We start from the raw sequence: 139,478 nt of genomic DNA, 5'->3' as shown, positions 1-139,478 counted from the left end.
GACACATACATACAAACACACACACAGACACACACAGAGACACACACATATAGACACACCCACAGAGACACATACATAGAGACACACACACACATACATACAGACACACACACATGTAGACACACACACATACATACAGACACACACACAGAGACACATGCATACAGACAGACACACATACAGACACACACACATACACACAGTGACACATACATACAGACACACACACACATACAGACACACACATAACCACCTCCTGTCCGTTGTCCGCACTCGTACGGCCAACTCGCGTTTGCAGGACTTCTCGCGGGCAGCTCCCTTCCTATGGAATAGCCTGCCTACCACCATCAGACTCTCCCCTAGTCTTGCATCTTTTAAGAAGTGCCTTAAAACCCATCTCTTTAGGAAAGCTTATGGCCTCCAAGACTAACCAATACTTCACATACCTGTCTCTTGCCCTCTCCTAAAGGGCAGTCCACCTTATTTGATTGCAAATTCCTGTCCTAATGTGTTTTACACCCCACCTCCTATAGAATGTAAGCTCGATCGAGCAGGGTCCTGTTCAACCTATTGTTTCCTGTAAGTTTATTTGTAATTGTCCTATTTATAGTTAAATCCTCTCTCATAATATTGTAAAGCGCTACGGAATCTGTTGGCGCTATATAAATTGCAATACTAATAATAATAAAATAATAACATATATACTGATACAGACATTCTCTATCACACGCACACACACACACACATACACAAACTGTTAAACTTACCTGGGGTCTAGTGGCTGCCTCATGCTGATGCATCTCTCCTCCTGCACTGTGCTCTGTTGACTTCCTCCCAGCTCTGACATCATCACTGGGGCCTGGTCACGCTCTTAAAGTGCCGCAACGCTGACCAGGCCCCAGGAAATCCATTGCCATCGGGTGGCTCCAAGAGCACGGGCCACCTGATAGGCCCCTTCAATGTGGCCCCGGCGGTTTTTCTGCGCAGTTGGGACCGCACCAAAATGCTGGCAGGCAAAAAATTCTCTAAGTCAGCTATGTGTACCATTCAGCTACTCTTGTAAATTCTCACTTTACTAAACAACCCTGATAGCCACGAAAGCTCATTTATACAATGCCAATTTAATACTAAAAGGTAAGAGGTTTTGAAGGTTGAGATCTTATACAAACAGTTTTGCTTATGGAATATGGCATTTAAAAATTTGATCTCCATCTGGAATATGGGCCTCCAATTAAACAACCTTTTTCTAAGGCACATGATCTGCTGGTTTCCACCTGTAAATTAAGTGTCAGAGAGAGCTAAAATGTGAAAAGAACCAGACCTGGTTTACTTTCCATTTAAAACAAATTTATTCATTTGCACAGATTTATAGAATGTGCATGTTTCACATTCTGCTTCCACAACAGAGGCTGTCCCATCTGCAGCACTGCTGACAGTGGTGGAACTGATGTAGAGAAATCTTTTTGGACCCACTCTACTGCAAGGGCAGTCAAAAGGCAGACTCTCAACGGTCATGCAACTCCCATGATGCTTTGCCAGCTGGTAATAACATTTGTAGAATGTAAGTGTAACGGATCACCTGGCACCCCGACTGGGCACCTCCGTCCAGATGCTTCCTAGCAGACGCCGAGGACTATAAGCACCGCATCAGACACCACAAGTACTGCAGACTCCACAACCGCCATAGCTTAACTGGAATCTTGCTGTCTTCCTCCCACCCAGGTCCAACCGCTAACATCCAGGACCGTGTGGGAAAGATCTTTCCTTCAGGAGAGCGTAGTAGGAACAGCTCTTACAAAAGCTAGTGATTATCCAAGGGAGTATACTTGGTATAGCAATTCCTGGTAGTGATATAGCCGTTCCCTACAATAAGAGATAGAACTCAGTATTGAGGGTGAAGTCTCAAGGTTTAATGGGACCGGTTGGCTTTATATACAATTCCTCAGGCCAGAGGAACACCCCCTGGACCTGATGGAGCACCGAATTACAAACTGTACAGACCAATATGAACAATGTACCAATGTCCGACACTCCCACATACAGCACACAATCCCTTCCCTCTGCCTGTGATATAATTAAGGTAGATAATGTACTAACTTAATTATCCCCAGGCAGAAAAAACTATTTTTTACACAAAGTATAGAAAACACCCCAAAACATAACATATCCCAATGATAGCCCTGATCTAGGTGAACAACATATCCAAAAATCACCTAGATTAGAGCAGGGGTTCAGGAAATTCCTGGAAGTCTCTTTTGACCGACAGCACGCATGGTTTCATGCCCAAAACAGTTCCAGAAAATTAGGCTGTGCGGCCGGTCTTTTTAAAACAGTCGAAATACCGTTCTAATTACCGAACGGAATGGCGAATGGCCATAGTTAAAGTGTGTCTCTTGTTCGTGAGCTTCTATTCACCGAACGCCATTCGAATCCCGTTTGAATAGTGAAAGTTCTCTGTAAGGTAACTGTTCAGCAGTGTTCGTGCCGTTGCGTGTCCGATTTGAGTTCCATGAACTTGACGACAAAACACCGCTGAACACGTACGACTAAATAAGATGGCCACCGCTACGTGTTCGACTATACGAATGGTGGCTACTTCGACTACTTCGACACTTCGACTGTATCCGAAGTGCCATTTTGCAGAAAGTGAATGGAAGGGGTTTTTGGTGAACAAACAGATGAACCAGAGGATAGATTTATAACCCAGAGAGAGAGGATCTGTCACAATGCTTGTGGAACACCCTTCTTGTGGAACACTCTGCAGACCTGGATTAACCCTTTTCGGGTTAACTTGGGGATGTCCGGACTCTGCTTCAGTGGCAGATCCAGGGGGGGCAACGGGGCAATTGCCCTCCCAAGATTCTCCCCTGCCAGCTAGTGCAGGGCTGACATTGTCCAAGTGCCAGCCCTGCAATGTGCCTCCCCAGGCGGCAGGCACTGTGCTGGCAGCCGGCAGGGAGGGAGAGAGGACCCGGGAGCTCAGCCTTCAGCTCCTCCGGGTCCTCCTCTCGTGAGCATGGAGCATTGCCGCGGTAACCACGGCAACGCTCCAAATCTCGCGAGAGTGAACTCTAGCCCAGGAGCGCGGGCTAGAGTTCACTGTAACCACTTGACAATCAGGGAATCCCACATGGACCACCAGGGACTAAGAAATGCCCCCAGAATATAAGAATATTTATTTTAATAAATAATAAAAAAAATTAAAAGCCTCCCTACCCTCCTTTCCCCTCCCCATACAAACACTGCCCCCCCGTACACACACTGCCCACCCATACACACACACACTGCCCCCCATACATGCACTGCCTCCCCATACACAAACACACACAGCCCCCCCATACACACACTGCCCCCCCATACACACACACTGCCCCCCTATACACACACTGCCCCCCCATACACACACACACACTGCCCTCCATACACACACTGCCCCCATACACACACTGCAACTCTCACACACACACACACACACTGCCCCACACATACACTGTCCCCTAACACACACACTGCAACCCTGACATACACTGCCACCCTCACGCACTCGCACACACACTTCACCGCTCACACACACACACACACTGCACCTTTCACACACACTTCACCCCTAACACATACCACTGCTCCTATGCTCTATATCCCAGCAGACCCCAGGTAAGTTGTCAAACTGTTCTTAAACAGTTTGACTACTTACTCTGGGATGGGATCCTGGCACTACGGGCGCCATAACTACTACACTGAGCTGTAGTGGTTATTGTGCCTGGATTATTTCTTTAAATAATCTACAAGTGCCCCTCCCGAGATCAGGCTCTGGATCCGCCACTGCTCTGCTTAGGGGTTGAGTTCTGTTTGTCTGGATAATCCATCTGCGTTGCCATTTTGTTTCCTGGGTCGATACTGGATTGGAAAATTGTAAGGCTGCAAGGCCATAATCAGCAGGTAAAAGGCTGGCAAGTAGTCCTCTCTAAAATCCAGTGGCGACATGGCTTTCACCACAGTAAGCATGCTTGTGTTTTTGTAGTATGTGTGTGAATGTAGGAGTTTATTTGTATATACTATTGCCATTTGAAAAGCAGTGTGTTTGTATGTAATTCTGGTGTTTGAATGCCAGTGTTTATTTGTTTATAATGTTTAAATGCAGGGGGATGTTTGTGTGTAGTGTTTGCGTTTGAATTGAGGGGTGTGTTTATATGTAGTGTTGGCATTTAAATGCAGGTGTACATATGTGTGTAGTGTTGGCGCTTGTATCCTGGGGTGTATTTGGATGTAGTGTTGATGTTTGACTGCAGGAATATATTTGTTTATAGTGTTACACATATACTGTCGCCCACACACATAGTGACACAGATAATAACATAAACACTGATACATCAATACACTGCCCCCCCCCCCACACACACACTGACACATATACAAGTACACACTGACAAACACAGACACACATTTTGACACAGAAACACATACACACAGACACACACATTCTGACAAACAGATACACATACACACTGATAAACACAAATATATTCATGTTCTGATACAGATACATACACATGCACACTGACACACACACACACACACACACACATACTGACACAGATGCACATACACACAGGCACACACACTGATGAAAACACCACAAGTCATAATGAATATATATTAGCCACCCTCTGCTTCCACATGTTTTGGTTGCAGTTGGTGGCTTCCATGAGGTCCAGTCATAGGATCTAGCTGGCTTGTGTATTTTTTCTACGATACACATCCAACACCAAGAAGACTTCCTGCTGATTTCCTTGGTAGTGTCTGAGTGGTAAAACACATTTTTTTCTTTTTTTGGTGCTGGGAGTCTGGTCCAGACGCTCTCGGTCTGCTCCTTCCCTTCCTCTCCTCTATTTGGGTCCTCCTCTGCCTCCCCACACAGTGTTGCGTTAGCTGGGAGGAAATTACCTGACTTCTTCCTAGCACTAGCAATGTGACAGATGCCCGGCTGCACTGTTAAAAGCCCCAGCACCCAACCAGTCTCTAATCAGTGATGCCCATCAGACGTCCATATCCCTGAGTGTGAGGGACACCTGATGAGCCCCCAAGCATGCTTACCCCTTGTGCAGTTGCATTAGCTACACAAATGGTAGTTACATCAACCGATCTCTCAAGATCTTCACCCTAGATCACTGTGTGGGTCACTCAAGATGATACTTTACTGAAGCCCTAGGAATTTAAAGCATGGTTGGAGCTTTGTCCTATGCAACTTTTAAAGTTATTCCAAGCCCCAAAATAGGAAACCAGCAATGTCACTATAAATATCAGAAAATATTCCTACGTGAACATATATATTTATTAAGCTTTCAATGTTTTCAATGCATGGCCGCATTTGCATCTCATGTGCCTGTAGGCCTAGACTTTTTAAGGTATTTAAATTCAAAACAAATTTACTATAATTTCCAAGACATGCAATAGTTCACACGTATATGTATTAGGAAATATTGCTATCAGGTATTTCAGTAGTCACATGCTTGTACTGGTGTTTGTACACAACTCAATGACCCAATGACAACCCAGGATTTCTGAAGTCCACCACAATATCTCACCGAGTTAACTGAACAATTTCCTCCATCTTCTGTATGTGTTAAGGTGCCAGTAAAGACATCTGTTGGAACTTCATACGGTTTCCTGTTTGAAGAAGTGAAATCTAGTGAATTGAAACAATTGAATTGATTAAAAGGCAATAGTTTTCTTATTTTGTATTCTGCATATATCCAAGCAGAAACCAACTGCTGTAGTTTTGCAAATTCATGTTACAAAATTCCAATGGCAAATAGGTGTGTGGGTGAAACAACACAAAGTTCTAAAGCAAAATATCTTGGTATATAAACCTACAGGGCCAGGTTTCATACAGATATGGTTATTAAGCGAACTTGCTCTAATGGTAGCCAGAAACTGATTTTATTCAGAAAAATATTAGATCGGTTACTAAGGGAATATCTTCAAGAATAACTGTACATACTGTAGTCACTTCAACCATTTCATCTTGTTGAACTGGATTTAGTGCATGGTGTCTTGAGGCACTGTCCTTCCATTCAGTGCTAAACCATTTTGTGAGCAGTTTAATACTAAATAAGGGGCCGTGGTCACCCACAGCCTGGCCCCTTCTTGAGTATACACACTTCCTTCTAGTCATAGCAATTCATACCAGCAATAAGTGCTTTGATTAGCTTACAAATGGTCAGCTGACACTCTTAGCCAATCACCACCAGCAGTTACTGCTCAGGCTAATGCGTCCTCATTGGTCCAAGCAGTACAGAAAGGATGGGCTGCTGTGGACTCTCGTTTAGCAAATTGTATTATTTAATTGTTTAATTCTGAATGGAAGGCCAATGCTACCGGATTCCATTCTAGCCAGCCCCCTCTTTTGGAGACACCAAGAAACTGCCCAACAATCATAACATGAGCACATCATTTGACACACTTGCGATATGTTTTGGGGCACTAGGACCACACTCCATAGCAGAGAGCACTGAACCATTTCTCCCTGCAGCGTTAGCCCTTAGTGAGGCGGACAAAATGATTGACAGGCAGCCTGATGTGTATTTACCAGTAATGTTGGAGGACACCCGCATTCCAGGCAGTACATCCCTTTTGCACAGAGCCAGTGATGCGTTCCTGTCACTGGTCCGCCCGCTTTACTCCAACTAGAGTTCCAATTCTGGGACTGCCTTTGTTGGGAGGTATGCATCCCCTTCTGTGCTACTTATCATGCATGAGCAACAGTGGGCGGTAGTGATTGGCTGAGATTGTCAACTGACTGTTGCGGGAATTAATTGGTATTACTATGTATGAGTGTAACATCTGCCTTAGCTATACTTCCAGTGGGGGCAGGGCTGACATCCAATTTATAGTTAAATTGCTCAAAAATATTTTAACATTGAATGGAAGGATTCCAGGCACTATACCCATTCCACGGGATGAAGTGTTTATAGTGCCGACAGTGTCCCTTTAGGTGAGTGGTAAATAGTCAGGTTGCACATGCAAGTTGTAGGTCAATAATATGGACTTTTCTTTCAACTACTATCAAATTGTAGGCCAAACTATTTGATATGGAAAGCTAGGTGAGAAGGACAAACATTTACAACCTTCTTGTTCTTTCTTAGAAGTTTACATTTTCTGAATAATTCTCAGCAAATAATGTTTTAGTAAATAAACTCCTTTGAGTGCTAGTGCCTTGTTACCCAATTTTGAGTACTCTAGAGTTTATATGCTAAACACTGAGCTGAAAAACACTGAGCACGCCAAAGAGACATGTTTTTAAAATATTCAAATTCTGCTATTTTTGCCTAAAAGTCTATTGTCCATTTGCCACTATATGCTGAGTATACATAGCCTTGCTAAACTGCTTTTTTTGCTCTAGGGATCCGCTAAAAATATAACTGTTATATGGAGGAGCAAACATTTTTTATACAAGTGATGTGTGAGCCCTCCAAACCTGATGATGTGACAATCACGTCTATGGCCTAAAATGTTATTGTGGCCTCTGTGGCAGTGAAACAGTGACTAGCTTGTGCTTATAGTAATTGCCAGCAACCCAGCACAAGAATAGCTCTTCTCTGCGGAATGCTCTCTCTGTCAGATCTAAAGGTCAGGATTATTTTAAAAGGCAGCTCTAACGGCTTGTTTAATTTTCTGCGTTTGGATATTTAAACTCTGTGATTCCACAGAAGTACAACAGGCGCTAACTGATGCAACTCTAAGTAACACAGCAAGCTTGAAAAGAAGCACCCACAAAAGAAAAAACTGCAAACTAATATTCCTAATTTCCTTTTTTCTTTGTTACCATAATTGTCCTAAGAACAGGCAGCACATTGTGTATCTGTATATGTAAGACGTTGAACATCACTTGGTTTAGAAGTAATGTTTCAATCAATGCACTCCAAAACCTGTGAAAAAAAACACAGTTCATTATGTTAGCAATCAAGTTTGATGTGATTGTTCACTTGCTGGAGAACTTGTTTTGTTGCACAGCAATTCACCAACTAGAGAACAAAGAGTGTTATAGGAATACAGAACAACAATTATGCACAAATGACAAAGTTGGCCCTTAAAGTAAAAGTGTCATTTGTTTTTTTGTATTATTCAAAATGAATTACTTCAACTTGTATAATATACATTTACTTTTTATCTAAAGCACAAGTTTCCCTTTTCCAACAGTATATATGAAAACAGTTTGACTACTTACCATGGGACAACACCATAGCACTGCTGGCATCATAACCTATTACAGTGCTGTCTGTTGGTTTTGAAAAATTTGGTGGGGAGCCAGGGGGGTGCAATGTGGCGCCAGCGAAGTGGCAGAAAGACCTCTAGCAAGCTGAAGGGGCCTATCAGTGCACTGACCACCCGATGTCCACCTTTGATCAGGGGCCTGGTCAGGCATCGCAGCCCTTTAACAGCATGGCTAGCCCCCTGGTTTGTGTGAAGCCGCGGTGCTGGGAGGAAGTGAGTACAATGCACTACCTCCCAGCTTACCAATGAGCCGCATAGGAGAGAGGGGGGGATCAGAGAGGATAGAGAGCCTGGAGTCTGGACCCAACTCCCATTAGACCCTGTTAGATGCCACTGGACCCCAAAGAATTAGGAGGATAGGGGGGGTCCCAGTGAGGCACTTTGAATTGGAGGGCGGGTTGCCCGGTTATTTTAGGCGGGATGGTGTGCACCTGTCTGAGGTGGGGTGTGATCTATTAAATTTAGGTTTCCAGGAAGGTATTTCCAAAGCCCTATTTATGTGTGGTGGGGGTCGCTCGAGACATTAAGGGTTCAAGTCTCTTGCTATGGCGGGATAGGGCTTGGGTAATTGGAAGGTAGGAGGAGTATAAATTGGTTAGGCTGGATTAGAATGGAGTGTGAACTGGTTTGTGGGTTCGAGCTCATCGGTGGCTCCGAACCAGGTGGTGTAGGGGGGTCTCGGTACACCCCTACAGTTAAAAAAGTTATGGATATGGGGCCTCTTTGGTAGGCCATGTGTTATGTGTTATTTGTTATTTATAATGTTATTTATTGTTATTGGGCGGGGTCATTGCCGGGGGTAATTTATGTACGGTGGGGGGTGGAGGTAAATTTACATTTGTGGCAATGACCCCAATTTGTTACCTTGTTTATAATAATAAATAAAGCTGTGGACTTTTATATTCCAACAGAAATACGGTGTCTGTAAGTTATTGGGGGGTTGGGGTAAACAGCGCACCTGCCGAATAATCGACTGTGCGCATGTCATGAAGCCCATGGAACAGCGCAGTCAGGGGAGTGGGCCTTGACAGAGCCAGGAGTAGGCAGGGGAGTAACCAGTTAAAGGGGCGTGGTTATTTGTATATGGGGGTTGGATAATAGGAGTATATTAAGCAGCCATTTTATGAGTAAGGGACATTTTAACTAAACTGACACTTACCCGGTAATTGTTTGGCAGGTCTGTGTTGGTTTTTTCTTTTGTCTTTCAGATCATGGCATCAATGGAAGAAATCCTGGAGGGAGTGAGAGCTGCTGTGCGGGATAGAGGACTGGCCTGGCTTCATGAGCAACTGGGGGCTCAGGGTCCCCCCCCTACAACCCCTGCGGCGGCTGCACGGCGTTCCATGAGGAGGGCGAGACCGCCCCAGCGGCTGAGCCCAGGCATGGAGCCCGAAGTCGGCAGACGGAGGAGCCCGTCAGCGGAGTCTGTTGGGGCCCTGGATGAGGTAGCGGGCCCCAGCGGAGTGGAGGTACCGCGGCCGGCACCGTCTGTTCGACGCGGTGCTGGCCGGGCGCGGGCAGCAGCTAGGCCGAGGCCTACCACGCGGTGTGCGCCCCGCCGGGAGGCGGCAGGCGGGACGGTTGCGGCTGGAGCCAGGACACAGAGCGGATCGGATGGAGGAAGCAGAGAGCAGATGCGGCCCGGTGAGTCAGGGAATGGCGCTGGGGCCGGGCAGCGGGCGGGGGGCAGAGCGGAGGCCTCTAGTGATCAGGCGGTCCCCCTGATGGCAGGGGGAGCCCCTGTGCAAGGGGACACAACGGGGGCGGCCTCTAGTGGGGCCCGGTGCAGCACAAGGGACACAGACGGCGGGTCCGCTCAGCCAGGTACCTTGGGGCCGGCAGGGCCCGCGGCTTTAGCGGACCGGAGGCGCCAGGACGGACAGGTGGAATCCCCAGTTCACAAGGCGGCCCAAAAGGGGCCAGGTTCAGCGGGTCGGGATAGCTCCCAGGAATCAGCCCAGGGCATGGAGACAGGACGGGCTGGGAGAGAGCGGGAGGGCCACAGGGGCGGCTCCCGGGGACGGCGGGGTCTCTCGCGTAGCCCTAGGCCGCATCGCAGCAGGGAGCAGCGCGGCGTCAGTGCCAGGCATGACAGGAGGCAGGCTGACGGGTGGAGGGGTAGAGAGAGGAGCAGGTCGACCAGCAGGCTTAGCAGGAGGAGATCGGTTTCAGGGGAACGGAGGTGGAGGCAGCGGCGCAGTGCGTCTGGGTCATCAGGCAGGAGCTCGCCAGGTCAGCGGCGCAGCGCTTACGGCCGGGAGGGCCAGGCAGGGAGACGGGACATGGTGCGGAACTACAGGCAGGAGCATAAGGAGGTTGGGCGGGTATGTGATCATGTGGACACACTACCCAGGTGTCGTTCTCCTTGCAGGTCTCGCAGCACTACACCCGCGGTCCTGAGGCAGGGCCAGGCTGACAGGAGTCGGCGCCAATTGGACGCTCCGGAGCCAAGCATGACGAACCCACGGCCTTCTGCGGCTTCGGGCTCAGGCGGTGAGTCAAATGTTACACCACACGCAGGAACACTATTGACTTGTTTAAAATCTTTCTTAGATTCATGGGCGGGTGGGGAAATGGCTTCACCTCAGTTTGGGAGAGTGTGGACGTGTGAGAAGGGCCAAGGGTTACCGGGTGGGGCCGTGGGTCCAGCACAGGATAGCGAGGTGGGGTTATCTGTGTCCGAAACTATTAAGGAGTCGGGGGAGAAGGTTGGTATTGGGGGCGAAATTACCGACGCTGCGCGGCAAAACGTGCACGTGTCTTTCTCGGGCCCATTAGGTTGTCATCTCAAAATGGACATCAAGGAGAAAATTTGGAAGGGTGAGTTTGTGGAGGTTTTTTCCTTACTCCCGGTGGAGGAGTTCTTAGACATGAAAGAGGAGGACAAGAAGGACGCGAAGAAGGAGGAGGAGGAGAAAAAGCGTAGGTATCGGAAGATTCCTAAAACATTTGGGAACTGGCTAAGGGCTTTTTGTATCCTGGCCAGCGTGAAAGGGGAAAAGTCGCCGGATAAATGCTCCCAACTGTTTTGCTACCTAGACGGGATTGGGGAAGCGTACCGGACTTATGGCGGGGTCGCCTGGTGGCGGTACGACGAACAATTTCGCCAGAGGTTAGCGGTGAATCCCAGCATGCGGTGGGATCAAATGGACCTTCCCCTCTGGATGCGGCTCATGATGGCGCAAAAGGCTGCGCCCTTTCACGGGACGGCCGGTGCGGCCCCTGGGGGACCTGCATCGGCCGGGCAAAAGAAAGGCTTCTGTTGGCTCTTTAACGAGGGCCAATGCAAGTGGGGAACGTCGTGCCGGTTTAAGCACGAGTGCTCCGGTTGTGGGGGGGCCCATGGAGCCAGTCGGTGTTTTAAGCGAGGTAAGTCTGCACCAGGAGTGGGAGCCAATGGAGCGTCGGCCCCCTCTGCTGCCGCGGGGGGCAACCCCGGTGAAAGTAGGCGAGATGCTGCCGTGGCTAAAACAGTACGGTAACCATCAGGACGCCGAATTCTTATGGCAAGGCTTTACGGAGGGTTTCTCAATACCGTTTCAGAGTAGGGATGTGGGGAGGTTATGCAGTAACCTCAAGTCGGTGGGGGAACACCCGGGAGTTGTGCGGGACAAGTTGCTGAAGGAGGTGCAACTGGGTAGGATGGCAGGGCCGTTCGAGGCTCCGCCGTTGCCTGACTTGAGGGTATCCCCGCTAGGGGTAGTCCCCAAGAAGGAGGCGGGTAAGTTTAGGTTGATTCATCATTTATCATTCCCGAAAGGGGCGTCAGTAAATGATGACATCGATGAGGCCCTGTGCTCCGTATCGTATGCATCATTCGACCAAGCTGTCGAGTTGGTTCGGAGAACAGGGCGAGGGGCTTTGATGGCGAAGGTGGATGTGGAGGCAGCATTCCGGCTCCTTCCTATTCACCCAGACTGTCACCATTTGTTGGGGTGCCTTTTTGAGGGTAAGTTTTTCGTGGACCTGTGCCTACCCATGGGTTGCTCCATTTCATGTGCGTATTTCGAAAAGTTTAGCACGTTCTTGGAGTGGGTAGTGCGTAAGGAAACGGGCGGGGGTACGGTGGTCCATTACCTGGACGACTTTCTGTGTGTGGGCCCGGCTGGGTCCGACAGATGTGCCCAAATACTGCGGGTGTTTCAGAGGATAGCTCAACAGTTTGGGGTTCCTCTGGCGGAGGACAAGACAGTGGGCCCGACCGAGTGCCTGAGTTTTCTAGGGCTGGAAATCGACTCGGTCGCGGGGGAATGTAGGCTGCCGGAGGAGAAGTTGAGGGTGCTCCGCCAGCAGGTGAACGCGATAAAGGGCGCTAGGAAAGTTACGCTTCGGGGACTGCAGTCCTTGCTCGGCAGCCTTAACTTCGCTTGTAAGGTGATCCCTATGGGTAGGGTTTTTTGTAGATTGCTGGCTAGGGCTACCTGTGGTGTTCGACTGCCAAGTCATTACATCAGGGTGTCGGTAGGCATGAGAGAGGACTTGGACATATGGGACTGCTTCCTCACTAAATTTAATGGGCGGGTGTTTTTCAGGGATGCGATGAAGGCATCTGGCGACGCCGGGCTGTTTACGGACGCCTCGGGGAGCGTCGGCTTTGGGGCTTACCTTGGGGGCAAGTGGTGTGCCGAGGTTTGGCCTACGGCTTGGTCCGAGAGCCCCTTGATTCGGAACCTCGCCTTTTTGGAGCTTTTTCCAGTTGTGGTAGCGGTATCACTATGGGGCGAGGAGCTCAAGGACAAGAAAGTTATCTTCCACTCTGATAATATGGCAGTGGTACAGGTAATTAATAGTCTATCGGCTTCGTCCCTTCCAGTGGTTAGGTTGTTGCGGCAGCTAGTGCTCTTGTGTATGTCTTGGAACATTGTCTTCAGGGCACGGCACGTGCCGGGTCTGCTGAATGTGGTCGCTGACGCTCTGTCTCGTTCGCAGTGGGTGCGGTTCCGGGAAGCAGCACCGGACGCGCAAGCGACAGGGCAGGCGTGCCCGGAGGAGATGTGGCGGCTCGGGACGTTGTGCTTGGGCGATACATAAGGAGCTCGCTGGCACCGGGGACTTGGACCGCTTATACAAAGGTTTGGAGTGAATGGGAGGAAATGATGTCCCAGGCGGGAGCAGGCGATTCCGCAGCCGGTAGGTTGGATACGCTGTTGTGGCTTCTTTGCAGGTTGGTGGCAGGTGGGTCGTCCCCTTCTAGGGTGGAGCGCTACATGTCTGCGTTAGCTTTTCTGTTCAAGTTTAACGGGTGGGAAGACTTGACAAAACATTTTTTGGTGAAGCAAACTTTGAAGGGTTTCAAGAAGGGCAGGAGGTCCGTGGATACGAGGAGGCCGGTGTCCTTTGCCACCCTTCAAGGGTTGGTGGGGTTGTTGAACGAATTGTGCAGTTCGGCATTTGAGGTAACTTTGTTCTCTGTGGCTTTCGTATGGGCTTTCTTTGGGGCCTTTCGTATTGGCGAATTGGTGAGCGCCAATAGGTCGGGGGCATCGGGCCTCCGGTATGAGGATGTGGTTATCGAACAGGACAAGGTCGTGATTTGGCTCCGGCGCTCGAAGACGGACGTCTTCGGGAAGGGTAAGAAAATTGTCCTGTCCTCGCTACCAGGGTCCCCGGTGTGCCCGGTGGTGTGTGGGGACGTGTTTTTACAGATTCGCCCGAAGGTTGGGGGTTGCTTCCTGATTCACGAGGATGGGAAAGCGCTGTTGCGATTTCAGTTCTTGCGAGTCTTCCGCATGGGGTTGACGGGATTGGGCTTGCAGCCCGGTCAATTTGGTACGCACTCCTTCCGTATCGGGGCTGCGACTGAGGCGGCGCGTCTCGGACTAGGGGAGGAGCGGATAAAGCAGATTGGGAGATGGGAATCCATCAGGTTCCGTGCATATGTAAGGCCCTAAAAGGTTGGTGTGAATGGAATGTTGTGGATGTGGGTAAAGGGTGCTCTGCCGGTTAACTGAATTTATTTCCTTTCAGGCTTGGTCGCTTGGCTGGTGGGTCACTCGTTTGTCTACTGGGCGGAGAAGAGGGCCGCAGTTTGGAGACAAGGCACACAACTGGGTTTTCTTCTGGACACAGTGGACCTTCGGTGGTTTGGTTTTCGGGGTTTCAGCTGGCAGAGCATAAGTGGGGAGATTTTTGGGATGTTGTCAAGGGGGTTTGCCCCAGATATACTTTTGATTCACGGTGGGGGCAATGACTTAGGTTTGGTCCCCCAGAAGGTGTTGGTCAGGAGAATGAAGAGGGACCTGGATAGGGTGAGGGCACTGGTCCCTGGAGTTACAATAGTGTGGTCTGAGATGGTGCCGCGGTTGAACTGGAGGCATGCCAGGGACCCGGCGGCTGTGGCACGTTGCCGAGGTAAAGTAAACAAGGCCATGTCTGTCTTTATTAGGAGGATAGGGGGGTCCCAGTGAGGCACTTTGAATTGGAGGGCGGGTTGCCCGGTTATTTTAGGCGGGATGGTGTGCACCTGTCTGAGGTGGGGTGTGATCTATTAAATTTAGGTTTCCAGGAAGGTATTTCCAAAGCCCTATTTATGTGTGGTGGGGGTCGCTCGAGACATTAAGGGTTCAAGTCTCTTGCTATGGCGGGATAGGGCTTGGGTAATTGGAAGGTAGGAGGAGTATAAATTGGTTAGGCTGGATTAGAATGGAGTGTGAAATGGTTTGTGGGTTCGAGCTCATCGGTGGCTCCGAACCAGGTGGTGTAGGGGGGTCTCGGTACACCCCTACAGTTAAAAAAGTTATGGATATGGGGCCTCTTTGGTAGGCCATGTGTTATGTGTTATTTGTTATTTATAATGTTATTTATTGTTATTGGGCGGGGTCATTGCCGGGGGTAATTTATGTACGGTGGGGGGTGGAGGTAAATTTACATTTGTGGCAATGACCCCAATTTGTTACCTTGTTTATAATAATAAATAAAGCTGTGGACTTTTATATTCCAACAGAAATACGGTGTCTGTAAGTTATTGGGGGGTTGGGGTAAACAGCGCACCTGCCGAATAATCGACTGTGCGCATGTCATGAAGCCCATGGAACAGCGCAGTCAGGGGAGTGGGCCTTGACAGAGCCAGGAGTAGGCAGGGGAGTAACCAGTTAAAGGGGCGTGGTTATTTGTATATGGGGGTTGGATAATAGGAGTATATTAAGCAGCCATTTTATGAGTAAGGGACATTTTAACTAAACTGACACTTACCCGGTAATTGTCCCTCCCACCCTCCCTGTTGTTTTGGAGTTCCCGTTTGGTCACAGCGGCGGGATAGGGCTTGGGTAATTGGAAGGTAGGAGGAGTATAAATTGGTTAGGCTGGATTAGAATGGAGTGTGAAATGGTTTGTGGGTTCGAGCTCATCGGTGGCTCCGAACCAGGTGGTGTAGGGGGGTCTCGGTACACCCCTACAGTTAAAAAAGTTATGGATATGGGGCCTCTTTGGTAGGCCATGTGTTATGTGTTATTTGTTATTTATAATGTTATTTATTGTTATTGGGCGGGGTCAATGCCGGGGGTAATTTATGTACGGTGGGGGGTGGAGGTAAATTTACATTTGTGGCAATGACCCCAATTTGTTACCTTGTTAATAATAATAAATAAAGCTGTGGACTTTTATATTCCAACAGAAATACGGTGTCTGTAAGTTATTGGGGGGTTGGGGTAAACAGCGCACCTGCCGAATAATCGACTGTGCGCATGTCATGTGTTATCTGTGTGTGTCTATGTGTGAATGTGTCATTTATGTAATTGTGTTATGTGTGTATGAGTCAGTGTGTATCTGTGTGTTTCAGTGTGTGACGTGTGTGTATTAGTCAGTGTGTATCTGTGTGTATGAGTCAATGTGTATCTGTGTGTGTATTTGTGTGTATGAGTCAGTGTGTATCTGTGTGCGTATGAGTCAGTGTGTATCTGTGTGTGTATGAGTCAGTGTGTATCTGTGTGTATTAGTCAGTGCGTATCTGTGTGTGTATGAGTCAGTCTGTATCTGTGTGTATGAGTCAGTGTGTATCTGTGTGTATGAGTCAATGTGTATCTGTGTGTGTATTTGTGTGTATGAGTCAGTGTGTATCTGTGTGCGTATGAGTCAGTGTGTATCTGTGTGTGTATGAGTCAGTGTGTATCTGTGTGTATTAGTCAGTGCGTATCTGTGTGTGTATGAGTCAGTCTGTATCTGTGTGTATGAGTCAGTGTGTATCTGTGTGTATGAGTCAGTGTGTATCTGTGTATGCATTTATGTGTATTAGTCAGTGTGTATATATCTGTGTTTGTATGTGTCAGTGTGTATTTGTGTGTATTAGTCAGTGTGTATCTGTGTGTGTGTGTGTGTGTGTATGAGTCAATGTGTATCTGTGTTTTTTTAGAGTGAACTAACATCCAATTTAATGCCTAAGCAGTTGAACTGAAAGCATAACTGTCTTTTTAGCAGAATTTTTCCAACTTGGCTATTTAGACCTTAAATTTTAAATTCACTTTGAATTCTCACTTTAGTAAATAACTCTGTAAATGTTGAACTTAGGCCATATATACTTTATGTGGGAACTAAAGAGAAACTTTCATCATAACCTAATAAGTAAGTAAAAGTTAGCTATAGATTATGCTATTTTTTCTATTCTCTATAGTTCTGTGGGGTTTTTAAATCATCATTTACATGCTTTACTGAGCAAAAACATGCAAATGAGTTAACCTTAAATGTTGTGAGCGTGCATTTGTCACTGCTGGAGTAAATGCTGGGTGCGCATGCACAAAGGATGCTAAACTATATATAGAGTTAGCTGTGACAAATGAACAATGGACTTTTAGGCAAAAGTGACAGTTCATAAGAAAATTGCTCACACATTTGTTAGATGCTAGTTCCTACAAAGTTCATCTGAACGTAGTAGCTTGTCATTTACTTAATACTACATACTGACAATTTTCTCGGGAGCACAAATCAGATTTTAATTTTCAAAAGACCTTAGTTATATAATGATCTCAAACTTTAATTGAAAGGAAGATGGAAGATTGAAAGGAAGATGGAATTAGTTACACAAAGGAGAGTCAGCGCAAAATATTAATTATGTCACCTTGTGGAACAATATTCCACCTGTGTTTTAGAATTTCTCCAAGTTACATGAAATCATATAATATATATATATACATATATCTCAATAATTTATCTATTGTCCCCAAAATCTGGTGCCTCTGTGGTCAATGGACGGATAGAGAAATCCATTTGTGAATAGACATTAGAGAAGTGGTTGCAGACAAGAAAATTATTTTTCTCTTAACGCTTGAAGCTAAATAGAAATAGAAGTGGTTTAATAACTAATCTAAACCGCAAAATAATTAATCAAATCGGATGTACGCTGACACTAAGGAAAGTGGGGGAGAGGATGTTTGTGTTTTGGATGGGGGGGGGGGATTTCTGGAAGAAACCCAATTTCGGGAACTGAGTGAGGTAGAAATTTCCAAACATGGTTCTCACGGGTGACTTAAAGTCCTCTGCTTTGCTTCGAGCCTTAGAAGTTAATACAGTGAAATGCTTCAGCCACAGAAGGCATGCTGTTTAAATGTCCTTTATTTAACCGTTTCATTGAAACAAATGAAAGCAAAAACATTGAGAATGTCCCTGCCAGTAATGTGGATAATATTTTCCTTGGTGCAGATAAACACTTGGATCTTGTGTTTGTATATAATGTGTTTCGTACGGCGATATACTTTTCATGCAGACTTGGACGGCATATGCTTTAGGTAATGTTAAAGGAACACTACAGCATTAGGAATACAAATATTTATTCCTAATGTTAGAGGACCCTAGTCATTATTTAGGTGACCAAGTCAGCACTGCCAGGGTTAAAAAAGTAGTAAACTCTCCTTTACTCCCTTGTCGTGCTTTTCTCCCCTTCAAGCTCCACCTCTATGGCTGAGATCATTGAAATTGATGATCTCAGCCAATCCAATCAGATGGTCTCTCCAGCGGAGTTTTACTTCGTTATTATATGGATAATCATGTAATGTAAACATTGCCTTTCCTGCAGAATGTAAATGTTTTCAACTTCAGAGTTAAGGGTGGGCACATGGCACCCAGACCCCTGTATCTCAATTACGTGGTGTGGGTGCATAAAATAAAAATAATACTTTTTTAGGAACTTCCTTCCTCGTATGCACAAGCTCCCCTGTCTGCTATGGACACGAGGCCCACATAGCTCTGTTCAGTGGGAACTTGGGAAGTCCCATTTAGGAGTGACACTTGGTTTTCTGCATAGCCTTGTGTCATTGCAGAAGATGCATTTTCACATGCATATATTATTATTTGCAGCTTTAAGGACAGTCCTGTACCTAAAATTCTTGGAAAACCTTCCTGAACACTGAAGTGTGCGGGAGGAAGAACAGAGGAGAGGTAGTTGATTGGTGCCGGGGGAAAAAAATTGGGGTTAAATAATTTGAAACTACTGAGGAGCTATGGAGAGCTACCTATTGGACATCCCTGTGCAAAAATCACATCACACCTGTAGTTTGTAATCCTGTTAAGTTTCATTCTAGTGTATGAATTTACCTAGTTGAGTTATGGTTGGTACAGAAATGTACCTAGGTTATTTCTCAATTGTGACAAAGCTGTAAACTCCCCCACCCTCCCCCCTCCCCATTATTTTTTTTTACGTTTTTTTATGCACCAATCTTCACTTGTGTATCTCTTGACTTTGCATGCACGTTAACATCCCTTTACCAACTTGTGTTTCTTAATCGTGTCTCTTACCCCCTTATGTGTCTTCTTCATGCCTTAAAAACTTTCTATCTGTCAAATCATTCTGGCAATGCCAATGATTTTATCTGCCAAAGAAGGGCTGAAACGTCCTTCTCTTCGTGTTGGTAGCATGGCATGGATCTCGGGTTGTGGCTTGCAGTTGGGCGCAGGACCACAAAGCCATCCTAGTGTCTTGGCAATGATGTTCATGCCCAAGGTGGAAAGACTATTGTGATGTTTTCAATTCTCTGTCACCAATGACACAGGGGACACCGGACAGTCCAGTGACGACATCATTTCCTGCTTCCTAGAACCCCCCCCCACACACACACAGACACACACACACACACACAGACAGACACGCACACACACACACACAGACACACACACTCTTCCCTTACATAGATGTTGTTATCTTGTACCTTGAAGCTGACACTTGTGCTGTATATTCCCGCCTGGCTTGATCTCTTGCTACATTTACTTTTGCCTCCTGAACCGACTTATCAGACTGTATTACATTATTTAATTAAAATTACATTTTGGATCTTACTTTTGCCTAGAGTTATGCCTGTGTCCACATTTTACACAACCACCTCCTACATATTGGGCGACACCAATGTAACCTGAAGGCAAAATTTACTTCTTCCCTTGAAGTCCAATCTGTGACCAACTTGTGGGCATGTCGTATGCACTGCTCAATACACCCAGTTAGAGTGGGCATGCCTACCTTCTCTATCTCTATGGAAAAGGTGACTTCTCTCAGCAGCTTGAGAGATCATTGCACACAGCCTGATTAAAAAAATACTGTAAACTACTTATCCTAAATGATGAGGCTAATGTACATATCTCACAGATTCCTGCTGCTGGAGAGGAGTTTGACAAAGTTTGATAATGTTGCTTTTATGTGTTTTTTGGTCTATTTATGTCAAGATAGGGCTGTATCAAATGATTAAATATAAAACTGATCTTTGTTGGAGACTATGTAGTGATATTGTTAAATATGATTGAATATGGCACTCTTGCTCCTTTTGTGCTAAATATAAAACTTGTCTAAACCAATATACAGATTTTACCAGACTGAGAATAAGCTCACAGACCAACCCTTATTAAGCCATTAGGAGACTAATAGCTAATTATTTGAAAATCTCCTGAATCCTTCACAGGCAGATCTGCCATACATGATGCAGATGACTTAGGAAATGTATCCACACCATTTCAAGATATATCCACAAAGTGTGCAATGCCTTGTTCCTTCCTTCCCCATACAATGATCACCTTCAAACATCATTCTGCAAAATCAAATTCTCAAATCTGTCTATATTAAAGGGACACTCCACTGCCCAAATACAAAAAAATCACTCTTTAGTAGATATACCCCCAATGAAAACATGCATGCATTTTAATTATGATTTTTTTTCATTAGACTTATATCTAAAAAAAACAGATTGCAAAAGTTGCAGAACTCTTGTCTGAAGCCTTTGCACCCCCTCCCCTTCTAACCCTGCCCAGACGTTCTATTGAATTTCTTTTGACATTTGCGCTAATTGTAAAATAAAAAAAGAGGACACTCTCTTCAAAATAAAGCACTTCAGCAATATATTATTTATTATTTATATCTATTTACCGTATATAAATTAGAAACAAACAAGCAGCACTCAAGGGTCTTATTTTCATGGATTTATTTGGTGATTCACATACAGCGATCAACTAGAGTCAGTGCTTTACTATATAAATATATATAAATTAAAAAAAAAATGAGTAATAAAGCTGAAGACTTCACATAAGTTAAAAACAACAACGATATTCTACATTCCCAGATTGCCAGATTCTATGGCAGATGAAAGAAAAATTAAAAAAAAAAACTATGGAATAACTTATGAGCCTTCGGTTTCCAGAATTCATATTTTCCTCTTTGAATTTGGCCTCTATCCACTTTATTTGATCTAGGTGGGAAAAAATGGCTGTAGTTCTCATTTCCAACAAGGGCTTGGCTGTGATGCCAAAACGATGTTATACTGAATCAAAGCTCCCCTTTGTTTTCCTTACAAAACTCCCTCTCACTCTTCGTCCTGACGCACTCTGGAAATAATAGGTAATGCAGGATACTGGGCGTTTCAACCCTTCAAATGCTACATGAGGGAGTAAAGCCGAGTGTCAGGATGCAAAGCAAAAATGTCTGCAAACTGAGAACAAAATATATGCAATGCTTATGCCCTGTGCATAAAACCCCCCTTTTATTTGTTTTTTTTTTTTTTTTTTTTTTAAATGGAGCATATTGTCACAGACATTGTTGATATTTTATTAACTATTTTTCACTGAGGGGATATAGTTGTTATCTAAAATAGAATCTTTATACTGGCTGATTCAGCATGTCTATATACAGTTGTGCAGCATGAATTGTATTGCTCCAAATACATACTGTTCTAGCACAGAATGCGTTACACTAGTTCAGCATGGAATGATTTAGTACACAGCTCTAGAATAGAATCAGGTATCACACATGTACACCAATGCCAAACAAAATTATACCTCACAAAACTGAGGGTATAAAAGCTGCATGGAACTATAGTTAGTCCTGGTAAATGTATGAGTAATGTATGCTGGCAATGCACCTGAGAAGGGTGACGGACGGACGTACACACACACACACTTAGTGACAGACACACTCACGCACATTTTCTCATACACTCACCAATTATTATGCAATTTTTTATTTTTTTTTTAAATATAAATCCATCCAGCCTCCCTGCATTTGGGAGAGCTGGAGTGGATCCTGTCCCTGGGATCCATTGTGGCTGCTGTGCTGCTGCTGGGCATCTGCTGGCTGCTGACCTGGCCTGGGCTGTTCCTCGCCTCTTTGCTGGGCTCCAGGACTTCCTGCTGGCCTCCATGCAGGACTCTTTGCTGAGCTCCTGGCTTCCCTGCTGGGCTCCGTGGGGGGTGGGTATGTGCGCAGTGGAGGCAGCAAGGAAGCTGTAATCTTGCTTTGCAAGAAGAGCTCAGAGAACAGCGCTCCTTTGCTGCCCAGCTAGAATGGAAGCAGCTGAACGCCTCGGTGGGTCTTAAGGTGCCCACCTGGCCAGCTCTTGGGCCCCCCAGGACACAAGGCTAACAATGCATCTGCCGGGGCACTTGGAGGATGCAGTTTTTTCACCCCCGAAAGTTCCGTCCAAGGCAAATGCCTTGTGAGCCTTGCGGAAAAATACTTTGGTGTAGGTGTGCTGCATAAGTAGGACACAGAAATGTATGCGTAAAAAGGATCTGAGTAAAGGAAAAGGCCATCCATTTCTCGGTGTCCCCCAATTGAAAAGATGCCAGTTCTTCACTGTTACAAAAAGTATAGAAGGGGTTAAAGCCGTTTAGGATATTCCCTTCCCGAACATGAAGGCAGCTACCGAACACTCCAATCAGCCAAACAAGCAAGCATACGAATAATCCACCCTCCAAACAGCCGAACAGGAAAATCATACGAATAATCTCCCCCAAGTACAAGACGAGGCTCTGTATTGAGGGTCAAGCAGGAATCTGGTTTAATGTGGGCTACATGCCCGCCTTTTATGCAGGTCTTCCACCAGGTGGACACTCTCATAGGGGACCTGGTGGAAAACTGTGACAAGAATAGTACTGTAGCCAATCACAGTGTTACAGACATAAACACTCCCCTCTAACTGTATAGGACCCTCCTCTCTATCCTGGAGATAATTGGGAAGTAATTCAATTATCTCCGAGGATAGAGCCTAACCTCCATTTTATACAGTGTAACAGAAATGCATAAAAATATATAACTTCACAACTCCCAAACAGAATACCCACAATTAATGTATCCCCAGATAGCTCGGATCTGAGCGAACAATATTACCGAATAGCGCTCAGATGCTATGCACACAGTTCAATCGCAATGTAGCCAAAGTCTTTCACATAGTCCTTTTGTTATACGAATGGGCTCCATTGGATGGCTATCTGAGGGTGACTCTGTTCGTATGGAGATGTACTGAACGACCTGTTCGTATGAGTGGATGAAACAGATGAAGGGAGGTCGGCGGCTTCAGCGGTGTTCGCATGAAAATAGTAGCCATTTTTAGATCCAGGGAATCGTCGACGAACACCGCTGGGCGTTTGCATGTCCAAGATGGCCGCCGCCTCATGTTCGTTCATACGAACGATGACCACCCAGCCGACCATTAAACAAGGGGAAGTGTCTGCGGTTAACCACAACATTCTAATGAGGCCAAGAGGTTAACAAGCAGCACACTTCCCCGCTGGGTGGCCAACCGTTCGGCAAGTATTTCGGTAAAAAGGGAAAATAACATAGGAACCGTACGGACAGGGAAATGCACGAACAAACAGACGAATGAGCATAAAATAAAAGTAATTACAAGACAGAGGGATCTGTCACACCAAAGATGATAATTTTTTTATGCACAGAATTGACATTAGCCAGCCGGGTATTCTTCTTATGAAACACTGCACGTACAGACTTCAAGTACCATGACTACTTCAAAACCCGGGAAAGAGAACCCGGGAGCAGCAACTGTGACCTGACCACCCGCCATGCCCAATGCTGCATTTTGTTAACTGTATTTCTGTTCCGAATTATAACTGTTACTTTAATCTTTTTGCTCTTGCCTCAACATTCCGCAAAGCAACTCTAGCCATGATTAGAGCCAGTTTACTCTCACATTCAAAGCCCCAAGATGGCCCTTTATAGCAGCAATAAAGCCCGGACCCGTGTGAAGGTTCCTACTCTCCCCTGAGTCCCCCTAGGTGAGGGGACATTCTTCTACGTCACAACGATAGGCACCTAACTTACTAACGACGCTGTCACCGATAGCTTCTCCCGACTCACACACACGACAATGTGACACAATATATACTGAGGATGGACTGCTAACTGACTAGCCCGCTATAGCATACAGATCAAGCCACCATCCACCTACGAGGTACCTACACTGAACAAGACCAACAGACACCACTCATAATGCACGAACCCAACTAACACACCCACGGGGAAAAGAAAAGTAAAAGAGGGCTGCTAATGTTGAATGTTTGTTTATAACTGTTGATGTTATACAGATATCTTTTATCTCAACGTACTATATGAAACCGAAAAGCATAGAAACTTTCCTCAATAAAACCATGATTGACCAAAAAAAAAAAACGTGTACTCAATGCTCCAGCACAGAATGAGCTTGGCCCCAGACACACTGGTCTAGGCTGGTATGAATTACTACTCCTACACACTGCTCTGGCTTAGAATATGTTGCTTACAACTTGCATAGTGTCTCAGCAGCGAGCATGTAATGGAAATAACTATTAAAACTGAGCTTGAGTGGAAAGTGGGCTCTAAACAAGGAATTAAAAGTAGACTTGGGGACGGCAGCATGTGTACTTGTGCTCCTTCATGCCAGTATTATAAAAAAAACACTGTGTTTTAACATTTAGTTTAATATGGACATTGGGTACAGGCAGCCCCCCTGTGTGGAAAGTGAGCAGCATATGAAAAATGATGTGGGTAGTGAGTGGTAAGTATGAGTAAAGACTGGTATTAAGATTATATCTATCTGTATGGATTCCAAAATATGACCTGCATACTTGCCATCTATGTACTAAAACCATATGGCATAATCCTGTTTTGCTCCTATTATTCATGCTAATTGTAATACTGTAGTGCACTTAATTGAAGCAGGGTAATCAATACCCAATTTGCCAATCTTCCCTGCCTTGATCCAGGACACCCCGGGAGGTGGGCAGGCAAAAATGAAGCCTTGAAATGGGTGGCTTAACTCAAGAAAGGGTTGAGCCAACTCTAATGAGCTTGGCCAGCCTGACGTGTTCCCAGATCCAACCTGCATCTTGAAGTCAGTCTGGCAGATTTGACCTGTTGGACAGATTTTAAAATGCAGAACAGGTCCCTGGGATCTATTTTTGTGGGACAATACTGGTAAATTTGGGACTGTTGGCAATTGTGTGTGTATCGATCGCCAATGGACATCTACAAAAAGCATCAACACTAAAAGATCATCCATAAATGTGGACCTGCACTGCATTAATCTCTTATGGATCTTCTGCTAAGGCTTACTGAATATGAAGGGCTGCAAGTCCCCTAGAATGTATTGTATAAGCATTTTGTGTCTATTACAAAAGGAACTCACTCCTAAAACCCAAGCATAAACATGCCAAATAAACAGATGTTAGCTTAACTGTCCTGGCATTAGAAGCGATAGTGATTAATTAATAAGTTTGTAACATAATAAGAAAAGGGGATTGTAGCTCCTTGGCAGTGGCATGATTGCTACAGAGTTTGGGCTGATATTTTAGTCAAATGCCCCCTTTTACTTTCTGCCTTCCCTCTACCTGTCAGTGTGATGGCCGGTATCAAGGGCTATCTACACAGGGATGGATTTCCTATAAGGCCACTGGGGCCATGGCCTCATGGAGCAAGCTCAGAGGGGCAGCACAGCCCGTGAGGAGATCAAAGATCTCCCTAACTGGCCAGCACATTTATATGGTGGACCAATGTAGGACAGATAGAGCTTGAGGTCTGCACTCCCAGAGGGTGCAGACAACATATATTAATCCCACAAGCATTGTCAGTGGTAACAATGGCCATGCTCATACAGAAAGAGCCTCAGTTCACTCGGCTAACAATATACAGATAAACTTATTTTCCACCTCTCCCTGCAATTTGAAGGCCCTAGATCCTCAAACCCACCTAACAGAACATACAGAGCAACTTTGTTTCCATCTCTCCCAAGGTCCGGATTTGTCATGAAGTCACAGAGGGCGTGGCTAAGGGGTCGGAGGCACTACAAGGGAGACACTGTCAGGAGGGAGCAGACCACTATAAATGCTACTTTCTGGTATAGGCAGATCGGGGAGAGCAGTGTGGCTTTTGCTTCCCATGATCCCACAAACTACTTCCCAGCGGTACCTGTAGAGAGAAAAATTGGGGAAATTCCCATAGCTCCTCTTCAAGGTTTGCCAAAACCCCTGCAGACTTTAACTGCTGACAACTTTCTTCCTGCTTTCTGCAAGTTATTGTGGGAATGGAATATGATGTCTGCCCAGCTTCACGAAGCTCCATCTATTTTTAGTAGTTAACATCTCATCATGTACAGTGTTTGTACTTCAAAGAGAGAGGCAAAGTCTATGTATGTGTCTCAGGGTGGGAGCGTTTATGTTTTTGTGTTTATATATGTACGGGTTAGTGTATAAAATAAATAGAGAAGAGACTGAAATGGGTTAAACTGAAACAGTGCTCCCAAATACAGTCTCTATACCCCGAATACAACGGCTCCCCTAGTATAGAGCAGTAATTGGCTAGTCTTAAGAGCCTAAATAGAACTAAAAAGTCATACATTTTATTAAACCCCCTTAGGGAAAGAAAAAAGGAAAAAAAGACAAAACTATCATCAAAATAGAAAATAACTATAAACAGTGATATTTACAAAGAATAGTGAAAACATTGGGTAAATCTGCTAAACTGCGATATAATCACAGAATGTAAAATCACTCTTGTAGTGTATGTCTGTATATATTGTGTAAAAGAGTATTAGTGCATTGCAAGAGAGATTTTTTATTAAAAAGCAGTGTAGGTGTAGCTATGTGTAAACAGAGACTGTATGTATGAGGACATAGTATGAGGCGATATTGTGTGTGTGGGTGTTATATATTGTTTGTAAGTTAAATACATTCTTAGCAAATTCATCAACATACTCGGTTCAGTTATACACTCTCCCACCCCTCTTCTCATGGGCCTTATTGTAGATTAAAACGTCTGTTGTCAAAATTCCAGTTTTATATTAAAACTTTTGTCCTGATGAAAGTTTGGGGAAAAAAAACCTGAAAGGAAATAAAAAATATATCATTTACAAGATGATCCAGGAGTGCAATTCTTTTTTAAGTACCGGTATATGTATAACTATCTAGCTTTGTGTGTCTGTCTAAAATACAGAGACATTTCATTTTCACCTCTGCCTGTTATGTTTCTGACTGACTGTCTTTGATACCATATTATTAGTTTTACAGTAACAATGTTAACACTTATACCTGTAGTTTGTCACTGTAATTGTCTGTGCATGCAATTCTTCAGTTGTTTTTAGTGAATGTATTTCACCAATTTATCATGTACTACATATAGTATTTTTCTGTAATTTTTTTTTTTTATTGAAATGGTAGCAGGTTACAAATGGAGAATAATGTTAGCATATATCAGCTTATCAGCAAGAAAGTATACACCACTCACCTGGGTTCTCTACTTCCAGCCTTTCCAGAGTCACAGCCTTTAATGATGTCCGTGAGTCACACCCATTTTGTGATGTCAACTTCATGCAATTGTGTCATAGTCAATGTCCACGCACATTTTTTGGGCGTGGCTATCAAGAAAGCACACAGGCCCCACCGCCAGACAGGAGATTACACAAGACATTCCTCAAAATATATTACAACACATACCATGCACTTATAATGGGTACAGAGTGACTTAGACATAAGAGTCATCCAGGGATCTACATGAAGAGTCAGTCTTATGCTTTCAGTAATGGTGACTACCTTCACATATAACTAAACTGAAATAAATAATAAGTACAGATTAAAGGTCAACACAAATTCAAACAAATCCTGTGTTTTCACTCTCTTGCAAATCACAAAACGCTGTGTTCATTTTCTTAATGAAGTCGAGAATTTCCTATTTAATTATTTCTGACATTGGAGCTACAAATACTGCAAAGGCCTTTTCCTCATTGCTTAATTATATTGTAGGCAATTAGTTTATTCGAGTAGAACTACTGGTACTAAAGCAAACAATGTCCATGAATCTTTGTCTGTCATTGTCTGAATGTTTGGCTGGTAAAGGTTTTGGCACTAGTAGTAGTCTGCTAATAGCCTGTATATACCTGGTTTAAACAACTAAAGTTAGAAAAAGAACTCATGCTTGTCAAACTATTTTTAAAAGTTCAGTTTGTCAAAGTATAGCCCATCTGTCCCATGTGTGTCAGGTATTTTATGGACGTGTTAGCACTAAAAATGTCAAGTGTCAAGTGTTGAATGTGCTGAATGTGACATACTATCCATCATTTTATGTCATGTAAAATAACCAGAAAAATATATTTTAAATGGGTTTGTGGATCTTACAGAACTTTAACATTGTATGATTAAAGGGACACTATAGGCACCCAAACGACTTCAGCTCATTGAAATGGTCTGGGTGCACTGTCCCAGGTCGATGACCCAGCAAAGGTAATTATTGCAGTTTTTAATAAACTGCAATAATTACCTTTGCAGGTTAACTCCACCTCTAATGGCTGTCTACCCCATTGTATACTCTTTCCTATGGTGGAAGTACTCATGGGCGTAGGAACCCAAAAAAATCTGGGGGGGATAGCATTTTTACTCGCCGGGTATATTCTTATTCCGTAAACTAGGAGTTGTTTATCCCATTGTACAGCGCTACGGAATTTGCAGTCGCTATATAAATGATTAAATAATAACATTAAAGGGTCACTACAAGGAAGGGGTTTTACTTACCCGTATACAGCGCCGGGATCCTCCTGATTAGAACCACCCCTACCCTTCCCATGAATATTAGAACCACCCATACCCCTTCCATGCACAAAAGAACCCCACCTACCCCTTCCACGCATTTTAACCCCCTACCTCTTCCATGCATATTAGTACCCCCTAACCACTTCCATGCATATTAGTACCCCCTAACCCCTTCCATGCATATTATAACCCACCCTACCTCTTCCATTCATATTAGTACTCCCCTAACCCCTTCCAATAATTTTTCTACCTCCCCCCTCCTCCCATCCATATTAGTAGCCCCCCCTAAACCCTTCCAATTATTTTTCTACCTACCCCTCTCCCCCTATCCTTATTAGTAGCCCCCCTAACCCTTTCCAATTATTTTTCTGCCATGTTAACTAACGCCAGTGCTGGAGTGCCGCCGTGTTTACATTAAAAGGTCTGCAGGGACAGGCTATAGACACCAGAACCACTACATTAAGCTCCAGTGCTTCTGGGAACTATAGTGTTTCTTTAATGTGAGGTAAATTAGAGATTAGTGCCACGAATAATATGCTAGATTTCCTACTTACAACCAGATGAGGATGATGATGGGCTCTAGCTGCAGTCTGGCTCCACTGGTCTGGTGTAGAACAGGCTCTCTGGAGGCTGTTTGTAACTGTGGTCCCAAAAATCAATGTTCTGTGAGAACGGGAATCAGCTCCATTTTTTGGGGGCCCTTTACACAGCTCAAGGTCTGGGTCCCAGGGTCCACCTTCACGTTCCACCAATGAGTTTGTTCACAGGGGGTGGAGTGTGTAGGGGATGTCCTGATATGTGTGTAAGGAATGCATTGTGTGAATCTGTGTTTGTATGTGTAAGGGCTGCAAGGTGTGATTCTGTGTATGTACGGGATGCAGTGTGTGCGTCTGTAAGGGGTGCATTGAGTGTGTGTACGGGGTGCATTGAGTGTGTGTAAGGAATGCATTGTGTGTTTCTGTGTGTGTAAGGATTGCATGATTGTGTGTGTGTGCACGGGGTGCATTGAGTGTGTGTAAGGATGAATTGTGTGTTTCTGTGTGTGTAAGGGTGGCATGATTGTGTGATTGTGTGTGTGTGTGATGGATGTCAATCTCTCTCCCTCGTCACTCTCTTTCTTCCCCTCCCTCCCTCGTCACTCTCTTTCTCCCCCTCCCTTGTCACTCTCTCTCTCTCCCCCTCCCTTGTCACTCTCTCTCCCCCTCCCTTGTCACTCTCTCCCCCCTCCCTTGTTACTCTCTCCCCCTCCCTTGTCACTCTCTCTCCCCCTCCCTTGTCACTCTCTCTCCCCCTCCCTTGTCACTCTCTCCCCCTCCCTTGTCACTCTCTCTCCCCCTCCCTCCGTCCCCCCCTTGTCACTCACTTTCTCCCCCCGTTTCTTTCTTTCTCCCCCCCTCCCTCCCTGTCCCCCTCCCTGTTTCTCTCCCCCTCCCTCCCTGTTTCTTTCTCCCCCCTCCCTCCCTGTTTCTTTCTGCCCCCCTCCCTGTTTCTTTCTCCCCCTCCCTGTTTCTGTCTCCCCCCTCCCTGTTTCTGTCTCCCCCCTCCCTCCCTGTTTCTGTCTCCCCCCTGTTTCTTTCTCCCCCCTACTCCCTCCCTGTTTCTTTCTCCCCCCTACTCCCTCCCTGTTTCTTTCTCCCCCTACTCCCTCCCTGTTTCTTTCTCCCCCTACTCCCTCCCTGTTTCTTTCTCCGCCCCTCCCTCCCTGTTTCTTTCCCCCCCTCCCTCCGTTTCTTTCCCCCCCTCCCTCCGTTTCTTTCTCCCCCCCTCCTCCCTGTTTCTTTCTCTCCCCTCTCCCTCCCTGTTTCTTTCTCCCCCCCTCTCCCTCCCTGTTTCTTTCTCCCTCCTCTCCCTCCCTGTTTCTTTCTCCCTCCTCTCCCTCCCTGTTTCTTTCTCCCCCCTCTCCCTCCCTGTTTCTTTCTCCCCCTCTCTCCCTCTGTCCCCCCCGTTTCTTTCTTTCTCCCCCCCTCCCTCCCTGTCCCCCTCCCTGTTTCTCTCCCCCTCCCTCCCTGTTTCTTTCTCCCCCCTCCCTCCCTGTTTCTTTCCCCCCCTCCCTCCCTGTTTCTTTCTCCCCCCTCCCTGTTTCTGTCTCCCCCCTGTTTCTTTCTCCCCCCTACTCCCTCCCTGTTTCTTTCTCCCCCCTACTCCCTCCCTGTTTCTTTCTCCGCCCCTCCCTGTTTCTTTATCCCCCCCCTGTTTCTTTATCCCCCCTCCCTGTTTCTTTATCCCCCCTCCCTGTTTCTTTATCCCCCTCCCTGTTTCTTTATCCCCCCTCCCTGTTTCTTTATCCCCCCTCCCTTCCTGTTTCTTTATCCCCCCTCCCTCCCTGTTTCTTTATCCCCCCCTCCCTCCCTGTTTGTTTATCCCCCCCTCCCTCCCTGTTTCTTTATCCCCCCCTCCCTCCCTGTTTCTTTCTTCCCCCCTCCCATACCTGTGTTGTAGCGTGGCCGAGCTGTGTACTGTCCGCGGGTACAGGGAGCTTTTGTTTCCTGTATCCGGCGGACTAACAGGAAGTGCACACTCAGTGTTCACTTCCTTTTAGTCCGGCCGGGTACAGGAGACAGATGCTCCCTGTACCGGCGGACTATACCGCGCTCGGCCACGCTACATTGAGGGAGTGACAGGAGGGAGCGCTGAGCGCTTCCCTCCTGTCAGCCCCTCTCCTCTGGCTGCGCCCGGGCAGAGCTGCAGCCGCCTGAGGCTCTCTGCAGAGCGCTCAGGCGGCTGCAGCAAAAGGGGGGCCGGCGGAGCTGGGGGGGATTTCCCCATTACCTGTCCCCCCCGCATGATTTGCTGGGGGGGATGCGTCCCCCCATCCCCCCCGGTTCCTACGCCCATGGCAGTACTAATGCAAGCGCAGGGAGGAGCGGAGGCAGAGCCTGAACCAGTGCTGTGGGACATTGGCACTGGAATCGAGTAAGTGACTTCTGCACCGCAGGGAGGAGTTGAGGGGGGGGGGGGTAGTGATGGAGGGGGGGCACTATAAGGAGCTATTGTGCCAGGAAAACAACGTTGTTTTCCTGGTACTATAGTTTCCCTAAGGAGTTGTCCCCCACAGACTTTATATATTATATATGTATGTATGCAGTGTGCATGCAGGCCAAGTGAGGAAAGCAAGGTCTGTGTTGTAGCCGAGCTATATCTATACATGATTGTATGTTTGTATGTATGCATGTATGACACTAGATATGATGCTGTGTGTCTGTGTTTAAATATGTCTTTATGGTCAGTATGTGTAAGCATTTGTGCATAAGTGTGTATGTTTGCGGGTGAGTGTGCATTTGCTTTTACTGGAAACTGTCACTTTTCTGAAATTCACACCATGGAATAAAATATTAAAAATCAGCTATGGGGGGCGGAGCCTGACCGCCAAGCCGTGCAGACACGCAAAGCACGAGCTCCTGCCTGGCGGGCCAAAACCGGGTTCAAAGCGACGGCAATTCTGCCAGAGGACCACCGAGGGTACACCACCCACGTCGGGGGTGTCCCACGGACCCGAACGAGACCACCCCGGAGCCTGTCGGAGCTACGGGAGCGGGAATCCAAGTGCGGCCTACTGGGACTAGGGTCGGGGAGAGGCGGCCGCTCTCCCCGACACCGGAACCCTCACGAGACCTCGCATCTCCCAACCCCCCCCCCGGACCGGTGGGGGACATCCCGGTCCACATCGGACAAGCTACTGGCACAGAGGGCAACTGAGCAGTCCACACAGTGGGCAAGGGCACCAAACTGCCAAACTGCCAAGACGCATCCAAAATGGCCGCCCAGCGCCGACCTAACGAGCAGAGTACCTGCGTCCAGCCACCCACATACCTCCTGGGGGCCTTGGACCAGATCTGCACAAGCTTCTGGGCCATACTACACAGCCGCGGAATGACTCTCCGACGGGCGGTGAAAACTGTGGCATCATGGGTCCGACCCGCAACGAGACGCCGCTGCTACAGATACCTGCCTCAAGCTCCCAGAACGACGCAGATACCTGCGATCCCCACGGCGGGGAAAAGTACCACGCTGTTCCCACTCCCAAATACACATAAGCGGAACAGCCCACCCTGCCGACCACACAAGCACTCCACCTCATCTTTGCATCAAGCGCAGCACGACCCAGCCCACTCTAACCAGCGCTGCACACCAAGCGATCAAGCAGCTGCACATCCTACAGGCTACTACAAGGGCAGACTCCCAACACAGAAACGCCGAAGACATGAGGAGCTGCCTAACAGAGCACCAGCGTTTCCCGGTGTCAGGGGTCGGCTGAACTTGCACTGGACTTACCCGTTCATGCCAGAGTCCTGCAAACGGCTATGTACTTTTACCTATGATTTACCCTGATCTTTTACTTGCCCGGAAGCCCTAGCTAGTAACCTTTATTTTAAATTCTCTATCCCTCTGCAAAATGTTTATCTACGTTTGTTCATGCATTACAAGTCAGACAATCAACAATACCGCAGATGTATTTCGCTAGCTACACATTTTATACCAGCATAAGTACTAATTGACGGGAGCTAGATTCGACTGGATAGCCAGTATAGGGGGCTAATTAACTACTCACTGTAATCTCACTGAAGTCTAACGGCTTCTTAACCTCAAGTCCTAGCATACTTAATACTTAATGCTTACTGTGAATGTCCTAAAGCGTGTTAACACTATGTGCTAGCTACATTCATTCTTACTTTACAGTCCTAACGGCATGGTCTAGCTTGAACAATATATATAAAGTAGGGCCTCACAGTGAGAATTTAAACTTAGTCCACCATACCAGAAAAGAAGGCAAATATGTCGTAGAGATTTTTTCCTTAATTGTCTAATTCACTTACTAGTAGCATTTACTCTGCCAAAATCACGCTGGATGAACGGCCAGCAAATGCTTAGACGTTATGTTAATTATATCATATTACTGCATCCGTATGTCGACTAAATGGTTAACCTTTATACGCATCTAGACTAACGCATTGACATGTTTCTATTACCTCGCTATGTTCAAGCTTTCTGCGAAAAGCTAGTTTTCTGTTATATAAAAAAAAAATGTGCAGTACATCGTGACAAAGCTTGTATTCAACTCTGCACGTCAAAAATAAAGAATTTAAAAAAAAAATCAGCTATAACTTGTGTTAACCTTTTTTTCCCAACAAGATGCTCTGTTTTTATTTAAAGTGGATCTCCTCTCCCCCTCTCCTCCCTTCCCCCAAATAATAACACTGTGAATTTCATTAACATAACATCTTTATGGAATGCTCATAAAGACTGTATTGGAATTTTAGTAACAATCCGACACAGCCAGAAAATATCATAAGACAAGTAGAGGCTCCTTTGCTTATGGCAAATTCTCAAGTTGACGTCAAGTTTCATATTTTCCTACAGCCGTCGCTAGCAGCATTAAGGCATTGTCTCACTGATTGCGAGATAATATCTATGGAGGCTCTAGCAGGTTCCTCCATAGACATCAGTGTTGTACTCTCACGCATGTGCAAGAGTACAGCACTGACTTGGGCTCCTGAAGGATGAAGCTAGGGGCTGAAGATCAATGATGGCTGTGCCCATAAAGTACTCATCAATTAAGTACTAACTCACCTGCACTGCACCCCGGGCCACAGCACATCAAGCAGCAATGTCAATATTGGGGGTCTCTGGAATATAGAAAAAGATCCCAGAAGGTAACAGATCAACTTTAAATTTATATTAAATATTTAGACAACACAATCCCAGAGCAAACACTGCAAATTATTAGGAGAAATAGAAGAATTGTTTGCCATGTATTTACGGAGCTTGTGTGTACACATGCATGTGTGATGTTGAACTGGTATACAATATATACATATATAGGATGTGTTTGTATGAATACACGTATGACGCATTATGCATTTAGATGTGAGCAAAAGCAGTGAAAGCTAGCAAAGGCCAACAATGGAAAGCATAGCCAATGAGTGACAGACACTATCTTACCGAACGGCAAATAACGTTTTACTATGAAAGAAAATAAACATGTACAAATGAAGAACAATTCTCAGGTATTTGCAAATGTGTAACAATTACCACTGAAATCAATGGAATGTTTCTTCTGATTTACAACTCACATTTATAACCTTGCCTAACAATTTCCCTTTCAAATATAGCTCCATGAGCTTTAATTTGTAGTGGTAATTACGGTCTCTTTGATCGTGGTGGTAATAGAATTAAATACCTTTTTTAACTAGGAAACAGTGCTCTTCTAAACTATGAGTGTTTGCACCAGATGGCAACTTCCATAGTTATAAAGAATGAAGATAATCAGACATTCCATAAACAGTGCATGTTACATCTGTCTGAATACAGATTTTCAGCAGATACATATCTACATAGAAAAATTGAAAAACTAACATTTTCTATTTGAAATTAGGTATGATTCTAAATATGATCAAATTAAAGGCCAAACCAGCAAAGCTGAGAAAAAAAACTCGAGGTTGTTTTTCCAGCTTGGCTACTGTGGTCTGGAATTTTCAATTCATTACAATATCCATGCCTTTAAAGCACCAGCGAGGCTAGATCCCTGCTGGTAATGGGGAAGGCCTAGATATATCCATCAGATTTGGCAGAGGTTTGTTAATACATGGTTCAATGAAAAATGCTAACCTACACTTAATTCAAAGGACACTCTAAGCACCAAAACAATTTGCTTAAGGAAGTAGTTTTGGTGTATAGATCATGCCTCTGAAGTCTCACTGTTCAATTCTCTGCCTTTTAGAAGTTAAATCACGGGGCGTGGCCGGACACCGTGCGGAATGGAGGCACACTGACGGAGCTCTGCTTCCACGGGCTTAACAACGCGGCTAATCACAGCTCTTACCGGCTTAATCTCCGACCCACACAAACGAAAAGATGTCCCAACACCGCGCAAAGAAAACTGCGGAGGCGAAAGAAAAATCTACCTTCTTTGCAGCCAGAACACCGCAACACAAATCCGCCGACCTCCAGGCCCAAGATGGCGCCGAAACAGAGTATGACACAGAGCACGGCTGCACAGTGAGTAGGCATGGCGATAACCCCTTAACACAAAGCCTCCTACAGGCCATGCTAGATACTGCAGTTACTAGAATGCAATCCACTGTCACAGAAGCCATTAAAGATTTGAGGAAAGACCTCACTGACATAGAGGCTAGAACCTCCCACCTTGAGTGCAGTATAGAAGGCCTTGAAGGGGCACAACAAGAGTTTGAAACACGCCTCAGCAAAATTGAAGAACAACTATACTCCCATGAGACTAAATTAGCTGACGCAGAAGACAGATCACGACGTAACAACATACGCCTAAGGGGAGTACCAGAGGAGGTGGGAGCACAAGACCTAACGGCCTACGCTATAGAGATGTTCAAAGCTTTACTACCAGATATCCCAGCAGACATGTTCCTCCTGGACCGCATCCACAGGCTCCCCAAACCGCAACATCTACCACCCACCACACCGAGAGATATCCTCATGAGACTCCATTACTACCACATCAAAGACCAAATACTCAGAGCACACAGAACCAAAAAGGACTTACCTGTTCAGTTCAAGAACATCCTCATGTTCATGGACTTATCCGCAGAAACACTACGCCGAAGAAGAACCTTCAAAGCCATAGCGGACGCGCTGAGACACCATAATGTCCCATACCGATGGGGCTACCCGGCCAAGCTCCTTATCTCAAAGGGAGGAAAACTCATCGCAGCAACCACACCAGCCGAGGGAATGGACCTCCTGCGACAATGGGGAATGACTCGAAACCTGCAAACATCTCTCCGAAACCCCGGAAACACCGAAGAATGGCGCCCTCAAAAGACGAGACGCACATCCCCGAGAGAAGACTGATGTTACTCGACGAAACTCAGCAAGTTTTCACATGTTAATTTTTCTCTCTTATTTGTTTACCATTAAGTTACAATGTGATATTATTACATAGATAAAGCTTACACTACTCCATAAGTTTAAGCCCATGAGGCCCACCCCTTGAGACGGGCTGGGGCAATACGTGTAATACCCCACAAAAGCCCTTCCGAATTCCCTTCACTGCCTATACTGAGCAAAAGCTTCCAATCACCGACCACTAGGGCCGGGGCCTCTACTGCTATAACACAGGCACTTCTCTGCTCATAGAGGCAATGGTGGCTGCAGCCACTAAATACCAAACAAGAACACAAGGGCGGAGGGAAACCGGTTAACGATAAGCCCGAAGCGACCCCCGCTCGACCCGACCACTTTACCCCCACCTAGGAAGTGCCATAGTCAAGGCACATACCTCTAAAAGTCACTTTTGTAAGATACTTTATTTGTTTACTGTTTATTTGCTTACCTGTATTAACCTGTTTACTTTGTATTGATATCTATATAGTGCTACCTGGTTCCAATCCCTAAACACCCAGGTGCAGCTACCCCCTAACTGCTCCGCATAGACAATCAGACCGGACATACCGGCAGGCCCACCACTCCAACGGGACTGTACTCCACTCCTCCCCTTAAGTTAGCCAACACAACCTTGTCACGCAACTACCATATACCAAGACACATACCCCACATCCACCACCCACGAAATATGAAAATCATTACCCACAATATTCGAGGGCTGAACTCGCCCAATAAACGTCATACCCTCCTTAAAGAGCTCAAGAACACACAAATGGACATCGTCTGTTTACAAGAGACGCACTTCAAACATGGCTCTAACCCCACTCTGTGCCTCAATAATTTCCCACACCAATTCCACGCTACCTCCCCGAACAAAAGTAAAGGAGTATCGATCCTATTGAGCCACACTCTAGCCTTTGACCTAATTTCAATCGTACCCGACCCACAAGGTAGATTTCTCATCCTCATATGCTCCTTGAACAACTCCACGTACACAATAGTGAACTCTTACTCGCCGAATGACAACCAAAAGTCCTATTTGGCCTCCCTACTAGACAAAACAGAGAAACTACAAACCGGCACCACAATCATCTGTGGTGACTTCAACCATATCTTAGACCCTATGTCAGATTCTACAGCCCGACTCTCCCTGAAACGCAAAAAACACCTACACAAGTATTGCATCTCTATCAACAAGATACTGGCATCACACGGTCTCTACGATGTCTGGCGGACCCTACACCCTAACGATAGGGAATATACTCATTACTCCCAAGTTCACAATACGTACTCCCGCATAGACGGGTTCCTTATACGCAATGCTCACCTACAACAGGTTAGATCATGCACTATAGAAACGTCCACAATATCAGACCATAACCCAGTGTCGTTAGTCCTCACAGACTCATACCAATTCAAACACCGCAGCCCCTGGAGACTAAACGAACACCTTCTCAACGACCCCTCATTCATGGAAAAGACAAGAAACGAAATGCACCAATACTTCGAATCCAACGCCCCTAACGGCACATCTCCCGCTACTTTGTGGCTAGCGCACAAAGCTGTTATACGGGGAATCCTAATAGGCAGAGCGGCATATCTTAAAAAGTGCACCCACGACACTTTGCTCTCACTCCTCAAAAAACTTCAAGACCTCCACAGATCAAACCAGGCGAATCCCGTGAAAGCTCTCCAACAACAAATACAACACACACAAAATGAAATTAACGTAATCCACCTACGCAAGGCACACACAGCACTAAAGAGACTAAAGGCCACTTCCTACTCAATAGGTAACAAAGCTTCGAAACTGCTAGCAGCAAGACTACGGGACAAACAAGCACAAACCAGAATACCTTATCTAAACACACAACACGGGCACAAGGTAATGCAACCCACGCAAATATGTAATGAATTCGCTCACTACTACAGCACCTTATACAATTTAAAAAACGATCCTAACTCACCCCGTCCCACCCCACAATCGATAAGAACATACCTCAGTAAACTCGACCTCCCCACTATACACCCACAACAGGCAGCACAACTCATTGTCCCCATCACCACAGAGGAGGTACAACGCCATATAGATGCCATGCCCAGAGGGAAAGCACCAGGCCCCGATGGGTACACCAACACATATTACAAAACATTCAAACGTGAACTGATCGAGCCTCTTACCCATTTCTACAACGAAGCAACTAAACTAGGCTCATTCCCCAATGAGTTCCTGTCAGCTCACGTCATCACCATCCCTAAACCAGGGAAACCCCCAACTTCATGCCAAAATTTTAGACCAATATCATTGCTCAATGCAGACGCCAAACTATATGCAAAAATCCATGCTGACCGCCTCAAGACAATACTACCTTCCCTAATACACACAGATCAAGTAGGATTCGTAGCAGGCAGACAGGGCCCGGAAAACACCAGGAAGGTCCTTAACATATACCACCTTCTAAAACGAACCAAACAAGAGAGCATTATGCTCTCTTTAGACGCCGAAAAGGCATTTGATCGCCTAAACTGGCACTTCCTACACGAAGTCCTGTCACTTAACGGCTTTCCACCGCCCTTCCTGTCTGTGATACACGCCCTATACAGCAACCCCACGGCAACAGTGCTGACCTCAGGATTCTGCTCACAACCCTTTCAGATTACTAATGGCACCCGTCAGGGATGCCCTCTATCTCCCCTTCTATACGTCCTCGCCTTGGAGCCCCTGGCAATAGCCATTCGCAAAAACGCCAACATACATGGAGTCCCGGTCGGCCCACTGGAGTACAAACTAAACCTCTTTGCGGACGACATACTGCTCACGCTCACCCAACCACTCATATCCCTCCCATCATTACACAAAGAATTACACACATACAGTCAGCAATCCTACTACAAACTCAATATTACTAAAACGCAAGCAATGTGTCTCAACGTACCTAGATCCACAGAAGATATACTAAAATCGGCCCATGAATATGACTGGAGAATAGACCACCTAACATTCCTGGGCATTAGAATAACCAACAAAATCGCCGATCTATTCACAGCAAACTACATAAAGCTCCTCCGAGAAACTGAAAAACAACTCGCTGGCTGGAAACATCTATTCCTATCATGGGTAGGGAAAATAGCTGCGATCAAGATGACAATACTCCCCAAAATCCTATATCTTTTCCGGTCCCTACAAATCAAGATTCCACAAAGCTATTTAACGAGCCTCCAAGCAATACTACTACGTTTCAGCTGGAGTGGGAAACATCCCAGAGTCCCTAAAGCCCTGCTTTTCAGACACGTAAAGAATGGAGGAATGGGGTTCCCAAACCTAAAATTGTACTTTCACTCAGCCCTCCTCACGAATATTATCGACGCCCACTCCACCGACAACTCCCCACAATGGGTAGCTATAGAAAGCCAGTTCTGTACCAACAAAGACCTATCTTCCACACTGTGGACCCCCCAACACACTAGACCACGAACCACAGACATGTTACCCACTACCAAACTCTTAATATCAACATGGGACAGCTGCAGAGACAAATTATGCTCAGCTCATCCATGGGCACTGGCTGCCCCAATCAAGACCCTACACCACTGCAATGGCACATTCCCGCATCAAAAATGGAGCGAAAGAGGTATCACGCACATGTATCACCTATATCAGCCTGGGGGCCTGAAACCCTTCCCAGAATTACAAACCGAGTTTACACTCCCTTCGAACTTCACATTCGCATACCTCCAACTGAAAGCGCTACTGACAGAAGTTAAATCACTTTGTTTCTGCAGCCCTAGCCACACCTCCTCTTCCTGTTAGTCACACAGCTTCTCTAAACACGTCCTATAAAGAGAGATCTAATTTTTAAACTTCCTTTATTGCACAGTTTGTTTAATTTGGAATGTCTTATCTACAGCTTTGTTGATTGCCTACACTATGCTGTAATATCGGATTGAAAATGAATCAACCTTTTACCTGGATCCTGGGTGAATAACTGTCAGGGAAGGTGTGGTTAGGGCCAGCCCAGGGCCAGATTAAGAGCCCATTGGGCCTGGTGCTGACAATTATCGGGGCCTAATTACAGAATATTATCGACAGAAAACACTAAAACAGTTATACCTCCCAAACGTCATGTATCTAGTGGGGGTGGTGCTGGAGAGAAACTCACAGGATATAGCTTTTAGAAAACACAAACCCTATGCTAATCTCTCATTTTTATCTTTCAAGTATATCCATACCCCCAAGAAACAGAGTCCAGTGAAGTAGGATTTTGGTGGGTGGGGTAAAAGGATGTGCCACTGATGTGAATCACGTAACAAGAACCGCACAAAGGGACAAACATGCCCCAAAAGAAGCATGTCTGCACGAGGAATTAGATGGACAGCCCGGCGTGAATGCACGTCAGGCTCGCTGCCAATCATGCAAGATGACCAGCCAAGGGCATACTGTGCAGACAGCATACTTAGCTTGGCATAAACACATCTAATGATGCACTAGCTCTACGCTTTCTAAGGACTGTCCCCTAGCACTTGCTGGTCCATTCCTCTACTAACCTTCTTACTAGCAGACAGAAGCTCTTGTTGTCCAGTCTGGGAGCAAGTAGTAAGCAAACTCAGCTTTAACTCAACTAACTTCATTGTCAGCCACTCCACACCAGTTTTGTTCACCTACATCCCTCTTGAGTTTCCATACTTAAGCAAGAGCATGTGACGAGCAGTCAAAAAAAATTCCATAGGCATGGGCCTGGAGCTGCAGCTCCATCAGTCCCTATGTTAATCCGGCCCTGGGTACAATAACCATGCTGTAGTGGCTCTGGTGTTAGAATTATGTAGCAAATGGGCCATGGAGTTTTTTTACATAGCAAGAACATGATAGACAAAAAAATATTTTCTTTTAATTTAATTTCTTTATTTATTTATAATGAAGAAAAAAAAAACATTTTATAGAAAAGGGAAAAAAATCTTCATGAACAGTTTTAATCATTACATCTTGATTTGTTGCAAATTAAAGGCTGATGGCAAAATGTGGGCAGAGTAACTAGTCACAACCTGGCTGTTTTTAGTGAATTTGAATATTCACAGGGTTATTCATTACAGTATGGAGACCATGTTATTGAACATATCTGTGATAAAAGAGGCTCTTATACTGGGTTATCTGATAACGACTCTGTGGCGAAACCAATCTCGCCACTATGAACTGGAGAAGCCTGGTTGCTCGCCTGCTGCCTTTGGATTATGGACCGGCAGATAAAGGGTTAATTTTACTGTGCAGAAGGATTTATTTCTCCCTTTCTGTACAGCCGTTCGGTAGATTCTATCTACCGAACAAACAGCCTTTTATCCGCCTCCCCAGAGCCGTGGGAAGCCGGCCGGCGCTGTTAATGGGCCACCCAGAGGCTGGCGTGTGCCTCCTATCGACCTCCCTGAAGCCGCGGTTAACCGCGGCTTAACAAGCGTGTGCCGGCAATTGACCACCCAGTAGCTGCCGTTAACCGCAGCTTAATTGATTGTTACTGGGTGGTCGCGGTTACACTTAGCCGCCACACGATGGCGGTGTTCTGGAGCTCCCCGGGCAGCCAGCGCTTTTCTACCCGGCTTTCATGCACCAAACCCGGACACTTTTACGTGCAGGCACCGCTGAACCTCCAGCTCCTGGTTCTAATTCGTACGGATTGAGCAAATGCATATAAAATCGGTAGTTTATGTTGGAGGAATGGTTTAACCCAGATAGCCATGCCATGGACCCTGTTCGTGTAATTAAAGACTTTAGCTCCATGGCAATTAAACTGTATTCGTGTGGTCTGAGTGCCATTCACCTAATAATGTGCACTCAGACCTGAGCTATCTGGGGATATGTTAAATGTGTATATTTTCTGTACCATTTGTCCTATTGTAGATTTTAGAAGGGATATACTGTTTCTGTGTCACCACGTGCATAATGGATTCTTGCCTCTGTCCTGGGAGATAATTGAATTACTTATCTAATTATCTCCAGGACAGAGGGGAGGAAGCCAGGATGCATTGTGGGAAAGTATTGTGGCTGTATGTACTAAAATGATACATGTCTGTCTGTTGTTTCAGTCTCCCATTTGGTCCCCTAGGGGAGTGTCCACCAGGTGGGAGACCTGCATAAATACTGGGCAGGTAGCCCTCAGTAAAACAGTTCCTGCTTAACCCTCAAAGTGAAGTGTCGTCTCATTCTTGGGGGGAATTTGACTGTATGCCGATTGCCAGGAGTGTAAGCTGTTCGTAGGGCTTTTCCTGTTCGGCTGCTTCCAGGGTTCGTGTGTTTCCTGTTCGGGAGTTGGGGGATTCGTGCAGTTTGGAGTTCGGGAGGTTGGTGATTGCAGTAGCTGCTGGTCTATCTGAAAGGGGATTATCGCCTAAACGGTTTTTATCCTCTTGTGAGCGAAACGGTCCGTTACAGACTCCAACATCAGTAAATGAATGAGGCCCTTGCTGGTAAGTATATATTATCACTACACAATCACTAACCCTTGATATGCACTGGATGTACAGGTACAATTTGCTCAGTCACCCAGGGAAGCTTTCTATTACTGAGGGTATTGGCCTCTTCTCTGTCTCCATTATCAGCACTCTTGTAAATTGCATTATTAGCACTCTTTTATAAATGCATCACTGCATTATCAGCACTCTTTTGTAAATTGCATTATTAGCACTCTTTTGTAAAAATGCATCATTGCATTATCAGCACTCTTTTTGTAAATGCATTGTTGCATTATCAGCGCTCTTTTGTAAATTGCATTGTTCCATGTATAAACTATCCTAACTGTTCACCACAGAAACCTCCTAAATATCACCTATTTGTTAGAAAGAACATGAATTTTGAGGGTGTCGAAAAAACTTAGACATGGGTAAAATCTCCAAGTAAAAAATTCCTTCCTGACCCCATATTAAGGCAATCGGTTACAAGTCTGTCCCTGGATCTGTATTCAATGTATTTCGTATGAATCATTTACCCCATACATTACCATCCTCTTCAGAGCCTGTTTAGGTCCATGCAGCAGATTATCTAAAAGGTTTTGGTTTGTTCTGATGAGTTTCTGTTTACCCTGTAGTCCCAGCTCCACACTGACTGGCTTCAGATTGTTCAAACTCTTGTTAGATACTCTCAGAATATTATGATGCATGATGACATCACTGCTTAGTGGTATCCTTATAAAGTAAATAGGCACATAAAATGTCTTCAGGGCCAGATTAAGAGCCCAGTGGGCCTGGTGCTGACAATTATGACGGGCCTAATTACAGAATCATATCGACCAAAAACAGTAAAACAGTCATACCTCCCAAGCATCATGTATCTGATGGAGATGGTGGTGGAGAGAAAGAAAAAAGCAGCTATAAGAAAACACATACCCTATGCTAATCTCCCACTAATTTATGTTTTCATCTTTCAAGTAAATCCAAAACCCCTAACAGCAGTGTCCAGTCAAGCAGGAAGTCAATGGGTGGGGTAAAAGGGTGTGCCACTGACACAAATCACGTAACCTGCCAAAAGGGGCGAACATGCCCAAAAAGAGGACATGTCTGCCCAAAGAATTAGAAGGCCAGCCTGGCATGAATGCATGTCAGACTGCCTGCCAATCCTGCAGCTGGCCAACTAAGGGCATACTATGCAGACAGCACCCTGAGCTTGGCATAAATGCATCTAATGATGTGCTCGCTCAACGCTTTCTAAGGACTGTCCCCTAGCACTCGCTGGTCCACTTGTCTCCTTACCTTCTTACTAGCAGGCAGAAGTTCCTGGTATTTAGTCTGGGACAGAGAAAAGCTGTATGTAGTGAGTGTAGAAGAAAGGGAACATTCCATAGTGTTAGAGAGACCAAAGTCAGCATTACCTTAAAGGATCACTATAGGGTCAGGAACACAAACATGAATTCATGACCCTATAGTGTTAACACCACCATCTAGCCCCACTGGGCCCCTCATGCCTCCATAAATATAGCAAAATCTTACTATATTCAAGCCTGAAGCTGTAACTCTGCATGCTGTTAGACTCAGAAAAAAAGCAGTCTGCTGACATCATTAGAAGTGGTGGCCTGATCCAATCACAGTGCTTCCCCATAGGATTGGCTGAGACTGACAAAGCGGCAGGTCAGAGCCAGCATGATTCAAACACAGCCCTGGCCAATCAGCATCTCTTTAGAGAGTTGAATTGAATTAATGAATCTCTATGAGGAAAGTTCAGTGTCTGCATGCAGAGGGAGGAGACACTAAATGTTTGGATGCATTTTAGGCAGCCATGACCCAGGAAGGATCTCTAACAGCCATCCGAGGAGTGGCCAGTGAAGTTATCACTAGGCTGTAATGTAAACACTGCATTTTCTCTGAAAAGACAGTGTTTACAGCAAAAAGCCTGAAGGTAATGATTCTACTCACCAGAACAAATTCAATAAGCTGCAGTTGTTCTGGTGACTATAGTGTCTCTTTAACTATATTCATTGTCAGCCAGTCTACACAAGTTTTGTTCCCATACATCCCTCTTAAGTTTCCATACTTAAGTAAGAGTATGTGAAAAGTAGTTAGGGTTGCCACCTTTCTTGGAAAAACATACTGGCCTTACTAATTTGCTTAATAAAATATGTATGGGTGACATCACATGATGTAAATCACAAGGAGTGACATAAGAGAAAATGCTGTAAAATCACCAAAAAACTACTTAGTTTGATTCTGCTGTATAGATGGATTCCTCCCAGTGCCCCCCCCATGTCTCCTATTGCCCTCATGACTCAGTGCCCCCATGTGTCGATTACTCCAGGTCTCAGTGTTCCTATGTATCAGTGTCTCAGTGCCCCATGTCTCCCAGTGTCTCCCAGTGTCCCCTAGTGTCGTGTCCCCAGGTCTCCCAGTGATCCTATGTATCACAGTGTCTCAATGACCCATGTCTCCCTGTGTCCCCATGTATCCCAGGGTCCCCATGTCACTAGGACACTAGGAAGATGGGGAGACCTGGGGACACGGGGAGACCTAGGGACACGGAGACACCAGTGACACTGGGAGACTAGGGGACTCTGGCTGGGACACATGGGGACACTGGGAAAATAGGGGACACTTGAAGACATAGGGACACAGACACTAGAGACACTGGCTGGGGGACATGGGGACATTGAGACATGGGGCACTGGGAGACATGGGGACACTGAGACACCAGGGCCACAGACACTAGGGACACTAGCTTGGAGACATGGGGACATTGTGACACTTGAGGCACTGAGAGACATGGAGGCACTAGGAGGCATGGGGACAGTGAGACACTGGCAGACTGGGGGCACTGAGACACCAGGGACACTAGCTTGGAGACATTGAGACACTTGAGGCACTGGGAGACATGGGGACAGTGAGACACTGGCAGACTGGGGTCACTGGGGTCACTGGGAGACTAGGGGTCACTGGGAGACTAGGGACACTGTGTCCCCGTGTGTCTGTGTCATAATGTCTCCCAATGTCCCTTAGTGTCTCAGTGTCTGCCATAATGTCTCCCAGTGTCCCTTAGTGCCTCAGTGTATGTCTCCTTGCAGCCTTTCCCCCATCCCTTACTTCCCTGAGCTGTAGGCTGTCTCTGCAGGGTGGGAGTTGCTGTCTGGACTCTCTGTAGCTGCACCCCTGCAGATCAGTGATTAGAGAGAGGCAGGGAGGGATATGCTGGAACTTCCTATCGCTGCCTGTCTTCACATACAGTGACCCCTACTGGCCAGTGCTGGTATTGCAGAGTAATCTCTTGTTTATACTGAGAAAAATACCAGCATTTGTATTGCCAGTATCATGGCAATATTGGCACCAGCCAGGCAGCCTCAAATACTGGCTGTGCCAATAAAATAAAAGAAAGGTGGAATCCCTAAGAGTAGTGTGTGTGTGAAAAAAAAAAAAATGTAAAAAAAATTTTTTTTTATTTGTTTTATTTTTTAAATCAATGGGCCTATTCCATGGGCCTGGGCTTGGAGCTGCAGCTCCATCAGCCCCTACGTTAATCCGGCCCTGGATGTCTTGGGTTTATTTATCATTAATAGTTGTATATAACTACAAATTGTATATCAAAATAAGTCTGTACAATATTGTTTTTTTTTTATTTTATGATTTTATTTTTATTTTTCAGTGACAATTTAATCAAAATTACTCTTGTTAATAATTGTTTGAAATGGTTTGGGAGAGGAACACTGCTTTACGTATTCAGAGACAAATAGCTTTAACTATCCAAACATAAACCAAAGATAATAATCTATTTTGCCATAAGGCCACCAAGGCCATGAACTCAGGGCGGCAAGCAGGATAGGGGCGGTGTTTGCCCCTACTAGCTGTCATTTCGGTGTGCATCTGTTTTTTTCTTTTCTCTCAGTCTGGTGCCAATCGATTTGACTGGCTCAATGAAAATTAGCACGGCCTCAGGGCTGTCCGCTATAATTACCCCAGTGACAGAAACACATAGGCAAGCGGGTATCCACTTGGGTGGCATTCCCTGTGTGAAGAGGAGGGGCAGAAAGGGGAAGTGACATAACATTCTCCACTTACACGGAGTGCTGTGAAGTAGCATGCAGGCAGAGATAACTGCCTGGTATGCGGAATGAACTGGGCGAATGAATGTGAGTATATGTGTCTAAATATATTACTGCGCGTGTATTTGTGTGCGTGTGACTGTGTAGGGATGTTTACCTATGAGTGATGTTTGACTGTGAGTGCATGTCTGTAAGTCTGTATGTGTGTATCTGTGAATGTATGTCTATGTGCGCTTTAAATGTACGTGTGCATTTGTGAGTGTTTTTTGTGTTTTTTTGAGTATTTATCTGTGAGCCTGTATGAGCCATTTATTTTTAAGAATTCACCCACTCCACAGCCCCTGTCCCTTCATCGCCTTTATCCCCCAATTACAGATGCTATCTCCCTCTCAATACACATAGCAGCCCAGCTACCCACAATACACACAACAGTCCCTATTCTTTCCAAACACACCCTACAGCCCCTAACCTCTGCACACATACACTACAGTTCCAAATTACCACAAAAAGAAAGTACATCACCAGTTTCCCTTCCACACACATACACTACAGCCACTATCCCCCCAAACATACCATAAAGACCTAATCCTCTTAGGTACACACTATAGCCCCTATCCACATTCAGCCCCTATTTACATGCTCACACAAGTTACATCGCAAACAGCCCCATCCACACACACAATCCCACAGTAACATCCCTCTTACACACACAACATTGCAAGCAGCCTTCCCTGTCGTACACAACCACACAAGCAGCATCACCCTCACACACAACCCTGCAAGCAATATCCCCAAAAACAAACCACCACAAGTAACCTAACAACCACCTGCACACATGCAACCCCACAAGCAGCATTCCCACGAACATACAAAACCTCAAACAGTCTCCTCCACACATAGACCCACTCACCTTTTCCCAGCCTTGTCCCAACCATCATTCAACCACCCACCTAATCACATTCATTATATAATTTGACCCTACTTGTCCAATCATTCAATCACTTACGCCCACCATATTTTTTACATAGACACATATATATATATATATATATATATATATTAAAGGGACACTATAGTCACCTGAACAACTTTTTAGCTTAATGAAGCAGTTTTGGTGTATAGAACATGCCCCTGCAGCCTCACTGCTCAATCCTCTGCCATTTAGGAGTTAAATCCCTTTGTTTATGAACCCTAGTCACACCTCCCTGCATGTGACTTGCACAGCCTTCCATAAACACTTCCTGTAAAGAGAGCCCTATTTAGGCTTTCTTTATTGCAAGTTCTGTTTAATTAAGATTTTCTTATCCCCTGCTATGTTAATAGCTTGCTAGACCCTGCAAGAGCCTCCTGTATGTGATTAAAGTTCAATTTAGAGATTGAGATACAATTATTTAAGGTAAATTACATCTGTTTGAAAGTGAAACAAGTTTTTTTTTTCATGCAGGCTCTATCAATCATAGCCAGGGGAGGTGTGGCTAGGGCTGCATAAACAGAAACAAAGTGATTTAACTCCTAAATGACAGTGAATTGAGCAGTGAAATTGCAGGGGAATGATCTATACACTAAAACTGCTTTATTTAGCTAAAGTAATTTAGGTGACTATAGTGTTCCTTTAATAGGGATGGGGAGTGCTTTGAGGAAACTGGCCTTGGGTCAGCAAGGAGAGTAAATCTAATCCTGGCTAGGGCTGCATAAACAGAAACAAAAGTGATTTAAAGCAACACTCTGGGCACCATAACAACTTTGGAGTGAGTATAGGAGGTGTGTCCCCATGCGCTCAGTATACTTACCACAAGGGCTGCCTACATCCTTCCCCTATGCCATGGCTCTTCCTTCTAGAGTCCTACGCTGGCCGCTGAATAACAGAGCCTTTTTATGATTCTGCCTCTTTAGGCCAGGTTGTTGAAGTGGACATGCAGGGGTCATCACGCCAATGAGGCGCACACATGTCATAGGGCTGTAATCATCCAATCTCTGCCCACTTAAAGCTATATATACTCTCCTTAGCTGTTGTACTGTGCCCTTTCGTGGCTTCCTTTTAGAGGTTATCCAAGGGCATTTTTCCTTGTTTTACTCTTGGTTTCTTATTTGACAATTCTCCATTCTGCTGTCTCTGACCTTTGAACTATCTTATTGTATATGCTATTTTCTGTCTCCCTGACCTCAGCTTGGCCTATACTACTCTATATTTGCGCTAAGACAAGCCACTCTAAGGCCGGTAATATGTATTATTCTCCTTTATTTGTCAATTCATGGTTACGTTAACTTAGGTTCTGCATGCTGGGTCATTTTCCTGGCATATGGGTTAAATATTAACAATTACGCAATGAGCTGTAGTATTTAGGGTGCTTGAAGTGTTTCTTTAAGGGAAGCCCTAAACACTGTATTATCGCACCATGGATATGATGGTAGGAAACTATAAAGCTGTTCCTATGGGTTTTGTCAAACTGTTTTCAATGAGTGTGATAAAACCTATCTGCAGTACCCAAAGCCCACACCCTGGGATGTCATAGTGGGGAAATCATAACTCATTATCCATCCAGTTCTGGTATGGAACTAACGTACAGTGGTCTCAGTTATAGGAACTGGGATTTAGGGTACTTCTAACATTCAATTACCGTACTAAGAGAGGGGCTAAATTCAATTGCTCACCACTTAACAAAAAAATAGGTTACTCTGGTTCCACAACTTGACTATTTTCAGTAAAGTATAGTTTCCATTTCTGAATTATATATACTGAACCTTATATTTGCAGCAGAATTATATACTACAGATACACTGCATTACACGAACAGCAAATTCCATCAGCCAGGTAGTCATGGTTCCTAAATATTTACTCTCAGTAACACACTTGGATAACGGATGGTTTAAACTGATCGATACATGCAGTACAGTACTAGAAAGATATTGGTTTGCATCTGTAATAATGCATTTGTTCAGTTCAGAGTTCTATTTTCATTTTATAGACCGTCATCAATATATTCAGAACTGTGCTAAACAACATAAATGCGACTTAACTGAAGCTAAACATGGACTCTGATTGTAAATATCACAGGAGCTCCCTCTACTGTCTGATAACGGTAACAAAACAGAACGTAAACCTTTATTATTATTATTGCCATTTATATGGCGCCAACAGATTCCGTAGCGCTCTTCAATATTATGAGATGGGCGATTTAACTATAAATAGGACAATTACAAGAAAACTTATAGGAACGATAGGTTGAAGAGGACCCTGCTCAAACGAGCTTACAGTCTATAGGCATAGGCGTGCACATCCTATTGCATTAAGGTGTGCACCCTAAAGCACAAACACACGCCGCATAGATACACATACACACACATACATATACTGCTGTCTGTGTGTGTGTGTGTGTGCTGTTAGTGCGCTGTGTGAGGGTGCTGCGTGTGTGTAAGGGTGCTGTGTGTGTGTGTGTGAGGGTAGTGTGCTATGTGGGTGAGGGTGCTGGTAGTGTGCTGTATGTGACAGTGTGGTTTGTGTGTTAGGGTGCTGTTTGTGTGCTGTGTGAGGGTGCTGGTAGTGTGCTGTGTGTGAGGGTGCTGTTTGTGTGATGTGTGTGTGTGAGGGTGCTGTTTGTGTCGTGAATTTGTGAGGGTGCTGTTTGTGTGAGGGGGCTGTGTGTGTTTGTGAGGGTGCTGTTAGTGTGCTGTGTGTGAGGGTGTTGTGTGTTTGTGAGGGTGCTGTTAGTGTACTGTGTCTGTCCTTGCTGCCATGTGCCATCCCTGGTGGTCCAAGGGAGAGTGAACTCTAGCCTGCGGGGCTAGAGTTCACTCTCGCGAGATCTGAGCATTGCCGCAGCAACGCTCAGATCTTGCGAGAGGAACCTGGTGGAGCTTCTGTCTAGAGCTCCCCGGGTCCTCTCCTGCCTCCCTCCATGCTGCTGTGGGCTGGTGAGGTAGATCATTGATCTCCCCGCCGGCCCATGGAGGCTTAGAGCAGAGCCGGCACTCAGATAGTGCCGGCTCTGCATGAGCCGACAGGGGAGATCTGAAGATCTCCCCTGCCAGCAGGGGTCAAGTCCAGGGGAATAAAGTGTGGGAACTCTCCCAAGATTCCCACCCCTCAAAAAAATAATATAGACTCGTGTATATGTACGCGTACACACATACACTCACACACACATACTCAGACACACACTTAAAGACACACACACATATATTCACAGACACACACACACACACACACACACTTACAGACACATACAGACACATACAGGCACACACACATACATTCACAGACACTCACACATACATGCACAGACACACACATACATTCACATTCACAGACACACACACACACATACATTCACAGACACACAAATTATTTATTTTTAATTAAAAATTGTCCACCCAGCCTCCCTACCTGGACATAGGCGTGTGCACGGGGTGTGCCGGGTGTGCCGGGTGCAGGCACTCTGCCGCCCCCAAATGCCCTTCTCCTCCCCTGTGTTCACCCTGTCATGGGGGGGGGAGCAAGAGGTGATGTCCCCCCCACTTCCTCCCCAGTAGGGCGCCTGTCTTCATATCACAAGCGGCGAGGGAGCGGTGTCCTCTCTGCTCCCTCTCGCCGCGCGGGCTGTCTGCTATAGCTGGGAGTCGGACATCATATTCCGGACATCATATTCCGGCTCCCGGCATCAGCAAACGGCGCACGGCGAGAGGGAGCAGAGAGGACACCGCTCCCTCGCCGCTTGTGATATGAAGACAGGCGCCCTACCGGGGAGGAAGGGGGGGGACATCACCTCTTGCTCCCCCCCATGACAGGGTGAACACGGGGTAGGAGGAGGGCATTTGGGGGCGGCAGAGTGCCTGCAAGAACAGCGGGAACAGCGTTCCCACGCGTTCCTGCAGGACTCACAGGCGTGCCGCGGGGATTAGGGTGTGCCCAGGCACACCCGGCACACCCAGTGCGCACGCCTATGTCTATAGGACTTACACCCCTTAACCCCATCCCGACCTTGGACGTATCAGGTACGTCCGACAAAAATCTGTCCTTAAGGCTAATTAGAGTGCTGGAAGCAATCATGATCACAATCAGACACTCTAACGGTATTGCAGCGATGCCTTGATGTCGAGGCATCCTGCAATACCCCACCTTACTGACAGCCCAGACAGTCCCCCTCTGCAAATTAGGACCCACAGGGGCAATGTGACCGCTCTAAAAGAGCAGTCACATGGCCACAATAGGTGTCCATAGTGCTGCCAGCAGGGGAACTGTCTGAACTGATAGGCAGTCCCCCTGATGGTGAAAAATAAAATAATATATATATATATATATATATATACACACATATTATATCTATATATAATATATATATATATCTATATATATCTATATATCTATATATATAGGGTCCTGAGATGAGACACCTGTGACATGGGGTGGTGCAAAACCAAGGAGCTGGCTAGACTCCTAAATATATATGGGAAAACAAGGGGCTGGCTGCACTCACCTAAACATGCTTAAATGGGGTGCTGCTGGGGGCCAAAAAGTACAGTAAAAATAGAAATCCAGCGCACTCACTTATCAACTAAACAGCTACTTTGATGCTGACAGATTTGACTAGATTTATTAAAAACACCTAACCTAGGCAAAAAATAATGGGGGTTTAGTTACACTATATGATCATACATTACATAAGCCTGCCACAAACGTTAATGTACCCCATCTTTGGCAGGTCCTACTCTCACTGCCAACTGTCTACTAAATGAGCTACTCACTTGGGGAAATCCTTCCATCTCGAGTTCTCTGCAGTACAAGGCTTAAATAGGGTCTTATATATAATGTCATACTAAGTGTATTTTGTATTAATATATATACACAGTAAAATTACACAAGTATATATATATATATATATATATATATTATTATCATAAAAAATAAATAATAATTAATAAAAAATAAATAAGTTTACTTAAAGGGACACTTTAGTCACCTGAACAACTTTAGCTTAATTAAGCAGTTTTGGTGTATAGAACATGCCCCTGCAGCCTCACTGCTCAATCCTCTGCCATTTAGGAGTTAAATCCCTTTGTTTATGAACCCTAGTCACACCTCCCTGCATGTGACTTGCACAGCCTTCCATAAACACTTCCTGTAAAGAGAGCCCTATTTAGGTTGTCTTTCTTGCAAGTTCTGTTTAATTAAGATTTTCTTATCCCCTGCTATGTTAATAGCTTGTTAGACCCGCAAGAGCCTCCTGTATGTGATTAAAGTTCAATTTAGAGATTGAGATACAATTATTTAAGGTAAATTACATCTGTTTTAAAGTGAAACCAGTTTTTTTTTTTATGCACGCTGTGTCAATCATAGCCAGGGGAGGTGTGGCTAGGGCTGCATAAACAGAAGCAAAGTGATTTAACTCCTAAATGACAGTGAATTGAGCAGTGAAATTGTAGGGGAATGATCTATACACTAAAACTGCTTTATTTAGCTAAAGTAATTTAGGTGACTATAGTGTTCCTTTAATTTAATTAATTTTAGAAATGTATTAATTAAACATATGTCATTTTATTCTAACTGTATTTTGATATTAATATATATTTTTTTTATCAAAATACACTTAGAATGAAATTATATATCTATCTATGTATATGTAAATAAATAAAAATTAAAACAAAATATACATATGTCCATATCCATAATTACCTAAATAATTTCTAAAATGTACATATGTATATATATTTAAATACTACGGGCATATTTATGTAATATTTTTACATAGTTACATAGTTACATAGTTAGATAGCTGAAAAGAGACTTGCGTCCATCAAGTTCAGCCTTCCTCACACCTGTTTTTTGCTGTTGATCCAAAAGGCAAAAAAAAAAAAAAAACCCAGTTTGAAGCACAATTTTGCAACAAGCTAGGACAAAAAAATCCTTCTTGACCCCAGAATGGCAGTCAGATTTATCCTTGAATCAAGCAGTTATTACCCTACATTGAAAGATTATATCCTTGAATATTCTGTCTTTGCAAGTATGCATCTAGTAGCTGTTTGAACATCTGTATGGACTCTGATAAAACCACTTCTTCAGGCAGAGAATTCCACATCCTGATTGTTCTTACAGTAAAAAAACCTTTCCTTTGCCTTAGACGAAATCTTCTTTCTTCCAGTCTAAACGCATGGCCTCGTGTCCTATGTAAAGTCCGGTTTGTGAATAGATTTCCACACAATGGTTTGTATTGGCCCCGAATATATTTGTATAATGTTATCATATCCCCTCTCAGGCGACGTTTTTCTAAACTAAATAGGTTTAAATTTGTTAACCTTTCTTCATAGCTGATATGTTCCATTCCTTTTATTAATTTTGTAGCCCGCCTCTGCACTTTTTCTAGTGCCATGATATCCTTCTTTAGAACAGGTGCCCAAAATTGCACAGCATATTCAATATGTGGTCTTACCAGTGATTTATAGAGAGGCAAAATGATATTCTCGTCCCGAGAATGAATGCCCTTTTTCATGCATGACAATACCTTACTGGCCTTGGCCACTGCTGATTGACATTGCACATTGTTGCATAGTTTGTTGTCTATAACAATTCCCAAGTCCGTTTCGTGTGTTGTTATCCCTAATTCACTTCCATTAAGGGTATACGTTGCTTGTGTATTCTTTACGCCGAAGTGCATAACTTTGCATTTTTCAACATTAAATTTCATCTGCCATTTGAGTGCCCAGTCCTCCAGTCTATCTAAATCCTTCTGCAGCAAAGTAATATCTTGCTCACATTGTATTATTTTACAAAGTTTTGTGTCATCTGCAAACACTGAAACATGACTTTCAATGCTGTCTTCAAGATCATTTATAAAAATGTTAAATAGAAGGGGTCCCAGAACAGACCCCTGAGGGACACCACTTGCCACCTCTGTCCAGCTTGAAAATTTACCATTAACGACAACTCTTTGTATTCTGTTTTTAAGCCAATGTTCTACCCAAGAACAAGCATTTTCATCGAGACCGATTTCCTTGAGTTTGAACACTAATCTTTTGTGTGGAACTGTATCAAATGCCTTGGCAAAATCCAAATAGATCACATCCACTGCAACACCCTGATCTATACTTCTACTTACTTCTTCGTAGAACGCAATCAAGTTAGTTTGACATGACCTGTGCTTCATAAAACCGTGCTGATTTTTGCTGATAACCATATTCTTCTCAAGGAATTCTTGAATATTATCCTTTAATAACCTTTCAAATATTTTACCAGCCACAGAAGTTAAACTCACAGGTCTATAATTTCCAGGCAAGGATTTTGAACCCTTTTTGAATATAGGAACCACATCTGCCTTCCTCCAATCCTCCGGAACACTTCCTGAAAGAAAAGAATCTTGAAAGATTAAAAACAGAGGTTCACTTATTTCTATACTTAGTTCCTTAAGTACACGTGGATGGATACCGTCAGGCCCTGGAGCTTTGTTTATATTAACTTTCTTTAGTTGCTGCAGCACATTGTCTTGAGTTAACCAATTACAATTATTCTGCAAGTTTTTAGTAGCAATCATTTGCACATCTATTGCCATGGGTTCTTCTTTAATATATACGGAGGAGAAATAGTTATTTAGAATTCCTGCCTTTTCTTGGTCTTCATTAACTAACACCCCCGTTTCAGTTTTAAGTGTACCTATACTTTCATTTTTGGGTTTTTTGGAATTTATGTACTTAAAAAATGCTTTGGGGTTGGTTTTGCTCTCTTTAGCTATCATTTTTTCATTTTGAAGTTTAGCAAGTTTAATTGCCTTTTTGCACGCATTATTTGCTTTCTTATATCTTTTATAAGATGCATCTGATTTGTCTGATTTAAATGCTTTAAATGCCCTTTTCTTATATTTAATCTCTTGTTTTACTTCTCTACTAAGCCACATTGGTTTTAATTTGTTTCTTTTATACTTATTTCCCAATGGTACATACTGAGAAATGTACCTTTCTAATATTTGTTGGAAGATGATCCATTTATCCTCAGTGTTCTTTTCACTAAAGAGTTTATGCCAGTCAATATATTGTAAAGCTTCCCTTATCTTATTGAAATTGGCCTTTTTAGAATTATATGTTTTAGTATACCCCATGTGCTTTTGTTTTTTTGAGTTTATTTCAAAGGACACTATATTGTGATCACTATTTCCCAAGTGCTCACCTACTTGAATGTTGGTCAAAAGATCAACGTTGTTTGTTAAAACCAGGTCCAGACAAGCGTCCATTCTAGTTGGTGCTTGTACAAGTTGTGACATGAAGTTGTCATTTAACAAGTTTAAAAACCTAATTCCCTTTGCTGAGCTACTAGTCCCTATGTCCCAATTTATGTCTGGGTAATTAAAATCTCCAATAATTAAAGTGTTACCAAGATTTGCTGCTTTCTCAATTTGCTCAAACAGCTGTTGTTCCTCGTCAATATAAACATTAGGTGGTTTATAACATATCCCAACCAATAGTTGGTTTCCCTTCTTTTCCCCCAAGCAGATATTTACCCATAAAGCTTCCACATTTTCTTTATCGCATTCAATTTGCTTAAGATTTGGCTTTAAATCATGGTTGACATACAAACATACCCCACCACCCTTCTTGTTTTTCCTATCCTTCCTAAATAATGTGTACCCATTTAAGTTAACTGCCCAGTCATGTGTCTCATCCCACCATGTTTCAGTTATGCCTATTATATCATATTGTTTAGTGTATGCTAATGCCTCTAGTTCCCCCATTTTGTTATTTAGGCTCCTTGCATTAGTAAGCATACATTTAATATCATGCGTCTCTTGTTTATTTTGTGAATTACCAACATTACATAGCTTCTCTATTCTGAGCTTGCCCTTCCCTCCGTCTCCACCCTCCTTATACTGTTCTAAAGCCCATCTCCTTTCTGTCCTATCTCCATTTTGTAGATTGCTATGACCCTCCCCCCCTACTACTAGTTTAAAATCTCCTCCAACCTTCTAGCCATCCTATCCCCCAGCACTGCAGACCCCCTTCCGTTTAGGTGCAATCCATCACTACTATATAGGTTGTACCCAATCGCAAAGTCGGCCCAGTGCTCTAAAAACCCAAAACCCTCCTTCCTGCACCAAGACTTCAGCCACGCATTAACCTTTCTAATCTCCCGCTGCCTTTCCACTGTAGCACGTGGCACAGGTAATATCTCAGAGAATACCACCTTGGAGGTCCTTTTCTTGAGTTTGCTACCTAATTCCCTGAAATCATTCTTTAGGACCTTCCATCTTCCTCTTACTTTGTCATTGGTACCAACATGGACCATGACCGCTGGGTCATCCCCAGCCCCTCCCAATAATCCATCCACTCTGTCAGCAACATGCCGGACCCGAGCACCCGGGAGACAGCAAACTGTCCGGTTGAGCCGATCAGAGTGGCAGATTGCCCTATCTGCTCTCCTAATGATAGAGTCCCCTACCACCACAACCTGTCTTGCCTTCCTTACATTTTGATCCCCACCCGTACTAGAGGGGCTGTCACCTCGGCTGTTAGAAGTAACAGCTTCCTCTAATACAGCTACTCCTGAGCTGATGCTCCCAACATCTTCCCTCAAACGGGCAAATCTGCTAGGTTGCACCAAATCAGGACTAGCTAGCCCTTTCCTCTTCCCTCCCCCCCTGCTTCCTCGCCCCACTGTCACCCAGCTACATGCCTGTTCACCATCTGTCATATCTCCTCCCTCTCCACTACCTGTCCCCACTAAACTCTGCTCAGTCAGCAGCAGACTCCTCTCAAGATTGTCGATCTCCCTCAAAGTTGCGATTTGCTTCTCAAGATCTCCAATCTGAGCTTCCAGAGAAGCCACTCGCACACAACCATCACAGAGGTATGGACCATGGACGGGTACATCCAGGCATCCATACATGCAACAAGATGTGCATTGAGTTAAACTAACAATCTTGCTAGCACTCATTTCCCCAGATACAGATAAAAAAAAAATATATATATATATATAAATAAAATAAAAAATTAAAAATTACCTTGATAGTTTAAACCCCTAGTTAGTTCCAACTCCTGGTTTTCTAACTCCTACTTGAAAGAGTCTACTTGGAACTAACTAGGGGTTTAAACTATCAAGGTAATTTTTAATTTTTTATTTTATTTATATATATATTTTATTTATTTATTTATTTTTTTTAAACTTTACAGACTGAACCAATTAAACAAAAATAAAATACAAACCACTCTCCACAGTATACAAACCACTCCAAGCAACTCCTGGTTTTCTAACTCCTACTTGAAAGAGTCTACTTGGAACTAACTAGGGGTTTAAACTATCAAGGTAATTTTTAATTTTTAATTTTATTTATATATATATTTTATTTATTTATTTATTTATTTTAAACTTTACAGACTGAACCAATTAAACAAAAATAAAATACAAACCACTCTCCACAGTATACAAACCACTCCAAGCAACTCCTGGTTTTCTAACTCCTACTTGAAAGAGTCTACTTAATAGAGTCTGCTTCCAAATAATGTGAGCAAGCTCAGTGAGTTAGGGGTGTGCCTTTATAGGGATACAAATCCCACACAGGTGCAATTAATGAACACTCCCCCCAATCAATCAAGCAGCAGCAGCACAAAAGAGGGGGAAAAACCAGAACACCAGGAAAAAAAAAAATTAAGTAATTTTATTGATTGCAATTTGGGGGACCTTCCTGACAACCCATGCCGAAAGTCCAGATAATTTAATTTGCTAGAACTATATTTAACCCTGTAACTTTCCAAGACACCATAAAACCTGTACATGGGGGGGGTACTGTTTTACTCGGTAGACTTCACTGAACACAAATATTAGTGTTTCAAAACAGTAAAACATATCACAGTGATGAAATTGTCAATGAAAGTGAAGTTTTTTGTATTTTTCACACACAAACGGCACTTTCACTAATGACATCATTGTTGTAATACGTTTTACTGTTTTGAAACACTAATATTTGTGTTCAGCGAAGTCTCACAAGTATAATAGTACCCCCATATACAGGTTTTATAGTGTTTTTGAAAATTACAGGGTAAAATATAAGGCCTGTTTTTTCTCATTGAAATATGCCAGATTGGATATGATGCCTTTGAGAGCGTATGGTAGCCCAGGAATGAGAATTACCCTCATGATGGCTTACCATTTGCAAAAGAAGACAACCAAGGTATTGCAAATGGGGTATGTTCAATCTTTTTTACTAGCCACTTGGTCACAAACACTGGCCAAAGTTTGCGTTCATAATAGTTTTTTTGCATTTTTAACACACAAACAAATATAAATGCTAACTTTGGCCAGTGTTTGTGACTAAGTGGCTACTAAAAATGACTGGATATACCCATATTGAATACCCTGGATTGTCTCCTTCTTAAAAATATATGGTTTAATGGGGGTAAATTACATTGTCTGGCTTCAAAAATGTCCTAAATAGGACATGGGTGCATGATGATCAGCTGTGAAAATTCCAAGTTGGAAAACTGGAATGCACACCCTCCAAATAAGGTATTTTAGCCCCCAGAGAACCCGATACACCTATACATGGGTGCATAGGCGTGCGCAGCCTATTGCATTAGGGTTTGCACCCTAAAGCACAAACACATGCTGCGTGTTTATGTATGTATGTATATATATATATATATACACACACACATACATACACTGCTGTGTGTGTGTGTGCTGTGTGAGGGTACTGTTAGTGTGATGTGTGTGTGAGGGTGCTGGTAGTGTGCTATGTGGGTGAGGGTGTTTATGTGTGTGTGTTTGTGAGGGTGCTGTTAGTGTACTGTGTGTGAGGGTTCTGTTTGTGTGCTGTGTGTGAGGGTACTGGTAGTGTGCTGTGTGTGTGTTTGTTAGGCTTCTGTTAGTGAGTGAGGGTGCTGTTTGTGGGTGTCGTGTGTTTGTGAGGGTGCTGTTAGTATGCTGTGTATGAGGGTGCTGTTTGTGTGTGAGTGTGCTGTGTGTGTGAGGGTGCTGTGTGTGTGTTTGTGAGGGTGCTGTGTGTGTGTTTGTGAGGGTGCTGTTAGTGTACTGTGTGTTTAAGGGTGCTGTGTGTGTGAGGGTGCTGTATGTGTGTGGGTGCTGTCTGTGTGCTGTGTTTGTGTGGGTGCTGTGTGTGAGAGGGTGCTGTGTGTGTGTGTGGGTGCTGTGTGTGTGTGGGTGCTGTATGTGTGAGGGTGCTGTATGTGTGAGGGTGCTGTGTGTGTGTGGGTGCTGTATGTGTGTGGGTGTGCTGTGTGTGTGAGGGTGCTGTGTGTGTGTGGGTGCTGTATGTGTGTGGGTGTGCTGTGTGTGTGAGGGTGCTGTGTGTGTGAGGGTGCTGTGTGTGTGTGGGTGCTGTATGTGTGTGGGTGTGCTGTGTGTGTGAGGGTTCTGTATGTGTGAGGGTGCTGTGTGTGTGTGCTGTATGTTTGGATAATTTGTGGTTGCGGAGGTGGGGCAGATTAGTTAATAAATATCCCCCCTCCCTTCTTACCTTTTGTAGGGAGGGGGATCCTTGTTGCTGCTCACGTCCCTGGTGGTCCAGTGGAGGTGGGGGCAGATCAGTTAATATCCCCCCTCCCTTCTTACCTTATGTAGGGAGGGGGGATCCTTCCTTGCTGCCTTCCCTGGTGGTCCAGTGAAAAGTGAACTCTAGCCTGCGGGGCTAGAGTTCACTCTCGTGAGATCTGAGCGTTGCCGCGGCAACGCTCAGATCTCACGAGAGGAACCCGGCGGAGCTGCTGGCAATAGCTCCCCGGGTCCTCTCCTGCCTCCCTCCCTGCATGTGGGTCAGTGAGGGAAGGCTGAGAGCAGAGCCGGCGCTCGGATAGTGCCGGCTCTGCATGGACCGACAGGGGAGATCCTGAGATCTCCCCTGCCGGTCTCACTCCATAGACGTGCAGCGGGATTAGGGCACAGGCACACCCGGCACACCCCATGTGCACGCCTATGCCTGGGTGGTATCACTGTACTCAGGAGATGTTGTGAAGACAAATTGAGGTGAGCTTTGGCAGTAACCCTTAAGTTCTCAGTACATGCATTCTTAAATTGCTATGTGTGTTTAAAAAAGTCACCATTTTTTTATTTTTTTTTTTTATTTGGCATAGATTGGTGGTAGAATGGTTGCATGAAAAGAGTCAAAATATACCAAGTTTAATACCTTAAGTTGTGTTAAAAAATATATACATGTGATGTGTTATTCAGGGATTCCTGACAGATATCAGTGTTACAATGTAACTTTCGTTAATTTTGAAAAAAAAAAAAATTGGTTTGGAAATAGAAGTGCTACTTGTACTCATTGCCCTATAACTTTCCAAAAAAAGCTAACAACATGTTAACAATGGGTATTTCTAAACTCAGGACAAAATGTAGAAACTATTTAGCACAGGTGGTGTTTGGCGGTTGTAGATGCATTTTGGGGGTCAAAGTTAAAAAAAGTAGTTTTTTTCAAATTTTTTCATCATATTTTATGTTTTTTATAGTAAATTATATGAAATTATGAAAATAATGTTATACGCGGGTGGGGGCCATAAAATGTAATGAAGGGGGGGACCTATTGTACTGCCCCCCACCCCTGAGCGGCGGGTGGGGGCCATAAAAGACAATAAGGGGAAACCTATTGTCCTCCCCCTGGCCCCCACCCCTGGGCGGTGGGTAGGGGCCATAAATAATAATGGCGCGGACCTACTGTACTCCCTTCCCACCTGGCCCCCACCCCTGAGCGGCGGGTGGGGGTCATAAAAGACAATGAGGGGGGGACCAATTGCCCGGCCCCCAACCCTGAGCGGCGGATGGGGGCCCTAAATTAAAATGCCCCACTCCCCCCTTCCAAGGTGACTAGGGGTCCCCAAGCCCCTAGTCACCCCCCCACCCCCACCCAAATAGAAAATAATCCCCTACCTACCCCCCTCACCCTAAAAATAGTGAAGGGGTAATAAAATAACTAACTACCTGTAAAAAAAATTAAACTTTTGATGTCTTCTTTTTTCTAAAATCTTTATTTTTCTGCCCCAAAAAAGGCCAAATAAAAACCATAATACCTGTCAAACTTGTAAAAAAGAAAATAAAAAAAAACAATTGCAAAAAAAAAATGAGACGAAAAAGAAAAACCCGACGCTAAAGAAAACTCTGATTGGATAGCTTGAAATACATCCAATCAGAGTGCTCTGTGTCATTTTACACAGCGTGGGAAAATAGGTCCCCCCATTGTTATTTATTGTCCCCACCCACCGCTCAGGGGTGGTGGCTGGGTGGGAGGATAATAGGTCCCCCCCATTATTATTTATGGCTGCCACCCACCGATCACGGGTGGGGGCCCGGGGGAGGACAATAGGTCCCCCCCCCTCCTTATCCTTTAGGGCCCCCACCCGCCGCTCAGGGGTGGGAGCTGGGGGGAGGAGGACAATAGGTCCCTACCCCTCATTATCCTTTAGGGCCCCCACCCGCAGCTCAGGGGTGGGGGACAGGGGACGGGGGGTAGTAGGGTTTGTTTTTCCTTAACAATGAGCAGCCACAGGCCCCTACTCGCGTTATAGCGAGTAGGGGCAGAATTTACTAATACTAAGTAATCTTTACTTAGCATTAGTAAAGGTGGCTGAAAGAATACTTTAGGTCTTTCAGCCTTTTGGTAGATAGCTCCCTGATACCGTTGGAATTAGGGAGTTATCTACAAAGGGGCTGCAAGATACCGCCGCGGCACGAATCAGATCGGAGTTTCATTCATTCTAATGAAATTCTGATACGAACAATGTCCCGAATTGCGTCCTAACACGAATGGAGAAACTGTTATCATTATTTTAGGACGCAATTCGACAGTTTCGCCAGCGTTCTGTCTAAGTGACAGGATGTTCGGGAATACTGATAGGATGCATCGCGGAAACAGGGAGGAAAGCTAAGAATTGTGGGAAAATGTATCTGACCACCGGAAATTAAGCATACTTTGCTCTTCCGCTGGTCAGAGATGGTCAGGCGTAAGAAACCTCCATAAGACAAATAGTCCCTACTTTGTCTTATGTTTTAAAGAAAACTAGAGCAGATAGGAAGAAATGAAGAACAGATCCTGACAGAGGGAGAGAAGAGGAACCGATTAAAGAAAGGTAAGTTCAGCATGACAGCCCCGCTTTAAGTTTCCATACTTAAGCAAGAGTATGTGAAAAGTAGTTAGGGTTGCCACCTTTCTTGGAAAAACATACCAGCTTTACTAATTTGCATAATTATTATGTATGGGTGACATCACATGATGTAAATCACAAGGAGTGACATAAGAGAAAATGCTGTAAAATAACCAAAAAACTACTTACAGTTTGATTCTGCTGTATAGCTGGATTGCTCCCAGTGTATCCCTGTCCCCCAGTGTCTCAAGTCTCCCACTGTCTCAATGTAACTATGTGTCAGTTTCCCCATGTCTCCCAGTATCCCCCTGTTGCCCAGTGTATCAGTGTCCCCTAGTCTCAAAGTGCCAGGGACACTGGCTGGGAGACATGGGGACATTGAGACGCTTGGAGCACTGGGAGACATGGGGACACAGACACTGGGAGACATGGGAACCTGAGACACTTGGGGACACATGGGGACACTGAGACACCAGGGACACTGGTTGGGACACATGGGGACACTGGGCGACTAGGGGACACTTGAAGACATGGGGAAACTGAGACACTGGCTGGGAGACATGGGGACACTGGGAGACATGTGCACACTGTGCCCCTAGTGCCTTAGTGTCCCCATGTCTCCCAGTGTCCCCAAGTGACTGTGTCATAAAGTCTCCCAATGTCCCTTAGTGTCCCAATACCTCCCAGTGTCTAAGTGTCCCCAAGTATCTGTGTCAAAATGTCTTCCAATGTCCCTTAGTGTCTCAGTGTCCCCATATGTCACGGTGCCCCCATGTCTCAGTGCAGCTTTTCCCCCCATCCCTCACTTCCCTGAGCTGTAGGCTGTCTCTGCAGGCTGGGAGTTGCTGTCTGGACTCTCTGTAGCTGCTCCCCTGCAGATCTGTGAGTAGAGATAGGCAGGGAGGGATATGCTGGAACTTCCTATCCCTGCCTCTCCCAACACACAGCAACCCCTACTAGCCAGTGCTGGTATTGCATCACAATCTCTGTTTATACTGAGAAACATACCAGCATTTGTATTGCCAGTATGACTGCAATATCAGCACCCGCCAGGCAGCCTCAAGTAACAGCCAGGTGGAAACCCTAAGAGTTTTTAAATCAATGGGCCTATTTTATGGGCAGCTCCAGCCCCTATGTTAATCCGGCCCTGGTGAGGGGCGTAGGTAGGGTATTTTTTATTGCGGGGAGAGGGGAGGGAGGGAGTGACTAGGGGCTTGGGGACCGCTAGTCACATTATTATTTGTAGTCCCCACCAGCTGCTCATGGGTGGGGACCAGGGGGGACATTAGGACCAGGCTGTCCAGTGATAATGCTTTAAAGATGGACACTGATGATTGTCCAGTGATAATTCTATAATGATGGACACTGATGGCTGACCAGTGATAATTCTATAATGATGGACAGTGATGGCTGACCAGTGATAATTCTATAATGATGGACAGTGATGGCTGACCAGTGATAATTCTATAATGATGGACAGTGATGGCTGACCAGTGATAATGCTATAATGAGTGACAGTGATGGCTGACCAGTGATAATGTTATAATGATGGACAATGATGGCTGATGAGTGATAATGTTAAAATGATGGACAGTGATGGCTGACCAGTGATAATGTTATAATGATGGACAGTGATGGCTGACCAGTGATAATGCTATAATGATGGACAGTGATGACTAACCAGTGATAATGCTATAATGATGGACAGTGATGGCTGACCAGTGATAATGTTATAATGATGGACCGTGATGGCTGACCAGTGATAATGCTATAATGATGGACAGTGGTGGCTGACCAGTGATAATGTTATAATGAGTGACAGTGATGGCTGACCAGTGATAATGCTATAATGATGGACAATGATGGCTGATGAGTGATAATGTTATAATGATGGACAGTAATGGCTGACCAGTGATAATGCTATAATGATAGACAGTGATGGCTGACCAGTGATAATTCTATAATGATGGACAGTGATGGCTGACCAGTGATAATGCTATAATGATGGACCGTGATGGCTGACCAGTGATAATGCTATAATGATGGACAGTGGTGGCTGACCAGTGATAATGTTATAATGAGTGACAGTGATGGCTGACCAGTGATAATGCTATAATGATGGACAATGATGGCTGATGAGTGATAATGTTATAATGATGGACAGTAATGGCTGACCAGTGATAATGCTATAATGATAGACAGTGATGGTGTGGTGGAATCTCGGTAAAAATAAATTTAGTAGGCCGAGATTACCACGTGGCATGTGTACGTGCATATGCTGACGTATCGATCAGTTGGTTGCACGAGGCAAGATACGATCAGTAGTGTACGGAGCATGTGCAAGAATACAGGATGTAGTATTCCCCTCCTCCATTGTGCTGGACAGGCCATGCGGTCAAGCAGGAAGTTAATTCTTATATTGTATTGATTGGTCAAGAGAATGTGCGGGTGGAGCTTAATATGGGAGGAGTTATGTGCCTATATAAGGAGCCTGCACTATTGTCCGGGGCTCAGAACTTGCTGTATTTTGGTGACGCTAGTCCCTCTGAGTCCCGATCGGTGATCCAATAAAGAATCTCTTCCTTCCTGAAGAAACCTGTGTCCATCTCTCTGTGCTTGGCTTCCGTCAGTTTCTCCGGTATCATTTGGTGCATTGGCCGGGAAGCTCATCGTTCAACGGTAGCTGAGAGGCAGAGGCGTGAGACGGTCTATCTTTGCCCACGTTCTCTACGGCTGCACCCCTGAACTTCTGCGTGGACCTCCCTTCGTCTCGGCGCCACTGGGCCGTTGTCCAGGAGATCATCGGCCTCTACGTGAGAAGTGCTGGGGTGTCCCCGTCGATGAGTGTGAACTCAGGTTCAGGAACGAGGAGGTAAGACAACTGCTGTTTTAGACGGCAGGACCCACTAGGGGTATACCGATTGTGCGGTAGGCCCAAAGGGGTTTTGAATCTGTGTATCTGCCCCCTCTGTCGGAGGGAAGGAGCGAAGGCGCACCGCTCGATCGAACGCTCTTTAGTCAGACCGTTTGATTCTGTTAGTCAGGCGGGGCTCTGGTGTAAATAGCCCTAGCCGGACACCGGTGTCTTGTCTAGACTAGCGTTCTAGGGTGTACATTTTGTTCGCTAGGTCGGAGGGACCGGGAGACTAAGCGGCGTCTGTGTAAATTCGGTTCGCTAGTTCTCATCCTATCTGGGCTAAGTGGGAAGGCGTGTAAATTTGGAACCCACTAGACTTTTGATAGTGCGACTAAGAGGCGTCTGTGTAAATTCGGTCCTCTAGCTCGCTATATATGTGGTGATTGGGCAGTGTGGCTAACCAAAACGTATGTAGATTGTTTTTAGGTAGTCCATTCAAGGTACTGGCCAAATAGTTTAGTTGGGAATTGTAAATGTGTTAAAGATTGTTAGTAAAGTGTATATCTTGTTAGATAAGCGCGAGCTCAGCCGTCTAGCGAGAGTGTTAATAGTGTGTTGCTGTATTATAGTGCACGGTACCATAACCCTGTATATTTACTGACACTGTATATAAGTACTAATCATTGTCGTCCATTGCATGTTTTAACACCATAACCACTAATAATTGTATTGTGACCTTAACTTGTGCTTTGACCTATGCTAACCGTACTGTAACCGCTATTTGTAAAAGACGATGTTACTGGGGTGTGTTATAGACGGGTAATTCGTATATAGAGAATTATAGCGTGGGTGACTGTATAGTTACGCCAAAGGGCATAATATTGATTATATAGTGACTGGTGTAACAGCTGTGTGTGTACGGGAATTCCCTGAGTGTTTATTGTTATTGTATACGTTTCACTTGGTAACTGTACCACGTGGTGCTGTTGCCAGAGGAAACGGGTGTGACTGTTGAATAGTACGCGTGTATAGTATTCGTTGTCGACGACGTTCCATTGTTAAGTATGGGTGCGTCGCAGTCAACGATTCCGGATCCCTTAGGTTGTATGGTGAAGAATTTTAAAAAGGGATTCAAAACTTGTGATTTTGGGGTTAAGATGTCTCCTGTACGTTTGGTCACTTTGTGCACTAGGGAGTGGCCTACTTTGGTTGCAGCATGGCCGCCACGTGGCAGTTTGGATCCAACTCTGGTACGGCGCTTACACGTGGCTGTATCAGGTAGGCCTGAACTTTACGGCAAGTTTCCTTATATTGACTGTTGGAGACAGGCCGTAAATGACTCGCCAAAATGGCTCCAGACATGCCACGAGGAGCAGTGTCGCCTCATGGTAGCTAGGACTTGTTCGTCCACTAGGACTGGTGTTAGGCCCATTTTGGACACGCCCCCTGAGTCCAAAATCCCTTTGCCGCCCCCTTACTTTCCGTTAAGAGGAAGTGACGCAAACGCAGGAAGTCCTGCACCCCTCCCCTCATTACCCTCATCCACTTCCGCTTCCTCTTCCAGTACAGGATCCACCCCCCCTCGTACTAAATCTCCCCTTCCGGAACCAGAACCCACCCCCATTAGAAACGAATATCCTGATTTGGCGCCACTTCAGACTTCCGGTCAAGCTTCATCTAGCTCGACTCGAAGTGTTTTATTTACAACCTTTTCCCAAAACCAACCTCCCACATCCCCATACCCTATCTCTCCCCGACCGGAACCCATGACTGACGCCCCTCTACGTAGCCCCATCCAAACCCGACAGTTGACTGGTGCCCAACAATTAAAGCACTATCAGATGCCTCTTCGTCTGAATCCCGGGTCAGCTTATATCGATGCCGCAGGTCAAATGGCACACGCTGACCCAGTCTTCGTATATGTCCCATTTACCACAACCGATCTTTTAAACTGGAAGACCCATAATTCCTCGTATACTGAGAAACCACAAGCCATGACTGATCTGTTCACCTCAATAGTACAGACGCATAATCCGACATGGGCTGATTGCCAGCAGTTATTAATGACTTTATTTAACAATGAGGAAAGGACAAGAATAAATCAAGCAGCCATAAAAGCACTAGAGGATAGAGCCCGTGCTTTGAACCAAGCTAATCCAGCAGCATGGGCCGCAACACATTATCCCAACACTGATCCCGATTGGAACGTAAATGGTGCTGATATGGTTCAACTCAGAGCCTATAGAGACGCTATAATTGCTGGCATGAAAGCAGGAGGAAAGAAAGCCATTAACATGTCGAAGACAGTTGAGGTGATCCAGAAAAGCGATGAAGCGCCCAGTGTCTTTTATGACCGATTATTGGAGGCATACCGCTTGTATACCCCCTTTAATCCGGAAGACGCAGACAATTCCCGAATGGTGAACTCCGCCTTTGTCAGCCAAGCTTATGGAGATATTAAGCGCAAGCTACAAAAGTTAGAAGGGTTTGCAGGTATGTCCATCACCCAACTAATGGAGGTAGCAAATAAGGTTTATATGTACAGGGATACAGAAAGTAAGAAAGAGGAAGAGCGCAAGATGCGTAAAAAGGCTGATATGCTAGCGGTAGCGATCGCAGGCGTAGATAGACGGGGCCCGGATAGAGGCGATAGTAGATGGAATGAGGAACCTCTAAGTAGAAATCAGTGCGCTTACTGTAGGGAAGAAGGGCATTGGAGAAATGAGTGTCCGCGAAGAGAACAGTCTGAGAGAGACAGACCTAGGTCAGGTTACGGAAACTTTAGAGGCAGAGCGAGAGGTAGAGGAGGCCCCGGAGGGAGTAATGGGTATAGAGGGAGTAATGGGAACAGAGGAAGTGTTAGGGAAGATAGGTATATTCCAGCAGCGCAAAGGTCCCGCGATAGAGAAGGTAGGGACTTTGTAGGATTGGCTGACACGGTCATGGAGGACTATTGATACCGACCGGGCTCCATCCCCCTTGGTCGAGCGGAGCCTATGGTCGATGTATCAATAGGGGGAAAAAGGAGTGCGTTCATGATCGACACTGGTGCTGAACATTCAGTGGTGACTAATCTAGTTGCTCCTCCATCTGGAAGGACTATTACTGTGATAGGAGCAACTGGAAGAAGTGCTGAAAAACCGGTTCTTAAAAGTCGACTCTGTACATTGGGAGGCCACATAGTAAAACACCAATTCCTTTATATGCCTGAATGTCCAGTCCAATTGCTGGGACGTGATATGCTATCAAAATTACAAGCGCAGATTACGTTCCTACCAAATGGAACAACATCTCTAAAGTTTAATGGACCTTCAGGTATTATGACTTTATCCGTACCAAAGGAAGAAGAGTGGCGACTTTATACAGTGTTGACTAGCCAAAACCCTAGGAGTGATGAGACATTATTCAACATACCAGGAGTTTGGGCAGAGAACAACCCACCAGGACTGGCCCGCAATATTCCACCTATAAAAATTGAACTAAAACTTGGGGTTTATCCAGTAAGCCTACGACAATACCACATCCCGCAGAAGGCTAAGAAGAACATTCAATCTTATCTGGATAAGTTCATACGGTATGGTATCCTAAAATTCTGTACTTCCCCCTGGAACACCCCATTGCTGCCTGTTCAAAAGCCCGGTACAGATGAGTATCGACCTGTGCAGGACTTAAGAGCAGTCAATGATGCGGTTGTTAGTATACATCCAGTCGTACCCAATCCATATAACCTGCTTGCTTTAATTCCGGGCGGGGCTACTTACTTCACAGTCTTAGATCTCAAAGATGCCTTCTTTTGCCTCCGAATTGCCGCAGAAAGTCAATGTATTTTCGCTTTCCAATGGGAGAACGCTGTAACGGGCTCAAAACGCCAGATGACTTGGACAAGACTGCCCCAAGGGTTTAAAAATTCACCTACCCTATTTGGTTCAGCTCTAAGTCAAGATCTACTGGATTTCGAGTCTATCCCAGGAGAGTGTGTATTGTTACAGTATGTAGATGACTTGTTGATAGCAGCAGTTACAAAAGAAAAATGTCAGCAAGCAACGCACGATCTACTACACATTCTCTGGAAGGCAGGATACAAGGTGTCTAGAAAGAAGGCTCAGTTGTGTTTGCCAACTGTCAAGTATCTGGGATTCCATATCTCTGAAGGTCAAAGAATTATGGGGCCAGAGAGAAAAGAAGCTGTCTGCCAAATACCAATACCCAAGAATAGAAGACAAGTGCGAGAATTCTTGGGGGCAGCAGGCTTCTGTAGGATATGGATTCCCAGCTATGCGATACTGGCAAAACCTCTGTACGCAGCTATCAAAGGTACAGAGCACGACCCCTTCTTATGGACTCAAGAACAGCAAACGGCATTTGAAGATGTGAAGAAGGCTTTGATGAGTGCCCCAGCATTAGGTCTACCTGATCACACACGACCATTCTACCTGTACGTACATGAGCAAAGAAGAATGGCTGTGGGAGTATTGACACAGTACTTGGGATCATGGCAAAGACCTGTTGCCTACATGTCTAAGCAACTGGATGCAGTGGCCAGCGGACTTCCACCTTGTCTAAGAGCCGTAGCTGCAGCCGCCCTGCTAGTAGCTGAAGCCGATAAACTCACTCTGGGTCAAGAACTTTATGTACGAGTCCCACATGCAGTACAGACGTTGTTGGATTACAAAGGAAATCATTGGTTTAGTAATAGCCGTATGACCAAGTATCAAGCAATGTTGTGTGAAAACCCAAGAGTGCATTTAGAGACTGTAAACACCTTAAATCCAGCTACCCTTTTGCCGCAACCTACTGAAAGTCAACATGATTGTTTGGAAGTAATGGATGAAGTATTCTCAAGTAGACCAGATCTTCGTGATTTTCCCATCCAGAACCCCGATGTTCAATATTACACCGACGGCAGTAGTTATGTGAAAGAAGGGATCCGCTATGCAGGATATGCAGTAACAACAATAGACAAGGTGATAGAAGCTCGGCCACTGGCGAAAGGAACATCAGCACAAAAGGCAGAATTGATAGCACTGACACGAGCGTTACAATTGGCTGAAGGTTTAAGAGTAAATATCTATACGGACTCTAAGTATGCGTTTTTAACCACTCATGCCCACGGAGCTTTGTATAAAGAAAGAGGACTACTGAATTCAGAAGGCAAAGAAATCAAGTACGCAGCTGAAATCCTACAACTATTGGAAGCAGTGTGGGAGCCGAAAGAAGTCGGTATTATACATTGTCGAGCGCATCTGAGAGGAGATGGTGATGTAACCAAAGGAAATCGGATGGCAGATAGTGCAGCTAAGCGTGCTGCTGAATCAGGAAGACAGGAGTATGTGGGGCATATAGCTGCTCTAATACCAACCCCATTGTCTCAATGGACTCCAGTTTATACAACTCAAGAAGAGGAGTGGTTAAAGACTGAACCGGGAAAGTATTTGGAGAACAAGTGGTATCAGCTAGAAGATGGAAGAATAGTTATACCAGCATCACTAGCAGTAGAAATTGTCCAGAACTATCATAACGGGACACATTCTGGGAGAGACAGTACAGAAGAATCTCTCAGGAAACATTTCTACATACCAAGATTGTCCAACTTGACTCAGGCCATTGTACGTAGATGTGTAACGTGTGCTAAAAATAATGCAAGACAAGGACCAGTAAAGCCACCAGGAGTCCAGTTTATGGGGGGACTCCCCATGTCCGATCTACAAATAGACTTTACAGTGATGCCTAAATCGGGTGGACATCGTTACCTTCTGGTAATTGTGTGCACCTATTCAGGCTGGGTAGAAGCATGTCCTACTCGTACAGAGAAAGCAGGAGAAGTTGTGAGATTCCTGCTACGAGAAATAATACCCCGATATGGACTACCCTGTTCTATAGGATCGGACAATGGTCCAGCTTTTGTTCATCAGTGCCTACAACAACTGACTCATATGCTTGGTATAAAGTGGAGGCTTCATACCGCATATAGACCCCAGAGTTCTGGTAAGGTAGAGAGAATGAATAGAACTATTAAGAACCAGTTGGCTAAAATGTGTCAGGAAACCCAACTTAAGTGGAACGTTCTCTTACCCATAGCTCTATTGCGAATCCGCAGTACCCCTACCAGAAGGATGGGCCTCTCTCCTTTTGAAATTATGTATGGGCGACCACCTCCCGTACTTGGTAACTTAAGGGGGGATTTGAGTCAGTTGGGAGAAGGAATTACCCGGCAGCAGGTTGTAGAGTTGGGTAAGACTATGGAGGAGGTACAGAAATGGGTACAAGATAGATTACCTGTGAATATTTATCCCCCTGTTCATAGTTATCATCCAGGAGATCAAGTGTGGATTAAAGAGTGGAATAATGTACCGTTAGGGCCCAAGTGGAGAGGTCCTTATGTTGTTCTTTTGTCTACCCCTACAGCGATTAAAGTGGCCGAAGTGACTCCGTGGATACATCACTCCAGGGTTAAACCAGCAGCAGTTGATTCTTGGCAAGTTACAGCAGACCCAGAGAATCCCTGCAAGATCCGGTTGAAACGCACTACTCAGTCGGAGTAACAAGGAATTATTGTGGATTATAAATTTTATTGTTACAGGTGTGAGTGAGAAGGCCATAATAAAGCCTGTCCGCTTACCAACACATAGTGTATAAGCCAGGAAAGTCCCGAAGGGACACCTGTGAAGACGAGCAGAACTCCATTCCCTGCAGCCCTCACATCCTGGAAGCTGAGGCGCCTTCGCACGGACGAAGACTGAGGATGACGGCGAAAGATGTGCTTTTGATTGTGTATATTTATGTGTGTTTTTATATTCAGGAAGGTAGAGGTACCGACACTCCTAGCTGTGAGGTGTGCATTAAGACTACGAGAACAGGTAATCATATTTCCCAAACCCTAATTTGGCATTCACAATACGAATGTAAAGGAGAGGTATCAAGATGTAGATACCTAAATATAGACTATAGTGTGTGCCATTTAGGAGTAGGAGAACCTAAGTGCTTCAGTCCAGAGTATCAACCTCGTACAATTTGGTTGACTCTCAGGAATGGAGATCCTCAGGGGACCCTAATTAATAAGACGGTGTTAGAATCCGTATATTCTTCGGGTGTTCTGCTATTTGATGCATGTAAGGCGATATCAAGTGGTAGAAAGCCGTGGAATGTATGTGGGGATCTTAGATGGGAGAGGACGTATGGATCTAACGATAAATATATTTGTCCCAGTAGTAAAAATAAATATGTGAGTCCTAGATGCCCAAATAAAGACTATAACTTTTGCCCATATTGGTCTTGTGTGGGGTGGGCGACTTGGGGACAGACAGTAGATAAAGACATGATAGTGACTAAGTTGCCGACTAGCCCTTATTGTAAGTCTATGGAATGCAACCCAGTCCATATACTTATAAATAACCCCGACAAGTTCTTAGACAAATATGGAAATTTATTTGGGTTTCAGATATACGGGACGGGTTTAGATCCTGGGACATTATTGTTTATAGGGATAGAGACTGATACGGTATCCTCCCAGACTCATCAAGTATACCATTCCTTTTATGAAGAGATGAGTATAGATAATAAGATCCCCCATAATGCTAAGAACCTGTTCATTGACCTAGCTGAAAGTATTGCCGGTAGTCTTAATGTTACCAACTGCTATGTGTGTGGAGGTACTAACATGGGAGACCAATGGCCTTGGGAAGCAAAGGAGGTAATGTCCGGTTCTGAGGCAGTTGACCAACTAATATCTACACAAGCCGATTATCATTTGAGTGTTAGAGGTAAATCTGAGTGGAGATTAAAGACCTCCATCATAGGTTATGTTTGCATAGCAAGGAAAGGAATAATGTATAATACTTCTGTAGGAGAATTAACTTGTCTAGGGCAAAAAGCTTATGATGATGATACTAAAAATACAACTTGGTGGTCGGCTTCAAATGTCTCAGAACCATCTAACCCGTTTGCTAGATACGCCAATTTAAAGGATGTGTGGTTTGATCTATCTATCACATCTACCTGGAGAGCCCCAGCAAATTTGTACTGGATCTGTGGTAAGAAAGCCTATTCGGAGCTGCCACAGGACTGGGAAGGGGCATGTGTGTTGGGTATGCTCAAACCATCCTTCTTCTTGTTACCTATTGAAACAGGTGAGACTTTAGGTGTTAAAGTGTATGATGTGAATCATAGGAAGAAAAGGGGACCCCTAGAGATAGGCACCTGGGAAGATAATGAATGGCCTCCCCAGCGTATTATAGATTATTATGGGCCAGCCACGTGGGCAGAAGATGGTACCTTTGGTTATAGAACCCCTATTTATATGCTCAACCGCATTATAAGATTACAGGCGGTGGTTGAGATTATCACTAATGAAACATCACAAGCGCTCAATCTCCTAGTGAAACATAATACCAGGATGAGGACAGCAGTATACCAGAATAGATTAGCCTTGGATTACCTTTTGGCAGTAGAGGGAGGTGTATGTGGGAAGTTTAACCTAAGCAATTGCTGTCTTCAAATAGATGACGAAGGGCAAGCAATAGCTGAGCTTACTAGCCATATGGTTAAACTAGCGCATGTGCCTACTCAGGTATGGAAAGGGTATAATCCAAGTAGTTGGTTTGGTAGCTGGTATGAGTGGTTTGGAGGGCTTAAGGCAGTGGTAGGTGGAGTCCTACTGATTTTCCTGTTGTGTCTACTCCTACCGTGTCTTATACCCTTAGTAGTTAGGTCTGTGCAAAGCCTGATAGCGAATATAGCAGAGAGGAAGGCTGCTGCACAGATAATGGCGATATATAAGTATAGGGCTCTAGATCAGGGAGAACCAATGCAGGAAGATGAATGTTGAAGATTCACATCATAAGATAAGTCTGGTCTGGTTCAAGGTAACTTGCGGTGTAAGCAAAACTAAGGTTATGTGATGCCTCAAGTAATTGTAAAATATCAAGAGGCATCAAAGGGGGGAATGTGGTGGAATCTCGGTAAAAATAAATTTAGTAGGCCGAGATTACCACGTGGCATGTGTACGTGCATATGCTGACGTATCGATCAGTTGGTTGCACGAGGCAAGATACGATCAGTAGTGTACGGAGCATGTGCAAGAATACAGGATGTAGTATTCCCCTCCTCCATTGTGCTGGACAGGCCATGCGGTCAAGCAGGAAGTTAATTCTTATATTGTATTGATTGGTCAAGAGAATGTGCGGGTGGAGCTTAATATGGGAGGAGTTATGTGCCTATATAAGGAGCCTGCACTATTGTCCGGGGCTCAGAACTTGCTGTATTTTGGTGACGCTAGTCCCTCTGAGTCCCGATCGGTGATCCAATAAAGAATCTCTTCCTTCCTGAAGAAACCTGTGTCCATCTCTCTGTGCTTGGCTTCCGTCAGTTTCTCCGGTATCAATGGCTGACCAGTGATAATGCTATAATGAGTGACAGTGATGGCTGACCAGTGATAATGTTATAATGATGGACAATGATGGCTGATGAGTGATAATGTTATAATGATGGACAGTAATGGCTGACCAGTGATAATGCTATAATGATAGACAGTGATGGCTGACAAGTAATAATGTTATAATGATGGACAGTGATGGCTGACCAGTGATAATGTTATAATGAGTGACAGTGATGGATGACCAGTGATAATGCTATAATGATGGACAGTGATGGATGACCAGTGATGTTATAATGATGGACAGTGATGGATGACCAGTGATGTTATAATGATGGACAGTGATGGCTGACCAGTGATATTGGCGCTCAGCCAGGAAGCCCACTAACTCCCACCCAGCCCTGCATCAGCATCCATAGACATGTCAGAATCTAACTGTACTAAAGCTGAGCGCCTGCTGACCAATAGGAAGCCTCCAAAGGAACGCTTGTGGACGGTCCGACCAACCGGAGGCGTCTCACCGGAAACCCGCGTGACCGCCCACCAATCCGCTGTCGCTCATGCTCGATGCGAATGGTACACGTCGTCCTATTGGCTGCTATGAAAGTCTCCCCCGTGTCTCTTTCGAGCCAATGAAACGCAGAGACCCCTGGCAGCCAATCATCGTGCGGCTCTCATGTCTGGGGCAGTTTCATCAGCCTGGGACTTGAACAGCAATAAATGGGTGAGTGAGAGGCTGTCATTGTTGTAAACCCCATATTGTCTGTCCATCCAGGGCAGGGTGCCCGGTGGGTGTCTGTACCATCACCACAATGCTGTGTCAGTGTGTGTAGAGCCCCAGCCATAACACTGCGCACTCATAGGGACAACAGGTGGTTGGGGTATGGAGTCCAATAATAACACAGAGAGAGAGAGATATAAATTAATCTATGTTGGTGTTTAATAAAATATTAATAATAATAATATGGCCAGGGCTAGATTGTATACTCTATATGTAGCTTCACAAAGGCTGTGATAGGGCTATTCTTTATTATTGTTTGTTTTTTAACGCCATGATTTTGTAAATTTCCAGGAATTTAAAGTGTCGTGAGCTCGAACAAGGCTATTTCCTCAACTTTGATTTTATTATTATTATTATTATGGTATTATTTATATAGCACCAACAAATTCCGCAGCGCTTTACATTATTCTAAATGGAAACATTGAGCTTAATCCAGTTGATTTGGAAGATAAATATGTAATTAGGCTATGTTGACAGGTCGTCTATAGGATTGCTACACACCGATAAAGAACTAGAGCGTTAAGTGTTTTATCTGCGAGGAATATCCCTTTTTAATTACATTTTATAAAAGATTTAGATGTCAAGGCCCACGACTGTCCTAATTTCGTCAGGACTTCGTGCAGGTTTTCAGGTCCTGTCGTAATTTATTTCCCAGGTGTCCCGCTTTTAGCTACACCAGGGAACTGTACCCAACAAGCATAGCGCTAGTCTATCATTAGACGTTAGCTGCCAGCCAGTGAATCGCCATGTCATGACAGGAGCTCAGCTGAAGACAGAGGTGAGATCGAATAATCTACTGTAATGGACTGGGTTGGCAGACAGAGTGATAGCAGTGTGACGATCAGCAATCACACTCGTATCAATAACAGCACTGTGGATGCTGGGATTAGTAATCCCAGCATGTACTGGCTGTCCTAGAGTGATTTGAGTGTGACTACTGACAGCAATCAAACGTCTAGCAGAAACAGCACTCTACATGCAGGGATCTTAGTGATCCCATCATGTACTGGTTGTCTAAGAGTGATAGGAGTCATTGCTGTTAGCATGTTCAGTTAAGGGCAAATTTGTTACTTTTTCAAAACTTTAAAGGAACACTATAGGGTCAGAAATACAAACGTGAATTCCTGACCCTATAGTGTTAAAAACTTTCCATTACTCCAGCACCTCACGGGTCTGCTGTGGCTGGCCCTGCTCCGATCTGCCTTCTTGGCTGACATAATCAAAATCGATCATAACCAGTCCTATAGATCTCAGCCAAGGAGGTGGGGGTGGAGCCAAATGCTGTGCTGGCCAATCGGCATCTACTGCATCGAATAAGTGCATCACTATGGGGAAAGTTAAGCGTCTCCACATAGAGCAGAACTGACCCAAGAATCACAAGTTATTGGCATTTGTCCAAAAACCAATCGATATCGGCTCTGGAGAAATTCTATCGTCTATCCCTAATTCGGACCCTACTTCTACCCTCAGTGGACCAACCTGGATGATAGATAGGCAGCCTGGTATTCATATCTGAAAAATACAATTCATTTTAAATTCTTGGCTGCTCACTATGTTGATAATGTATGCTTTCTATCTACATTTAAAAGACAACTAAAAAAATCATATCAGTGAAGCGCTTCTAATATTTAATCAAGCAATAAAAAAGTGGAAGAGAGTCACAGCATAATCTGCTAATCATATACAACCACGAAATTCAAAAAGTGCTAAGTGTCGTACCCCCAAACTAAATAAATAATCCGGACTGAATGAATTTTTTACAAAGTGTTATGCATACAAATCAATCACATAAGGAATTCATACATATAACAAAGTGCTCTTATCCATAAATATAATCAATCTTATAGATGTGCAAACTGTGCATACAAGAATCTATAGTTCAATATACATGCAAAAATATGTGCAAAATAGGGGGGCGGGGCCTGACCTGCATGGCCGACGGCCGTGTGTGTGGCAAGCTCCTCATACAACCTCAGTAATCTCTGGTAAAAACTCAAGGTGCATTCCCCAAAAATCCACCAACGAGACCCATTGATCATTGAACAACTAGGGAAGAAGCAGTCGTGTACTATAGGCATCCTGTCAGCCAACACTGCCTCATCTCACTCCCGGGCCACAACCAAAATGGCAGACGCAGCAGTCAAGTTACCTGCATCTAACTGGGAAGCCAAGTTCCCTGCCGACTTCGACAGGATCTGCGCAGCGTTTTGGAGCCGGATTGCATCCCATGCAGACGCCTACGATCCCTGCTACACGTTTTAAGACGTCAGTCCCAACCTCGAACCACAAAGCAGAGCTGGAGACTCATCTGGCGAATAACCCTCTCCATCCAGCACATCCTGCCGCAGAAGTGGATAACGCTGACGCCCTAGCAGCTCATCCATCTTCTGGGCTGGGTGCTCACCTGGAGTATAATCACCCATGGTGATTGACCGGGACTCGGCGGAAACCTGAGCCCGCGATCCTGATGATGGGATCAATGGTTTTATGGCATAAGCTCCCGTTCAGGCGGAAGAGGTGTGGTACTCAGGCGACACTTGTACTCAACACACTGGCGGCAACTTACACCATGGAAGGTTAATCGATCTTGCGACCGGAGAGGTCATCCCAGAGGACCACAGTGGATCCCCAACAGAGTCCCCGCGGTCCATTGGACTGGCTTCTCACTGCCATAACACTATCTCGCCCTGTGGCGTGGGCTGAGTGCGCTGACAGGCACACTGCTAGGCCCATTATGTATGCAGTGGATATTAGAGGCTTCCATCACGCCTGCACCTAAAGTCTGCAGCCTTGCCCTGCCATTTTTATTCTGATTTTGGCCTTTTGCCTTATACCTTTATTATTTCACTGCCCCAGTGCCCAGATAGCCAAGTGCAATGGTGCAGCGATGCCTAGCCCCTGTGATCACTTATATTGTTGTCATGTGTGCAAAATTATGTGATAGTAATATAATCCAGAACCTCAGCTGGTTAATGTTTTATCTCTATGACGCCTACACACATGAATCAAGCTTGTGGTTTATATCTTTATATTTTCACTACTAATATGTTACCTACTGAATGCACTGGCTACCTCTGTCAACCCCACTCTGAGTCTATGCTATGGCCCTAGGGGAACAGCAGAATCTTTAATACCCAAACAAGCCCCAGCGGCACAACCAGCATGTACTTTCCATTGCTATACAGGACCATGACAGTAACCCTGGTCCTAGTGGTCCCTAACTCTTGAAATACTAATCTCTAACTTAAGCTTAGAATTATCACTATGGCTATAATGTGTAGCTTGACAATCAATGCACAGTGTAACGTGATGTCTGATTCGCCTAGTGATTCCTTACGATTAACCAGACGCATCACTGCTAACACTATTGGTTTAACCTGCATAGTAATATAACATTGAAATACATATAAAAAGAGGCTGTTATAACATACCATATGTTTTATGTGCTATAACTCTCTGCTTTACTTTCTGTATTGTTATATCATATGCCTCAATAAAAAAAAAATGATGTGCAAAATAACAGCACATGATAATATGTAACAGTATAATACCTATAATAGTGCAGATGGTACAGAACTGTAATATGTATTAATACATTTGAATACCATAAAATGTCCACTCATTCTCTAGAGCCCTAAAGATGTCTCTAAATAAACACGGTGGAGTTAATCAAGGATGATAAACAAAACAGAGACCTCAGTGACTAAAACGTGTTTTACTTGTAACAGACTTCCTTAGTCAGTAGTTTGTGTCTCTAAAATCCCCGTCATTTAAATAGGAGGAGAAAAAACATTTTGTTTAAAGGGACACTATAGCCACCTGAACAACTACAGCTTAATGTAGTTGTTCAGGTGAGATATATATATATAGCTCCCTGCAGGCAATTTAATGTAAGCAATGTATTTTCAGAGAAAATACAGTGTTTACATTGATTGATAGGAATACCTCCAGTGGCCGTCACTCAGACGGCCACCGGAGGGACTTCCTATCATATAGGGCCCTAAAAAGGCCTTGTACACGTCAGACGTATTAAAATACGTCTGATGTGTGCAGGAGAGAGAAGGCACTGTGTGCGCGCCTTCTCTCTCCTGCCTGTCAGCATAGGAGAGTGGGCGGGCAAAGACCGCGAGCTGAGCTCTCAGTCAGCGCGCGGTAGTGCGCTCAGGACTTCAGAGGGCGGCATTCATGCCGCCCTCTGAAGTATGTGTGGCAAAGCCACGCATGCGCACAAGGGACCATTGGAAGCGTCTGATTGCTCCCTGCTCACGCCCGCCTATTTCGTCATTTTGACGAAATAGGGGGCGCGGCTTCACGAGGCTCCCGGCGCTGGAACCAGGTGAGTAAAATCCTCTGCCTGGAGAGTCCCCTTAAATAATAAAATTCATGTTTATTTAAAATTTCTAAATCTAAACATTTATTTAAAAATTGAGTTAGAGTTAGACCTTAACATTTTTATTAAAAACGGACAAATACGTACTTTTTTTTAAGAAAGTTTGCGTAAATACTGCAATCGATAAATCTAGCTGTCACTACCAACCCTGGCTTGACAGTGCCCCTAAGCGCCAAATTTTATGACTCCGAAGAAATTGCTCAGAACTAAATGATTTTAACGAACAAGCAGAATTTAAAAAAAATAAGTTTATTGAAAAAAATTATTCTGAAACCGTTTTAACAGACACAATCAATAACATCCAACAGAAAGATAGAGACGAACTATCATTGCCTATCATTTTTAACTATAACAATAAAAGTGGCAATATAAAAAAGATCATAAGGAAGCATTGGCATATTTTAAAACAGGACAAAACTCTTAATAAAATTTTACCCGAACATCCCAATATAGTATTTAGAGGAGCTCCTAATTTTAAATCAATTTTAACAAAATATTTTACTAGAGAAACAAAAAACAAACCACTTTTATCCTTGTTCCCCCAAATTAAGGATTTTTGTAAATGTAAATCATGTATAGTCTGCAAAACCACCGATCCTACAGTACCATCTAAAGTAACTCAATTTATCTCTAATGTGACAAATAAGGTTTACAAAATTAATGATTTTATCAACTGTACTACGAAAAATGTTATTTATCTGCTTGAATGCCCCTTTGGCCTCCAGTATGTTGGAATGACCACAAGGTGCTTAAAAACAAGACTAAGTGATCATTGCAGAAACATTAAAAATGAGTATCTGAATCATTCAGTGTCCAAACATTTTATTAAACACAATAAAGATCCAAGAATGTTAAAATGTATGGGAATAAAAAAAAAAGTACTACTCCCTGGGAGAACTGAAATGGAATGGGTGTATAAGCTTCAGACCCTTATACCCCATGGTTTACATGCTGACTTTTTGATTTGTTTAATTTTTTGTAATTTTACTGTACTCCTCTTTATGTCTTTTATGTTTTATATGTTTTTTATGCTTTTATATGTATTTATGTCTTAAAGTATTGCTAATCATCCCATATTATTTATTATTCATTCCCCTTCCCACCAATATGTTTGCCTCTTTATAATAGGCATTTGCTCCACCAATCCGACCCAAGCGTGCCGCCGTCAGTTAAAATTGCCCAGCCGTCGGCCGCAGCTATTGCGCGCGCAGACGGCTTATTTACACATTTTCGCCCGCCCATCAACTCGGCCGCACTAACATACGGACCAACGCCCCCGTACATGCCCACTATCCTGACGTCGGCCGCAGCATTGTGCGTGCCGACGCACACATAATATTCTTGTATGGACACGCGCAAGCGTCCTATCCAACTACATTTCCCATATACCAGTGCGGCGTCACAAAAGTCACGTGACCACATTAAACTATTAATATCTATTTAGATAATGCTCGTTTTTAATATTTAATCGTAGCATCATGTTATGTTAATTGTGTATGTGTTAAAAACAATATTTAAAATCTGTTTTAAAATATTTTATTTTTTTCATTAGCTACTGTATTCCTTTTAGCTGCCCTTAGGTTTGGCGCCAATTTTAAGCAATTGTACCCTTATTTAAACTCACCTTGCCAGGTATTCCATTTTGAAGAAGCCCTTTAGGCGAAACGCGTTTGTGGATATTTTATATTGTGTATTTTATTTATTAAAGATTTTTTGGTCACCTTTTATTGTGCCAATCATCTTTTAATACACTTTATATTTTTTACCTGGCATTTTACTATCCTGGACTCCAAGTAATCCTAGGTGGGGATCATACCACCAACGCTGTCATCAGGGAGCAGTTTGCCTGCTCAATTCTTGTGAGTACCTTTTTATATATTTTATTTACAATTTTACAGTTTTACCCAGAGAGCATTGTAACGGATCGACGGCACCCCGACTGGGTACCTCCGTTGAAGGATGCTCCTCGCGCTTCCTGAGGACTCCAAGCACTGCAGCAGACACCAAAACCACCGTAGACTTCTCCAGAGAGCAAGGTGGCAACAAGCCTTAGCTTAGTAGTGATTTAGCAAGGGAGTATGACAAGCATAGCAATCCGTTGTAGCAGATTCCCCCAATAAGAGACGGCACTCCAAATTGAGGGTGAAGTAGAACTCAAGCTTTTAATCAAAAACTCTGCTTTTTTGCACATTTTACACGCATAGTACTGCCCACAGGGTTTTGAAGAACAACCAATCAATACGTACAATACCCACAGACTCCCACACAAAATCTTCCCCTCTGCCTGTGATACAATTACCTTACACACTGGGTTAATGTAATTATCACAGGCAGAGAAATACAGTTTTTACACGTACTGTAACTTTAAAAATATGCATTTAATCTTCAGCCAATTCCATCCAGGGGTTAAAAAGTTAGCTGGAAGTCCTTTTATGACAATTTCACACTGAAAAAATGACTAAGTCCCATTGGAACATGCGTTCGAATTGCCGAACGGGACTTAGTCTCTGCAGCTGAAAATTCAGTGTAGAAGAAGGTAAGGGTCAGCGGTGTTCGTGGAACTGTGTAGCTGATTTCAGGTCCATGAATTTGGCTCCACACACCTCTGACCGCATTTGAATGAAAAAAGATGGCGCCGCCACGTGTTCGTTTGTGCGAACGGCGGCCACCCATCGGTCGGCAATTTACCTAGAGCAGGCTCCCAGCTTGGGAGGTAAATTGCCTGCACGCTTCCGGTTCTGGGTGGTCAGCCTGTGTGGTACTTGGTTCAGTAAGCCACCTTTAATGAACCAAGAAGGAAAAGGGCACAAACAAAGTATATTAGGGGGACAGAGGACAAAGTCTTAAATGGGCATTGTTCCCAAAAGTCACAGTATGTCCCCAGATGGTTCTTAAAGGGCCAGCAGCATAATAAAATACAATATGCCCAAATACTGTCTTTAAAGGGCCAAATCTCCCAGGGGCCATAGTCAGCAGGCGGGCAAACAGGCTTCTCCATTGCCCAGTGATGAGGTTGGTTTCACAAGCACTATTGGTCATCTATTTTTATTATTCTCTTTGAATGTTGAACATACATTTTTAAGGAAGATGCCTGCACTATATCCCATAAGCGGGTATCATACCGCTGTACGCTTTCCACACTAGAGCTAGCTATAGCTGTAACACATGTGAGTGCATTACCATCTTCTTTTATTTGTTGTACCCTATTGGACAAACCACACTATTTGGTTTTCTATTTGTTTTATCTTTTCATAATATTGGATTTCCCTGGGGAAGGACAGCGAGGACATTGTTCCCGATCAAGCACTTTAGACTATCAGATCTAAGGAAGATCTGTCCAGCTAAGACTTTTACATTTGGATTTCCCCTAAATTTTTATATATTTTATTGGTCTATTTTGGCGCAGCCTTTATCTTTGTTTTTACTCTTGTTGTATATAAAGGGTCTTTGAGGGATTCCCTTAAAGGGTTGCTGCCTCATTTGTTATTTAGCGCTTACTCTCTCTCTTGATTTTGGGTCTGCCACACTGGTCTATTTTTTTATTTTATTTTTTGTATATTAAAACAGTCTTCAATTGTTCTCAGTGTTTATTTTTTTTTTTTTAGCATGGCCATTTGGTTTTCCAAGTTATGACCATTTGAACTTGTAGTCTTCTTTTTTTTTTTTTACTAAAATGTTAATTTAAGCAGCTCTGTCTCTAGAGTATTTCATATAATATCTTTGTGAAATACTCAAATTAAGTGTGTTGGAACTACTTTGAAATTCCAATACAATCAAAAATGATCATAAGACGTATAGGGGTTACTTTGTCTTATGTGCAAATGAAATGTTGACAAAAGCTGACAAAAGGCAAAGCATCCATTGTCAAGTTATGCTGCTTGCATTGTAGATCTATGGAGTATCAAATTGTAAAGCCTGGAAAGGAATGTTGTTACACTATCTCTAAATCTCTTTTCTTGAGATACCGGAAACTATAATTTTACATAAGGAAACCCTAAACCACTCTTCAAGAAAAAAGGGGAAGGTCCTACTGGCCAATATTCCCAGAGCTAGGTTATAGCTCTGGAACATGTGAGTTTCCCTATTATTATGTATTATATTTGTGTACAAAAGGGTACTACACTATTTTCTGTTATTTGTTTATTTTTAAAGGTATATACGACACTGGACTGTTCAAGAAACAGACGTGAATGGTATCAAAATATTTTCTATTTTCACTAGGTGTATTTATGTATTATCACAATTTAAGCGCTCCTCTGTATTTGGTTGGAAATGAGCCTGATTTTTTTTTTAATTACATTTTTTTTTTTTAATACAAAAAAAAAAAGGGCTTCTGCTTACACAATACAAACAGAAGCAGTCGTCAGACCCCATCCTGAACTGCATTGGATTCCACCAAGGAGACAGGAAGGAAAATTTAAGCCCCATTACCAATGAGCATACGTACTGAGAGTCACTTTTAAACTGCCAAGTCATGTGTATCATCCCATGACATTTCTGCAATATCATTTAAATCTTACTGGTCATCATATGCCAGTAACCCAAGCTCTTCCAGTTTGCTTGGCCAGCTTCTTGTCTCTGCAAACAGATATTTAATATTATTAGATATCGTTTAAAGCAACGTTAAAAACGACTCCCCCCCCTCATTTTTAATTTATCTGCCTTGTTATCCTCTGTGGTACCTCACCACCCTCCCCACCGTCTCCCCCATACTAAATCTAGCTTATTTATAGTGTTTTGGTTTGCTTCTTTTATGGATGCTATTAGTTAGTGATTATTGTAATATTGAATGTAAAAATGGAATACAGCATTTATGAAGTGCATCCTCCAATTTGTCGAAGCTTGTTTGCCACCGTCTATGTACTGTTTAAGTGAAAAAAAACAATGCAATACTAAAACACAACATGAGTAAATATATATTTATTTTTATGTGGTTACCAATGATTGATGTTCAAATATTTTATTGAATTCAATAATATTTGACTCTGAATAATTCCTGCCGAAGGTCCATAATATTTCTGTTAATCTCCATTACTGCATGTTAGCTGTGTTGTTGTTTATACATTATAAAACACATGGGTTAGTTATGGATTAAACCTGCATGGTATTGTGGTAGTTGGTTGGTTGCTATAGTTATGGGTTTTGATCCTTAATATAAGAGGCATTAAATAGTCAGGACTGACGCATGGATGAATTTTAGCTCTTTTTATTTAATTGCACTAAATGTGCATAATTTTTTTTTTTTTTTTATTCTTTATTTTTGTTTCAGCATCCGTTACGGCAGGAAAAGACATTGGATGGCCCACGCAGGGGCATCTTTTAGACATATTATACAGTGCATTAAACGGAATATACATAGTGATGTCAAATACATATTCGTAATAGTGTGCCGTTCGGCGCTGATTTTCGTTTATCCGGGCGTTGTTAGCCCAAGTATTGAACATAAACATAAACAAAAACGTGAATATCGGTAAGGTCATGGCATTTCAGTACTTAGTTTCATGACATATGGACCGGTTAACATTGTGCGGGTCTGAGTTTCGTTCGGTGGGTGAAGCGTCCCTGTGTTTGTCAGTGTGGCTCTTAGTACAGTTCTGGTTGCCGTTGCACAGTGAGCTCATACCGCCTAAGTCTTTACGTCTGTGTCGACCCAGTCGAGGTTGTTTTGCTAGTCTGGTATGTTAACCAAGCTGGTGTACTGAGTGATCGGTCAAATAGGAAGTGGGGGAGGGTAGGGAATGGGATTGCGGGTTGAGGGGGGGTGGTTTTAGAAGGGGGGGGTGCTGTGCTCGTCAGGGCGCACGGCGGGTATAGGTACGCCAAGCCGCAGCTCGCGATTTTCAGATTGTCTGGAGTTATTCATTGGTATAAGTTTCCCATGGTTGCCAGGTTTTTTTGAATGATTTTTCCGTATTTCTTATTTGGGCTGTGAGTTTGTCCATTAAGTATGTGTCTTTAATTTTAACTATCACGTCGTCGTCGGTGGGGACCGTGGGCTTTAGCCACGACTGTGCTAGTGCCCTTCTAGCTGCCAGTGTGAGTTTATTCAGAAGTTTACCTCCTCCATCATTTTGGGAGACTTTAACTTATGGGCTGATTCTCCTATGGACTCTCATGCCCAGAGTTTATTACTCTATGCTAAAACCATAGGGTATAACCAAGTAGTGTCCGGCCCTACACATAGAACCGGACACACACTAGATTGGATTTTCCACAATGGGTTGATTACTTTGACTGCTACTCCTCAACCCACGGCCTGGAGTGATCATAATTTGATCAAGTTTGAGGCAGTAGGTGTTGAAATGAAGAAAATCCCCCACATCCCAAAAAGAAATAATATCTGCTCATGGTCTCGAGATATTTCTAAAGTCACCGGACCTCTTCTTAGCACAACTTTTTCCAGCAAAATGGACCCCATTAAATTTCATGATTCCCACACAGTAGAAGAGAAAATCTTACTTTTTAATTCAGTGATTGTAGAATCAATAGAACTTCTAGCCCCCATGAAAAAAACTTGTCTAGTAAGACAAGTAAATAAAAACCCTCCCTGGTTTAATCAGGTGACCAGGGAGATGAAATGGCGATGTCGAGCAGCTGAAAAACGGTGGAGAAAAGATTACAATGCCGATCTTAAATTGGAATATTTAAAATCCTTAAAATTATATAAATCTAGTATTAAAAATGCGAAAAAACAATATTTCACAGATAAGATTACAAAAGCGAAAAACTCAGCGGCAGAGCTTTTTCGCACAACAAACCTCCTAGCAAATCCTAACTGTGGCGAAACCAACCTCGCCACTGGGCCCTGGAGAAGCCTGTTTGCTAGCCTCCTACCTACTGACTATGGCCCCTGGGTTATTTGGGGCATATTGTACTTTATATGGCGGCTACTGGCCCTTTAAGCACAGTGAATGGTATTTTATTGTACTGCTGCTGGCCCTTTAAGAACTGTCTGGGGACATATTGAGAATTTGGGTAACAATACCCTTTAAGACTATGGCCCCTGAAAACGTATGGACTTTTATTTGGTGTGTATGGCCCTTTAAGAACCGGCTGGGGACATCTTGTAACTTTGGTGAACAATGTCCCTTTAAGACTATGTCCCCAGACCTGTAAAATAACTTGTTCCTGGCTTTCCCCCACTTGGTTCAGTAAATAGGGCTTACTGAACCAAGTACCACACAGGCGGACCACCCAGAAGCTAAAGTGTGCAGGCAATTTACCTCCCAGGCTGTGAGGTTACTGCAGGTCAATTGCACGTGGCGGCGGCCATCTTTGTTCAGTCGAACGCGGTCAGCGGTATATGCTAAAGATTCTGTGGAACCAAAATCGGCTACACATTTTGCCGAACACCGCTGACCCTTACCTTCTCCCATACTGAACTTGCAGCTCCAGAGACTAAGTCCCGTTCGAAATGGGACTTAGTCGTTTTTTCGCATGAAATTGACCGGCCGCACAGCCCAAATCTATGGAACTGTTTTGGGCAGGAAATTGTGCTTGCGGCCGGTCATAAAGGACTTCCAGCTAACTTTTGATCCACTGGAGGGATTTGGCTGATTTTTGGAAGGGTGTATGTTTAAAGTGTGCTGATTCTAAATATGTGGTTTTTGGGAAGATTGGATGTATGGATTTAAAGTTATAGCACATGTATAAAAACTGTAGTTTTCCTGGCTGTATAATTATGTTAACTGGTTATCTGAGGGGAGGGGATGTGTGGGTTGTACCATGTATGTGATTGGTTATTTTATGCCTCCCCCTGGGTGTGGCCTGTAAGTGTACAAGTGTAATAAAAGCCAGGCTGGATGAGCCAGTCCAGAGTTCCTGTTTTACCCTCAAAGTGATGTGTCGTCTCATTATTGGGGGGGAAGGATTTATTGCATGCTGTTCCAGTTGACTGCTAGGAGTACAAGCCTATTCGTATGGTTCCTATTCAATGGTCTACAGCATTCATATGCTTGGGAGAATTTAAAAAGGTTTCTCGGATTCAGTGATTGTGGTGTCTGCCAGAGTGCTTGGAGTCCTCAGGAAGCACTAGGAGCATCCATTAACGGAGGTACCAAGTCGGGGTGCCAGGTGATCCGTTACACTAACTGTTCGCTTCCCCAAGAAGAAACATCTCAAAAGTTTTGCGAATCCCTCTCTCACTTTTTTAAACAAAAAATTGATCTAATTAGGAGCAACATAGTGGTGGAACCTGATACAGAAACTTTTACACCCTATGATGGCCCGATGTTCTCGAATTTTAAACCCGTTAGTACACACGAGATTTTGATCATCCTCAAGTCTCTCAGGGCATCGTCCTCATCGCTGGATCCCTGCACTGCTCAGCTGGTGAAGGATGCCGCTGATGTTTTGGCCCCCTATATTGCAGACATTATTAGTATGTCATTTGCCACCGGAGTTGTTCCTGGCATTCTGAAGCAGGCTGTGGTTATCCCCCTGCTGAAGACTCCAACTGTGCCACGCTCCGAGTTGAGCAACAATCGACCTATTTCCACCTTGCCTTTTTTGGCCAAGATCATCGAGAGAGCGGCGGTATGGCAGATTCAGCCTCACCTGGAATCTAATTACATTCTGGATGACTTCCAATCGGGATTTCGACCTGGTAGAGGGACAGAGACTGCCCTGGTTAAAGTCCACGACGATCTCCTGTGGGCCTTGGACAGAGGGGAGGAAATTGCCCTGGTACTCCTGGATTTATCGGCGGCCTTCGATACCATCGATCATGATAGATTGACAGAGAGGCTACTTACTGTGGCTGGTGTGGATGACAGGGCGCTGGCTTGGGTGACCTCGTTTCTCCACGACAGGGTTCAAAGGGTAAAATTGGGAACATTTTACTCCTCTAACATCGCCCTGACGTGTGGAGTCCCCCAGGGTTCGGCTTTATCTCCAATCCTGTTTAACATCTATTTGAGGCCACTGACCCAAATCATCCGCCGCCACATGCTTCCCTATCATATCTATGCCGACGATACCCAGTTGTACTTTCGCCTGGCCAAGAAAAAGGAGGATCAAATCAATCTTTCTTCCTGCCTACAGGATATTCAGTCGTGGATGGGAGCCAATTATTTAAAACTTAATGGCTCCAAAACTGAATGCATCATCTTCAGTAACCAGGAGGTGAATAGTATCTTTCCCTCATGGCCGGACTCGTTTTCTCCATCTCCGAGTCCTGCCACCAAGGTCAGAGATCTGGGAGTCATTTTCGACTCTAGGTTGACACTGAAGCCCCAGATCAATCAGGTGGTAAGCTCTTGCCACTACCACCTGAAGCTTCTGAGGTCTATTTTTAGATTTATTGCCCCCTCCGATCAAATCTCGGTGGTCAACGCCATCATCGGTAGCCGATTGGACTACTGCAATGTCCTGTACCTTGGACTGCCTCAGAACATCATACACAAGCTACAGTTGATACAGAACGCAGCTGCAAGGCTACTTACGGGTGTGGCCCGCAATGACCATATCACTCCATCTTTAAAAGCCCTGCACTGGCTGCCCGTTCGTGAACGGGTTCTGTTTAAAAATGGTTGTTTGGTATATAAGGCAATCCACGGTATGGGACCAGACTATCTGAAGGATAAATTCACACGCTATGCTCCCAGTCGATCCTTGAGATCGGCTGATTTAGCCTTATTGAAGATTCCAAATTTTAAAAAGAAAAAGTGCGGAGGGAGGACGAGTGATGTTCAGGGAGCGCAATTTTGGAACTCCCTGCCTCTGACATTAAGACTTGAGAATGATCTACTGAAGTTCCGCCGGAGCTTAAAAACAGTTTTATTTGCTCAGGCATACGGGATTACATGAAATTTTTAACCTGGTTCAAATGCATGTGATTATAATGCTGTTGTGTGCTGGATATTGTTTTGCTTGTTTTTGATTGCTGGTATGCGCATCGAGACCCTATGGGTAATAAGACTGCGTTTCTTAAGAATTTTAATAAATAAATAAATAAATAAGTTGTTGTTCTTTTTTAGAAAGGCCGTCGGTTGGCCGGTATAGGAGGATCGCCCAGGGATCTAGGTCTATGTGTCGTGTGAGGACCTCCTGAAGTAGTGATTGGATTCTCTTCCAGAATTTGGCAACCTCAGGGCATTCCCACCACATGTGGACAAAGGTGCCCTTGCCTCCGCAACCCTTCCAACATGTGTCTGTCATTGTTTTCCCCATTTTATGGAGCTGAACAGGTGTGGTGTACCACCTCATGAGCATCTTGTAGGATTGCTCCTGATGTAGCACACAAATCGATGTTTTTGCCGTCGCTTCCCATATGTCTACCCAGTCCTCCCCCTCTATTGCTCCCCCTAGGTCTGCCTCCCACTGGTGTATATATTTTGGGTCTATAGCTCCCTTTTCTGGGGCGCTGAGCTGTACATAAATAGTCGTGATCATCCCTTTTTGGATTGTTTCGGCGTTACACAACCGTTCATAGAATGTCATAGGGGTCTGGGCTGCTTTCTTTATGTTTGGGTGTTTGGCAAAGTCTCGCAACTGCATGTATCGGAAGACGTCCTTGGTTGTTAGGGGTGCTGTGGTTTTTAGGGTTTTGAAGGAATCCCCGTCGTACATGTGCTTGTATCTTTGCATTCCTGTGCTTTCTATCCCCCTGAAGTCTCGTGCGCTCAGCCCGGGCTCAAACGCTTTGTTCCGTAGGTACGGAGTCAGCGGTGAGGGTTTGTGTTTCAGGGCGTATTTGGTGGCTGTCAAGTAAATGTGCATAATTATAATAATCAAAAATCTATTTTTTTTTTCCTGGGAGGGGAAGCAGTGACAGGAGGCAACGAGCAGACATAAAGAATAGAACACATAATTAAAGGGACACTCCAGGCACCCAGACCACTTCTGCTCATTGGAGTGGTCTGGGTGCCAACTCCCACTACTCCTAACCCTGCAAGTGTAATTATTGCAGTTTTTTATAAACTGCAATAATTACCTTGCAGGGTTAACTCCACCTCTAGTGGCTGTCTATTAGACAGCCACTAGAGGGAACTTCCTGCCGCGCATGCGCATTAGGTCTCCTCGGCCGGTGGGCGGGATCAGTCTCGCCCACCGGCCAACGGAAGAACAGGGAGGAGCGTCGCGGAGGAGGAGACAGCGGCGAGGGACATCGCCGCTACCTCAGGTAAGTGACTGAAGGGAATTGGGGGGTGGGAGGGAGAGGGACCCTCCAGTGCCAGAAAAACGGATTGTTTTCCTGGCACTGGAGTTTCCCTTTAACAGTGAAGTATGTTGATAGGGAACTCAATGTCTGTATTCAAGGAACTGTTTATCTGTATACACTCTTTTTACTGTGACTACAGTTTGTTTTTATTGGGTGCAGTGCACTATTTTACGCAGGCATTTTGCAGAGACATGGTCTTCGCTAATGATAACAGAATGGGGAAATAGGGATTGAGCAAAATAGTATACAGCAACATATTGGTAGTAAAACGACAGTACCTGCATCAGTGAAACTTGCATAAGTACCCGACGAATGTGCAATATTGCTCGGCAGCTTTAGGGGTGATACTATATACTCTTGCATGTGTTTTGTTTGAAACACTGAAAAAATGTCTGTCACCCAAAAAATGGTATGATTGCTGAGTTTTATTTACATGTGTTTTGGATGTCTCATTTTTTACATGATGCATGTGCATTCTGTATATTATTTTTTTTTTTGTGGAAAACCAGAAACTGTTTAATAAAACACAGATTTTAATATGTGTGTGTGTGTGTGTGTGTGTGTGTATATATATATATATATATATATATATATATATATTCCATTTTTAACATTTTAGTCACTCTGACCGAGTTATGTAATTAAGTTTAAGTGAGAATTCAAAAATAATAAAAAATTTAAAGGGACACTATAGTCACCAGAACAACTACAGCTTATTGAATTTGTTCTGGTGAGTAGAATCGTTACCTTCAGGCTTTTTGCTGTAAACACTGTCTTTTCAGAGAAAAAGCAGTGTTTACATTACAGCCTAGTGATTACTTCACTGGCCACTCAGATAGCCGTCAGAGATCCTTCCTGGGTCATGGCTGCCTAAAATGCATCCAAACATTCAGTATCTCCTCTCTCTGCATGCAGACACTGAACTTTCCTCATAGAGATTCATTGATTCAATTCATCTCTATGAGGAGATGCTGATTGGCCAGAGCTGTGTTTGAATCATGCTGGTTCTGCCCCTTTGTCAATCTCAGCCAATCCTATGGGGAAGCATTGTGATTGGATCAGGCCACCAGTTCTGATGATGTCAGCAGACTGCTTTTTTTTTTCTTTCTGAGACAAACAGCATGCAGAGTTACAGCTTCAGGCTTGAATACAGTACGATTTTGCTATATTAATGGAGGCATGAGGGGCCCAGGGGGGCTAGGTGGTGGTTTTAACACTATATGGTTCAGAATACATGTTTTGTGTTCCTGACCCTATAGTGATCCTTTAAGGTCAAAATAGCTGAACTGGATTATTTCCCTAAATCAGCTACCCTTACTTTAGTATACAACCTTATTAATATTGTTACATATAGGATATCAAAAGGAAGTATTTTCTCTCTTTCAAGAAAACAATATGGAGGTGATAGTGGTCTTTCCTTTGCATGCACTCTGTCTGCACTCAAGTGGTGTAAGAATTCTAATCTGAGAGGAAAAGAAAGGAAACTATAATATAACTATATAACTATAAGAAAATAAATGTAATTCTAATAATGTGTAGGAAGTAAAGCTAAATAGTTTTCAGGGTAAATGGCTCCCTGAGATTAGGCAATCATTGTAGTCAAAGAGGAAAATAATAGCTGGCTTGTAAATATGCAGACTAAGTTGGTGAATGGATACCTGCATTTGCATCATGCAAATATCTAGAAAAATGAGGACATTGGAAAATAACTTCTTTGTTGAAGTCCCACTTGAATAGTCAGATAAGTAAATCTGATGATCACATCTTTTTGTAGAGATGTTTGTTTCTATAACTAGGTGTAGCAGATCTCTTCGTATCAGTACCTAAGAATATATTATTTTATTATTTAAAGGGACACTGAACTTTACTCCAGTCGCAACTCCTCAGTCAGTGTCTCGACCCTCTGCATGGAGACACTAAACTTTCCTCATAGAGATATATTTAGGAGGACCAGGGGGGCTAGATAGTGTTTTTAACACTACAGGGTCAGGAATACCTGTTTGTGTTCCTGACCATATAGTAGTGGTTTTTAAAACTTTTTAGGTTCAAGACGCCCTTAATATTTCAATATTTTTCCAAGGAGCCCCAAGTCAAAACAATTTTCTAGGTTGTATATATGTACAGTGCAGCGGCATATACTGGGCCCCTGTTCAGCGGAAATGCTTGACGTTCAAGTGCAAATCCAGAACCTAATCTTTGGAGGGGCAATGGTAGATTATTTAAAGAAACAATCCAGGCACAATAATCATTACAGCACTTAGTAGTGGTTATGGTGCCAGTAGTGCCATAGTGCCCTCCCAGAGTAAGTAGTCAAACTGTTTTAAGAACAGTTCGACAGCTTACCTGGAATCTGCCGGGATAGGGGCTGTAGTGTGTGTGAGGGATGCACTGTGTGTGTATGTGTGAGGGGTGCATTGTGTGTGAGGGGTGCAGTGAGTGTACAGGGGTGCATTGTGTTTGTGAAGGACGTGTGTGGGGGAAGGTTATATGAGGGGTACCAGTGTGTGTAGGGGGAGCAAGTTGTGTGTGGGGCGGATAGTGTGTGTGTATGGGGGGGTTACTGTGTCTCTGTGGTGGTAGGAAGGCAAATTCATAAAAATATTATTTATTTTATTTAGTTAAAAATAATAATTTTCATATCCCCCTCCCCCCTCCTGCTTACCTTTTGCCTGGGCGGGGGGACCGTACTAATCCCTGGCGGTCCTAGTGGCAAGAATGAACTCTAGTCTGCAGCTCAAGTTCACTCTCGTGAGAATCGGAGCATTGCCATGGTAACAATCCAAGCTTGTGAGAGAAGAACCCAGCGGAGCTGCAAGCTGAATTCCTGGCACATGTCTGGGTGAAAAAAAAGAGTTAAAAAACAATGTCCCTCGGCACTGGGTTAACGCTCCGCCCCCTCTGACGTCCCACAGACAGGTGCTTATCAATGCTTTCCTACAGAGAAAAATCTGACGCTGGATGTCCTCATGCAGAGCGTAAGTACGTCTAGCGTCAGACACCGGACCAAAGGTCCGTTTCGATCCAGCAAACCCTCTAGTGGCTATTTGGTAGACAGCAACTGGAGGCAGACTTAGAGCTGCCATGTAAATGTTGCAATTTCTCAGGAACTGCATGTTTAACATTGCAGCACTAAGTGCAAAAGGGACACTGCACACAGACCACTTCAATTAGCTGAAGTGGTGTCGGTGCCTTTTAAGAAGTATGTTTGTTACAAATACACCTAGCCATACTTTGGGGTTTTTGTCTTACTTTTTATTTCTCCTTAGTATTTTCTTGTGCAGAGCCTACCCTTCTCAGTAGCAACAGGGTGCTTGCTTGGCATTCTGGCATCTCTCCTTCTATGCCGGATCTTGCAGCAATACCAATGCGGGAGACTGCTTCCCTATATCTATTCATGATGCATCACCTGTGCATTGATGTGGGAACTTTAGGGAAGCGGGATTGCATAATTTTCCATGCCCACTCACATTTTGGGGGCGTGGAAATTACTTAAATTATGTCATATATTTTAGATAATGAACATCACTACATTCACATGAATAGCTATGACTTTGACAGCTGTGCACCTAACATTTTGCAAATTACTTGTATGATGTAAGACATGTCAGTGCTCCTAGGTAAAACTTGTATACTGCCTGTGGATGCACATATTTAAATGTTACATGAACATGTAACGTAAATGAATATGTTGGATAAGAATTCACCCTAGGTTTGGTTGTAATTGAAGTAAACGTGTGTTTATACTGTGATGCTCATGATAATGTGGCTGGGCTATTTGTTCTCATTGTGCTGGTTGAGTCGTACCATGCAGACTTGGATTGTTCTTGTATTACACCTGTTTTTGCAGCTGTGCTCTGTGCTCAACATTTGATCCGTCTCTCTCACTATTTTCCTGGCTCTCAGTCCATAGACGGCCAAGTGCAAAGTGATGGGGAGATTTAAATCCCATGGCTGGTTGTTTGTGTGCCGAATCAAAGGCATTCTGCTTTTCAGAAACCATGTGTTTTCCTATGTCACAACTAATCTTTCATGAGCCCTGATTCCAGTATGAGTGATTTACTTGGAGAATAATGTATAGAGAATAAAATAAGCTAAAATTGGTTTGGTGATAGCAGGGCCTGTGCAAGGATTCCTGCTGCCCAAGGCAAATATTTTGCTGCCCCTTCATAAATGCAGCTACATCTCTCAGAGAAACTCCAAATTGCAGTGAGATGAAAACCGAATTGCAAAGTTTCTGCTGTGACTGTAGTTGAGTTGGAGAATTCTTCTAAATCAGCTTTATTGCCTATATTATGCCATTTGGTTTCCAATTAGATCTTTTTTTTTTAATATAGGAATCCTTGCAGCATGTAATGAAAAGTTATGGTATTTAAAAAAATAAATTAAGTATATGTAAAAATACCTGAAAATTCGGCAGCTTCTTCAACAGAACATTCTGCCATATCCACTCAGTCGGACTGAGATCGGATCCAACCATTAGATTTCTGCTTCACTCCCAGCACTGTATTAGTGAAAAAAAAAAAATTCAGGCTACATTGGAAAATCACAGATTTACTAAAGCCAAATGAGGTCAAGATTCGGTCGGTCCTTCCAGTTCTGTAACATTGGTTTGGATGAGTTAAAAATCACAGATTTATCAATGACTGCATGGTGGCCGGTGATAAACAGAATAAAATCTCCTGTTTGCAAATGATTGTTCACTTGGCTAGTAAAACACCCTGAGGGTTAATTAGTATAATAATTATATTTATTTATTTTTTCTACTATTTTCATGTGGCAGCTGGCTAGCGATGGCCAGTCGCCACTTAACCCTCACGCTGCCAAGGTTGTTTCACTATGTGTCCACTGGCTGCAAGTGAATGATCATTTGCTATCGGGAAAACTGGCAAATTCATAACACAATTTGAATGGAGCTCGTATGACACGGTGTTACTTCAGACCCCTTGGGATGGAAACAAGCACGGAGAACCTCGCTAGACACTGGATTCAAGGTTATTTTAAATATTTTTTTGATTGTGTTTTTGTTTTGTTTTTCTTTTCAGCTATATAGGGAGGGATCTGGTTAATAGTGTGCAGTAGGACCTAATAGAACTTAAAAGAAACTTGAGAAAAGGGTGACCTCTTGCTTCTATTTAGGCCATTTACTCTACAGATCACAGGGTAGGTGATTAAAAGGACATGGACAGAAACAGCACGTCTACTTGGTTTGCAAAACCCACCCTCTCTAACACGGGTGTTCTAATGAAGACCTTTTTGTTTTACTCTCTCCACCTGCTAATTTACAAGTTAGTAGGATATGGCTGTGCCTAATCACTACTAACTGCTTTGGAACCAATACATTCCAATACACCATGTTTGGCCAGCTGTGCACTGCAGGTGAAACTGCTTATCTACTTGTTTTACCATTAGTTCATTTTCTGTATGGAATCCTAACTCTCTTACCTTTCTTCCAATTTCAGACATGAGGTGAGATGTTTGCAGCTCTTAAGTGGCGTTGGATGGACCCTAGTAAACAATGGCATCTGAACTTTGCCAGGCCATATCTGTGGCCAAGCTGGAGAGGCACAAGAATCTCTTCTTAAATTATCGCAACCTTAACCATTTCCCTCTAGAGCTGCTGAAAGATGAGGGGCTACAATATCTTGAGCGGCTTTACATGAAAAGGAACTCATTAACGACTTTGGTAATCACATGGTTGATTCAGCTTTTGGCAGGTCTTAAGTTACTAGCTAGGCCCAAATGTTAATTGCCACCTCAAATGTGAAAATGCATTTTTTATGTTATTCAAGGTGTCCACAGCATGTGTTTTAATGAAGAGGTGGATTTGGATGGTGTTTATGTGTGAATTCAGGGGTATATTTGTCTGTGTGAATATAAGGGTGAATTTGTATAGAAAGTAGGGATAGACAGATTATCGGTTCGGCCGATGTTATCAGCCGATATTCCGAAGTTTGGCAAATATCGATATCCGCCACTATTAATACAGATATTGCCGATAATATGAGAGCGCACACAGAGCCGGCCGCCTTAGGGCACACTGGCTATGAGGGCACAACAATCGAGTGACCAGCAGGAGGGAAGCGCACAGCACTCTCCCCTACCAGTCACTCAGTGTAGCGTGGTTGAGCAGAGCGGACCGTGGTACAGGAGCTTCAGTTTCCTGTACCCAGCCGGACTTACAGAAAGTGCTCACTGAGAGAGAATTTCCTGTCAGTCCGGCCGGGTACAGGAAACTGAATCCTGTACTACTGTCCGCTCCACTTGGCCACTCTACAAGAGAAGTAATGAGGCACACCAGGGAGGGGAACACTAAAGGACAGGGAGGGAATGAAACACTAAGGGGGGAGAGTTGGGAGGGGAGAGGACCACTAAGGGACAGGAAAGGGAGGGGAGGATAGAGGAACACTAAGGGACAGGGAAGGGATTGGAGAGGTACACTAAGGCAGGGGTCCCCAAACCCCGGGGCAGCCTTTGCTCCTTTGCTTTTTAGGATTCCTCAGGACCTTCCCATATTTTGGAGGTAGATGGTGTATCTAATCTTCATGCCTTTTATGAAAATAAATCAAACACTGGCTCGACATTTATTGTTGACTTTACTTCTCTATATCACCTTTCTTTGAACTGTCAAATTTGAGTGTTGGCTACAGGTTTTTTGTTTGTTTTGCTTTGCTTTGTTTTTGTTTTCTGTAGCTTTAGTATGCATTTATGTGTTTTGAAATTACTATTTAGGTTTGAACGTATTCAAATAGCCACATTACTAAAATGTTTCAAAATTAATTCTAAAATATTTAGCAAAAGATAGGGGTAAAGTGTCAAGAACCCATCAAGTCGCTACAGATTTAAAATGTTATTAAAGACAAGGATGCTCCTATTATGCTGCACTTTTTCTTTATATCCCTCAGGTGCAAAGAAAAACAGTTGGAAATTAATAGAAAAGCATGTTATGTCACCAATCCATTTTTTGCTCCTATTCATTTCACACGGTTCGTTTTCTTTGCTGCTGTGGGAAATTAAGAAAGCGTGCCATTAATAAAAGCTTGATTTTACATCATGTTAATAGTAAAGTGTTTTTTAACTTAATTTTGAAGCATTTCAGTATTGTATCTCTTTGAATATGTTCAAATCTAAATAATGATTTCAAATAAATAAATGCATAATAAAGCTACATAAAAAAAAACCATAACAAAGCTTCCACTGGATTTGAGGTTGCTAACACTAAACAAAGAGGTTTATCTTCAGGTAATTAATTTTTAGGTAGAGTTGCTCATCTAGTAATTTTATTTCATATTATCTCTTGCAGCCAGAAAATCTTGCCCAGAAACTTCCGAATCTTGTTGAATTGTGAGTAACAAGCCTCATACTATTTTTTAACCACTAGAGGGTGCAATTTACATATTTTGCAGTTACACGGACTTGCTGTATTGCTGTGTCATTGACAAATATGAATGTTTAAGCTGAAACGTATACATTTCCAGCCAGTATCAGGGAAAGCATAAATATACCGCATACAATGGTGTCTTTACTGAATTACTAATAGGAGGAGAAATGCAGAAACCTTACAAAGCATTATAGAAAGCTCTATGTTTGAATAATAAAGGTACAATAATTCTGCGATCATTTCCTCCCTCCCACTGCTCCACATTTTGATACCTATACTGGCAGGGGGGCAGAAAGGTTTCACCTCCTGTTTCCACATTTAGTACCACTTTGACCGAAAGGTCAGAAGGAGGGAGGGGGGGGGGTACTGACACACAGCACCCCTACCCCCCCCCCCAGAAGTACCCTTACCCCCCCAGCACCACCCCTATCTCCCCAGCACCACCCCTACCCCCCCAGCACCACCCCTACCCCCACAGCACCCCTACCCCCCCCAGAAGTACCCTTACCCCCCCAGCACCACCCCTATCTCCCCAGCACCACCCCTAACCCCCCCAGCACCACCCCTACCCCCACAGCACCCCTACCCCCCCCCCCAGAAGTACCCTTACCCCCCCAGCACCACCCCTATCTCCCCAGCACCACCCCCACCCCCCCAGCAGCACCCTACCCCCCCAGCAGCACACTACCCCCCACAGCACCACCCCACCCCCCCCCAGCAGCACCCTACCCCCCCAGCAGCACTCTACCCCCCCCAGAAGTACCCCTACCACCCCAGCAGTACTCCTACTCCCCCACAACAGTACCCCTACCACCCCCAGCAGTACCCCTACCCCCCAGCAGTACCCCTACCCCCCAGAAGTACCCCTAACACCCAGCAGAACCCCTACCCCAGCAGAACCCCTACCCCCGCAGTACCCCTACCACCCCCAGCAGTACCCCTACCACCCCCAGCAGTACCCCTACACCCCCAGCAGTACCCCTACACCCCCAGCAGTACCCCTACACCCCCAGCAGTACCCCTACCACCCCCAGCAGTACCCCTACCACCATCAGCAGTACCCCTACCACCCCCAGCAGTACCCCTACCCCCCCCCCACACACAGCACCCCTTCCCCCCACACACAGTACCCCTACCCCCCACAGCAGTACCCATACCCCGCCAGCAGTACCCCTACCCCCCCACAGCACCCGTCTCACACACACACACACAGCACCCCCCCCCCACACACACACACACACACAAAGCACCCCCCAAACACACACACACACAGCACCCCCCTCACACACACACACACACACAGCACCCCCCTCACACACACACAGCACCCCCCCAAACACACACACAGCACCCCCCCAAACACACACACAGCACCCCCCACACACACACAGCACCCCCCCACACACAGCACCCCCACACACACACAGCACCCCCCCACACACACACAGCACCCCCCCACACACACAGCACCCCTCCCACACACACACACACACACACACAACACCCACCACACACACAGCACCCCCCCCCACACACACACACACAGAACCCCCCACACACACACACAGCACCCCCCCACACACACACAGCACCCCCCCCACACACACACAGCACCCCCCCCCCACACACACAGCACCCCTCATATTTACACACACAGCACCCCTCATACACACACAGCACCCCTCATACACACATACAACACCCACACACACGCACCCCCCCCCCACACACGCACCCCCCACACACATGCACCTCCCCCCACACACACACACGCACCCCCCCACACACACACACACGCACCCCCACACACACACACACACACGCACCACACACACACACGCAATTGCCGTGTTGGCACTTAAAGGGAAAAAAAGTTGGCATGTATTGCGGTTTGGGCACTCGGGCTCAAAAAGGTTCGCCATCACTGCCCTATAGTGTTTAAAAAAACATGCTCCTCTTGCCCTGCTTAAATATCTAGAAAACTCACCTTATCATCTGTGCCGTGTGGGTCTGTCGGTACTGGCTCTCTCCCCCCCCCCCCCCCCCCCAATCCACCTCCTTGGCTGAGATCATCAATCCTGATTACCTCAGCCAAGGAGACTGGTTGGAGCCAAACGCCACATTTGTAAATCAACATCTCCTTATAGAGATGCATTTTATCAATACATATCTATGGGGAAAATTCAATGTCTCCATGCAGAGCGTGGAGATGCTGGACCACTGCCCCAGGAAGCACCTCTATTGGCTATCTGAGGAGTGGCCACTAGAGGTGTTCCTAGGCTCTAATGTAAACTGCGTTTACAGCAAAAAGCTTGCAGGGGCAGGCTATAGACAACTGTAGTTGTTCTTGTGACTTTAGTGTGCCTTTAATTAGCTTTGAAAATTAAGAGCATTCCTGCCACTACAATTGCAGTCTTGTTTGGAAAATAAAACTTGTTTGTTTGAGATATCCGCACTTGCAATCCTCTACATCAACTAAACTTACATCAGTTCACACTTACATCATGCGTCTATTATATTCTTCATCTCCGGTTACATTGTGGAAGGCTCATGCATATTTTGTGCTGTCTTTCTTGATGCTCTGTGAGCAATCATACTAAACCTGTCCTTGTCAACTGGCATTATTATAAGAATGCTCTACAACATATGTCCTATATGTAATGATAAAAACCTCAATCAAAAGATTACTGATATCACTGTTTATCATCCATTCATTTCAACTCCTGGTATACGTGACTGCCAATAAGAGAAGCACCATTGTGATATGCTCAAGAATAAAAAAAATGTGATTTACATTGTATTCTGTGTGGTGGCAGAGTTCAGCATGATATTACAAAGTTCCTGTCTGATGTGCAGGTACATAGGTGTCTATAGTACATTGTGTACAGTGTTGTCCGTTACATAACAGCTGATAGTAGAAAGGAAAGGCAGCTGGAAACACACAAGTATTTTACATTTGTCTTTTTATTCCTTACAGTAAAGTATGTTTAAAACATTGACTGTTAGTACACATTTTATAGAAGTGTCCATTTTCCTCTAACATGAAATCCATAAAGTTAAGAGCTTAAAGTTATTCTCTAGTGACAACCCGCTTTCCTGGCACTGTAGAATCCTGGAGTGCCCGCTCCCCATCCGACGTCGCTGAAGGGGTTAAAACCCCTTCAGTCACTTACCTGAATCCAGCACCAATGTCCCTCTGCGACTGGAGTTCCTCAAGCACAGCTTAATGACCAAAAGTCGTCTAAGAAGCCACAAGTCCCTGTAGTGGCTGTCTGGTAGACCGCCACTAGAGGAGGACTTAACCCTGCAAGCTAATTATTGCAGTTTATAAAAACTGCAATAATTATTCTTGCAGGGTTAAGAGTGATGGGAGTTGGCACCCAGACCACTTCAGCCCATTGTCCCTTTAATTAATGGGAGTTAGCTTGAACACAAGTTGTTTTTGCAGTAATATTTCTCCCTGTCAGGGGTGTTTATTAAAATTAGACTTTTACAGTTTATTTGTTGTGACCTTAAATTTGAAATTTACTGTGCATTCTCTCTTTAGTGAATAACCCTGTATGTATCTTTACAGGGATACTATAGGTCCCCAAATTACTTCGTCATAGAAGTGTCTGGGTGCAGTGCCTCTGTCATTAGAGGTGCTTTCAGGTCCCTAATGGAGTTTTACTCCGCTACCTGACTTGCTTGAGGACATCTAATCTGCTTTCTAAAATGCATAAAGATGTCTAACATTCATTCAATGCTTTTCTATGGGGAAGCTTCAATGTGTGTGCTGCGCATGTGCATTAGGTCCCACCATCGCAGTGACATTGCGGGAGGAGACCTAGCCAGGCACTGAGGGAGCCGCAGCCCTCGCAGTGGAGATAACCCTGCGATGTAATCATTGTAGTTTCTCAGAAACTGCAAAGTTTTCCATTGCAGGGTTAAACAGAACTACAGCCTAATTCACGTACTGTTTTTGGGAAGAAAAAAAAGGCAGTGGGCCTAACATTCAAGTGGCATTTTTGCATTTTTCCATGAGACATTCTGCACACTTCATTACACATCACTAGCAGTAAAAAGACACTCTCTGTAATATACATGAAAGAATATTTTAATGCATGTTGTAAGAGCCAGTCACACGTAATATATACAGTAGATAACTGGAGTTTATACAAAATTCCTATCAACAGTTTTGGTAATGATTTTCTTTCTATCATGTGTATAGAATATTTGTCGTGCTATCGCTTGCTCTGATAAAACTAAATTATTTTTGATAAGCCAAGGCAATTGGAAGCTTTATTTTCAATGCATGAAACAAGATCATTAAGACATATTTAAACTTTGTAGGTTTGTGAAATGTTTTCTGCATATTTTGGCATTCCTTTCCTTTAATTTTGAAAATATCTTGCAGTACTAACACATGTCCTAGTGGATAAGGACGTTTCCTTCTTAAAGGGACACTCTAGTCACCAGAACAACTACAGCTTAATGTACTTGTTCTGGTTAGTATAATAGCTCCCTTCAGGCATTTTCATGTAAACACTGCCTTTTCACAGAAAAGGCAGTGTGACATCTCCAAGTGGCCACTCCTTAGATGGGCACTGGATGTGCTTCCTGGCTCAGGGATGCACAGTAAGCAGCCCTGTCATTCAGCGTCTCCACGCTCTGCATTGAGATGCTGAATTTTCCTCATAGAGATGCATTGATTTAATGCTTCTCTATGAGGAGGTCCTGATTGGCGTTTGGCCCCGCCCCCGTGCTGATTTTAGCCAATCCGGGGGGGGGGGGGGGGGGGGCAAGCCACCTAAATAATAATACATGTAATAATACATGTTTGTGTTCCTGACCCAATAGTGATCATTTAATCATTCAGCTGCAGAGGCCATGTCAACAGAATGTAAACATAGGAAGTATAAGCTACATTTAAAATACAAATTCTGTTAGTCAAATAAATAACTTCCAGCACCACCTTAGTCCTCCGGTTGTTGTTATAACATGTAATTTAAAGTGATGCTGAAGTACAACTGTTTAACTTAACCTCTTCCTGTCATCATGAAAAGCACCATCTCTGTTGCTTAATAGTGAGGTGTGTACTCATGAATTTATATCTCTGGGAAAACAATACTATAAAATCATCCACTGTACATATAAATGGCAATCAACATTTATTAGGTCTCTGCAGACATTCCATAAATTATAGCGGCATCCTTTGAACATTGTTCCACCTTTTTTTTTTGCTCTTATAGTCAAGACAGTGAGAAAAAAAGCCTTGCCTCATGTGGCCTTTTGTCAAAACCCATAGTGTTACTCTATCCTGTAACTTTGTTTACACTGTTTGAATAAGCACAAAAGAGTGTTTATTGTTTGTTTTTTAAATTCAGACATGCTTTCTTAATTGTGTTTTAAGACAGCAGACAGTGGGTTATATTTTTACTGATTCCGAAGACTATTAAGGTTAAAGGACCGTCCTTCAGACTATGGGGGTAGCTCGCGGTTTGCTGGCATCCTTGTCCCTCCTTAAGGCAAATGAAGGACAGGCAAGATCGAGTATCTTATAAGCGTGGTTCTCCAGCCAGCAGGAAAGCTGCCAGATCGTAGACACCAGTCCTTCAGGGTGCCCTTCACACAGACATTCAGGGTATCTGCAGGGAGAGGTTATCAATATGGAGAAAAGATACAGATGGGAAAGGTATCTGGAAACCGCTAGTAACAAATGTAAATTGGCCTTTTTTTTTCTCATTTTTGGAATTATATTTAGGTATATATTTTTTCATGCCGGAGACATCAAAGACACCTTCAATTATCTTGCTGTAATGTGTTGTTTTTTGGTGTAGTTCACATGAAGCATTTGTCCTTGAAGGGACAACAAATACAGGGAAATTCTAAGAAGCGCAAAAAGAAGTTTAAATAGGCAGGGATAAGGTTCCACAGTTAGAATAATGTGAAATAGGGAGATAGCAGGGGGCAGACTGGCACCGGCAAATCGTAATAGAGCTCAGTACGTTTGTGCTTACTGCAGTATATCAGAATTTTGATGGTCAGTGACAGATTTATATTCTATAAAAAATATGTACCTACATTCTTACGTATCCAAATATAGGTCAGCTTGGGTAGTTTGGTTAAATTCTTGAGAATTGTACATTTTGAAAGAATAGATAAATAAGCTATACCTTTTAGTCAATTTATGTGAAAGTTCATACCAGTCAGCTATTCTTCAGTTACATTACATGCTTACAGGTCGTAATAGATGGAGTATAAAAAACCACCCATCATTTTTAAATTTTTGTTGTTTATGAGGTAATTGACATTAAAGGAACAACATAGGTCAGAAACACCCTCCCCCTTGCCTTCTTTAAATAAGCATAAAACTCACCTTTACTTCCAGCACTGTGTGGGTCTACCAGCGCTGGCCCCGCCCCAGGTCCATCTCCTTTGCTGACATCAGAATTGATTATCTCAGCCAATCCAATGCTTCCCACAGGAAATCATTGGATTAGCTGAGATTGTCAACTCTGATAATGGTAACCAAGGAGGCAGGGCTGGGGGCAGAGGCCAACGCTGCCCTAGTCAATCAGCATCTCTGTGGTGAAAATGTTGTGCCTCCCAGAGAGAAACTGATCATCAGTCTGAGTGACTGCCACTGGAGGTGTCCCTAGCCAGCAATGTAAACACTGCATTTTCTTTGAAAAGGTGGTGTTTGCATAAAAATGCCTTTAGGGACTGACTATACTCACCAGAACAACTACATTAAGTTGTACTTGTTCTGGGGACTATAATGTCCCTTTAAGTAACTCCTCCACACAGGGTAGACTTGATTTAAATCCAGATTTTTATCATCTTTAATATTTGCAACAAGATGATTTCTTATATAGTATAGTAACCTGTCAGATTATGAAAACATCTATGTGGGAACTTATTTTAGTTGAACTGGTTAATCACTCCTATTTGGAGAACTAATTCGTCAAAGTCCTCACACAATGACAGTGCCGCTTTAAGGTAATGTATTTATTGTTTGTACATAGATTTGCAGAACAAAAATGCAATTAAGGTCTTTTCCTGAACTTTGTTTATTGTATACCATTTATACTGTGAAAAATTGCATATTATCTCAGCTTGGATAACTTGGATTAATTGAATTAGTTTAACAAAAAATTTAAATATTGAATGAATATACAACCTACATAATTAAGCTCTAAGTCATGCTGATTAACCTTTGAACTGTAATACCATATTTAATCAAAACTAATGCGCAAATGTTTGTGAAAATAACGTTTCCAAAATTTGAATGCGCACTAGATTTGATGGCGCATTACATTCGGGGCAAAATTAGAAATTTTCTGGCGAATTCAAACTGGTACATTCATACAGGAGACTTCAAACTGGCGAATTCCGTTCCTGAAAGAGGGCTTAAGAAAGAATAGACTTACTGTAACACTAAAATTTAAATACCATCAATGTTACTATGGTATATGGCAATAAACATTTTCATTGTAGCACAATGTTGTATAGTTATATCTTCTTGTATAAATGCGCATTACATTTGCCAGCTAAACATTTTTCACCTTCCAGGTTTCAAAAATTGAGGTGCGCATTAGATTCGATGGGGCATTACATTCGAGTAAATACGGTATATCTAATCTCGAAAACTATCTTTACATAGATTTGTCCTCCAAAAGCATTTCATTTTTTAAATTATTGTATTTATTTTTTTTAAACCATCTATGCCTACACATTTTGTCCATATTTTACATTTGAATGGTATCAAACTTTAGACAAAATTGATACATGGACATTAGCAATAGATGAGCAGGGGGTCAGGCTGCACATACCCTGGAGAACCCCAGTCTTTTTCAAACTGTTCAAAAACAATACATCGCTAATGTGAAGGTTCTACTTTTACTACCTCATAAACAACGAAAAGGAAAGTTTTATAATGAAGGATGGTTTTTATATTCCATCTATTATGTCATGTGAGCATTTTATCTAACAGAAAAATAGCTGACCTTTGAGTATCATTTAACTGAACTTTTACATATATGACCATATAGTGGCTACTACGCCTAGACTACTCCTTTATTGTTTGATAATCCCTTAATTATATTACACCTCTGAGTTGTAAAATTGTCTTGTGTTATCAATATGGCAATGAAAACAATCACGCATTATTGTTATATAGTAATTATTAATTAGGGTTTTGTGTAAAAACAATATTCCCAAGTCCCCTCCTGCTCCAGGTTCTGTTTAGCAAGCATATGCAGTTACTCATTGAACTTGCAAGCTTTGCACAGGTCAGGATGCAGGTTAGACAAGTTTATAATCAGCAGGCTGGTTAGCTGTAACCAATATTCATGTTACAGGTTGCTACACAATTAGCCTGGACCATTGTGGCGTATTGCAAACAACACAAACAATATGAATTGTGAATAATTCAGAAGAAGAGCAAGTAGCGTGTGCCTTGAAAAATATCTTATCTTATTTTCCATGGAAACATTAAACTTTATCAGATTTCCATTACACTGATGTAGTGCAGAAAACTTAAATGGTTAACAGTCTTAATATCACAATTTTCAATTGCCTGCATTAAGAAGCAGTGTGTTTCTGATTTGTGCTACAGTTCTCTGTCCTTCATGTCCTAATCTATTAATATGACTGCAAACTGATGTCTTGGCAGAGGTCCTTCAGGATAACATCTAAACATCTGCTGTTTATATTTTTTTAGGTATCTGCACTCAAATAACATTGTATTTGTTCCAGAAGGTAAGTGACTTTATTCTGATATTGTAATCGAGCGAGTGAATTTCTTTCACCTTCTCCTATCCTATTTCTCTACTTTTTAGTAGTTTTTATACTGTATGAAATCAAATTTATTGGTTGATCTACATGGTGAGCTTGTTGAATTAGAGGCAGGTAACATTTCCACAAATTCAATCCCATTATATAGTGCATCCATAACGGCGGCGAATAAATATACACTGCAGATAGTTTAGCCTGCATTGCCCCTAGTTACATAGTTACATGACTGAAAAGAGACTTGCGTCCATCAAGTTCAGCCTTTCTCACATATGTTTTTGCTGTTGATCCAAAAGAAGGCAAAAGCTCAGTCTGAAGTGCTTCCAATTTTGTAACAAACTAGGGAAAAATTCCTTCTGGACCCCAAAATAGCAGTCAGATATCTCCTTGGATCAAGCAGCTATTACCCCACTAATTAGAAATTATATCCCTGTATGTTATGTGTTTGCAAGTATTTATCCAATTGCAGTTTAAACATCTGTATGGACTCTGATAAAACCACCTCTTCAGGCAGAGAATTCCACATCTTTATTGCTCTTACTGCAAAAAAAACTTTTCTTTGCCTTAGATGATATCTCCTTTCTTCCAGCCTAAATGCTTGACCTCCTGTTCTATCTATAGCCCTGTTTATGAATGGATTTCTAGATAATGGTTTGTACTGGCCACGAATATATTTGTATAATGTTATCATATCCCCTCTGAGGCGCCGTTTTAACTAAAGAGATTAATTTTTTTTTACCTTTCTTCGTAACTAAAATGCTCCATTAATTTTATCAATTTTGTAACTCGTCTCTGCACTTTTTCTAGTGCCATGATATCCATGATACCCAAAATTGCACAGCATATTCAAGGTGTGGTCTTACCAGTGATTTATGAAGAGGCAAAATTATATTTTCATCCTGAGCATTTATGCCCCTATTTATACATAACTAAACCTTACTGGCCTTAGCAACTGCAGATTTACATTGCATACTGTTGCCTAATTTGTTGTCTATAACAATTCCTAAATCCTTCTCGTGTGTGGTTATCCCTAATTCACTACCATTTAGGGTGTACGTTGCTTGTGCATTCTTGACCCTGAAGTGCATAACTTTGCATTTCTCTACATTACATTTAATCTGCCATTTTAGTGCCCAGTCCCCCAATCTATTTAAATCCATCTGCAGCAAAGCAATATCCGGCTCACATTTTATTACTTTACAAAGTTTTGTGTCATCTGCAAACACTGAAACATTGCTTTAATTTCCTATTGCAAGATCATTTATAAATATGTTAAATAGAAGTGGTCCCAAAACAGAACCCTGAGGGACACCACTTACCACTTTTGTCCATTAATGACAACTAGTTGTAGGCTATCCTTAAGCCAATGTTCTACACAAGAATATTCAAGTTATTTTAGTTTGAAGACTAACCTATTGTGAGGAACCGTTCTAAATTGAATAACCACAAATATTCTACGAATAGTGTAAACTTCTTGCCTTGAAACTAAGGAGAACTCCCCTTTTGCAGCTATCGGCTCATTGGTGAAGCTGCAGTCATTGGACCTTAGTGACAATGCCCTTGAATTTCTGTGCCCGGACATTGGGAGGCTGAGATCATTGCGTCATTTACGGTTAACAAACAATCGGCTGAAATATCTCCCTCCAGGTAAAACCAGATGCGTATATTTTACTATAGATGTATTTTACATTTTCTGTCATGCATTTGGAGAGCAGTTACAGTATTTAGTTGTGCATACAGGCTTTTTGTCATTGTTTCTTTTTGAGTCTTCTAATGATAACATTTCCATAAAATCACGTTGTACAAAATTGAGAGGAAATGCTTTGTGAATAATATAGCAACTGTACAGGTACCTTCTGACTTCCTGGCACTTCTCTCAAATCAGATATATTTTAAAGCAGAAGGCAAGTAATTTAGCGTATTGTGACTAGTTTTCACAAAACAAAATACATCCAAGTTTTCTCAGTTTTATTACTTTTTTTTTCTTTTCTTTTTGATGGTTTCAACCACAGAGCAGGTGTGTTTCATAGTGAATATGACCAAATTAAGGAGAGCTGAGGTACTGTTCAGTTGGTGTGAGATTTCAGATACATTTCCAAGAAGAGCTTGTAAATGTCCTGTTGACTTGAATAACAGTTTAGAAATAGCGAGGGAACTTTACTGACAAAATGATAATGTAGAGGTAGCAGTTTACAATTCCCTCATCACCTTTTATGTTGTAGAAATGGTCACTTCATTATAGAATTATATTGGCCTTAAACAAGTATGTTAGGGATGCAATTTGAAGCCAAAGCAGTAAAAAGTGCATTGATAGTATGTCAGCATAGCCAGAGCTTGATAGATGAGTGACCTAGTACTGCCACTTTGTCCCTGCAAGACCAATGCTGGTCTTTATCAGAGGTAGGCAACCAATTAGCAGAACGGTGTCAAAACAAGACTGGAGCTGGACTGTTTTTTTAAATTAATGTGTGTTTATGATACTGTATTCTGCTGTGGTATGTATGCTACTTTGTGATGTTGTGTGTGTGTGTGTGATTGTGTATGTGAATGGATAGTTTGTGATTTTGTTTGTTATGTATGTGGTCTCTAGTGTGTGTGTGTGTGTGTGTTTGGGGAGGGCAGCTTTTAGGATTATGCATTGGCTGTATGTCATATTGTGTATGTGGTATGTGTATGTGGGCTTTCAGTGGTGTTGTCTGCTTGTGAGGTTGTGTGTTTATTTGCATGTGGACTGTTAGTAGGTGTGTGTTTGTATGTGTATTAAACGTATTATTCATATATTTACTGACTTTAATATGATTCTTTTTTTCTAATAAGGGTTTAGTTCTCCAAAGCACACTATAACTCCATATTTAGGGATTTGTGGCAAAAGGTCACAATTAATGTATAGGTGGAAACATTAAATAGTGTGTCAAATATTGTTAAAGGGACACTATAGTCACCAACACAACTTTAGCGTAATGCAACAGTTTTGGTGTATAGTTCATACCCCTGCAATCTCACTGCTCATTTCTTAGGAATTTAAATGACTCTGTTTATGCAGCCCTTGTCACACCTCCCTGCATGTGACTTACACAGCCTTCCTAAACACTTCCTGGAAAGAGTAATCTAATGATTACACTTCCTTTATTGCAAATTCTATTTAATTTAGAATTTTTGATCTCCTGCTCTATTAATGGCTTGCTACACCCTGCAGGAGCCTCCTGTATGTAGTTAAAGTTCAATTTACAATTTGGGAGATAACATTTTTTAAAGTAAGTTAAATCTGATTGCAAATTAAACCATTTTTTTTTCGTGCAGGCTGTGTCAGTCACAGCCAGGTGAGATGTGGCTAAGACTGCATAAACATAAACAAAAGTGATTTAAATCCTAAATGGGAGAGATTTGAGCATTGAGACATCAGAGGCATGATATATACACAACAACAGCTTCATTAAAGTTGTTGTGGTGATTTTAGTGTCCCTTTAGTATAGAAGTGATTGTAGGGCAAAAATCTTTAAATGGCATGATCATCATTGAAACTAGTTGAATCAGTAGGAATATTCCCTTGAATTCCATGTTTTTTTTCTGCATTTTTATCTTTTATTATTTGTGTACATTTTTCAATTGACTCCTTTCCTGTCCACTGTCAATACTCTTACTTTGCTTTTGTGGTTCCAGAAATTGGAAAGCTAAAAGAGCTTCAAACATTGGACCTGTCCACCAATCACTTGGTCACCCTGCCAGAAAAACTGTATCTTTGTCACTCGTTGCAGTACCTGACAGTGGATCGAAACCTTCTTCAGAGTGTCCCACGACATCTTTGCAAGCTAGCCAGTCTAAATGAGCTCTCCATGGCTGGAAACCGCTTAGCATCACTACCATTGGGTGAGTGAGGTGAGGAGCTAGACCAAGCATTCACACCACTTCCACAGGATCAAGCTATTGTCTTGTTTTCTCAGATAAAGAGCTGATAAAGGGATGGATACTCTGCAAGGGTTTTAACAGATTTTAATTAGTATGTTAATTTTCCCAAAACATTTCTCAAGGTAGACCAGTTATCCCTATTGGAACAGCATTGGAAATACATTAGGTAGTAGATATTATAATTAAGATCCTTTTCTTGATTTCTTAGCCAGTTTAAAATGATACTTAATTTTAATTTATGCTTGGTCATTTACACTTTGTCCTTCTTATTGTGGTAGTTAGTTTAAATAATTTGTTTTTGGTAAATCATTTTTGCAGCTAAAATGTTGCAAGTGTTGACTAGATTAGAAAAATGTGTACTTTAAAGGACCACTATAGCCAGGTCTTTAGGTCCCCCCCACCCTCATGGTCTCACTACCGCTGGGCTGTAAAGGGGTTAAACACTTACCTTTCTCCAGTGCCGGGCTCCCTCGGCGCTGGGGAACTCTCCTCCCTTTTCCGACGTTACCGCCGAATGTTCATGCGTGGCAAGAGCCGCACGCGCATTCAATCAGTCCATAGGAAAGCATTTCTCAATTTCATTAGCGTCTTCTCACTGCGATTTTCACAGTGAGAAGCGCAGAAGCGCCTCTAGCGGCTGTCAATGAGACAGCCACTAGAGGCTGGATTAACCCTACTGTAAACATTGCAGTTTCTCTGAAACTGCTATGTTTACAGCTGCAGGGTTAACCCTAGATGGACCTGGCACCCAGACCACTTCATTGAGCTGAAGTGGTCTGGGTGCCTATTAGGGATTGACCGATTATTGGTTTTACCGATATTCGGTATTTTCGGCAATATCGGTATCGGCCAATATAGATACCGATATTGCCGATAATACATACCAGGACCGCCAAGCCCATTACAAGCCCAGCGGTCCTGGAGGGGCCGGCAGCAAGCTGTTACTTACCTCTCAGCAGCTCCCTTCAGTTCCCATGTCAAATCTCGCGAGTCCTGCGGCCACAGAGCGTTGCCACGGATTACCATGGCAACGCTTCGCGTGGCACGCAAGCCGCGAGATTTACACTGGGAGCTGCTGGGAGGTAAGCAACAGCTTGCTGCCGGCCCCTCCCACTGCACAGCACATGCCACTGGACCACCAGGGAATGCTATAGCCCCCCTCCCTGGCCAGGTAACAAGCAGGGAGGGGGGACAAAAAATAAAAACATATAAATATTAAAATAACACACTGCAGATTAAAAAAAAAAAACAACATATAAATATTAAAAATACAATAAAAATAAAAAAAATGCCTCCCCTCCTGCCCATTTTACACAAATTAAATCCCTTCACAAACACACACACACACACACTGCATTCATTATATAAACAAACTATATAAACACATACACACACTGCATTCATTATATATACAAACTATACAAATACACACACTGCGTTCATTATATACACAAACTATACAAACACACACACACTGCATTCATTATATATACAAACACACACACTGCATTCATTATATATACAAACTATACAAACACACACACTGCATTCATTATATACACAAACTATACAAACACACACTGCATTCATTATAAACACAAACTATACAAATACACACACACACGACACACACTCTGCATTATATACACACACCACGCACACTCTGCATTATATACACACACACTGCATTATATACACACACTACACAAACACACACGCACACTGCATTCACTTTACGCACACTACACACACTGCATTCAATTTACGCACACTACATTCACTATACACACTGCATTCACTATACACACACTACACAAACACACACTCTGCATTCGCTATATATACACAAACACACACTGCATCCACTACACACACACACACACAGCTCCCCTGTCTAAACACACTGCATCCACTACATGTGGCGTGTATATTTTGTGCATTTACCTTAAGAAATACCGTATTTATTTGAGTATAACGCGCACACGTGTATAACGCGCACCCCCTAATTTTCGATTAAAAATCGGTATACATTTTTTTTATATGTTTAATTATTATTATTTATTTTTTGTTGTACCCCCTCCCTGTTTGTTGCCTTGCCAGGGAGGGGGGTCCAGTGGCATTGGCTTAGCTGTGAGGGGGGGGGGGCAGCAAGCGTTTACTCACCTCCCAGCAGCTCCTCCAGCTCCCCAGTGTAAATCTCGCGAGACCCGCGGCCGTCAGAGCTGGCCGTGGGTCTCGCGAGATTTACACTGGGGAGCTGGAGGAGCTGCAGGGAGGTGAGTAAACGCTTGCTTCCCGCCCCCCCAGGACCGCCGGGCTTGTAATGAGCCCGGCGTTCCTGGGAGGTATTATCGGAGCACCCACTCCCTCCCTCTTCTGCTGGGCTTTCGCCTTTTTAATTTAGCCTCTTTGCCATTGTCTAAGGCTGTCTCTGGTTCCCTGTCACAGTCTATGTCAGCCCCTTTCTCAGTGTGTCTCAGTCCTTGACGCGGTAGGACTTAGTCCGTGTCTCCAACTGTCTCTCAGTGCCTGTTACAATCTGTCTCAGCTTGTGAACCCTTTCAGTTCTTCTCTTAGTCTGTATCTCAGTTCATGTCTCAGTCGGTTTCTTTGAGTACAACGTATTTATTTCGAGTATAACGCGCACCCCTAATTTTCGATAAAAAATCGGTACAAAATTTTGCGCGTTATACTCGAATAAATACGGTAGTTTATTTTTTTTAAAATGGTAAATGTACAGAATATCGGCAAGTTATCGGCTATCGGCCTGAAAGTTCACAGATTATCGGTATCGGCTTTAAAAAAACAATATCGGTCGATCCCTAGTACTTATAGTGGTCCTTTAATGGGGATGATTTCAAATTGCTGGATTAGGTGAAGTTCCGAATTTATCCTTGTACATTTAAACAATAAAAATACTTTACATGTGGGACAAGTGGTTGTTTTTCCTCTTTATTTTTAAAATGGCTGTGTGAAAATAAGAATAAAATACTGGGAGGATAATTTCACATGGTGGGATGCGTAACCTACCCCAAGAGAAACAAAAGCATGGCAGACTTTGTAAACTGTAACATGCATGTGATAAGTCTGCATTGTAACTTAAAATAAACACAGAAACACTGTGTTTCTCATCTAGCACTATGGGACATGACTGTACATTGACCATCTAGATAAATGTGGATTGTGTTAGTGTCTTTGCATAAAGTCTACAACAGCAAGGAGCTATGTGTGAAACATGCAACAAAACATACTGAAACGGCAGAAATCGGCTGCATGAAAATGTTTAAAATACTCCATTTACAATTCCCTGGCTTACTCGGACAGAGCAATCTTACAAAGATAAAAGTTAGGAAACTGAAACGTGACAAGTCCCTAATTTAGCCCTGCCTGTTTACAAAAACCTGATAAATTATGAATGAGGTTACTGCATATTAATGTGTTTGGAAGAAAACCCCAAAAGTCAGTTACTTGTAATATACCCTTATTACAAAGATTAAAATACCCTGTGATGTAGTCTGGATTGTCTACTTTTCACAGCTATAAATATACTTTAATGAGAGTAATTTGGGCTGCTAAACGGTACCAGAATGGTACATGTGATCATTATTAGCATTATTTCTAGTTAATTTACAAAAATAAATAATTTTAATAATAATGTTATTTTACTACTTAAATGGCTTTTGTATAATCAGTTTCGCTAAAGGTATGTAAAACCCATTATAGTTTTTCTGTAAAGGAACACCTTAGCATTGGAAATACAAATCTGTATTCCAAACGCTAAAGTCTCCCTGTCTCCCACTCCACTTCACATGGCGTCACACGTGCAATGAGAAGCCTCTGACTGGTTATTTCCCTGTAAAGAGACTGAAAGTCTCTTCCGGGAAAAGAGGGGAGGAATTACAAAGGCTGCTGTCATAGGAACTGCAACTTTTGTAAGCTTTTTTAGGCTATACTCCCAGTGAACACATACCTAAAAATATGCATGCGTGTATTCATTGGGGGTATATCAACTTAACTGTGATTTCATTTTTGGGAGGGAAGGGGGGTGGAAGTGTGGAGTGGTCCTTTAACTCTAAATTGCTACCTGTGCCTACCAAAAAAAACAAACACTTTTCTTAGTCCACCTCCAACCATTACCACTATCGTTGTCATTTATTTACTAAGGCAGATTACAGGTGCAAGGCACATGTACTTAGTCAGCCTTTTATACCTTCCAGCAGGGCCGGATTAACATAGGGGCTGATGGAGCTGCAGCTCCAGGCCCAGGCCCATGGAATAGGCCCATTGGTTTAAAAAAAATATATATTTTTTTTTTTACATTTTTTTTTTTTACACACTACTCTTAGGGTTGCCAGGTATTTCTCATGTATTTCTTAGGGTTGCCAGGTATTTCTCAGAAGTATTTCTCAGGTATTTGAGGCTGCCTAGCCGGTGCCGGTATTGCAGTAATACCGGCAATACAAATGTCTGTCTCAGTATAAACATAGATTATTCTGCAATACCAGCGCCGGCCAGTAGGGGTCGCTGTTTGTGTGGAGAGAGGCAGTGATAAGAAGTTACGGCATCTCTCTCCCTGCCTCTCTCTACTCACTGATCCGCGGGGAGCAGCTCTGCACAGAGACTCCAGACAGCAGCTCCGAGACATGGGGACGCTGAGACATTGGGACACTGGGGAACATGGGGACCCTGAGCATGGACGTCCGCAGGAATTTTTCCGGGGGGGGGAGGGGGGCATAATTGTAATGACATCCATGCTTGGCCCCTTTATGACAGTGTCATGAAAGGGAAGGAGCATAGTAATTTTCACATAAAGCAAGGATGAATAGCGTTTTCACAACTATGGTGTCAGGAATATATGTTTGTATTCCTGACACTATATAGTGTTCCTTTCATCAAATTACAGGAACATTCTGGTCACCATAACAACTTTATCGAAATGAAAATGCTGTGATGCAAGGAGGCCCCTGGGTGCTCTTTCTTTGAAGGGGTGAAACCGCTCTCAAATGGTTTACCCCCGAAGGCTTCCTTCAGCTCCAGATCTCCAGGTCGCTCAGTGGTATTCGACTTCTGAAACAGAGTGTCAGGAAGTGCAGATTGACGTTGGGCATGGGTGCCGCTGATTGGCTAGAGTGGTCAGCTGACACTCTAAGCCAATCGCTAGTTCCCGATTCATAAAAATGTTTTACGTTTTTATGAATGGGGAGCTACTGATTGGCTTAGAGTGCTAGCAGACCCATCTAGCCAATCAGCGGCACCCCTACCCAGCGGCCCTCTGTGTTTCCTGACACTCAGTAAATAAAAGTGAACACATTAACACTGATATTGTTTGTTTTTACCTGGGGACATGAGAAGGTCCAAAGTTTCCCTGCCAGGCCCAGATACCAACGCCTTATGATGTGGTGTCCAGAATGAAGTGCTCCAATCTCATTTTCTTCTCCTTCATTTGACACAGTCTTCTTTGTCTTCTGAGGCTCCTTCTGCTCCTTTACCTTTCTGCTACTTTCTGCTTATTTTGCGCCCTTCTGCTCCTTTCTCTTTCTGATCCCTTTCTGCTCCTTGATGGCTCTTCCTGCTCCTTGATGGCCCTTCCTGCTTCTTGCAGACCCTTCCTGCTTCTTGCAGACCCTTCCTGCTTCTTGCAGACCCTTCCTGCTTCTTACTGCCCTTCCTGCTTCTTTCTTCCCCTTCCAGCTTCTTGCAGCCCCTTGCTGATCCTTTCTGTTCCTTCTGATTCTTCCTGCCCCTTCCTGCTCCTTGCAGACCCTTCCTGCTCCTTGCAGACCCTTCCTAATCCTTTCTGCCCCTTCTTTCTCCTTGCTGCCCCTTCCTGCTCCTAGCAGACCCTTACTACTCCTTGCTGACCCCTCCTGCCCCTTGCAGACCCTTTTTACTCCTTGCAGACCCCTTCTGCTCCTTGCTGCCTCTTCCTACTCCATGCTGCCCCTTCCTACTCCTTGCAGACCCTTCCTGCTCCTTGCTGACCCCTCCTGCTCCTTGCTGCCTCTTCCTACTCCATGCTGCCCCTTCCTACTCCTTGCAGACCCTTCCTGCTCCTTGCAGACCCTTCCTGCTCCCTCTTCCTACTCCTTGCTGCCCCTTCCTACTCCTTGCTGCCCCTTCCTGCTCCTTGCTGCCCCTTCCTGCTCCTTGCTGCCCCTTCCTGCTCCTTGCTGCCCCTTCCTGCTCCTTGCTGCCTCTTCCTACTCCTTGCTGCCTCTTCCTACTCCTTGCTGACCCCTCTTGCTCCTTGCAGACCCTTCCTGCTCCTTGCTGCCTCTTCCTACTCCTTGCTGACCCCTCTTGCTCCTTGCAGACCCTTCCTACTCCTTGCAGACCGTCCCTACCCCTTCCTGCTGCCCCTTCCTATTCCTTGCTGACCCCTCCTGTCTCTTGCAGACCATTTCTACTCCTTGCTGACCCCTCCTGCTCCTTGCTGACCCCTCCTGCTCCTTGCTGCTCCTTCTACTTTACCCTCCTGCTCCTTGAAAACCTTTCGACCCTTTCCTGCTTCTTGCTGCCCCTTTCCATTCCTTGCTGACCCCTCCTGCCCCTTGCAGAACCTTTCTGCTCCTTCTACTTTACCTTCCTCTATGCGGTCTCCTCCACCCCCCATCCCTCACTTACCTGCTCTGTAGGCTGCCTCTGTGCTGCTCCTCTGCGGTTTCAGTCATGAGAGAGAGGCAGGGATAAGCTGTAGCTTCCTGCCTTTCTCCATTCACCTACTGGTCAGCGCTGGTATTGCACTGTATTCTCACACTAAAACGAAAAATAGCAGCACAAGCTGAAAAATCCGGGGGGGGCAAGTACCCCCCTTTACCCCCCCTTTCGAACGCCCATGACCCTGAGACACTAGGGACACAGTGGCCCTATGTCTCCCAGTGGCCCCTAGTCTGTGTCCCCATGTCTCTCAGCCACTGTCCCTAGTGTCTCAGTGTCCCCATGTCTCTAAGTGTCCCCTAGTGTCCTAGTGACATCAGGACACTGGGAGACATGAGGACACCTCTAAGGGACACTATAGACATGGGGATACAAACACTAGGGGACACTGGGCAACATGGGGACACTGAGAGGCATGGAGACACAGGGAGACATGGGGACACTGGGCAACTTTGAGACATAGGAGACATGGCAGTGTCCCCATGTCTCCCAGCCAGTGTCCCTAGTATCTCAGTATCGCCATGTGTCCCTGGTGTCTCTCAGTGTCTGTAGTGTGCCAGTGTCCCTAGTATCTCAGTGTTCCCTAGACTCCCAAAGTCCCCTAGTCTCCCAATGTCTCTGTGTCCCCATGTCTCCTAGTGTCTCAGTGTCCACTAGTATAAAAGAAAAAATCTCAGGCACTCACTGTAATAGATTTAGGCAGGTTTATTTCGACCTGTACCCAGGTCTTTATCAAGTCTCCAATGTCCCCTATGTATCAGTGTCCCCTATGTATCAGTGTCTCAGTGCCCCATGTCTCTCAGTGCCCATAGTGTCTCTGTGCCCATAGTGTCTCAGTGTCCCCTAGTATAAAATAAAAAAATCTCAGGCACTCACTGTGATAGATTTAACCAGGTTTATTGGACACCGCAACATTTTGACCTGTACCCAGGTTTTTATCAAGTCTCCAGTGTCCCATATATATCACAGTATCTCAGTGCCCCATGTCTCCCCGTGTCCCCTCGTGTCTGTCACCCAGTGTCCCCAAGAGTCTCAGATTTCCCAGGTCTCCCAGTGTTCCCTAGTATCTGTGTCCCCATGTCTCCCAGTGTCCCAATGTCTCTCAATGTCCCCTAGTGACATAGGGACCCTGGGAGACATGAGGACACAAACACTAAGGGACTGGGAGACATAGGGACACAGACATTCCCCCTTTTTGTGTATGTTCGCCCTTTCGGCCGTTCTGGTTATGTGATTTGTGTCAGTAGCCCACCCTTTTACCGCATCCATAGACTTCCTGCTTTACTGGACACTGCTGTTAGGGGGTATGGGTTTACTTGAAAGATGAAAGCATGAGATTAGCAAAGGGTATGTGTTTTCTCATAGTTGCATCCTATGAGTTTCCCTACTGCATCATCTCCATCAGATACATGACGTTTAGGAGGTAGGACTGTTTTAGTGTTTTTGGTCAATAAGATTTTGTAATTAGGCCCATCATAATTATCAGCACCAGGCCCACTGGGCTCTTAATCCGGCCCTGCCTTCCAGTTGTGGTTGCTATGGTGACAACTTAGAATGCGCGCCTTTTACCGCTTTATGTTCAAACTCCTAATAGTTAAACACTAAGATGCAGACAGTGAGTAGCTGTGGACAGCTAAACATGGGCCACGAAGTCAGACACCTCTCTGTATTTTTTGGCCACAAATATCTACTGGCTATTAGTAATAACATCATCGTATGGCTGATATTTAATGGCCACATTAAAAATGAGCCCTGGGTGGAAATTGCATGATGATTTATTGTTTAACAATACCAAGACCAGGTTTAGATTAACAAAAACAAAAGCAACATAGATTCACTGTAAGGGTGATCCAGAACTAAATAGTTGTTTAGTTAGGTTTGTTTCTGTCCCTATTCAACATGTTTGTATTGCTGTATGTTAAATATAATTATTTAGTAGTTTATTAACAAACAGCGAGCTGTGACGAGTAACATTTAACCCACTTCCTCTACGACTATACGTTGCTTGATCAGGACCCTCGTCACCTAATTCTTCCTACAGTATATTCATAAGTTAGCATTTTGGTCAATAGGCCTGTGACAAACTCACTTTTCTTTTTTTTTTTTTTTCTTTTTTTTTTAATTCTTTATTTTTGTTGTGCGGGTAGGTACATAGTTTTCACAAACGCCACAACAGCGTATATCAACATATATAAGCATATAAAAAGAGTATGTTAGTGGCTTGCATTATCGCACATTTTTTTTTTTTTATACGTAAGCAGGGTTACAATTATTGCCTGTAGTCGGTTCATCATTTAGCATTAGTATTTTAGCTAAGCAGTGACTCTGTTTATGTATTAAGGTATTGTGGTTGCATGCATAAGTATCATCACATGGTAGGTGCTAGTTAAGGCAAGCTAAGCAGTATTACATAGTATGAGGCTTTCCCTATGCTTAGCACACTTTAGTAGATATTAAACTTAAAGGGGACACGCTTAGTCTTGGTTAAGCATCATTGCAGGATTGATTAACTGTCGGCATAGAGTGATAGCAATCACATAAGTCTCATGTTTTTATATTCCGTAGGAGTGTCAGGTGTTTGGCATCTTGGTATCAGGCAGTTTCTCTGTCTTAGGTACTTCACCCGATTCCTGTGTTGGGCGCAGCTCGTATGTTGTCGCTGAGTCCATCAGGCTGGGCCCCGTGGCTGCCCCTATGAGGAGTACTCCTCTGCCCTCTGCTGGAGTCCCTCGGCTCGTTCCCGTCGTGATTGCTTGTCGGCGGGATGTTCTCTCGTTTAGCATCGCGGCTTTCAGTATGAGCCCTCAAGTGTGGGGTTGTGCTTCGCTGGTCAGGGGTCTCTGGTGCCGCTGAGTGGTGTGCAGGTTGGGCATGCTCGATGGTCCCGTTCTGGTGTGTGTGGGAGCGAGTGCTTGCGCCCGAGGAACGTGGCGCTGTTTCCCGCCATAAAGATCTTCGGCGTCTTTTTCGTCTGGTGGCCGCTCTGGAGGTTCGAGGCGGGTAGCCACGCAGGCGTCGCCGGATTGCAGGGCGAATCCATGCTGCCACCTCTCTGATCGCCAGCTGGAAGGACCGATCCCGAGTACGGAGCTGTGTCCAGAGGCTTGCACAGATCCGGTCAAAAAACTCTGCGGTATGCTTGGGTGGTTGGGCATGGGTGCTCGCTGTTGTAGGCCGCGCCTGTGCCGCCCTCTTGATTGGGCCTCGGCAGTTTAGTTTGGTTGCAGGCTGTGTCGCTTGTCTAGGGTAGTCCTTTGGCGTACCCATGGGGGCCGGGATATCCCCCACCGGCCCAGGGGGGGGGGTGTTAGAGCCCCAAGCCGACCGGCAGGTCCCACTTCGAGGCCGGGAATCGGCCGTCTCCCCTACCTCATGTGTTGCTGCGGGCATCGTGTATGTCCAGTGCCGGCGGGAGCCATGAGTTGCAGGCTTGCCCTGCTGCGGGGGGCAGTGTGGGTGTTCCCCCGGCTGAGATGCAAGATTTCGCTCAATTTGGAGTCTCGTTTGGCCCATTAGCGGCATTAAAAGTGAGTTCCTCTTGAGGAGCTCTGGTTCTAAGCGACCATCTTGGTCGGCTGTCAGGCCCCGCCCCCGACAAACTCACTTTTCAAGTGAGTTTGCCATGAGTTCTTGGAGGGGCCTGCTTGCCAGCCTCCTGCCCACAGACTATGGACCCTGTAAACTGTGATATAAACGTCTCCGTTTGTCTATTTGAATTATATGGTTCGGTAACTGAGCAGCCACACGAACTGTAGACCACCCGGGAGCTTGTTAAGCTTAATTGATACAATGTTGCAATTTCCACCGTACTGGTCTAAGTGTTCGTCTGGGTGGCCGCAATTCCTATGGACGACCACGAGTAGGCGGCCATCTTATTCGCATGTAACAAAACTGCGAATAGACTTCAGGGGGACTTAGCTGCAAATGCCCTGGAACTATTTTCGGCATGAAAACTTCGCGGTTCCCGGTCAGTTCCCCAGCGGCACTTAGCCGCGATTCTATGGAACTATTTTTGGCTATGAGTCCATGCCTAGAAATTCCTGAACCCCTGAACTGATCTAGGTGGTTTTTGGATATGTTGGTCACTCAGATCAGGGCTATCAGGATTGTAACATATGTGGGGTTTTATGTATTTTTAGGGTACTTTTGAGGTGTTTTGAAAAAGTATGTTTTTCTGTACTTGGAGATAATTGGATTAGAATTAGTACAGTTACTGATCCAATTATCTCCCAGGCAGAGGGGAGGGATTGTATGCTTGTATATGGGAGTGTCATTTATTTAAACACCTTTGTCATTCATCTGTGACTTTGTGCTGCAGTCCCCCACAAGGTCCAGTTGGGAGTGCCCCTTGCATGGGGACATGCATATAAGGCCAGTTGTGGCTGCTATTAAAGCATTCCAGCTTGCACTCCAAAACTGCGTGTCGTCCTGTTATTGGAGGGAAGGAATATTTACCCCTGTGTCTGCTATTCCAGCTTGCAGGGAATTCAACGGGGGAAAGTCCTTGTAAGGACTAGAGCTCCCAGGCCGGATTGTCGTCCAGTGCCTAGGGCTTTCTAGAGCAAATTCCCCATTTGGCTTCAGGAAGGAGCGTTCCCAGGGCCCCAGTCAAGCCACAGCGACTGTGGCCAGAAGTGCTGTGGTTTGTTCCCTGTTCCAGCTAGGAAGCAGTCCTTGGCAGAGGTACCCAGCCAGGGGTACAGGCTCCGTTACAAAGCCCCTTAGCCAATCGGTAGCGGTGTATGGATGCTGAATGTCTGGATGCTGTGGAATGTTTTTAGACTTTTGGGAAGCTTTTGTTAACATCTCATAATAAACAATCAGGGTTTTCACAAACTGAGTTATGACTGTTGCTGAGATGGGGAATATCTCCAAATGAACTTGTTAAACCTCAATTTTGCCATTCACACTTAATTAGCTAAAACTAAGTTTAGTGAATTACCCTGTATATCTCTAACTAGGTGTTTTCAGATGCATCATTCGGTTAGAAGTACTGTATCTGAAGCACCAAATACTGAGCTATGTCATTGAACTATATATCTTGTTTACGGCTTATATGTGGATTATTGGCGTGTTGCACTAATGATATCTTCATTCTTAATGTGCACACATCTTGACTTCTAACAAGCCGGAAGTGTGCTTGCATCTTTGCTCCAGAAATGTGTAAGCATTACAATCATTGAAAGTACGGTACTTGTTACTTATTTTGAGATGTCAATTTGACGTGTTTTATACTTCTCTGTATTGAATCCCCTTTTTATCCTGAGAGGGATACTTTGCTTTAATAAGCAAATGGCAGTGGAGGTTTTCAATTAACATTTCTTTTTCTGTTGTGGTGTTTACACACTTTCATCTTGTTTAATACTTGATGCAGGAAGTAGATAATAATTAATACATTCTGACGCTTTAGCGGAGTCTAATTATCTTCAGATGAAAATCAGGGGAGGGGGTCACTTGAGGGCTTCTAAGATATGGACGAGGGACTATTTTATGCATTAAAGGAAAACAGTAGAACCAAGATCTCCGATAATCTAAGAACAATACACATGGAAAGCCACAGTTCCAGATTCTGAAAAAAATAAACTTAAAAGAGTTTATTCACTAAACACCACATTTTCACAAATTAGAATTGCAAAATTTAGTCTAATAAGCTATTTGGAGTATTTTTCCTAATCTGTTATTTTTGAACTTTTCAGAATTTAGTGAATAAACACCAAAGCTTTCAGCATGTTATTTGGTTTCATTTGCCAGATCTGGAAAACGAAAAAAATGTGTGGGTTGTGACATTGTATTCTTGATCATTCCTTCTTTTCCTGCCTAGGACAGGGATTCCATTTGGCAGTCAACATGTTAACTTACAAGTAATCTTTTTGTTGCTGCCTCAAAGATAATTTTGATTTTCTCCATTATCTTGCTTGCTTATGTGTATTTCCCTCTTCTCTTGGCAGGACTTTGCTTCTATACAAACATCGTTTACTTTGGTCTGTTCTGCTCAGTTAGCAAAAGTTCCCATATTTGGGCTTTGTGTGAGTCTGGCCATCAGCACCAGTCCAGTCCAAAGCTCGATGTAAATCACACACATTGCTCTCCAGACAATGGAGCTGCAGCTGCCAACTTCTGAGCTCCGGTGATAAAAAATAAAATCATGTGCTGGGCACCTGCCAAGAAGCTAGCCGAGCGACAATGTGTTATGAAAGCTAAACCTGTTTCTCATCGAGCACTGGTTTCCAGCTTTTTGCATATAAGGAACCAATTTTAATTTCCAAACATTTTTTGGTACCAACATTCTTGTAGTCTTTGGTGACTATTTTTCTTTACTGCTTTCCAGGATCTCTTACTCTCCATTCAACACACATGATCCAGTCTAACACTTACCAGGTCTCTAATTCTTATGTTTTTAACAATTATTTTTTTAGAAAGGGAAAGGTTTTTTTTCCCCCCTCCTCTCTCCTTTTACAGTTCCCTGGTCTCTTAATTCAACGATTTAGCAGAACAGCTCTGGCAGTCAGTATCCAGCACAGATCTGTTGAAATGCAGTAACACTAACCATAGATTTCTGATACAGATGTAAACAGAGCTCACAATTCACAAATGTATTATTATGTGGACTTTAGGATGCCTTCAACATTTGTTCCTGGTGATCATCTGTAGTGGACCTCCAGAACACTGGTCTATTACACTCAACCATAATTATCATTTATTGCCGGGCTCTCTTTCACATACGTTAGAATGCTGTCTTCTGCTTTCTTCAACACTCAGTCTCTATGTTCCATTGCATTGTTCATGTTCTTCTATCTCATCTGTGCTCGCCCCTATCTTTCCATTTGTACTATCTTCTATATCTTATCCATTACTGTCTTTCTTTTTTTGTTCCTCAGTGTCCTTTTCCAATTTTCTTCCTGTGCCACCAGAGATGGCTCTTTGCTGTTAATTGTGATGATCAAAGTAAAGCATGTATTACTTAATTATGTTAATAAAGATAAGGTACAGTAGAACAATGAGTAGTAAGACATCAGTTTGGGGAAAGACGCGCAATGGGGAGAGAAAAAGGAAAAAGAAAAGAAGTTAGTTTGTTCAGGATGTTGATGTATTCTGAACTACACAAATCCTTCTTTATCAACCCAATGCAAATACTTATTGAACAGATTACAGGGCTACAGAAGCATGTCTGTAGATTAATCTTAAAGGGATAATACTAATTAGGATTATAATAACATATATTTCTTGAGACAGTGACCCTCTCCAATTGTGCATATGTTTTTGGAATCCAGGACCTGGTGGTCTGGTGTACAGTCACAGAAGGTCTCTGGAGTCACAGATTGAGATTCTTGCACGCTCATTAGGCTCAACTGTAGAAATCACTGAGGGGGGTAGGATATGTGGTAAAAAAAAAAAAAAAAAAACATGTGGCCTTTAGTCCAAGTGTTAAAACATGCATATAGAAGTAAAGGACCTCAAAGAAATCTTTAGGAGTTAGCCTGATCATTTCAGGATCTTTGTGATCAATCATGTGCCATGTAACATTCTCCTAGTGACACCACAGGTAACTTTTTTATGTGGATCCTGGGATCTTTTTCTCTACTACCATGCCTGGAAAAGTTGTATTATTATTTATGAAGAGCCAAAAAATTCAAAAAGGCTAAAGTGGAAATGGAGGAGGGACATGATAAATGTGCTGTTATTGAGAATCCTGTAACTTTACCTCATCCATCATAATCAAAAAATATTGGGGTGACAGAGGGTGCATTGTGAGTTTTGAGCGTTGTCAAAATAATCAATACCCCTTTAGTTATAGGGACTTTGTGATCCTCCGAATTCTAAACTTTTTTTCCTCCTATTTAAATGCCAGGAGAGTGGTTTTATTACACTCAGCATTTGGGACAGTGGCTTTCCATGTGTAGACCTTGGTTCTACTGCTGCCTTTTCCTTTAAAACATAACATTGTCTCTCGTCCATATCTTAGGGTTGTGAAATTGAACATTCTTTCATAGCTGTGCTTTTCATAGAATCAAAGTGACCAAATAGTGTGTTGGCCGAATGTGTAAATTGAAATATATATATATAAATATAAATATATATATATATATATATATGTGAACACAGTGAGTGCACTATTTGACAGCGTGCTCATAATCTGTGCATTGTTGGTACTTTGACTGGTCAAATGGTTTGTTTCTATTCTCTCTTCAGATTTGGGAAGATCTCGTGAACTACAATATGTCTATGTGGATAACAATATTCAGCTTAAAGGCCTCCCTTCTTTCCTGTATAACAAAGTCATTGGCTGTAGTGGGTAAGCCCATTCCTCTATGCGTTTATGGCTCTGTGGCATAGAATCCGCTAATAACATTTAACCACAAAATAAGGAATGTATAAAAGGGTTTAAAATGTCAAGTTCCTTGCTGCTAACATAATGTCATGTTTGTCGTGACTAAAGCAAACGGCACTTTAATGCTGATCAAGGGGCCAGTGCTGACTTCTGTAGAGTTGGAAAACTTTGAAAGCTTATACAAAAACTATGCTTTAAACAAAACTGTTTAAACTGTCCTGCCTTCAGTTCCTGCAACGTATTGTTGTGTAAATTATTTTTTTTTCCAACTTTTTCACAGCTGTGGCTCCCCTGTTCCCATTCATGAGATAAAGCTACTTTCCTTTACATCTGGGCAGCTCAGCGTCCATCTTCCGGCAGAGGTGAAAGCCATAGGTTCTGCAGCAGATTCTGTGTTACCACTACAAGAACTGGCACTGCGAACCCTTCATGCTGCTTTCTGCTCATATTTAGAAGGTGAGAGCAAGCAATTGTCACACGTCTTAAATTGTTCATTTCATCTTCACCAACCACTGAACTTTAAAACCATTCTTCCATCAATCTGATGAGTCATTAACGTGATGGTATCGGCAAAGATGATCAGACTTCCCTTGGTCAGAGGTTCAGTCAGAAGCTTAACCCCTTAAGGACCAAACTTCTGGAATAAAAGGGAATCATGACATGCCACACATGTCATGTGTCCTTAAGGGGTTAAATAAGCAGGAAGAGTATGTGGGCATCTTGCCCACAGCTTTCCTTTTAGGGACATCACCTATGCCGCTCAGTGTCTGTGTATGATTTTAATGTAAGTGTGATCAAAGTATCGAAATTATTCAGTTCTACTTATGCGTGTAAGGTAATATGGATGTTGTCACCAGGTATCTATAGCTTGTGTTTATGGATGAATGGTCCATAATTTCCAAAGCCCCCACCACTGGGGAAAAAGGGTCGATAATGCTTACTATTCTAAGCAATACAAAGTGGAATGCAAAATATTTAGGAAAGGACATTTCTACAAAACAAATAATTACTTCCCTGATTAGAAAATGTGCACTGTTTCTAAAATCATAGCATCTTCCAAGTGGGAAAGGGAATTGAGAAAAGAGCAAGATAAAAATTTTCTTTTGGTTTGTGCGGCTGGTGTGATCTCTGTTGTCAGGCTGTTAGAATGTAAAGGGACAGTCATTCCAGTCTCATAAAGTACTTTAGCTTGCTGAAGTGCTTTAGCAGTTAGCATGTCCGTTTCAAGAGGAAATCTACACTTTTATAAATCCCCTTAGTAACATCGCCAGCTGTCAGACAGCCAGGAGGTATCCTACCTCACTTGCTTTGATTTGACTTCAAACTAGAAGTGAGTGCTTCTTCTCAAGAAGCATTGTTGACATAAGGCAGTGATTTGTTGAGGATGCACTGTATGTCCCAATGATTGGAAAAGCTCAAATAAAGGTGAGCTTATAGCAATTTTAACCCTTTTAGTACTGAAATTGAGGGGGGTGTAACGTCTACATAATATGAACACTTCAGTTAAAAAATATCTTTGTAAATTATGACATTTATGTTATGCCTTTTATAAGTGTTTTGTGGTAATGTTATCATTTTAAAGCTTAATCTTGTTTTAATGTTATGTTTCTTTTTGTAGACATAAGCTACATATCCCCCATTTCATTACCTAGAAGTCTCCTGGAGCTTTTGCAGTGCCCCCTTGGACACTGTCACCGTTGCAGTCAATCTATGTTTACTATCGTCTATCCAAAGCTCTTCCCCCTTCGAGAGACACCCATGGCTGGGCTTCATCAGGGGTAATTCAGAAGTTATACTGTAACAACTTGTTTTTATGCAAACTCTTGGGTACAGCAGGGTTTTCAGTGCAACTTATGAGGAAGCATTAGCCTGAGCAGCTCTTATTGGCTGAGAGTGTCAATTCTGTCTATCACAGTGCTCATTGCTGGCATAAGTTGGTATGGCTACAATTCAGACGTGTGTAATCTCTCACTTAGCAAATATCTAATAGGTACCAGGTCATGGGAAGCCAGGGACCCTCATTCTGTGTTAATCTGCTCGAAAATGATTTAACACTGTAGGGACAGTGCCAGGTGACTCCAGGCACTATAACCAATTCAATGAGATGAAATTAAATGGTCATAGTGTCTACTGTGCCCTACACTTGCTGTTTGTAGTTCCTATCAAGTTATCTATATAAATAGATATCTTTATTTGTCTAAACGTTCTCGGAATAGCTAAACTACTTATTGCTCATAGCCTGTGTATACCTCTTTCTTAAGGGTTTATGGTATATGCGTAGTGCAAACAGTGGAAGAAACAGATTTATTTTAGATGTCACCTTTTATTTCTAGTTTATTCTTGATTTTAATGTTTTATCTCTATACATTAAAACGGGTGGGTCACATTAAAGTCTCATCATTAAAGGTTTTGGCGTAAAAAGGAATAAAGGAACATATACTGTCCAACACAGCATGTTTACGAACAGTCCCTGCCACTATTAGAGTATAGACTACAAGTCATTTCTTTGCAATCTGCTCTTGGGAGTCAAGGACCATTACACTAAGATTCGGTGACCGTAGCACAGCTCTAACTAGGTAGTCTATCGTTCTACACTTTGATCTAGACATTGTACAAACGGATCATTTTCTGGCTGCGTCAGTTAGTTAGATACAGGGCAGCGTTCATTTTGTAGTTTTTCTCATTTTTTTTTTTTTTTTTTTTTTACCCCCGTCTCATTTTTGTACCATCTTTTATAATGTTTCCTTCCATTATGCGTGGATAGACAATCCAGCTGGTTTAAAGTACAATTGCCATGATGATCACCTCTTAGGGCTGAGCATTAGTGCCCTAACAGCCCACGGCAGCCAGAATGGATAAACATCTCCGTTCTCTGTTCTGACCTGGATGTTTCTGTAGATGGCCTAGTACGTAAAGCCGATTAGTATGTTGTCTCACATATGTAACCGTAGCTTGTATAGAAATCCAAAACACTTGTAAAATGTCATCATGTTTTACCATCATATTGAACAACTGCGTTAAATTAGAGGCAAAAATACCCAGTGCTGCCTTGTTTAATGGGACACCAGCAGCACCCCATTCCATCAAGAACATATACTAATTTGCATTGCCATAATACAGACTGGGGCTGTGGGGGCTGTCAGAGAGTTTACTTACCTCTCCTGCAGCTCCTGTCAGCTTCCTCCTCCTCCGCGCCGTCCGTTCAGCACCTCGGTCAGCTCCCACTGCAAGTCTCGCCGCGGCTCTCGCGAGACTTACAGTGTGAGCTGATAGAGGTGCTGAACGGACGGCACAGAGGAGGAGAGAGCTGACAGGAGCTGCAGGAGAGGTAAGTAAACTCTCTGACGGCCCCCTCCTCCCCCCCCACTGAACTACCAATGCCACTGGACCACCAGGGAAGAAGCCCCCCTCCCTGCTATGTATAAAGCAGCGAGGGGGGACGAAAAAAATTAAATAATAAATATTACAAATAAAATAATAAAAAATAAATATTAAAATAATAAAAATTAACCATAAAAAATATTAAAAAAATAAAAAAATATGCCCACTCCCCACCAAGGCTCTGCAACACACACACATACACACACACACTGCACACATACACACACTGCACTCATACACACACGCTGCATTCATACACACACTGTAAATAAATATTCAATTAATATAATTTTTTTAGGATCTAATTTTATTTAAAAATTTACCAGTACCTGCTGCATTTCCCACCCTAGTCTTATACTCGAGTCAATACGTTTTCCCAGTTTTTTGGGGTAAAATTAGGGGCCTCGGCTTATATTCGGGTCGGCTTATACTCGAGTATATACGGTAATCCTTATTTTTTAAATAAAGGGCAAGAAATGTACAGAAATATTGCCATCTTATCTCAGGGTTTTCAAGTTGCAGGAACAAAGAGTGTGTCCGTTTTCAGCTGCAGGGATGCAGGAACACCACAATGTTAGAAGCAGTGGAGATGCATTATGGATACAAATAGGGATGTTATATGCAATTAGTTCTCTCAAGATTGCATCGTCTTCATTTTTTACCTGCTAACATTATGTATTTTATCATGATGCAGAAAGATGTAAACAATAAATGTTACTCCAGATCTGAGATTAGGGGCAAGCCAGAAAGCATGAATGACAAGCTCTGAGCGTCTGATGACCAGACATAGTTAGAAGCTTCTCGCACGGTTCTTATTTCTAGCTTGATGTCTGGTTCAAGGACACAGCTCTCTCTTAGTAATACAGTTAATATTCTTGTATTAATCGTTCCCCAGCCTCAGCTTAGTGGTATTCTGATGGAATAAAATATTACATAAAGTGAAGATATAAATCCAGATTGAGGTTCTGCTGTTGATATGTTATTTTACTTTCTTTTAGTGGGACATCCTTTTCATCCTTTTCTTTTTTTTAACACTGTGATAGTTTAAATGGAACACAGTGTTTTACTGATAATCTACTAGCTTTATTTTTGTTTGCAAATTGAAATCTTATTACAAACTGCTGTGTAAAGTCATCAAGATTTTATTTTGTTTATTTCTGGATAACCATAGAATCCTTTGTCTTTGGAATAGAGAAGCCATTAGTTTAAGGGAAATGAGTAGAGAACCGTTTGCTAGTTGGCATGTATGTGTACATATGTGAGTGTGTACCGGCACCTAGATATTGATCAGTGAAAATCCATATCAGGGTATAAAGCAAATATTATTAAAAATAACAATCACAAGAAATACTTGCTCCACCATTTTTGTTCATAAGAACCGCTTACATTCCAAGACCAAGCACAAATGGAATGACTGAAACTGGTCAAAAGCAGATTTTATAGATGCCTGGCACTTTCACAAAATGCCAGGATGTATAAATGCAAAGTGAATATGCATGGTTTTGTGTTGTATGGTTTTATGTTGAATATGTAGTGGTTCTGACCAAAGAGAACTTGAAGATTGCTGCTCCATGGAGAAAGAGTAAGCTGGGATAGGAAATGAAAACATATATTTACTTTAAAAATTAAACACAAGGGTTCCAGAAGGCATGTCATCTTTTTATTATTGTGTGTGTGTGTGTGTGTGTGTGTGTGTCTATATATATATATATATCACTGGCAGAGTGAAGCTTGTTACGAGTTGAGGGAACCTTGTCATAAAGCTGATATAATGGCAACAATACAACAACAACAAATCATATGTTCATAAATGTAAACTTAATTACTACTTAATTACATTAAAAATATGTTATTCGAACAAGAAGGAAGAAAGTGTTCTAATAATAATTGCATTACTCAAGGTTAACATCCATCACAGTTACAGGTCCCAAATTAACAGTCTCTTGGCAGACTTCTCCATATGTCATACAATCTTTCCCTTGTGTGTAAGTGGTATAGAAAGGATGGGGTAACTGTTTGGGTTGATATGGCAAAAGGACACCAATGGACCAGGAGAGAGAGCATTCCATTACATAATGCACTCCAATGCTTTACTTGTTTTCTAATTAGCTAACATGGGCCCTCTGTTTTTTTTTTCCCCAGGAGGACAGCGGTTAGTTTTGTCGCCTACTGTTGCTCAACCCAGTGTTTGCAGACATTTGACCTACTAAGTTGATAAATCTTTCCTTGCCTCTCCCTTGGTTGTCCTGCCAGTTTGAAACTACCAGGGGTAATCAACTTCTAATTTGCAGCTTCTGTGGACTGTAACTCCTTTGACATCCATCCAGCCTTTTATAGTTTTTGTGAACATCATCGTGGGAGTTGAGAACCATGCAAGCTGGAGTGCCTATAATAGCCTGTGTCTGGGATTGTTCTATCCATTAAGAACACCACCCAGCAAACCCAGCAGTGACATTAACTGATTTACCAGTCCCTGAAAATTACCACGTCTCAGTGTAGGACATCTTCTAAATTGGTCATCTTCTTTTCAGTCAGTTTATGATTTGCTTTCCTTACAACATGAATTGCTGTAAACATCCCTTAACTTCTTGTGTGATAATGTATTAATCAAAAATATCAGTGAAAACTGGAAATACTGTTAAAACATGGGTTTCTAAGCCTGCGCTTGATTTGTGTAATCGTTAATTTAATATGGTGTGCCAACCCTGAAAGAGGATAATGTTAGACCATTTTTATTATTATTATTTTATAAATTTCAAAATTATCAACAAATCCTGTAGCATTATGCAGTAACCAGATACATTTTGGAATAAAAAGTGGGAAGTACATATTTGAAAAATCATTATTACACCGCTTATCCAGGTAACCAACTCTGGGCCAAAATGCAGTGGTACTGCTCCAGCTAGTATTTTGACTAAACCTCTTGTATGTTTATGTTTGTAGCCAAAAAGGCATGAGTAATTATATTTTTTTAACAGCAACCCTCATTTGTTAGAACCTCTTCTATAAATGGGGTCACTCAAATATTGCCAAATTAATAATTTTGCAATCTCAGCTGGATTTACTTCTCATTTCCTCCTTGGTTTCTTGTTTTCTTCAAATTTACTGCACATACTTGTGAGTATTTCAAGGCAGGAAGGAATATAGAGGGTTTCAGAGTTAAAACTTTTTTTAAAAATAGAGCAAAAGGTGAACCACTTGAATATTTTATATAGCTCTGGTCTTGAGACAGTTCAGTAAAGACAATCCTATTATGGGAAACAGTTGTCAGCAAGACAAAATTATCTGGATAGAATGGATCAAAGACGCAGTACATTCAATTAAAGGGATACTAAAGGGAAATAGTGACCAGAACAACTACAGTTTAATGTAGTTGTGCTGGTGTCTATAGCCTGTCTCTACAGGCATTTTAATGTAAACGCTGCCTTCTCAAAGAAAAGGCAGTGTTTACGTTACTGCCTAGGGACACTAGTGGCTGTCATTCAGATTTAATTCCTCTCTACGAGGAGATGCTGATTGGCGCAACACAGGGTTTTGCCGCACATCCCCATTAGCCTCCCAATGCTTTCCTAATCAGAATTGATGATCTCAGCCAAAGAGGCAGAACCAGAAGCAACTAGATCTGCACAGCGGTGGAAAAAGGTAAGTAAATCACCTTTTTCACCGGGGACTAAAACGTTTTTTACACCAACAGTGTAAGAATTTTGAAGAATCTGTCTATTCCATTCTAAACAGTATTGAGGCAATCTACCAGTGTTCTGGTACACTCTGATGAATAATGATTTTAAAAAAATGTATTTAAAAGCAGTGCATTTCGATACATGTGATCACTGTATAAGCAAATCTTACAAAAAGTCACACACTGGCAGCACCTGTTCTGTCCGCTTCCACATGTATCACAGGAGTGATAGCCAGGTATCTGATCACTGTGACCTTCTGTTACCTCAAAACCACTGCTAGCTACAAGCACTTGTTAGTTCAGAAACACTCCAAACACATAAATAGCTTGCTGAAGTGCATTATGTTTGTGAGGGAGTCACTTTTATAAATTAACCTTGTTACACCCCCTTGCTGTCAGACAGCCAGTCATGTTACTTCCTGGTAGTTTAAATCAGTGGAACTAAACCAACGATGCAAGCTATTGCCCAGAACACCTGCCTTGCAAAGACTCCCAAAGAGATGTAATACAAGAAGGGGGGCTTGCAGTAGTTGCAGATACTAACTCTGCAGCTATTGCAAGCCCAGATTGCATACACCACCAAATAAGACAAGCAAAAGCCAATGCATTCACATTTTCTGGTGGTATATCTACTAGTCATTATTTTGGTATCCTATTCAACTTGTAATAAAATACAGAATGTAAACAGACATATGGGTCTGCCCTTAACTTGCTAAAAACCACTCACGTATTCAATATGTGTAGAACCAATAGGGAAAAACGGGGAAAAAAGAATGTACCTTCATATTCTACCTGCCTGGAGATACCATTCTAAATACATACCAACACCACAGACACAGCCCTCAAATAATATACCTTCATACTTTCCAATGTAACCCTTTCCAGAGCTCACCAACTTTGAATTAGAAGAAAAACATTTTGTGTCCTAACACTGTTTTTGGATGGTACTATCCTATCACAACCCAGACTGGGCATACTTCTCTCTTTAAAATACCATGCAATCATCAGCTAAAACATTTGTATTACATACAAGCTGACTGATAGGTGTATGATCAAAGTTCCAGATATGCACGTAAGATGTTCTATCAGTGCAAGGAATAATGGAACACTTGCCATGGTGGGACGTGATATGCCAGATGTACCCGTGACTCCTCCAGAACCTGAAAGTGCAGCTGTTCCTGCCTGATTCATGCCATTGGCAAAGAGGAGACCGAACGTAACTCAAGTCACTCTTATTGTTGTCCCGAGGAGGAACGGAGACATTAGTACTATGAACCATAAATTACTTGCATACATACGTGCTGTGGCATCTGTATAATTCCAGTCATCCAAGAGTACTGTGTCAAGTGTCTCAGAAGCCATTTTCTCTGGTATCCTGAATAACTTGCTAACAACAACATGCCAAAGAATCATCCATTTTCCCTGTATCTCTGTGAACATAGGTTTGTTTGTTTTTCGGGAACTGGGATGCAATACAAATGCGCAAACAAATGTATACTATTTATATTATTATATATAGCGCCAACAAATCCCGCAGCGCTGTACAATATACTTGATCATGTACAGGAAAATGTGCATAGAATCCTCACCCTTGTAGTCTCTATTACCAGGTAAGACACATGGCCCATGTATTCATATGATTTTCATATGCTCTGTTACCTTTTGTGAATTTTGTAGCAGAGTCTCTAAATGACTCCAAATTGTATTCACTAGATTAGCTGCTACAAATTTAAACTTTTATTACAAATAAAGACTGAAAAATATAAACCAGCGATGCGTGTCAGCCATAAAAAGGGGTAGAAAGCGCTCTTCTTTCAGTAGCCGTTTTTTAATATTGCTCTAAATGCCTTGGAATGTATTAACCTATCTGAGTAAATGTAAAACAGGGTTCCGCTGCATTTTGCCACATCCAAGATGGCCACCGCTACCTGATGTTCCCGGAAGGTCGGAAACAGCAGAGATCGCAGGTGCGCGATCTTTAGCCCACCCTGCAATCAGCCAGCCACTTAGACTTAGCTCGTCTGTTAGAGTGCCTGCCCAGCCGTCAGCCAGCCCTGTCGTCAACCATTTTCTATCACTCGTGGTAGAGGAGTGATAGAGAGTGGAGTTGATAGTTAAAGCTCTGTTATTGTCATAGATAGAAAGCTCTGTTAGGTAGGGACATTGAAAGGCTCTGTCAGGGGCATTAAAAGACTGAGGGGCATTGAAAGACTCTTTGAGGTGCATTAAAAGACTGTCGAGGGCATTGAAATTCTATGCTAGGGACATTAAAAGGCTCTGTCAGGGGCATTGAAATTCGATGTTAGGGGCATTAAAAGGCTCTGTAAGGGACATTGACATTTTCTGCTAGGGACATTAAAGGGCTAAGTAAGGGACATTAAAATGCTCTGTTAGGGGCATTAAAAGGCTCTGTAAGGGACATTGAAATGTTCTGCTAGGGACATTAATGGGCTATGTAAGGGACATTAAAATGCTCTGTTAAGGGCATTATAAGACTGTCAGGGGCATTGAATGACTGTGAGGGGCAAAAAAACTGTTAACTGTATTTTTCAAAGTGTTTAAATCTTTTTGCTCCAAGTCTAACTCAAAAATCCTGCTTAAGTTCAGTTCTTTCTAAGAGTGTTATCAAAATCAGCATCCTTTTCAGTCAGGTTGCGAGATCTTTTCAAAGTGGTTTTTTTTTTACCAATAAACAACATGAATTTGGAAAGCTGGTTAACCCCTTAAGGACAGAGCTTCGGAAGCTTGTCTTTCACTTTGTGACAACGGCATTTTTTGCATTTTTTGCTGTTTGCGTTCAACTGCAATTTGCATTTGACTAATTTATTGCACCGACGCATATTATATACCGTTTTTTAAAGGACAGAAAGGGCTTTCATTTGATGTAACATATATATATATACATGCTTATTTATTATAAAAAAAATACAGAAAAATGCAAAAAAAATTTAAAAATTTGATTTTTTTTTTACAGTTTTTGCAATAATAATGTGTGCCTAATTAGTGCAGGTTAAGGAAAGTAATTAAAAATAAATTCATTTAGTTGTTCTGATTTACAGAATATATAATGTGTCTGGTATTTTCAGTTTTTTTTGGTAGTTACAGGTCACAAAGCACAAGGAGTAAAATAAACTTAATGTGGAGCGATTTTAGAATTTGGTATGTTTGTCTTGTAAGCTTAATAGCCATAAAATAAAACAAAATTGCCACACAAAAGTATATATTTATATAAAGTAGACATCACAGGCTATTTACCTAAGGTTGTTTTGACACTTTCTACGTAGCCATTTTACCGCCAACCTCTGCTAAATATTGGAGTAAAATTGTGTTTTTGGGGGGTTTTCGCACACAAACTTATAACAAAGAACTTCTCATGTGTATTTTGTAAAGTTGGTGTGTGCTATTCCTGTACAAAGTTTTATTATGTGTTCAGTTACTTCTGCTGAGTACAACGGTACCCCCATTGTATGTCTTTGGCACTATTTCGTGAAGCTACAGTGCCATATAGGAGACCTGTCCTTTTCAGTATTCACAGTAGAATTTTGAGAGACGGATTTAATGAGCCTATGCTTCCATTTGGGGTATTATAACAGTTTGACTGTTCAAAAAAACCCCACAAAGGCCTACCATTTGTAAAAGTAGACACCCCAGGGTATGTCATAAGGTGCATATTGTGCCTTAACATGCCCCCATTTTTTTACCATTACATGCCAAAGTATGTGGTAAAAAATAATTTTGTGCATTTTTTACATACGGATTGCATTTTTGCTGGGCATTTTGTATATTTCATATGTGCCACTAAGTTCAAACCCCCCAAATTATGCTCGGCTAAGTCTTCTGAGTAAAAGGACACCCCCATTGTATGTCTATGGCACTATTTCGTGAAGCTACAGTGCCATATAGGAGACCTGTCCTTTTCAGTATTCACAGTAGAATTTTGAGAGACGGGTTTAATGAGCCTATGCTTCCATTTGGGGTATTATAACAGTTTGACTGTTCAAAAGAAAACCACAAAGGCCTACCATTTGTAAAAGTAGACACCCCAGGGTATGTCATAAGGTGCATATTGTGCCTTAACATGCCCCCATTTTTTTACCATTACATGCCAAAGTATGTGGTAAAAAATAATTTTGTGCATTTTTTACATACGGATTGCATTTTTGCTGGGCATTATGTATATTTCATATGTGCCACTAAGCTCAAACCCCCCAAATTATGCTCAGCTAAGTCTTCTGAGTAAAAGGACACCCCCATTGTATGTCTATGGCACTATTTCGTGAAGCTACAGTGCCATATAGGAGACCAAGCCATATCAGTTTTTACCGAACTTTGAATTTTGACGCCGGGCCTAAGTGCAATTTCCAAGCATCTTCGCAGGTTTTAAATTCAAACTACCCCACAAAGGCCTACCATTTCTTAAAGTAGACACCCCAGGGTATTTCAAAAGGCATATTTTGAACCTTAGCGTGGGATCATTTTTCCGCTAGCGTGTACCAGGTGTAGTGGTAATAAGCGTTTTTTTCTGCCTTTTTGACACACAAAGTGAGTTTGCACAGTATATTTTGCAAACCATATGTGTACTACCACTGTATAATACTTCATATGTTGCTCAGCTATGTCTGCTGAGTACAAAAATACCCCCGTATGTACCTTTGCCAGGTATATGTGGACATCGGAGGGGCACATTTGGGACACAGCCATTCCATTTTTTTTTCCAACTTTCACTTTTTACGCTGTGCCCATGTCCCATTTTAGAGTATTTTACCAGGCTATATAATCCAAATACCCCATAAAGCCATACCATTTCTTAAAGAAGACATCCCAGGGTATTTCAAAAGGCATATTTTGAACCTTAGCGTGGGATCATTTTTCCGCTAGCTTGTACCAGGTGTAGTGGTAATAAGCGTTTTTTCTGCCTTTTTGACACACAAAGTGAGTTTGCACAGTATATTTTGCAAACCTTATGTGTACTACCACTGTATAATACTTCATATGTTGCTCAGCTATGTCTGCTGAGTACAAAAATACCCCCGTATGTACCTTTGCCAGGTATATGTGGACATCGGACGGGCACATTTGGGACACAGCCATTCCATTTTTTTTCAAACTTTACATTTTTACGCTGTGCCCATGTCCCATTTTAGAGTATTTTACCAGGCTATATAAACCAAATACCCCATAAAGCCATACCGTTTCTTAAAGAAGACATCCCAGGGTATTTTAAAAGGCATATTTTGAACCTTAGCGTGGGATCATTTTTCCGCTAGCTTGTACCAGGTGTAGTGGTAATGAGCGTTATTAAATGTATTTTTTTACTTTTTAAAACTTTTTTTACTTTTTAAAACTATTTTTTAAACTTTTGTTTTGCTTATTAATTTTTTTAAAGTTTCCTAAACTTTCGTAAAACTTTTTTTTACAGATTTAACATTTTTCTAAGCTTTTTTTTTACGTTAACCCCTAACTAGCAGTAAGCAGCACTAACAGTAAATTCCCCATTTTCCCATAACTCCCACCCACCCCAGCTAGCAAAATATTTAATTATACAATATTTAAATTAGTTAATTAAATACATTTAACCCCTGAGGGTTAAAAAATAAATAAAAGTTAATCGTCAGGGGTTAAAAAAAAATTAGATCACAGTATAATACTGTGATCTGTATTTTGATCACTGTAGGCAGTGATCGACTGGCAGGGAAGGGGTTAATTTTTATTTGGACTGGGTAAAGGGTTTATTTTTTTACATTTTTTACTTAAACGTTATTAAAACTTTTTTTTAACTTAATTTTTTAACTTTTTAAAGCTTATTTTTAAACTTTTTTAACGTTAACCCCTAGTTAGCCTAATACTAAATCCCCCAATT

General features: G+C 43.3%; 1 protein-coding gene across 1 annotated transcript; it reads left to right on the top strand.

The window, feature by feature from the left end:
- The first annotated feature begins 75,821 nt into the window (after positions 1 to 75,821).
- Positions 75,822 to 132,523, top strand: LRRC28 (leucine rich repeat containing 28). The gene is made up of 10 exons (XM_063448833.1): positions 75,822 to 75,905; positions 96,973 to 97,196; positions 98,814 to 98,854; positions 107,596 to 107,633; positions 109,176 to 109,313; positions 111,327 to 111,533; positions 126,420 to 126,522; positions 126,839 to 127,014; positions 128,177 to 128,336; positions 132,082 to 132,523. Exons 2-10 carry the CDS (start codon positions 97,029 to 97,031, stop codon positions 132,152 to 132,154), a joined length of 1,104 nt encoding a protein of 367 aa, XP_063304903.1. The 5' UTR covers positions 75,822 to 75,905; positions 96,973 to 97,028; the 3' UTR covers positions 132,155 to 132,523.
- Positions 132,524 to 139,478: the final 6,955 nt, after the last annotated feature.

Source organism: Pelobates fuscus, chromosome 3, assembly GCF_036172605.1.
Source record: "Pelobates fuscus isolate aPelFus1 chromosome 3, aPelFus1.pri, whole genome shotgun sequence".
NCBI classification, from domain to species: Eukaryota; Metazoa; Chordata; class Amphibia; order Anura; family Pelobatidae; genus Pelobates; species Pelobates fuscus.
This window is presented reverse-complemented; position numbering and strand designations above follow the sequence as displayed.

Excerpts from the sequence above, each read along its gene's own strand:
- LRRC28 (XM_063448833.1), top strand. The coding sequence starts at position 97,029 with ATGGCATCTGAACTTTGCCAGGCCATATCTGTGGCCAAGCTGGAGAGG. Across the intron at positions 111,534-126,419 it reads CTTAGCATCACTACCATTGG|ATTTGGGAAGATCTCGTGAA; the intron begins GTGAGTGAGGTG and ends TTCTCTCTTCAG. Across the intron at positions 128,337-132,081 it reads ATGGCTGGGCTTCATCAGGG|GAGGACAGCGGTTAGTTTTG; the intron begins GTAATTCAGAAG and ends TTTTTTCCCCAG.